The sequence below is a fragment of the Sus scrofa genome, chromosome 8, assembly GCF_000003025.6.
Source record: "Sus scrofa isolate TJ Tabasco breed Duroc chromosome 8, Sscrofa11.1, whole genome shotgun sequence".
Taxonomy (NCBI): domain Eukaryota; kingdom Metazoa; phylum Chordata; class Mammalia; order Artiodactyla; family Suidae; genus Sus; species Sus scrofa.
In genome coordinates this window covers 130507332-130650497 of record NC_010450.4, presented here as the reverse complement: position 1 = coordinate 130650497, position 143166 = coordinate 130507332, and the positions used below count along the sequence as shown (strand labels likewise).

At 44.4% G+C, this 143166-nt stretch overlaps 4 protein-coding genes across 10 annotated transcripts in view; 2 read left to right on the top strand and 2 right to left on the bottom strand.

Moving 5' to 3' along the window:
* The window catches only part of HERC6 (HECT and RLD domain containing E3 ubiquitin protein ligase family member 6), a 70651-nt gene extending 15094 nt beyond the window's left edge, over positions 1-55557 (top strand). For 2 of the 7 annotated variants that reach the window (XM_021100761.1, XM_021100762.1), the window contains exons 6-23: positions 1-91; positions 907-1043; positions 1921-1988; positions 15753-15874; positions 16454-16513; positions 20844-20937; positions 25660-25849; positions 29455-29609; positions 32559-32672; positions 33239-33346; positions 39320-39490; positions 42606-42749; positions 46595-46761; positions 48380-48446; positions 49787-49857; positions 51718-51901; positions 51984-52086; positions 54008-55555. The exon at positions 1-91 is cut by the window's left edge and continues 37 nt beyond it. In XM_021100761.1, coding sequence (XP_020956420.1) covers positions 1-91; positions 907-1043; positions 1921-1988; positions 15753-15874; positions 16454-16513; positions 20844-20937; positions 25660-25849; positions 29455-29609; positions 32559-32672; positions 33239-33346; positions 39320-39490; positions 42606-42749; positions 46595-46761; positions 48380-48446; positions 49787-49857; positions 51718-51901; positions 51984-52086; positions 54008-54231 — 2270 coding nt within the window. In that variant the 3' untranslated portion in view covers positions 54232-55555. Of the gene's footprint in view, positions 92-906; positions 1044-1920; positions 1989-15749; positions 15875-16453; positions 16514-20843; positions 20938-25659; positions 25850-29454; positions 29610-32558; positions 32673-33238; positions 33347-39319; positions 39491-42605; positions 42750-46594; positions 46762-48379; positions 48447-49786; positions 49858-51717; positions 51902-51983; positions 52087-54007 lie in introns of all 7 variants that reach the window. The other 5 variants (XM_021100763.1, XM_021100764.1, XM_021100759.1 and 2 more) reach the window with 4 other exon arrangements.
* Positions 59340-118242, top strand: HERC5 (HECT and RLD domain containing E3 ubiquitin protein ligase 5). Its single transcript, XM_021100766.1, has 24 exons — positions 59340-59628; positions 59684-59867; positions 62329-62449; positions 63386-63462; positions 66324-66545; positions 67670-67761; positions 68015-68145; positions 71627-71772; positions 72919-72995; positions 73829-73932; positions 75139-75198; positions 77255-77348; positions 80744-80933; positions 82235-82389; positions 87789-87902; positions 89577-89687; positions 91532-91702; positions 94879-95022; positions 95893-96059; positions 101403-101469; positions 103047-103117; positions 104717-104900; positions 104983-105085; positions 116099-118242. Exons 1-24 carry the CDS (start codon positions 59545-59547, stop codon positions 116302-116304), a joined length of 3075 nt encoding a protein of 1024 aa, XP_020956425.1. The 5' UTR covers positions 59340-59544; the 3' UTR covers positions 116305-118242.
* Positions 120515-122927, bottom strand: PIGY (phosphatidylinositol glycan anchor biosynthesis class Y). The gene is given in 2 exon segments (NM_001271967.1): positions 120515-121554; positions 122653-122927. A coding segment is annotated over 1 exon segment (216 nt). The 5' UTR covers positions 121324-121554; positions 122653-122927; the 3' UTR covers positions 120515-121107.
* PYURF (PIGY upstream reading frame) lies at positions 120515-122927 on the bottom strand. The gene is given in 2 exon segments (NM_001271968.1): positions 120515-121554; positions 122653-122927. Coding segments are annotated over 2 exon segments (345 nt in total). The 5' UTR covers positions 122856-122927; the 3' UTR covers positions 120515-121412.

The window sequence follows — 143166 nt, the reverse complement described above, 5'->3', positions numbered from 1 at the left end:
GACAGCTGGGACACAGCCCCACTGCTGAGAAGAGGGGTCCACGACTCGTGGAAAGAATTGAGGGCCTGGTTTCACAGATAGATTGTGGCAGGTAATAAAGTTGTTTTTTTTTTTTTAAAAGCATGAGTAGAAAGTGTTATACTTTATTACTCACAGGTGATTCTTGTGGAATATTATCAAACCCTAAACTCTAAAATACGTGATTACTCTTTTGAGAGACCATTTTCCTTTCTGCAAATTTACCTCTCTCGAATATAGTTTTTCCATTTTTTCTTCTTAGACATTTCATTTATTTAATAAGAATTTATTGGGTGTCCTCTGGTGGTCTAGCAGTTAAGGATCCGGCGTTGTCACTGCTGTGGCCCAAGTTCAGTCCCTGGCCTGGGAACTTCTTTATGCTGCAGATGCGGCCATAAAACAAAAAAATTATTGTAATTTTTACTGTGTATAAACCACCTTCCTGGGGTGGGGGTGGGGATGGGTGGAAACTGGTTTATAACAAAGATAGTGGTATTTGCCTACTTGAGTTCATTAGATAAAATTAATCTCATGCAAGTAGAAGAGGATGTATATTTGCATATATATTCAGAGTTTGGCATAACTTAATTATGAGGACACTGGGAATATTATCTATCCAATTCATTAAGAAAAAGAAAAACAAAAAAGCTTCTATTTAAAGCAAAGGATAGAAACCCTAATAAAGACCCATCAGTAACATTCTGCCTTTCAGGTGAGCACTGAGTTAACCGTCACCTACCGTTTGTCTAGCTAAATGCTTTGGCACCTCTGACCCTGACACTGTGATGTGGAGTCTGGGTACTTAGTATAAGATAAATCTGCTGTTTGTGTTGAGACATCACCTTTCTCCAAAAGCACGATTCGTATGATATATTCTCTCTTCTGCAGTTACCACACCCTTGCATATGTCTACACCACTGGTCAGGTGGTGTCTTTTGGTCGTGGACCAAGTTGCCCAGGCAGCTCACTTCATCCAGAGGCTCTGGCAGAGGACTTTGACATTAGCTGCCTCATTTCTGCTGATGGTATGAGTGATCCCACTAATTTGTGCTTTTGTGTTAATTGACACCCCTGGAGGAGGAATATTATTTAGCTTCCTTTCAAAGGAGTGCATAGAACTGTGGTTCTTTTAGTCCTGTTATTTTCAGTTTGTGCACTGTGCGTTTTTTCCTTGTGCAGTGCTTCCTAGAGGATTCGGTAATCTTTTCTAAAGATTAAGGTAATACAAAGGAAGAACCCAAATCGTTACCTAAGCTTCAGAACAGTACACTTTTATATATTTAATCAAACCCTTTCTAAAGCAAATCAGCCTGGCTTCATTATGCAAGTGTGTGAAAAATTAAATTTTAAGTGAATATATGACATATACTCAGATCAAAAATCATCTTTTATGCTATTTATAGTCAAAATCCATTTAGAAGACTATGATCCCCAATAAAGAAGTAAATTTAGCTTGGTAATATAGGAAAACATTTTAAAGACTTATTTAGAGCAGTTTTAGGTTTACAACAAAAGATTTGGTTTTTACTTCTAAAATCAATAATCGTGGAGTTCCCGTCGTGGCGCAGTGGTTAACGAATCCGACTAGGAACCATGAGGTTGCGGGTTCAGTCCCTGCCCTTGCTCAGTGGGTTAACAATCCGGCGTTGCCGTGAGCTGTGATGTAGGTTGCAGACGTGGCTCGGATCCCGCGTTGCTGTGGCTCTGGCGAAGGCCGGAGGCTACAGCTCCGATTAGACCCCTAGCCTGGGAACCTCCATATGCCGCGGGAGCGGCCCAAGAAATAGCAACAACAACAACAAAACAACAACAAAAAAAAAAAAAAAAAAAAAGACAAAAAAGACAAAAAAAAAAAAAATAAAAAATAAAATCAATAATCGTGGATTTATGACTTTCTTTTAGATCTTGCAGACAGTCAAGTCAAACACATTTTTGCTGGAACATATGCTGATTTTGTGACAACTTGCCAGGTATCTATGACATATTCTGTTTATTTTAAAAATCATTTTTTTCTGCTAGATTTCATAGCAGTACTTGAAACATTGTATCATTTATATATATTCAAAGTTTTTACTAAAACAGTAAGCTCCTTTGTTAGAATGCTTCCTTAAAAGCAGAAATTCCTGGAGTTCCCATTGTGGCGCAGTGGTTAACGAATCCGACTAGGAACCGTGAGGTTGTGGGTTCGATCGCTGGCCTCGCTCAGTGGGTTAAGGATCTGGTGTTGCCGTGAGCTGTGGTGCAGGTCTCAGAGGTGGCTCGGATCTTGTGTTGCTGTGGCTCTGGCGGAGGCCAGTGGCTACAGCTCCGATTCGACCCCTAGCCTGGGAACCTCCATATGCCGCGGGAGCGGCCCAAGAAATGGCAAAAAGACAAAATAATAATAATAATAATAAAACACAGAAGTTCCTGCTGTTGCACGTGAGGCAAGGATCCAGCACTGGCACTGCGGTGGCTTAGGCCGCCGCAGAGGTGCAGGTGAGCTTGTGATTCTCACTCACTTCCTCGTTTGGCTTCCTAACCGATACCGATGGTGATGATAATAATGATTAGTGGTGGTTGCCGGTGAGAAGCCACCAAAGTCCTCTAAATGAATCAACACATTTAATCCTCGTGTCAGCTCCAATTGCCATTAAATTCTGCATTTTACAGAAAAAACACTACGTCTCAGGGAGGTGGACTCACCCAGAGTTTCACTGCTAAGAAGCAGCAGAGCTGGTTTCAGACCTCAGCAATCCAGCTCCAAAGCTCACCCCATTACCCACCATGTTCTAGTGCCCTCTTAATTATTAACAGAGAGGATTTTATTTTTATATTTCTGGGTGACTTCCGAAATGTTTGTAGGGAGACAAAAGTATACATACTTATTTTTGTAATTTGAACTTTCTTCTATTATTGGGAATGTTTTAAACTTGACATCCATATGGACTCTTACCGTGTGCCCTGGGACAGAAGATGGTCAGAAGCCAAGGTCTCTGGGCTCTGGGGAGAGTCAGGAGACTGTGCTTGGTTGCTCTCTTACAGGCAGCACGTCAGCAAAGGCCTCCTGTCTCAGGCTCTGCTCAGGGTGCTTGTGGTAACGTGACTAATACCCTCAAGCTTATCTTCATTCATGACATTTGGATTCTATATGGAAAGACAGGCAAGAAACACAAAATGCAAAATAAATACGATTGTATTAGAGTGTGGCGAGTGCTCCAAAGACAAAAAAGGAACCATTTGAGACTGATGAGGTGGGCGCCTTTAGAAACGTCAGTCAAGGAAGACGTCCTGGAGGCGGTGACATTTGAGCTGAGATCTTGGCCGTGATCCAGAGAAAGAGTGTTCCAGGTGGAGGGAACCGCACAGAGAAAGGCCCTGGGGCAAGAAGAAGTGTAGCGTGCGGGAGGGGCAGAAGGGGAGCCAGTCTGGCAGAGCATAGTCCGGAAGGGTGAAGAGCTGTGTGAGGCGGAGCCACGTGGGAGAAGACTTTGGAGAAGAGATCCAGAGTTTTAGTTGCGTGTCCAAATCTGGATCCAGGGCTAGCACTGGAATGCACACCTGTGGTTATTCAGCATGGTGACGCAGCGGCTTAAGGATCTGGTGTTGTCACTGCTGTGGCTCGGGTTGCTGCTGTGGCTCAGGTTTGATCCCTGGCCTGGGAATTTCCGTGTGCCACGGGCGCAGCCAAAAAAACCCAAATGAAATAAATAAACTTCAGATGGTATTTGAAGTCAGGGTCCTGGATAGAGAGTCACCTTACCTAGAGTGCGAGTAGAAAGGAGAAGAGAAAAGGGACAGAATCCTTGAGGGACTTCTCCACTAGGAGGCCAGACAGTGAGGAGGGGTCAGGAGAAGAACCGAGAAGCACCAGTTTCTGCGGTGGGGGAAAACCAGGAGAGGGTGGCGCGTGGAGACAGGAGATGACTGTGTTCTAGAAAGAGGAAGTAGCCAAACCTTTGACCTCCTGCAGAGAGGTCAAGTGAGACAAGCCCAGAGCTTGCTATTGTTTTGTCAAGGCTGAGTCATCACGGGGGAGAGAGGGTGCCACCTGCCTGAGGGCGACGGCCGAGACTAGAGCGGGGTAAGAGGCCACAAGGACTGTGACAGCTCCGAGCAGTTCTGTTGTGCGGGGAGGAGAGGACCGTGGGAGGGTTTTGTGGGTGTTTAGAGAGGCGGTCTGAAGGCATGTCCGTATGCCAGGGAGAAGGATCCGACGCAGGAGAGCAAAGCAATGATGCATGAGAAAGAGTGAATCGTGGCAGAGTCAGAGAAAAGGGAGCGAGGTCCAGCGTAGAAGGGAGGGCTTCGGACAGAAATGCTCATTCAGTTCTGGGGAACAGGGGAGCGAGGGGAGGCAGACTGTGGGAACCTGGTCAGCTCTTGCTGGGTTGCTTCGGTTTTCTCAGTGATGCCCAAGGCACGGTCCTCATCTGAAAGTGAACGATGTGGAGGAGAACTGGTACAGATTGAGGAGTAAAAGGAAGAGGAGCCGTAGTGTCTCTGCGTGAGAGAGAAAACACTGGGGGAGATTCCCGGACGGGAGAGAGTGCCCATTTGAAACTGGGGGTTGGAGACTTATGGTGCAATCAGTCAAGCCTAGTTGTTTGGTTTTTTTCCCTTTGATGTCAAGCTGCTTGGATTCCCTTGGCGTAGTTCGGAGCTGAGGTTAATTACACATGGATTTTTGCTGGGTAAATACGATAGGAAAGGGGCAGAAGACTTAGAGGTATTTGCAAAGGGCCACAGAATCTAAGCTGGGTAAGAACGACATGAGGAGGGTGACGAATAATGAACAAACTATGGTCAATGGATTGGAGAGCCCAGGGGCCTCAAAGAACTTCGGAGTGGGTTCAGCTATAACGTGTTCTAGTCTGCTCAGGCTGCTATAACAAGACACTATGGATTTGATGGGTTATAAACAGAAATTTATTTCTCACAGTGTTTGGAGGCTAGGAAGTCCAGAATGAAGATGCCAGCGTGTTTGATGAATGATGAGGTCCTGCTTTCTGATTTGTAGATAGCTGTCTTCTCAGTGTTCCTCACATGGTGGAAAGGGCTTAAGAGTTCTCTGGGGGAGTTCCTGTCACCGTGGCGCAGCAGCAACGAATCTGACTAGGAACCATGAGGCGGCGGGTTCAGTCTCTGGCCTCGCTCCGTGGGTTAAGGATCCAGCATTGCCGTGAGCTGTGATGTAGGTCACAGCCGCAGCTTGGATCCTGGGTTGCTATGGTTCTGGCGTAGGCCGGTGGCTACTGCTCTCATTGGACCCCTAGCCTGGGAACCTCCATAGGCCGCGGGTGCAGGCCCAGAAAGACAAAAGACAAAAAAGAAATTTTTTTTTAAAGTTAGACTGGGAATTCTACTCTAAAGTAAATGAATTGGAAAGACGGTATATGACGATTACAGAGGAAAATGTTTCTAACAGAAATTTAGTAGGTGGAACGATTATTGATGATTTCAAAGTACAGGATATCATGTGTATTTGAGGCAGAAAGTTTTAAATTAGGATGGTCCCCCTCCCCCCGCCCCCGGAAACATTTGGCACTGTCTGTGTGTGGTCCTTTTAGTTTGTTCTGAGGAGGGGAATATGCATTAGGGTGGCTGCTACTGCCATCTGGTGGCTAGAGGCCAGGGATGCTGCTAAACATCCTACCATGCACAAGACTGACCTGCACAACGAAGAATTATCTGATGTAAAATATCAACTGCATCCATTTAGAAACCCTGATTCAGTGGAGTTCCCGTCATGGCTCAGTGGTTAACAAATCTGACTAGGAACCATGAGGCTGTGGGTTTGATCCCTGGCTTCGCTCAGTGGGTTAAGGATCCAGCGTTGCCCTGAGGTCACAGACGAGGCTCGGATCCGGCGTGGCTGTGGCTGTGGCGTAGGCTGGTGGCTACAGCTCCGATTAGACCCCCTAGCCTGGGAACCTCTATATGCCACAGGTGCAGCCCTAGAAAAGGCAAAAATACAAAAAAAAAAAAAAGAAAAGAAAAGAAAGAAAGAAACCCTGATTCAAGGCCTGGGCGGCTGAGGGAGAGCAGAGGAAAAGAGTGGAGATGAGATCAAGAATTGACAGACCACTTCTCATTCCTTGCTCTATGCATCCATCCCTCCTGAGTTCTTTGATCATCTTTGGGATCATTACTGCGAGCTCTTTGTTGGGTAGGTTGCTTTTCTCCATGTCACTTAGTTCCTCTTCTGAGGTTTTATCTTGTTTCCTCATTTGAAACATATTCCTCTGTTGCTTCATATTGTCTAAATTGCTATTTATGCTGTTTTATGTATATGGTAGGTTGGTTATGGTTCTCAACTTTGGCGAAGTGGCCCTCGCCAAAAGGAGATATCCTGTGCATTCCAGCAGTTCACTCCCCTTTTACCACCCAACTGCTTGGGACAAGCCAGTCCCAGGGTAGTATAATATAATATGAAAAACAGTAATTGTGAGTGTGTCTAAAATACATTTGAAATTAAGAGATCAGCAACTTAAAGCAAGCACATATAAATAGAGACTTCTATTAAAAAAAGATCTCGTGGTAATTTCAAGACAAAAATCTTTAATAGATAAACACACCAAAAAGAGAAAGGAATCCAAACATAATGCTAAAGATCAAATCACAAGAGAAGAGAACAAAAGAAGGCAGGGGAAAAAAGACCTGCAAAACCCAATCCAAAACGATTAACAAAATGGCAGTGGAAGCATACTTATCAATAATTACCTTAAACGTGAATGGACTAAATGTTCCAAGCAAAAGACCCAGACTGGATACAGTGGACGCAAAACAAGACTTGTATGTGTCCTGCCAGAAGAGATTCACTTCAGTTCTAGAGACACATACAGATGACAAGTGAGGAGATGGAAAAAGATATTTCATGCAAATAGAAATCAAAAGAAAGCTTGAGTAGCAGTACTTATATCAAAATAGACTTTGAAATAAATACTGTTACAAAAGACAAAGAAGGAGACTACATAATGATCAAAGAATGCACCCAAGACGAAGATATAACAATTGTAAATATATGTTCACCCAATATAGGGTTACCTCAATATATAAGGCAAGTGTTAACATACATAAAAGGAGAAATTGACATAACAGTGGGGGACTTTAAAATCCTACTCACTTCAATGGACAGATCATTCACACAGAAAATTAATAAGGAAACACAATCCTTAAATGTCACACTAGACCAGATGCACTTGATATTTATAGAGCATTCCATCAAAAAGCAGCAGAATACATATTCTTTTTGAGTTCACATGGAACATTCTTCCAGATAGGTCACTTGCTGGGCCACAAAGCAAGCCTCAGTAAATTAAAGAACACTAAAGTCATATCAAGCACCTTTTCTAATCATAATGCTATGAAGCTAGAAGCCAACAAGAAAAAAAAAAAAAAAAAAACTGCAAAAAACACAAACACGTGGAGGCTAAACAATATCCCACTAAATAAACAATGGATCTGAAGAAATCAAAGAGCAAACTTAAAAAAATACCTAGAGATAAATGAACACTAAATCATTATTGTCTGAAGCCTATGCAGCAAAAGCAGTTCTAAGAGGCAATTTTATAGCGAAAGAAGGTTACCTCAGGAAACAAGAAAAACCTCGGGAGTTCCCATCATGGCGCATTGGTTAACGAACCCGACTAGGAACCATGAGGTTGTGGGCTCAGTCCCTGCCCTTGCTCAGTAGGTTAAGGACCCGGTGTTGCCGTGAGCTGTGGTGTAGGTCACAGACTCGGCTCAGATCCCACGTTGCTGTGGCTCTGGCGTAGGCCGGCGTCTACAGCTCTGATTAGACCCCTAGCCTGGGAACCTCCCATATGCCGTGGAAGTGGCCCAAGAAATGGCAAAAAGACGAAAAAAAAAAAAAAAAAAAAAGAAAAGGAAAACCTCAAATAAACAACCTTACCTTATCCCTAAAGCAACCAGAGAAAGAAGAACAAACCCAAAGCTAGTAGAAGGGAAGAAATCATAAAGATCAGAGCAGAAATAAATGAAATATAGACAAAAAAATAAAAGCAATAGAAAGGACCAATGAAAATAAAGGCTGGGTCTTTGAAAAGATAAACAGCATTGATAAACCTTAGCCAGACTCATCAAGAAGAGAGGGCCCAAATCAATAAAATCAGAAATGAAAAAGTTGGAGTTCCCGTCATGGCGCAGTAGTTAACGAATCCAACTAGGAACCATGAGGTTGTAGGTTCGATCCCTGGCCTTGCTCAGTGGGTTAAGGATCCAGCGTTGCCGTGAGCTGTGGTGTAGGTCACAGACGGGGCTCGGATCCTGCGTTGCTGTGGCTCTGGCGTAGGCTGGCAGCTACAGCTCCGATTCGACCCCTAGCCTGGGAACCTCCATATGTCGGGAGAGTGGCCCAAGAAATGGCAAAAAGACAAAAAGACAAAAAAAAAAAAAAAAAATGAAAAAGTTGTGACTGATACCACAGAAGTACAGAGGATCATAGAGACTACTATGAGCAACTAAACACAAATAAAATGGACAACCTAGAAGAAATGGCCAAACTCTTAGAAAGGTACAATCTCCCAAGCCTAAACCAGTAAGAAATAGAAAATACAAAGAGACCAATTATCAGTCTTGAAATGGAATCCGTTAAAACAAAAACAAACCCTCCCAACAAATAAAAGTCCAGGACCAGATGGCTTCACATGTGAATTCTACCAAACATTTAGAAAGGAGCACAAACGTATACTTCTGAAACTTGCAAAAAATTGCATAGGAAGGAACAATTCAAAACTCATTCTGTGAGATCACTATCACCCTGATACCAAAACTATACAAAGATAACACACTAAAGGAAAATTATAGGCCAGTATCACCAGTGAACAAAGATGCAAAACGCCTCAACAAGATACTAGCTAACTGGAGTTCCCACTGGGCCCAGTGGAATTGGCAATGTGTCTGCAGCACCAGGATGCTAGCTCAATCCCCAGCTTGGCACAATGGGTTAAAGGATCTAACATTTCCACAGCTGTGACGTAGGTTGCAACTGTGGCGCAAACTGATCCCTGGCCCAGAAACTCTATATGCCATGGGGCAGCCAAAAAAAAAAAAAAAAAAAAAAAAAAACTAACGAAACAAATCTAACAATGTATTAAAGGATCGTATACCATGATCAAGTGGAATTTATCCCAGGGATGCCAGGATTTTTTAATATCTGGAAATCAATGTGATACACCACATTCACAATTAAAAAATAAAAAACACACCATAATCTCAAGAGATGTAGAAAAACTTTTGATAAAATTCAACATTCAGGGAGTTCCTGTTGTGGCATAGTGGAAATGAATCCAACTAGTATCCACGAGGATGCGGATTCAATCCTTGGCCTTGCTTAGTGGATTAAGTATCCAGCATTGCCATAAGCTATGGTTGTAGGTCCCAGATGCTGCTTGGATCCCGCATTGCCATGGGTGTGGTGAGGCCAGGAACTGCAGCTCCTATTGGACCCCTAGCTTGGGAACTTGCGTATGCTGAGGGTGTGGCCCTAAAAAGAAAAGAAAAAAAAATTTCAACATCCATTTATGATAAAAACTCTCGAGAAAGTGGGCATAGAGGAAAACTACCTCAATATAATAAAGACTATATATGACAAACCCACAGCTAACATCATACTCAATGGTGAAAAGCTGAAAGCATTTCCTCCAAGATCAAGAAAAAGACAAAGATGTCTACTTGCACCACTTTTAATCAACAGATTTTTGAAAGTCTCAGCCCCAGCAGTCAGAGAAGAAAAATATGAGGAATCCAAATTGGAAAGGAAGAAATAAACTGTCAGTGTCTGCAGATGACTTGATACTATACATAGAAAATCTTGGAGTTCCCGTCGTGGCTCGGTAGTTAACAAATCTGACTAGGAACCATGAGGTTGTGGGTTCGATCCCTGGCCTTGCTCAGTGGGTTAAGAATCCGGTGTTGCTGTGAGCTGTGTTGTAGGCCAGCGGCTACAGCTCTGATTAGACCCCTAGCCTGGGAACCTCCATATACTGCAGGAAGCATCCCTAGAAAAGGCAAAAAGACAAAAAAAAAAGAAGAAAATCTTAAAGATGCCACCAAAAAACTACTAGAGCTCATCAATGAATCTGGTAAAGCTGCAGGATACAAGATTAATATATGGCAGTCTATTGCCTTTCTATATACTAAAAATGAACTACCAGAAAGAGAAATTAAGGAAACAATCCCATGCACAATCACATCAAAAAGAATAAAATACCTAGGAATAAACCTACCTAAGGAAACAAAAGACCTGTACTTGGAAAACTATGACACACTGATGAAAGAAATTGAAGACAACATAGATGGAAAGATATACTGTGTTTTTGATTCAAAGAATCAATATTGTTAAAATGGCCATAATACCCAAGGCAATCTACAGATTCAATGCAATTCCTATCAAATTACTAATGGCATTTTTCACCAAACTAGAACAAGTAATTTTAAAATTTATGTGGAAACACAAAAGATCCTGTATAGTCAAAACAATATTTAGGAAGAAGTACAAAGCTGGAAGAATCACACTCCTTGACTTCCGGCTATACTACAAAGTTACAGTCATCAAAACAGTATGGTACTGGCACAGAAACAGACACATAGATCAATGGAACAGGATAGAGAGCCCAGAAATAAACCCATGCAGTTACTGTCAATTAATCTACGACAAAGGAGGCAAGAATACACAATGGAGAAAAGATGGTCTCTTCAATATGTGGTGCTTGGAAAAATGGATTGCTACATGTAAAGAATGGAACTAGAACATTCTCTAACACTATGTACAAAAATAAGTTCAAGAGGGATTAACAACCTAAATGTAAATGCAGATCCTATAAAACTTCTAGAGGAAAACATAGCAGAACACTTTTTGACATAAATCACAGCAATATTTTTTGCATATCCTTCCTACAATAGGAGTTCCCGTCGTGGCGCAGTGGTTAGCGAATACGACTAGGAACCATGAGGTTGAGGGTTCGGTCCCTGCCCTTGCTCAGTGGGTTAATGATCCGGCGTTGCCGTGAGCTGTGGTGTAGGTCACAGACGCGGCTTGGATCCCACGTTGCTGTGGCTCTGGCGTAGGCCGGCGGCTACAGCTCCGATTGGACCCCTAGCCTGGGAACCTCCATATGCCGCGGGAGTGGCCCAAGAAATAGCAAAAATATATATATATATATTTTGCATATCCTTCCTACAATAATAGAAATACAACAAAAATAAACAAATGGGATCTAATTAAACTAATTAGGTTTTCACACAGCAAAGGAAACCATCAACAAAACAAAAAGACAACCTGTGGACTGGGAGAAAATATTTGCAAATGATGAGACTGACAAGGGGTTAATTTCCCAAATATACAAATAGCTCATACAGCTTAATATCAAAGAAAGAAACAACCCAACGACGGGAGGAGTTCCCGTCGTGGCGTCGTGGCGCAGTGGTTAACGAATCCGACTAGGAACCATGAGGTTGCGGGTTTGGTCCCTGCCCTTGCTCAGTGGGTTAACGATCCGGCATTGCCGTGAGCTGTGGTGTAGGTTGCAGACGCGGCTCGGATCCCGCGTTGCTGTGACTATGGTGTAGGCTGGTGGCTACAGCTCCGATTGGACCCCTAGCCTGGGAACCTCCATATGTCATGGAAGCGGCCCAAAGAAATAGCAAAAAGACAAAAAAAAAAAAAAAAAAAAAAAAGCCAAGACATGAAAGCAAACTAAATGTCCATTGACAGATGTATGGATAAGGCAGATATGTGTATATATATATCGCTCTATCTATCTATCGATCTATCTATCTATAGTAGAGAGAGAGTATATATATGTATATGTGGTGTACACAGTATAATATTACCCATAAAAAAAGAAAAATAATGCCATTTGCCCCAATGTGGATGGACCTAGAGATTACCGTATTAGTGAAATAAGTCAGACAGACAAAGATAACTGTCATATGATAATCACTATTTGTGGGATCTAAAGGATAATGCCAGTGAACAAAATGGACTCACAAAAATAGGAAATAAACTTATGGTTATGCAAGGCGATAGTGGTGGTGGAGTGGGGCAGTAAATTAGGAGTTTGGGATTAACACATAGACACTATCGTATGTAAAATCGATGAACGACAAGGACCTAAAGCACAGGTAACTATACCCAATATCTTATAATAACCTATAAAAGAAAAGGATATGAAAATACTACGTATGTGTGTATATGTATGTATAGCTGAATCACTTCTCTGTACACTTGAAACTACCACGACATTGTAAATTAACTAGACTTGAATTAAAAACAAGCGATCAAGGCAGGAAATGAACTATCTTCATTAATTCTGAAGTTGCCAAGAATGATAACAGATATGGTTGTGCCGAGGAAGGCAGTCAGCAGAGTGTGAAGTTTTCAATGATTGAAGGGTAGTGACTAGGTGATCACAGAAGGGGAAGCACATGACGTGGTGTGTTGTCATGCACGTCAGAGGAGCCGGGATTTTGAAGTAGAAAGTAGAAGAAATGGCATCTAAGTGCCAGTAGGGAACACCTCATTGTCCTAAGGTTCCTGGGGTGTCAAAGAGAAAAAGCTTCCTCCTGTTTCAACCCAGGGGCCCCCCAGGATTCAGATCAAGGCGAAGAGAATCGGGGGAGTCATGGTTACATATCTTTTTCAAGATATCTTTATTTAAGCATTAAACACAAGTGATGCAGAATTTCCTTAATTATTATATAAGTTTAGTGGAAGCAAGGTATAATATGGAGCAGAGCACCAATGTCTTTGGAAAACTGTATTAAAAACAGGTCTTTCTGTCCTTCCTTCTTCCTTCCTTCCTCCCTCCCTTTCTTTCCTTCCTTCCTTCTTTCTCTCTTTCTTTTCTTGGGGCCACACCCGCAGCGTATGGAGGTTCCCAGGCTAGGGGTTCAATTGGAGCTGTAGCCCCAGCCTATGCCACAGCCACAGCAAGGCAGGATCCAAGCCGCACCTGTGACCTACACCAGAGCTCAAGGCAACACCGGAGCCTTAACCCACTGAGCAAGGCCTGGGACCAAACTGGCATCCGCGTAGATACTGGTTGGGTTTGTTTCTGCTGAGCCACAACAGGAAACCCAAGGACAGATTTTTCTTTTCAGTGGTTTCTGACACCTTGGCTGAGCCATTTAGTTCCAAGTATTGTACACAACCGTGGTTCTCAAAGTGTGGTTCCCACATTGGCAGCATTTGCTTCTAGCTCCACTCCCGATGTGTTGAATCAGAAACTGCGGGGACGGGCTCAGAAATTTGTGCTTTAAAAAGATCACAGGTGATTCTGTTGCATGCTCAAGTTTGAAAACCACTGATATAAAAGCAAAAATCTGTGGGTGATTGGAGTTCCTGTTGTGGTGCAGTGGAAACAAATCCAACCAGGAACCCTGAGGTTGTGGGTTCGATCCCTCACCTCGCTCGGTGGGTAAGGATCCAGCATTGCTGTGAACTGTGGTATAGGTTGTAGACATGACTTGGATCCTGTGTGGCTGTGACTTAGGCCAGTAGCTGCAGCTCCGATTTGACCCCTAGCCTGGGAACCTCCTTATGCTTTGGGTGCAGCCCTTAAAAGGAAAAAGAAAAATTCATGGGTGACTAAAGAGGAGAAAGGAAATACTTATTGAATATTTACTATAATCCAAAGGTTTTGTATACCTAATATCTTTAAATCTTAACAAGAGCCCAGAGAGGTAGGAATTTTTATTTCATTTTTTAATGTGATAAAACATATATAACATAAAATTTGCTATTTCAGGAAGATTCCTGGTGGCCGAGTGGTTAGAACTTGGCACTTTCATTGTTGCATGCCACAGCCAAAAAAAAAATTGCTATTTCTTTCTTTTCTTTTTCTTTCTTTTTACTTTTTTTTTTTTTTTTTTCCCTGATCGTGTCAGGGGCATGCAGAAATTCCCAGGCCAGGAATTGAACCTGAGCCACAGTAGTGACAACACTGGATCCTTACCTGCTGTGCTACCAGAGAACTCAAAATTTCTATCTCAACTGTTTTAAAATGTACTATTTATTCAGTGACATTAATTGCATTCACAGTGCTGTGCAACCATCACCACTGTCCATCTCTAAAACTTTTTCATCACCCCAAGCAGAAACTTTTTTCCCCCAAACAGAAAATCTTTTTTCTTTATTTTTTTATGGTTTTTTTTTTTTTTTTTTTTTGTCTTTTTGCTATTTCTTGGGCCGCTCCCACGGCATATGGAGGTTCCCAGGCTAGGGGTCCAATCGGAGCTGTAGCCTCCGGCCTACACCAGAGCCACAGCAACGCAGGATCCGAGCCGCGTCTGCGACCTACACCACAGCTCACGGCAAGGCCGGATGCATAACCCACTGAGCAAGGACAGGGACCGAACCCGCAACCTCATGGTTCCTAGTCGGATTCGTTAACCACTGCGCCACGACGGGAACTCCTATTTTTTTATGTTTTAATTATAGTTGATTTACAGTGTTCTGTCAGTTTCTGCTGTAAAGCAAAGTGACCCAGTTATACACATATATGTTCCTTTGCTCATGTTATCTTCCATCGTGTTCTGTCACAAGTGATTGGATATAGGTCCCTGTGCTATACAGCGGGACCTCATTGCTTACCCACTCTAAATGCAACAGTTTGCATCTACTTACCCCAACTCCCAGTCCCTGCCACTCCCTCCCCCTCCCCCTTGGCAAACACTAGTCTCCAAACAGAACCTCTTAACCATTAAATAATAACTCCCCATTCCTCCCTATTCCCTACTCCCCAGGTAATCTCTGATATCCCTTCTGTCTCTGAATTGGCCAGTTCCATATAAGTGGCATTATATAACATTTCTCCTTTTCTTGGAGCTTATTTCCCTTAGCATAGGGTTTTCAAAGCTCATCCATGTTGCAGCATGTGTCAGAACTTCCTTTTGATGGCTGAGTAATATTCTATTGCATGTATTTACCGTATTCATCTGTTGATGGGTATGGGTTGCTTCCATCTTTTTGGGTATTGGGAGTCATGCTGCAATGAATATTGGCATACAAGTATCTGAGTCCCTGCTTTCAATTCTTCTATGTTTTGTTTTTTCTTTTGTCTTTTTGCCATTTCTTGGGCCATTCCCATGCCATATGGAGGTTCCCAGGCTAGGGGTCGAATTGGAGCTGTAGCCACCAGCCTATGCCAGAGATAAGCCAGGCAAAGCTCCTCGTCTTTAGGAGCAATTGTCCAAAACTTTGCTTTCAAACTTCAGTGTGCATAATGTTTTTTTGTGCTTTTGCCTTTTCTCGAGCCACTCCTGCAGCATATGGAGGTTCCCAGGCTAAGGGTCTAATTGGAGCTGTAGCCACCGGCCTATGCCAGAGCCACAGCAACTCGGGATCCGAGCCACGTCTGTGACCTACACCACAGCTCACGGCAACACCGGATCCTTAACCCACTGAGCAAGGGCAGGGACCGAACCCGTAACCTCATGGTTCCTAGTCGGATTCGTTAACCACTGCGCCACGACGGGAACGCCAGTGTTATGTTACTTTTTAAATGAAAAAACTAAGGCTCAGGCCAAGCAAGTGCCCACAGCTTGGAAATGGAACAGCTGGACCAGTCTGATGCCATAGATCCTCCCGCCATACCCCAGTGTCTGAGATGGTGAGGCCTGCCTCCCACCTGTGCCACAAGCTTTACTCTCTTATTTATTAATTCATGCGTGTGTTTTCCTGATCATTCTTTTTTTTTTTTTTTTTTTTTTTTTTTTTACCTTCCTAGAAGGATCCTAGTTCCAACGGTGTTCCCCGGAAAACTCTGCCGGAAATCAGCCGAATTCATCAGTCCCTGACAGAAGAGTGGATGGCAGTGGCAAAAGGAAGTGCACAGTTTGAAGCGGCTGAGAGGTGACTCTGTCTGATACACTGGAAAGCACTTTTATTTGGTTCTGCAGCCTTGGTCCTTTTAGCCTAGCCGTAAGGAAGAGGGTTTGGTTTTGTTGTGAAGGAATCTGCGTTTTAACCCTGATGCTCTTCAAACCATCTCTTTGTTTGACAAAGTCACCGATGTGTTCATTCCTTCATCATTGATTTAACAGAGGTACATTGAGGGTGTACAGTAGTCCAGGCACTTTGATAGGTAGGGGGATACAGAGAGGGTCAAATGTGCTTTCTGCCCCACGAAGCCTTAACCAAGGCAGACTGTCTTTATAGCTTCAGAGTTTATTCTCTAGAGCTCTATACATTTCCATTTTCAGAAGGATGGATTTTATTTAAATCTAAATGACTTGATCAAGTCAACTACGAAGGGTTTTGGTGAAATTTTGAGTCACATGCACCAAGTATACCCAGAATTTGGAAGACTCTTAAGAGTAGTTATTTTCATTAATAATGATTCCGTGTCTTCAGTTATATATATTTCAGGAAGTTAAAAGGGACATGCTTTATTGTATGTTATGACTTATCCCTAACTTATTACTTTTGCAGTAAAATTAAAGCGGTATTTTCATCTCCTGCTTGTCTGACTGCAAGTTTTTTAAAGAAAAGGTAATATTTACATGAGATTTATCTTTATTTAAAACATTGGGGAATATTTAAAATGAAATGTTTTGATTCAGCCTTTTATTTATTTATTTATTTATTTGTCTTTTTAGGGCCACACCCGAGCCATATGGAGGTTCTCAGGCTAGGGGTTGAATCGGAGCTGTAGCCACTCGTCTACACCGTGGCCACAGCAATGCCAGATCCGAGCCACATCTATGACCTACACCACAGCTCAAGGCAGCTCCGGATCCTTAACCTGTGTCCTCATGGATGCTAGTCAGATTCGTTTCCGCTGAGCCACGATGGGAACTCCCGATTTGGTCATTTTAATTTGTGACTTTTGCTATCTTTGAACAAAAAAAGTCTAACATAAAACTCCATAGGTTGTTACAAAATTCTTCTACTTTGTAATTTCCTCTTGGAGCACTACAGGTTGTAGCTTCTAAATTTATATTGTTCACTTTCTTTGCCCTGCTTTCCTTTGGTATCTGAGGTTTGGTGTTTTTCAGCATCTTTGTGTCTAGGAGTGACCAGTTCATCCTCACATTGCTTTAATACTTGGAGGCCAAGGCTGCCCTTTGCAGTTCTTATTGTGAGACGATTACGGAAAACAGATCCCATTTATTTTATCTCTAACTAGTCTTACTACCACAGGGGGATCTAACTTCTCTCTTACTTGGTTTGCTACTTGGCCTAATCCAGTAGTTTAAACACTGCCTCTGTGAAATGCTCCGCATTTGGGCTTCTGTTTCTCCCCTTTTGTCTGCGCTCCCCAGTACTGTGCTGGGAACTGTTAAAAGATAGTGAGGCATATTACATGTTTTAAGTTTATTTGAACAAACCTCGACTTGAATCGTGCCGCACTAATTCGGAAGTGGTTGGCAGTACTCCACCGACGTGAGCTCAGGGAGCGACATAGAGAGAAGGTGCAGAAACAAAGAAAGGAAATTATTTGATTGACTATAACTTGAAAACCCTGGGGGCTGTTTGTGATTGGCCGTCTCCAGGTTTTGGTCACATAACTTTGAGGCATTTATAGACCTAGGTTTTGGTTTTGCCGCCACAGTGTAATGGCCTCCGGGTTTAATTAATCCAGCAGTTATATGGGGGGGGGGATAGTGTTACCCAGTGCAAGTTCTTATGCCCAGTGCGCAAGGAGGCCAAACCCGCCAAAATGTGGGAGTTTGGAGCAGAAAAAGATTTATTGCAGGGCCATGCAAGGAGAATGGGAACAGGGGTGGGGCTTATGCCCTCCCCAACCCCCCCAACTTCTGGAAGGGTTTCATCAAAGCATTTTTTTTTTTTTTTGTCTTTTGTCTTTTTGTTGTTGTTGTTGTTGCTATTTCTTGGGCCGCTCCCCCGGCATATGGGGGTTCCCAGGCTAGGGGTTGAATCGGAGCTGTAGCCACCGGCCTTCGCCACAGCCACAGCAACGCGGGATCGGAGCCGCGTCTGCAACCTACACCACAGCTCACGGCAAGCCGGATCGTTAACCCACTGAGCAAGGGCAGGGACCGAACCCGCAACCTCATGGTTCCTAGTCGGATTCGTTAACCACTGCGCCACGACGGGAACTCCTCATCAAAGCATTTTTAAAGGCAAGGTGATGGGGGGGAGGGATTGCGGAGTAAGTGACTTCTGATTGGTCGAAGGTGGGGTAATAAGACAGTGTCACAGGGGTTGACGTCATCCGTCCTTAGGCCCTGGGAAGCCTGGGGCCTAGGTGCTCCTGGTCAGCAAGTAGTTAACTTCTTCCCTTTAGGGGGGTGGGGGGTGGGGGGTTCACATTTGTGAAACAACTCGGGAAATATACATCAAATACTGTTATCAAAGTGCTTGGAGAGGAGTTAAAGCAGAGGGTGGGGGGACAGGCCTGCCCATGAAAGGCCCCATAGGGTCCTGCTTGGTTACAATAGCTGCAAAAAGGGACCCTTAGGCTGCCTTCTATTGTCTCTGGAGGCCGGTGTCCTGCAGGTGTGTCTGCAGCTGATATAACTCATCCCAGTCCTTCTTTGCCAGGTCAGGTCCTGTCTCTCTCCGTTGATTTGGCCTCAGGTTGACTCACTGGTTCAGAGATAGCTGTACAGGAGTTCCCGTTGTGGTGCATCAGAAATGAATCCAACTAGTATCCATGAAGATGTGGGTTCGAGCCCTGGTCTTGCTCATTGGGTTGGGGATCTGGTGTTGTCGTGAGCTGTGGTGTAGGTCACAGATGAGGCTAGGATCTGGGGTTGCTATGGCTGTGGCTTAGGCCAGCAGCTGTAGCTTCGATTTGACCCCTAACCTGGGAACCTCCACATGCTGCAGGGGTGGCCCTAAAAAAGCAAAAAAACAACAACAACAAACAAACCCTCACAGAAGATAGCTGTACACATCTAGTACCCAGTCCTGGCCACTAGGTGGTACTTGCTTAACCCCTGTCGCAGGTATTTCTTAGTTGTCCCTTTGATTCTCAATGCAGCCGTACTCCCAGCCCCTCCTCAGGGACACTGGAGAAACTCTTGGATCCAACAGCTTCGCTTGGGAGCCAGAGAAGCTCAGGGAAGCTGAATGTCGTGGCTTCCACCCCACCTGGCAGCTCCTGAGGCAGTTATCTTTCTAGAGTCCACAAAGGCCTCTGGTTCATTTGTACATATTCCCGACAAAGGCAAGAGAAGAGAAATCAAGACGCGGCTTCCCTCTGCTCGCTCTCCCTCCCATTTGCCTTCCTCTCCTTGCGATCCTTCCAGCCCAGATAAGTGGGACTCTGCCACACAGCGCGTCCTCTCTTCCCCACGGTAGCCTCAAGTGAAGTCTCACTACAAATAGGAGAATCTTTGCTACACTAAGAATTTTATCTTTCTAGGATAACAAACCCGTCTGGTATCCATGAGGATGCCGGTTCAATCCCTGGCCTCGCTCAGTGGGTTAAAGGATGCGGCAAGCGGTGGTGTAGGTCGCTTGGATCCGGCGTGGCTGTGGCTGAGGTGTAGGCCAGCTGCTGCAGCTCCCATGCCACCCCTACCCTGGGAACTTCCGTATGCTGAGGGTGTGGCCCTAAAAAGCAAAAATACATCTATGTTATCTTTCTAAAGTGTCAGGTATCCATGCCATCCTCCCAGGAGTGATAAAACCTTAAGGTTTGATCATAAGATGCCAAAGGTTGCAAAGGAGAATTGATGTTAAAGGGAAATTTACATACAATCTTTTTTTTTTCAGTACTTGCACAAATGTTTTAGCCCTAGTATTTCAATTGATTGGTTAATCCAGCAAGCATAAAGTCTTTCCTTCTTTCTTTCTTTCTTTCTTTCTTTCTTTCTTTCTTTTCTTTCTTTCTTTTCTTTCTTTCTTTTCTTCCTTTCTTTCTTTTTTTGTCTTTTCTAGGGCCGGGAGATGGAGGTTCCCAGGCTAGGGGTCTAATCGGAGCTGTAGCTGCCAGCCTACACCACAGCCACGTCTGTGACCTACATCACAGCTCTCGGCAACTCCGGATACTTAACCCACTGAGCGAGGCCAGGGATCGAATCCGCAACCTCATGGTTCCTAAATCAGATTTGTTAACCACTGAGCCACGACGGAAACTCCCGAGGTCTTTCTTAATAGTACATTGTAAAAACAAATCATTCGACAGAATGAGGGCTTTTCAAGTTATTACCAACAAAGTCCAAGGAAATGCCACACCTAGACAAATCCTTGGTAGTATTTCTGAGGGGAATGGCCAGGTCCGAATTTTTTAAAAATCCAGTTTAGATTAAGGCAGCATCTTCAGTGTGGGAGAGGGAGTTAGGATCAAGGAAAGAAACCACAATCCAGAAGGGACGGAAACTGCAGGGCAAGGCTTTTGAGACGAGAGATTCAAAGAATTATAGGGCGTAAACTGTTGATTGCTTTCCTTGCAAGAGTTAATGGGTCTTTTCAGGAAGTTCTTACAATGAACAATCAAGCCATTTGCCTGGGCAAGAGTGTTTTGGAACAGTAAAGTCATGCTAATGAAGCCCAAAGTCATGTAAACAGATGGTAATTTATGTGGAGGTTTGGGAATTTCAGTGCTCGGCGTGCTGGCAGAGTGTGAGAGTGCCTGGTTTCAGTCCTCAGGTGCAGCATGTAAATTTTTGCTATTTTTGCAGCCCAAACTTGAGAAAATAAATTTGTACCTACTCTCTTTTAGGAGACCATAAATTTTATAGAATTTTTTTTGTTCCGAGTAAATTGATTATTTTGAAAGGAGGCGAGCTTTAAGGAAAAAAGATAATATCTGATATATGTAGTAAAATAAAATGATACATAAAATATGTAAAGTTAGAAATATCCCTTTCCATCTGTTGATTCTTTTTTTCATTTCTTGCATCCAAAGGGAATGTGGAGAAACGAATTCCATTTACGTGGACTTACAAATGGCAAGAGATACCTTTGAGAAGTTAACAAAAAAGGATTGGATTTCTTTCCTGGTAATAACCAATACTCACTTAAAAAATAGAGCAATAAGATTTCTTTACAGGAACCACCATGATTGCAGTTTTATTTTGTCGGGTGCTGAGCGAGATGGAATTGTGAGTGGGGAGGAGGCTAGTGTTATGAGGTTACTGTAAGCCAGATACTGTATTTATTACACATTCAATGTGCAGTAGATACAGTATTTTAATTTTCAATCAGAGAATACCAATGCTTGAGAGGTATGAGTTACAAAAAGAGCACTAGTTGGGGAAGCAGGATAGCCTTATCCTGGACTGGGAGACAGAAAAGCCCTTTAAAACATATATATATATATATATATATATATATATTTTTTTTTTTTTTATGGCCGCACCTGCGACATATGGAGGTTCCCAGCCCAGGGGTCGAATCCGAGGAGCTGTGGCCTCTGGCTTATGCCACAGCCACAGCCATGCCAGATCTGAGCCTTGTCTGCGACCTACACCACAGCTCACGGGATGCACAACCCACTGAGCGAGGTCAGGAATCGAACCCACATCCTCATGTATACTAGTCGGATTCGTTTCCGCTGCACCACAATGGGAACTCCCACATATATTTTTTAGCCTGTAAATTGAGTTCATCTTTAAGGTCTATTCTAGCTTAATCTTCTGTGATTCTGGGTTATGTTGGGAGGAAAGCTTTCCCTCTACCAATTTCAGTTCATATGGTTGGAGGCTTTACCAAGTAGCAGGAGACAGACTAACAGGGGGAATGAAACGTCCTTTTGTGCCAAGCAGCTAGGGATGAGGGCTTATATACCAACTTAGGGAAGGGGGAGAGAGCCTTTTGTGGGAAAAAGGCAAATTTCCTTCTTAGGGAAATAAATGGGCTTTTAGGGGGACAAATGGAAGATAGGATAGCTTGTGATAATGTTTGTTTATGCAATTTCTTTTTTTTTCTTTTGTCTTTTTAGGGCTGCACCCGAGGCATATGAAGGTTCCCAGGCTAGGGGTCTAATCAGAGCCACAGCAATGCCAGATCTGAGCCTCATCTTCGACCTTCACCACAGCTCACAGCAATGCCAGATCCTTAGCCCGCTGAGTGAGGCCAGGGATGGAACTTGTAACCTCACGGTTCCTAGTCGTTTCGCTGCGCCACGAAGGGAACTCCCTGTTTATGCAATGTCTCATTCAAGGGCAAATGCGTGGTCTTCTCCCTGGCTGTGAAGCTGGCTTGCCCACCAGGAGGGGATTTATGGGGCTTTGCTTTCTGAGGGCTCTGCCTTTAGTCAGATGTGGGAAGCCCTGAAGGCATCTTTCTGTATCAACTGTATCTCACATGTCTTTAGTTTAAAATCCCAGCATTCGGAAGGGAAGGCTGAAGAGTGTTCCTTCATATGCAATAGAGGCCTCGTGCCATTTTCCAGTATTCTTGAACAAAAATGAAGCCGTCTGGGTAGCAGCAGTTGTGTTCCATAGGAGGTGCCCTGGAACTTCTAAACTGCAAGGGTCAGAGTGCCCCAACGGCCTAGTGGTTAAAGGATCTGGCATTGTGGTTGCTGTGGCTTGGGTCACGGCTGTGGGGTGGGTTTGATCCCTGCCTGGGAACTTTTGCGTGCCACAGGCTTGGCCCCCAAAAATATGGGGTAGAAACTATTTTTATTTTCAAGATGAAAAAGTGAGCATAGTAAATGTGTTTTTTTTTTTAATTTTTTAATTTTTATTTTTTTTGTCTTTTTGCCATTTTTTGGGCCACTCCTGTGGCATATGGAGGTTCCCAGGCTAGGGGTCCAATCAAAGCTGTAGCCGCTGGCCTATGCCAGAGCCACAGCAACACAGGATCCGAGCCACATCTGCAAGCTATATAACAGCTCACGGCAACGCTGGATCCTTAACCCACTGAGCAAGGCTAGGGATCGAACCCGCAACCTCATGGTTCCTAGTCGGATTCGTTAACCACTGAGCCACGACGGAAACTCCGAGCATAGTAAATTATTATCAAGTATATTTTTAAAATAAATGTTTAGGTGATGTGGGAAGTCACTGGGGGTATTCCCGGTGTGAGTTCTAAGAAATATCGGTTTTGTACAGTGCTCCATAAAAATGGATTCTTAATGAAGCAATTTTGGGAACACTGCATACTATTATGGAGTCATGGCACACTTAAGTAAATCAAAGATTCTATGATGTCATATGCACTGAAAGAAATCTAGCTTTTCTGATCCTCTCTTTCTCAAAGTTGTTTGACTCTGTAACACTATTTCCCTGTATACACCTACGAGCATTTCACAGAAGTCACATCCTTCTGGACCTATGAAAACACTGATTTTAAGAATAGTAATGTAATAATAATGATATACACTACTTCACAGTTTATTGTTGCATATATCATCTTACTTAACCCTTACAACACACAGAGGCAGGAACTCATAGTTAAGAATATCTAAGGAATGGAGTTCCTGCCATGGTTCAGCGGAAACGAATCTGACTAGTATCCATGAGGACACAGGTTCGATCCCTGGCCTCGCTCAGTGGGTTAAAGATCCAGCATTGCCGTGAGCTGTGATAGGTCACAGGCAGGGTTTGGATCTGGCATTGCTGTGGCTGTGGTGTAGGCCAATGGCTACAGCTCCAATTCGACCCCTAGCCTGGGAATTTCCACATGCTTTGGGTGTAGCCCTAAAAAAGGCAAAAAAAAAAAAAAAAAAAAAGACCATCTAAGGTCTTTTAGAGGGAATAAATAAGCTTTGTTTCAAGAACTGACCCCTCTGCTCTGAGGACAAGGAGAGACTGAAGAAAGAGTCAGCCTCCAGGTTGGAAGGTGCCAGGTTTCTGTTGTTGTTTTTCTTTTTAGGGCTGAACCCTAAAGGAAGTTCCTGGGCTTGGGGTTGAACCGGCACTTCAGCCCAGGCCTGCGCCACAGTCACAGCAACACAGGATCCAAGCCACATATTCCACCTATGTTGCAGCTCATGGCAGTTCTGCATCCTTATCCCACTGATGGAGGCCAGGGGTCAAACCTGTGTCCTCAGGGATACTAGTTAGGTTCTTAACCTGCTAAACCCCACTGTGAACTCCGGGAGGTGGCAGGTTTAATAAGCAAGGGAACTTAGGAGGTCTGTCTTGGGTGACCAGGAGATGAGTCCATCTCTTACACCCACCTCCAGAATCTGGAAGTCTACATAGTGGCATTAACAGCTGGGTTTAGTCACATGTAGCATCCAGATAGTCTCAGCAACACCTGATTTCCTCAAGCCTGCATGCTTGGAACAGCTCCCACGATGGGGACAGTGGGCAGACCTCCATTCCAAAGCCAGCGAGGGGCTGAGGAGCCTTTGATTGCCTACGTCTAGCTGCAGGGTCAGGGGGCAGTCCCTTGAGTACCTTCTCCAACAGAGGCTGTTGAAGCAGCCGCCTTCCAAATCTCGAAGGCTCATTGACGCAGTGGGGATTTTTTCCCCACACCGTAATCCAAAGAGGGTTGAGAGGAGGGACTTGTAGGGAAGCAGAAAAATGATTTTTCCTCTCCATATCTTAGTTTCATCGGCTGAGGCCCTAAAAATCACACTGAGAAAAGACAGATGAACGAGAGGGGAAACAAGTTTATTACCATGTGCGTCCTGTATATACACAAAAGCACTCAGTGATGAGGAACTTAAAGTCGCGGATAGAATGTGGGCTTCCATTGTACAACGATAAATGTAATAAAATTCATTGAGCTAAATAAAAAAAATAAAAAATGTGGACTTCTATAGCATCTTCGCGAAGAACGGTTCTTTTATAGAGAAGTGAGACATCAGAGGAAAAGGACTTTGAGCTTCTGGGGGCAAATTGTGGGAAGGCAAATATGTGAAGAAAGGATTGGTGGGTAAGGGCTAGTTAGAAGGTTTGTTGTGTGGTCTTCCTCTGTGCCAGCTCATCTCTGCTGATAAAGCTGTTGTCCCCTTCCTGATACAGGAGGTTGGGGACAGGAGGACACCTTCACAAGGGGGGGTTTAGGTTCTGTTTTCAGATGGGGGAGGTCAGAAAGCTGGTCCTTAGAAAGCCTTTTCTTACTTGCCTTCAGCGCAGAACCATCCCATGTCAGAGCGGCATACTTGGGGATGGCACTTCTATGTCGCCCCTCTGCCTCGGTTCCCTCAAGGGTCCCTCAGACTCTGTCTCTCTGGTGTTCTCAGCCCCAGGCCCATGAAATTCTCCAGTAGATCTTTTGTGTTTGTCTGGCAGATTAGCAAAGAGAGTATGAAAGGCCACAGGAGAGGCTTTAGGGGCCGAGCCTGGAGTGTCACCTTCACTCCCCTTCCCTGAGGGAGAACTCAAGTCACGCGGCCCCACCCAACTGCAGGGGAGGCTGGGAAGTGCCATCCTCCTGTGAGCCCAGGAGGGAGATGAAACAGGATTATCGAGGTGAACATGCGGTGTTCTCTCTGCCATGTGGATTTTAGGTCAGGTATTTCTGGGTATGGACCCCTTCTCTTTGAGCAGCGTTGATGGTTTATTCAGTATGTCCATGCATATGAGTTCACTTTTTACTTTTTCCTTCATTCTCCCCCATATAAAATAGAGAGGACAGTTCTCACTACCTCGGGGGCATCTGGGATACAAGGAGAGATGGAGTTTGAAGAGGAGGTTTCAGGCAAAGTAAATGATTATTCCACGTGGAAGGTGGTGGAAGTGAAACCGCTGGTCTCCCAGCCTTACAGTTCCCTGTATCTAATCTATCTTGGACTTTTCCCGATCCTGTTTCCACCACAGATAACCACAAGTCTCAAGGATAATCTGCTCCCTGCTCTTCCCCACCGTTCTCCGCACCAAGAAGCGCTATCTGTTTTCCTTCTGCTCCCAGAGTGTCCTGTGATGCATGATGCTAAGAACTGGATGGCTCTGGTGGTGCCATTTGCAGAGGCTGTTCATAAAATGACGAGCCAGTCTTTACAAGTCTTGAGTAAGTTTGATTACTTTTATGTCACTTGATCTGTGTTCTCGTTAGAGAGTCACGGTCTGATGTAGAAGTCACAGCAAATTTTAGATAAAACGATTTCAAAATGCGACACAGGTTCATAACTGCTGAGCCACGACGGGAATCTGCCCTCTGGAACTCAGGGAAGGCCTAGGAGGCTGAAATCCTTTCTGCAAACAAGAAATGGGGGACACAGGAATGCTTTAGTACCCAGGATGGCCCCACAGGGTCCTGCTCAGTTTCAAAACTATTATAATCATTACTCTTATCATTACAAAATATGAAATTCTTAGAGCTTTGGTCATGGCTTTGACATCAGAGTTGAATAATCACAGAGTATCCAGTCAAGATAAATCCATACCCGAAAACATTTTGTTTATAATGTTTTAAAATTTTAGCTATTTTGACCACAGGTAAGGGGGAAAATACTTAACTTTGCATTCTTGTTTTTTATTTTACCCAGTGCTCTGAGATTTCCTTTTATTTTATTTATTTATTTATTTATTTGTCTTTTTGTCTTTTCTGGGGCCACACCCGCGGCATATGGAGGTTCCCAAGCTAGGGGTCTAATTGGAGCTGCAACTGCTGGCCTACACCACAGCCACAGCAACGCAGGATCCTAGCCGAGTCTGCGACCTACACCACAGCTCACGGCAATGCTGGGTCCTTAACCCACTGAGCAAGGCCAGGGATCGAACCCGCAACCCCGGTTCCTAGTCGGGTTCCTTAACCACTGTGCCTCGTCGGGAGCTCCGGATTTCCTTTTACAACCTCGAGCTAATATTCAAGGTCCAAAGCTTAAGAGGTACCAAGGTGAAATGAAATATCTGGTGAAATATAAACCACCCACATTCTCTCCCAGAAAGCAGTTAGAGAATAAGGTTTATCGTGGAACTTTTGAAAGATATTCCATCTGTATAAAAACATGTAGAATGTGTGGTCTGTTTTTTTTTTAAATAAATGTTAACATACAGTCCATTTAACAGCGTATCATGGAGGTCGTTATGTTATAGGACTTACAACTGCCTTGTTCTGTTCAATGACTAAATAGTCTTCTTTGGGGAGGATATACATGAATAGTTGTTTCTAAATTTTTGCTATTATCATAGTTCTAACTAAGTACTACTACAGTGTATTTCTTTGTACATATATAAATGCACAGAGGCAGGGAAATTTCCAGAAAGCAGCATGACTGAGTGGAATTGTATGTGCATTTTAAATGTTGAGAGATTTTGCCAAACGAGCCTCCGCAGAAGTCAGGGCCGCCATGCTGCCCAACTGGAAGTGGGCACCGTTCACACAGTCACCCTTGGAATTTGGCAGCAGGGCCACCCCGACAGAAATGTACCAGTACCAACCACTGAGGTGTACCACCTCATCCACAAGTATGAGCGCAGCGGCCCGCATGCTTTTCCACGGGGTTAACCAAACTTTGGTCTTTACCATTCTGAAAAGAAGACTCTCTCAATCCGAATCTGAATTTTCTCATCGTGAATGAAGTTGTGTCAGTTTTCCCGTATCACAGTTCCACGTGCATATCGTATTCTAGGAACTATCAGTTTCTCCCCTCTTACCTGTTTTTTCATTTGTTGTTAATATCTTTCCTTTTTATTTAGGAGTTATTATTATTATTATTATTATTATTTTTTGCTTTTTAGGGTCGAACCCATGTCATATGGAAGTTCCAGGCCTACACCACAGCTCATGGCAATGCCGGATCCTTGACCCATTGAACAAGGCCAGGGATCAAACCCGAGTCCTCATGCATACTACTTGGGTTCATTAACTGCTGAGCCACGAAAGGAACTCCCTATTTAGGAGTTTTTAGACCACTGAGAAAATTCATTCTTTCTTTCTTTTTTGGCCACACCCATGGCATGTAGAAATTCCTGGGCCAGGGATCAAACCTGAGCCATAGTAGCAACCTGAGCCATTGCAGTGACAATAGTGGATCCTTAATCTATGGCACCACAAGGGAACTCCAAGACAATTAATTTCTTTATCAATAATATGAGTTGCAATTTTTTCCTTTAGGTTGTTGTTTTACCTTGTGGTATTTTTACATACACAAATATTTTTAAACATTTTTTTTGCAGCCTATGGTATTAATATTTTCTTTCATGATTTCTGAATTTTGTTCCTACCTCACAAAATTTACTTATGATGAAATCTTAAAATTTCCCATGCTCTTTACTAGAATTTTTATTGTCTCATTCTTTTTTTTTTTTTCCCAGTCTTTTTAGGATCGCAGGTTCCCAAGCTAGAGATTGAATTGGAGCCACAGCCACCGGCCTACACCAGAGCCATAGCAACGCCAGATCTGAGTTGCATCCGTGACCTACATCCCATTTTGCAGCAATGCCGGATCCTTTAATCCAATGAGCAAGGTCAGGGATTGAACCTGCATCCTCATAGATACTCATTGGATTCTTAACCTGCTAACCCACAACGGGAACTCCAATATTGTTTCATTATTATGTTTAAATCTTTGAACTATGTGGAGTTTATCTTGATTAAACTTCTTTTCCTGGGGGGGGGGAGTCAGTTTCCAGTTGCCGCACATTTATTAAATGATGTTTCATTTTCCGCTAATATGCAATGACACCTTCATCATACAGTAAAGTCTCATGTATATTTGGGTCCATTTATGAAATCTCTGCTATGTTAGCTCCCTTTCATGTGTCTGGGTCATACTATTTAATATATATTAGCTTGAAAATATATTCTAACATTTGATATATTTATTTTTTGAGAATTGTCTTTTAAAGGTACAAAAATCCAGTTTGTAACTTCGGTGAAATTAAAGTATTTTTATTGAGCTAATTAAAAAATACATCCATCTTGGAGTTCCCGTTGTGACTTAGCAGTTAACGAACCCAACTAGCATCCATGAGAATGTGGGTTCGATCCCTGGCCTCGCACAGTGGGCTAAGGATCCAGTCTTGCTGTGAACTGTGGTGTAGGTCACAGATGTGGCTCGGATCTCATGTTGCTGTGGCTGTGGTGTAGGCTGGCGGTCACAGCTCTGATTCGACCCCTGGCCTGGAAACCTCCATATGCCACAGGTGCAGGCTTAAAATAGCAAAAAGACCAAAAAAAAAAAAAAAATCCATCTATAACAGGTGTTCAAAAGTCTGAAAACATAGATGATATTATTTTATTTTTTACAGATTTAAAATGTCCTCGATGACATTGTATTTCTTCTGTGTGTGTGTGTGTGTGTGTGTGTGTGTTTGAGTGTGTGTATTTGTGTATTTGCTTATGTATGTTTTTAGACTTTATAGATACCCTATGGAATTTTCACTTTGAAAATCATGTACTCAAGCATGAATATGAACTATCAACAAATGTTTTCAGAAACTTGCATTTGAGCTTTTAACTCCAATGATAGTTAATTAGGGAAAAATTTTTTTCCACATCTGTGAGTAATAAATATTCTCTAGGATATTATCCTTAGAAAAGATATTTCTTGGATTATGCCACAAGAAATGGAAAATATGAATTATTTCTTACATTAAAGAACTTAGAAGCTGAGGGAGTTCTTTTGTGGGGGGGATGCGTATTTATCATGGCTGTTTTATACCCTTCAGAGCAATGTTGGGAATCCTTGCAAGAATCTTCTTTCAACGCACTGGTCCAGATGCTAAAAACGGCCATAGTCTCTCAGCTGTATTATTGGACTGAAACCATTCAGAGTCACAACAATCTTAAAGCTCTTCTGAAAATGATGAAAGAAGTGTATAAGGTAAGGGCTCAGCCAAAGGAATGTATATACCACTTTATTAAGTCAGGATCCCTTTGAACCCTCCTACACTGTTGGTGGGAGTGTAGATTGGTATAACCCTTGTAGAAAACACTATGGAGCTCCCTCAGAAAACTAAAAATAGAATTACCATATGATCCAGCAGTCCCACTCCTGGGCATATATCCAGAGGACACTCTAATTCAAAAAGATACATGCACCCCAGTGTTCACGGCAGCACTGTTTACAATAGCCAAGACATGGAAGCAATTTAAATGTCCACTGATTAAGATGTGGTACATATATGCAATGGAATATTACTTAGCCGTAAAAAAGAATGAAATAATGCCATTCGCAGCAACATGGATGCAGCTAGAGAGTATCATACCAAGTGAAGTAAGTCAGAAAGAGAAGGAGAAATACCATGTGATACCAGTAGTATGTGGAATCTAAAATATGGCATAAATGAACCTATCTACAAAACAGAAACAGACCTACAGACATGGAGAACAGACTTGTAGTTGCCAAGGGGGAGGAGGGAGGAAGTGGGGTGGACTGGGAGTTTGGGGTTAGTGGATGCAAACTACCTTACACAATTACCTTTTCTTTATTTTTTTTTTGTGGTGAGAACACTTGAGATCTACTCTTTTAACAACTTTCAACTGTATAGCCCAGTATTTTTAACTATAGTCACCATGCTATACATTGGATCCTCAGAAATGATTCATCTTGTAACTGGAAGTTTTTACCCTCTGACCAGCACCTCTCCATTCCTCCACCCCTACCCACCCAGCCCCTGGCAATCACCATTCCACTCTGTTTCTATGAGGTTGGCTGTTTTAGATTCCAATATAAGTGATATCCTACTGTATCTGTCTTTCTCTGTTTGGCTTATTTCACTTAGCATGAGGTTCTCATGGTCCATCCTTGTTATTGCAAATGGCAGAATTTTCCTGTTTTTCATGGCTGAATAATATTCTACTGTGTTACATACCATGTCTTCTTGATCCTTTCATCTGTCGGTGGACACTTGGGTTGTTTCCCTGTCTTGGCTGATCTAAATAATGCTGCAATGAACATGGGGCTGCAGATATCTCTTTTAGATGGTGATTTTATTTCCTTTGGATATAGACCCAGAAGCAGGATTGCTATTTTTCATTTTTTGAGGAGACTCCATACTGTTTTCCACAGTGGCTGCACCAATTTACATTCCCACCAACAGTGCACAAACATTCCTTTTTCTCCACATCCTTGTCAACACTTATCTCTTGTCTTTTTTTTTTTTTTTTTTTTTTTTTGCTTTTTAGGGCCACACTTGTGGCACATGGAAGTTCCCAGGCTGGGGGTCAAATTTGAGCTACAGCTGGCAGCTTGCACCATTGTCATAGCAACGCCAGATATGAGCCACGTCTGCAACCTACACCACAGCCTATGGCCATGCCGGATCCTTAACCCACTGAGCGAGGCCTTGGATACTAGTCAGGTTCATTACCGCTGAGCCACAGCGGTACTCCCAACATCCACCACTGAGCCACCATGGGAACTCCTAGTATCCAACCTTTTAATTTGTTGATCTTCTGTACATCTCCTTTTTTATTTCCTTAATTTATATTCTTAAATTTATTTCCTCTCTTCTAGTCCTTGGATTAATTTGATGTAGCGAAGCTTATTTAGTTCATTGATTTTCCAGCATTGCTTTTTCTGGGAAGCCTTCTTGAACCCCTTAGGTCCTTCTCCAATCAAAACTGTATCCTGGAATTCCCACTGTGGCTCAGAGGGTTAAGAATGGTATTCATGAGGATGTGGGTACGATCCCTGGCCTCGCTCAGTGGGTTGTTGCCGTGAGCTGTGGTGTAGGTCACAGATTTGGCTTGGATCTGGCATTGCTGTGGCTGTGGTGTAGGCCAGCAGCTGCACCTCCCAATTCGACTGCTAGCCTGGGGACTTTCATATGCTGCAGATTCGGCTCTTTAAAAAAAACCCAAACCTTCCCCAACCCCTGTATCCTAGGTGCCTGATTACTTGTTATTTTTACTACTAGACCATAGGTTGAGTATCTATGCCCATAGGCAGCCTCCTATTTTCAAAAATATTAGTTTTATTGGGACACAGCCCCATGCACTTATTTGCATATTGTCTATGGGTGATTTGTGCTACAAAGCTGCAGGGTTGAAGAGCTGCATCAGAAACTGTATGATCCCAAGCTAAAAATATTTACTCTCTGGATTTAAGAAAGAGCTTGCTGATTACCCTGCTAAACAGTAAGCGATATATATAAGCCAGGACAGTTTTTAGCTTATATTTTGTCTCATGCCTGACAAATAGTGTATGCTAAATTAATATTCATTGATTCATAGAGAAAAGGAAGAATTTGTTAAAAGTATCTTGGTTTGTTTTTTTTTTTCTTTTTAGGGCTGCACCCACGGCATATGGAAGTTCCCAGGTTAGGGGTCATATCGGAGCTACAGCTGCCAGCCTATGCCACAGCCATGCCAGATCTGAGCCTCATCTGCAACCTACACCTCAGCTCACGCCAGTACCGGATCCTTAACCCACTGAGCGAGGCCATGAGGATCAAACCCGCATCCTCATGGATCCTAGTTGGGTTCATTAACTGCTGAGCCGTGAAGGGAACTCCCAGTTTGGGGTTTTTTGGTTTTTTTTGTGTGCTTTTATTCTCAAGACCTGGAAACTGTTTTCTAGTGAACCTGTGCCCTAGGTATTGGCTCACTAATCTCAGCTGCTGATATTTTATGCCTTTTATAATATTTATGAATATTGGAGAAATTATAGATCAAAAAAATGGAAGTTTTATAGAACTCCCCCTCATCATTGACCAATGCATTGGGTTTAGGGAGCCTATTCTAATTATCTATATACTAGTCACATATAAACATAGGTTAAATCATTTATTCATAGAAAATGAAATTAACAGGTCATATTCTCTTTTAGGTAAACAAAGCTAACTGTCGACTACCGGAAAATACTTTCTACATAGATGAACTCCACTTTTTATTGAACTTTTATGCAGAGAGAAGTAGAATGATCTTTAGGAATAAAAGCCAGGTAAGAATAACATTTTACTTTCTGAAATTATTCATACTTTAAAGGGGGTCATATCAGTAGCTATGTAGACACCTCTTTGATAAATTGAGTTGAAAATGTCTTTATTGTAATGCTGAATTTGCTAAATTAGATGATCTTGGAAAACTTAAACCTCTTTCAGTCACAAAACGAATGCATTTTCTTAGAAATTTGTTTCTAGGTGATTTGGGTTCCTAAAGACAATTTCTAAAAAGTATGGGGGCGTTCCCATCATGGCATAGTGGTAACAAACCCGACTAGTATCCACGAGGATCCCTGGCCTCACTCAGTGGGTTAAGGATCCAGCGTGGCTGTGGCTGTGGCTGTGGCTGTGGCTGTGGCTGTGGTGTAGGCTGGCTGCTACAGCTCCGATCCAGTCCCTAGCCTGGGAACCTCCATATGCCATGGGTGCAGCCTTAAAAAGACAAAATATATATGTATATATATTCTAAAATGTGTGGAGGGAAATAATTTAAGGAGTGAGGTAAAGGAATGAAGTTTTTCTTTTCTTTTGATTATCAAAACTGTTATTTCTTTTTAATTTTTAGATATCTGCAGAAAACTTTGATTTCATTATTTTCAGTGATTTTCCATTTGTCTTTAATTTGCCATCCAAAATTAAATTATTACAAGCGGATTCCCATCTAAAAATGATGGTATGTATGTCTTTTTTTATTATGTAAAATTTTCAGACATATACAAAATAGGTATAATGGCATATGGAACCACAGCACAGAGTTTTAGCAGTCATCAACATTTTGCCACACTTTCTTCTTTTGTCATTTTTTACTGTTTTTGTGGTTGTTACTATTTTTGCTAGTCTTTTTTTGTGTATGTATCTTTTCAGGGCCGCACTAGTGGCACATGGAGGTTCCCAGGCTAGGGGTCTAATTGGAGCTGTAGCTGTCAGCCTACACCACAGCCACAGCCACACCAGATCCCCGTGTCTGCGATCCACACCACAGGTCAGGGCAACGCCGGATCCTTCACCCACTGAACGAGGCCAGGGATCGAACCCACAACCTCATGGTTCCTAGTTGGATTCGTTTCTGCTGCGCCATGATATGGGAACTCCTTTGCTAATCTTTTAAAGCAAATTCCAGGCCCGATTTCTTTGCACCTGTCCATACTTCCGTGCATTATTTCCAGTTGCTTCACTTTTGTTTATGCTGTGATTCATCAATGGGTTCCAATGATGACTGCATAATTCTTCCGTTATAAAGTTTTCCATCCACCTTTTTTAAAAAATTGAAATATAGTCACTGTACAGTATAAGTTAAAAGTGTACAATATAGTGATTCATAATTTTTAAAGGCTATACCTCATTTATAGTTATATAAAACATTAACTGTATTCCCCGTGTTGTAAAGTATATGCTTGTAGCTTTTTTTTTTTTTTTTTCTGTCTTTTTCTAGGGCTGCTCCCATGGCATATGGACATTCCCAGGCTAAGGGTCTAATCAGAGCCGTAGCCACTGGCCTACGCCAGAGCCAGAGCAACGCGGGATCCCAGCCATGTCTGCAACCTACACCACAGCTCACGGCAACACCGGATCCTTAACCCACTGAGCAAGGCCAGGGATCAAACCTGCAACCTCATGGTTCCTAGTCGGATTTGTTAACCACTGCGTCACGACGGGAACTCTGATTGTAGCTTATTTTATATGTAATAGTTTGTACCTTTTACTCCTCTACCCCTATAATGCCCTTTTTCTTTCCCCCTCCCCACTGGTAACTGCTAGTTTGTTCTCTATATCTCTGAGTGTACTTCTTTTGAATTTTAATCTCTAGTTTGGTGTATTTTTTAGATTCCACATATAAGTGATATCATACAGTATTTGTCTTTCTCTATCTGACTTCACTTAGCATAATGCCCTCCAAGTCCATCCATGTTGCTGCAAATGGTAAAATTTCATTCTTTTCTATAACGGGGTAGTATTCCATTGTATATATTATATATATGCTACATCTTCTTTGTCCATTTATCCATTGATGGACACTGAGACTGCTTCCATATCTTGGCAATTTTAAATAATACTGCTATGAGAAGAGTGAAACAGCTATCCTTCTCCAACTATTTCCAAAAACTGCAGAGTAAGGAACACTTCCAGATTCATTCTATGAGGCCAGTGATATCTTGATACAAAAACAAGACAAAGAGAATCACACAAAAAGAAAATTACAGGCCAGTATCACTGAAGAACATAGGTGCAAAAATCTTCAATAAAATACTAGCAAGCCAAATACAACAATACATTAAAAGGATCATACACCATGACCAAGTGGGGTTTATCCCAGGTATACAAGGATTTTTCATTATCCACAAATCAATCCATGTGATGCATCACATTCACAACTGAAAAATAGATAGCATAGAATCATCTCAATAGTTGCAGAAAAAGCTTTTGATAAAATTCAACATCCATTTATGGTAAAAATTCTCCAGAAAGTGGGCATAGAGGAAACGTAAATCAGCATGATAAAAGCTGTATGTGACAAACCCACAGCTGACTTCCTACTGAGTAGTGAAAAGCTGAAAGCATTTCCTCTAGATCAGAAACAAGACAAGGATGTCCACTCCCACAAGGTTTATTCGACATAGTTTTGGAAGTTCTAGCCACAGCAGTCGGAGAAGAAAAAGAAATAAGAGGAATCCAAATTGGAAAGAAAGCACTAAAACTGTCATTGTTTGCAGATTACCTGATACTATACGTAGAAAATCTTAAAGACACCACGAAAAAATACCAGAGCTCATCAATGAGTTTGGCAAAGTTGCAAGATACAAAATTAATATACAGAAGTCTGTTGAATTTCTATATACCAAAAATGAACGATCAGAAAGTGAAATTAAGGAAATAATTCCATATACCATCACATCAAAAAGAATAAAATATCTAGGAATAAAGTACCTAAGGAGGCAAAAGACCTGTACTTGGAAAACTATGACGCTGATGAAAGAAATTGAAAACAACACAAACAGATAGAAAGATATACTATGTTCTTGGGTTGGAAGGATCGATATTGCTTTTTTGTTTGTTTCTTTGTTTTTTGGTCTTTTTGCCTTTTCTTGAGCCACTCCCGTGGCATATGGAGGTTCCCAGGCTAGGGGTCAAATCGGAGCTGTAGCCACTGGCCTACACCAGAGCCACAGCAACACAGGATCTGCAACCCACACCACAGCTCACAGCAATGCTGGATCCTTAACCTACTGAGCAAGGCCAGGGATTGAACCCACAACCTCATGGTTCCTAGTCGGATTCATTAACCACTGCGCCACGACAGGAACTCCAGGATCAATATTGTTAACATGGCCTTATTACCCAAAGCAATCTACAGATTTAATGCAATCCCTGTCAAAATAACAATGAAATTTCTCACGGAACTAGAACAAGTAATTTTAAAATTTGTGTGGAAACACAGAAGATCCCAAGAACCAAAACAGTCTTGAGAAAGAACAAACCTGGAGGAATCAGGCTCCCTGACTTCAGTCTATACTGTAAAGCTATAGTTACCAAAATGGTATGGTAGTGATACAAAACGAGAAATATAGATCAATGGAACAGGACAGAAAGCCAGAAATAAACCCATGCACTTATAGTCAATTAATTTATGACAAAGGAGCCAAAAATATAAAATGGAAAAAAGACAGTCTCTTCAAAAAGTAGCACTGGGACAACTGGACAGCTCCATGTAAAAGAATGAACTTACTACACACACACACACACACACACACACACACACACACACACACACACTTTTTTTTCATTTTTTATTTATTTTATTTTTAGGGCTGCAACCACAACATGTGGAAGTTCCCAGGCCAGGGGTCACATTGGAGCTGCTGCTGCCAGTCTATGCTATAGCCACAACACCAGATGCGAGCCACCTCTACAACCTCTACCACAGTTCTCATCCGTGCTGGATTCTTAATGCACAGAGCAAGGCCAGGGATCAAACCTGCTTCCTCATGGATACTAGTCAGATTCTTGACCTACTGCATCACAATGGGCACGTCCATGAACTTAGAACATTCTCTAACAGCATACACAAAAATAAACTCAAAATGGATTAAAGACCTAAGTGTCAGGCCGGATACTATAATTTCTGAGGCTTGTTTCCTAGGCCATTCCTCAAGAAAGACTTGTATCTATTTATGTATAGTATTTATAGATTCAAGATTCATTGGAATCAGAAGTCATACCCATTATTTTTATGAATAATTCAAAGGAGATAGGCCATCTGGGTGAAGCACGGACAAGTCTGGGACAGCACACGCGCAAAAGAAGCCTTGTCAGTCATTAAACATTTCCTTTATACACCTTATTAATTATTTAGCTTACGGGACATTTTCCAGTGAGCCATGCTCCATAAATCTATAAATTCTAGGTTTGTTTATTTTTGGTTTTGTTTCATTTTGTTATCTTTTTAGGGCCCTGCACCTGCAGCATACCAAGGTTTCCAGGCTAGGGGTTGAATCAGAGCTGCAGCTGCCAGCCTGCGCCACAGCCACAGCCATGCAGGATCCGAGCTGAGTCTGTGACCTACCCCACAGTTCACGGCAATGCTGGATTGTTAACCCACTGAGCGAGGCCAGGGATCAAACTCGCATCCTCATGGATACTAGTTGGGTTCATTACTGCTGAGCCACGATGGGAACTCCTGTTTTTGCTTTTTAACAATTTAAATTTTTTTTTTTTTTTAATCTTTTGGGCTGTTCCCACAGCATGGGAAAGTTCCCAGGCCAGGGATCCAACCTATTCCACAGCAGTGACCCAAGCCATTGCACCACAAGGGAACTCCTCTAGGTTTATTTATAATAAGCAACCCAGATGGACAAGGTAGATCCATCTGCTAAAGCCATCTTGTAGATAAGGACTCTCCCTCTTGTTGCTGTTAAGAGGGTCTGCATCAGCTTATTTACAGGGAATTTGACTGAATCATCTCTTCTTTTGTTTCCTAGCTACTCCTTTTAAACATTTTCCTTATACCCCTGGTAATGGGAGAAGATAGATTATCTTTCCTTATCAAACCTAACTGCTCCTTAAAGTGTTCTTTAGGCGAGTCCTTCTGTGCGTGGTATCTCTTTCTACAGCAGCGCTCTATCTAACCTGTTTACTGTGTTAGTGAGTGTTGAGTGGACAGTAGGCCCAGGCAGGTTGCATATCATGAAGCATAAGGGCAGATGTGCGGACAGGAAAACTCTAATTATAGTCGTCAAGGGTGAAGTTAGAAAGCAGACTCTAGAATCCTGTCCCTCAAAGGACAGATGATGGACGGAGTTAAAACTGTGAGCTCCGAACAGCAGTACCAGTTCAGATGCATAGATACAGAGAGGGGAGACCAACACGTGGAAAATGGGAGTAGAGAAACTGGAAGGTGAAATACGCTGTAGGTTTCCAGTCCAATCTTGGGTTAGTTGAGAGAAGGGTGGGCCCACAACAGGCCACATACACTTCTCCCTACGAGAGTCAGTGGAGGACATTGCTGGTCACTCCCTGTCACTCAAATCCAGGGGACCTGGTGCTTGCCAGTCAGTATCGCGAAAGCGTCCCAGAGCTGCAGATTCCTAGGCCACAGGAAGAGAAGACTCACCACCAGGAGGAACCAGCGACGGTACTTGTTCTGCTTCCCCATGAATCTGGAATAACACCTTAAGGAAAAACCAGAAGAATCTAGTGGCATCACACGCACATTTCCCAGTACTTGGTGGCAGAGATCTTCTGCGGAGCTTTCCCAAGCCCAGAGCCTCAGGCACACGTCTCTGAGATGCTTGCAGAGGGCTTCTATGGGCAGCCACACTCAGCCTGGACACCTGAAGCAGGATAGCTCTTGTCCACCTGTCTTCCTATCACTGTTGCACGACAGGCCCCAAGAAGACTGCATTGGTTTATAAGTCCTTACCACCCCTTTATTGTTCTTGGAATAAAGCAGAAGTCCTAGAGGAGTGTTGAAGGTCAAAGCGAGGATAGCAAGGCCAACACTCAATTCCTCATCCAGGGGAGTTCAGCAGAAACAAGATCAGGGGACTCAGTTGGTAAGGAAACACTGAGAATTCAGAAAAGCTAAACGGAAGGCCAAGAACAATGCTAGGTATGAAATGAGGCCACCAGGAGCATCTTTTTAGGGAGTTCCTGGGCTGAGACAGTAGAGGGATCATAGGTATTTGAAGGAGAGGCGTGGATCTTCTCTGAGCAAGTCTTTCCTCAAGTTTTTTCCTGTGCCTGACATTCTATCTGAATCCTCCACTGCCTTATATTCTTGAGGCCTGTGGTGCCAACACTGCTAAGTGGATAACACTGGACCAATGTCTCAGCGTGGCCAGTATCACTCCAGTAGTGCCTTGAAGAATTATGGTGCTATAACACATGATCTGAGAGGCTCTTAATTACTTACGGGCACACCCGTGGTGACTAATCCTCTGTACACAATTCCTGGGGGTCACAGTCGCACAGATCCTACGATCTCTTTATCTTCCGTAATGTAGAAATGGTGCTCTTTTCCTTCAATAATGATGAGCATATATCGCAATGGTGGGCGTAACTATATGCTTCGTAAAATGTATTTATTTGAACTATTAAATAATGCCTAGTAGTTCTACGAGGCGTCCTAAAATATTTCTTTTTTTTCTAGGAATTAGAGGGGAAAGCACACATGGATTTTAACCAAGTAATTCTGCAAAGAAAGGACGAATTCCCTCCATCACCTATCTTTACCCTTAAAGTCAGACGAAGTCACCTGGTTGAAGATACTCTGCGTCAGTTAAGCCAGGCCGACGCCACCGACCTCCGGAAAGTATTAGTGGTACGGTAAAAAGTCTCGCTGGACGTTTTTACCAAAATGGGAGGGAAATAGTTATAACACGTGGCACAGAAAGAGCCTGTTTTTGCAGCTGTAGTTAGCAGCCTAACGGTTTCCAAGATTCCCTGCTTACCTTTCAGAGAATTGGATGTTTAATTGAACACTGGGGTTATATATTACCTATAGCTACAGAAATGCTGCATGGTGGACCATCCCAAAGCATAATGACTTAAAATGACAATACTTTTACATATCTGCAGTTCAGCTGATGGTCTGCTGATCTAGGTCGAATTCATCTGGGTGGCTTTGCAGATTTCTTTCTTTTCTTTTTTCTTTTCTTTTTTTTTTTTTTTTTTTTTTTGTCTTTTTGCCATTTCTTGGGCCACTCTCGAGGCATATGGAGGTTCCCAGACCAGGGGTCTAATCGGAGCTACAGCTGCTGGCCTACCCCACAGCCACAACAACGTCAGATCAGACCCACGTCTGCAACCTACACCACAGCTCACGGCAACGCGGGATCCTTTAACCCACTGAGCAAGGCCAGGGATCGAACCCACAACCTCATGGTTCCTAGTCGGATTTGTTAACCACTGAGCCACGATGGGAACTCTGGCTTTGCAGATTTTGTCTGTACTTGGTTACATATTTGGGAATTGTCTAAAGATTGGCTAACCTAGGCTAGGCCTGGCTGGAACGGTTTTGCCCCGCTTCCCATGTTTTCCACCTTCTTCCTGGGACCTGCAAGCATGTGTTTCTCACAGCAGTGTCAGAGGTAGAGGATAGCAAGCCCAGTCACACAGAAAACGTGTTTTAGTCAAAGCAAGTCCTGTGGCTGAACCCAAGTCAAGGCCTGGCAAAGTATACTCAGCCTCTTCCATGGGAAGAACTGAAGAGTCACGTGCCAAAGACACAGATCAAAAAGGGTAAAGAATGGGGGCTGTGAATGCCATCTGCAAGCAGCAGGTGGAACAGATCCTTTTTTACATGTTAGCCCTAGATTTAGTCATAGACTTCCCACTATATTGGTTTCAATTCTAGCCACATCCTTCACTTTATCCTTTGTGGGCACTATAGGGGCTTTCACTGTGTGGTATCTCAGATTGCTTGCTCACACAATAATGACGAATTTTATAGGTGAGAGCTGGAGTCTATCCAGAAGAGAGTGGATTTTCCAGATACCTGCCATGAAGGGAAGAGTTAGGTTCTCAGAGAAGAAATCAGAACCTGAAGGGCAGGACTCAGAGCAGGAGTCTGTCTCCCAGTGTGGGGCTCTAATGCAAAACAAAGATTTTTTTTTTTTTTTTTTCCTTTTTAGTGCCGAACCCATGGCATATGGAAGTTTCTGGGCTAAGGGTCAAATCAGAGCTGCAGCTGCTGGCCTATGCCACAGCCACAGCAATGCTGGATCCAAGCCATGTCTGTGACCTACACCACAGTTCACGGCAACCCCGGATCCTTAACCCACTGAGCAGAGCCGGGGATCGAACCTGCTTCCTCATGGATACTGGTTGGGTTCGTTACTGCTGAGCTCCAATGGGAGCTCCCAAAGAAACTGTTTTGTAAGCCAGACTTTCTAGTTGTTGTCCCCCTGGGACCCTATTTTCCTTTCAATCCCAATTCTGAGGCAATCAATAGAAAATGAATCTGTCTGCAGAGATGCCGGAGGTAAGAGGGTAAACTCCAAGACAGATCCAATCAAAACATAGACCAAGGTGGTGGTGTCAAGGCCCTTCACCAGCAGGACCTGACGTGGCAAAGGCAGACCAGCTAGTGTAAATGAGCAGAAATAAGAAAGTTGGAAACAAGCCGAATTTTTTCTTTTCTTTCTTTTTTTTTTTTTTTTTTTTTTGTCTTTTTGCTATTTCTTGGGCCGCTCCCTCGGCATATGGAGGTTCCCAGGCTAGGGGTCGAATCGGAGCTGTAGCCACCGGCCTACGCCAGAGCCACAGCAACGCGGGATTCGAGCCGTGTCTGTGACCTACACCACAGCTCACGGCAACGCCGGATCCTTAACCCACTGAGCAAGGCCAGGGATCGAACCGAAACCTCATGGTTCCTAGTCGGATTCATTCACCACTGAGCCACGATGGGAACTCCAAAATAAGCTTAATTTGTTAATGTGAGGCAGGCTCTTGGAAATGATGGATGGTAGCCAAGGAGCTGGTTGATCAAAGTACCAGGAAATAAGATCTTCTAGGTGAAGAGAAGAGAAAGAGGACTCTTCGTGAAGCTTGGTGATTTTATATTAAAAGATAAAAAAAAGAAAAATAGCCAGGAAAGGAAGTATAGGTGTAGCTAGTGAGGTCAGAGGAAAACCAGGATAGCATTCAGTTCAAAGGAAGACTTTAGAAAGGGGGACCAGTTCTGTCTTATTATTATTTTTTAATCTTTTTTTAGCCACACCCATGACATATGGAAATTCCCAGGCCAGGGATGCAATCCAAGCCGAAGTTGCTGCCCACATCACAGCTGCAGCAACGCCCGATCCTGAACCCACTGCGTTGGGCCGGGGATCACACCTGCGCTCCCTCAGAGACAAGGTCAGGTCGTTAAGCCACTGCACCACAGCGGGAACTCCAAGGGACTAGTTCTGATTGAGTCCCACCCAAGGGCTCTGGGCAGTCAGGTCTAAAGGTCCCTACAAAGGTGCCATGCCCAGGCTGACTGGGAGAGCTGTTTGTCAGAAGTCCTAACCGGGGGAGAGGCAGGGGAAACCAAGTCATTGCTGACAGGAGCCCAAGCTGTAAAGCCTGAATGATGAGGTGAAGGTAGACAAGATAGAACAATCGAGGAGTTCCGTGGCCCAGGGGTTGGAAGCACAGCAACATTTGGTTCAAGACACTAGTCAGCATTAATGGCGAACGCCAAGTCTTGCTAGAATCCTGCTTCCTTTGGTTCATGCGGCCGTGGAAGGGACCCATGCACTCGCCTTGCCGTGATCCGATGGTGAATAGGTACATGGCATCTGCTACTCAGAAGCAAAGTGAGGGAGAACAGAGACAGTGGGGTAAGGACGGAAGATTCTGGAAATTCTGGGAACTGCAGGTTTGAAACTTTTCCCTAAGGGTCCGGGCCTTATGTTTTAATCTGGACCTGCGAGTGTGTTCTCTTTCCTCAGGTTGAATTTATTAAGGAAATTTGTTCTGTGGGGGAAGGGGTGAAGTCTGAGTTCTTCCACTGTATATTTGAAGAGATGATCAAGAAAGAATATGGCCTGTTCATATATCCTGAAGATGGTTCCTGCATGTGGTTTCCTGTCAACGTAAGCCTTTCATTTCATCTCTTTTCTTTTCTTTTCTTTTTCTGTCTTTTCTAGGGCCACACCCACAGCATATGGAGGTTCCCAGGCTAGGGGTCTAATTGGAGCTGTAGCCGCCGGCCTACACCACAGCCACAGCAATGCCAAATCCGAGCCTCGTCTGCCACCTACACCACAGCTCACGGCAATGCCGGATCGTTAACCGACTGAACAAGGCCAGGGATCAAACCCGCAACCTCATGGTTTCTAGTCAGCTTCATTAACCACTGAGCCACGACAGGAATGCCTCATTTATGTTCCGATGGGTTTTCAGAACAGAAGAAGCATACTATATACTGTCACATGAGAACAATACATAATAATGTCAAATTCAGTCACAGAGAGCTTTGCTACTCAAAACGTGGTCCACAGAGCAGTTGTTCCAGCATTCCCTGGAGCTGTTAGAAGGGTACAATCTCAGGCCCAGTTCAGAATATGTATTTTCTAAGGTCCCCTGGTGGTTCATATGAGCATCAAATGTTTAAACAGCTTGACTGAAGTGTACTTGGCACATAAAGTGTCCGATTTGATACGTTTGGTTGTACAGCTATACCCAGGAAACTCACCACAATTAAGATGGTGGACATAGCCGTCACCCCCCCCCCCACTTCTACTTCTTGCCCTCTCCTGCCTGAGGTGACCTGTGTCACTATAGAGTCGGTCGAATTTCCTAGAGTTTTATTTAAGTGGAATCATAAGCAGTCTTTCTGTCTGCCCTGGTTCCCTCAGCATGATGCTCTTAGGACTCACGCCTGCTGTTATATGTCTCGTAGTTCATTCCCTCTTGCTGCTGAGTAGTAGCCCATTGCTTAGATGTACTACATTTTCTTTATGTAGTCTCCAGCTAATGCATGTCTGGGTGGCTTCCTAACTTTTAAGAGGCAGGAATCAAGAATGTTTCAAATTAAGAGAGAAATTGTTAATAGAATCCTGGAGATAATTGCTCATTCTAATAAGGTGATTCATTTTTGCAGTGATTATATTTTTACAAAGATCCTCAATATGTAAACATTTTCTTAAAATAACAGGAGTTCCTGCTGTGGCTCAGTGGGATTGGCCTCTCTGGAGCACTGGGATGCAGGTTTGATTTCTGGTCCCGTACAGTGCATTAAGGATCTGGTGCTGCTGCAGCTTGTGGCGTAGGTTGCAACTACAGCTCAGATCTGATCCCTGGCTCAGGAACTCCATATGCCTTGGGGCAGCCAAAGGGAAAGAAAACAAAGAGCAGAAAAACACCTCGGGCTTCATTTCTCTGTTAGTAAAGAGCAAATAATTCTTAAAAAAAAAATAATAAATCACGTATTGAGCTTCCATTTATTTACTTATTTATTTATTTTTTGTCTTTTTGTCTTTTTAGGGCCACAACCATGGCACATGGAGGTTCCCAGGCTAGGGATCTAATCGGAGCTGTTGCTGCTGGCCTACGCCAGAGCCATAGCAACGCCATATCCTTAACCCACTGAACAAGGCCAGGGATCGAACCCACATCCTCATGGATACTACACTGGTTCGTTACCACGGAACCCCAACAGGAACTCCTATTGGCTGCTTCTTGAAGTCTGCTCATTGTATTAAATATTATAGAAGATTCAAATGAGTATATGACATAATCTCTTTCCTCTTGAAACTTTGTATATCTGTGGATGGAGCAATAAGACTAAAACCACCTGGAACTTTAGCCATTTGTTGACATTCTGTACGGCTGACTCTGAGCTTTGCAGCAGTTGTTGGGAAACTCGGTAGGGTGGGGGAAGGAGCTCTCCTGCGGGATCAGAAGCCTGGTGTTCTTCTAGCCTTGAGCAGTGGGGAGTGGGGGTCATTTCGTTTTCAGTTCCCTCTCCTATAACGTGGCTGTCATAATTCCTGCTCTGCCTGCTCTGGAGAGCTGTGATGAGATTAAAACAAGGTATGTTGTTGCCATGAAAACGTTAGGGCACGATACACGTTTAAGGAATTCTTTGTTAGCAAGGAAAGAAGTCAAGGGAGACTAAAATGATTGGAAAAAGGGTCATGGGAAAGTGGAGCTCTGAGGACGAAGCTGAAGAGTAGGGACGAAATAGATCCGAGAGCTGCAAGGAGGGAATGGAGAGGAGAGAAATAAACCTTCCATCAACTCTGTGAGGTTGTTCCCATTTTATAGATAAAGAACCTGATGCTCGGATTAAATAAACTGTCCAGGGGCATTCAACTTGCAAGTGCCCAAGCCAGAATATGAATTTGGGACTCTCTGACCCCAAAGCTCTTACTCTTAAGCATTATACTATCCTGCTGGATAGAAAACACAGAGGCAGACGTCTGATTTGTGTGTGGCTCAGTGAAGAGACAAAATCAACTAGAATCAGGGGACGCCTTATAAATATGGGAAACAAGACGGATTAGGGTAGAAGAGTCACCTTTGCTGGGTACTTGTATTGAACTTTTCACTCATTTTCGAAATTCAAAGGCATTTTGAACATCTGTCCTCTCCCATTACCCTACGAAATAAATAAGGCAAGGAGACCGAGGCACAGACCCTTATGTGGCTGACCTAAAGTCATGCACCTGCCAACAGCAAAGCTGGCACTGGAATTGAGATGTTAGAATTTTTAGGCTTAGTGACCTCTCGGTCGGGCTGCAGTGATGGCCTGGCCAGAAGTGGCCAGGGTCTTCTCACATCCCGGACCACCAAGTGCAGAGAAGGCTGAAGCCACTTTCAACAGGACTCTTTCCGTCTTCCTTTCACTGCCCCTCGTGGTCAGTGGCATTAGTCACCTTCCCTGAGCTTGTCTGTAAGCACACCGAAGTGGAGGGCTGCAGCGCCCAAGGGGGTGGCGCTCCCGACACACACCTGACAGGCCTGGTGCCCACTGCGAGTGTAGGTAAAGTGCACCCTGCCTTCCCAAGTGTCGCTTTTCTACGTGAATTTGAAGGCAAAGTCTGCAAAATTAAATAGTGGAAAGCTTGGTTTATAAGGCTGTCTGTGCATATTTCTTTTTCATAGTTCGGTTGTGCTATTAGTAACAAAAAGCAAATTCAATTATTTAATAATCGGAACTATTAAAAATAAATATATATATATATATATATTTTAGTTCTTTTAGGGCTGCACCTGTGGCCTATGGAGGTTCCCAGGCTAGGGGTCTAATCAGAGCTACAGCTGCCAGCCTATCCCACAGCCACAGCAACACCAGATCTGAGCTACATCTGTGACCTACACCACAGCTCATGGCAACACCGGATCCTTAGCTCACTGAGCAAGGCCAGGGATCGAACCCACAACCTCATGGTTCCTAGTCAGATTGATTTCTGCTGCGCCACAATGGGAACTACTAAAATTTATATTTTAACTTATGGAAAATTTTACGTTGTATTATAGCCTATATGAGAACCTCAAATTTTGATTTTCTTAAAGCTCATTTTATTTCTAATTTCTGACTTTTAGGAGAGGGAACCAAACCATTTTTTTACTAATCTAGTTATCCCTTTTTTTTTTTTTTTTTTTTTGTCTTTTTGCTATTTCTTGGGCCGCTTCCTCGGCATATGGAGGTTCCCAGGCTAGGGGTTGAAGCGGAGCTGTAGCCACCGGCCTACACCAGAGCCACAGCAACGCGGGATCCGAGCCGCGTCTGCAACCTACACCACAGCTCATGGCAACGCCAGATCGTTAACCCACTGAACAAGGGCAGGAACCGAACCCGCAACCTCATGGTTCCCAGTCGGATTCGTTAACCACTGCGCCATGACGGGAACTCCTAGTTATCCCTTTTGATTATTGGTTATTTATAATACATTAATCTTTTTTTTTTTTTTTTTTTTTTTTCCTTTTCTAGCCTACACGTGGGAAGAAGATGTATTTCCTCTTTGGGATTTTGTGTGGACTCTCCCTATACAATTTAAATGTTGTCAACCTTCCTTTCCCATTGGCTCTGTTTAAGAAGCTTCTGGATCAAAAACCATCACTCGAAGATTTAAAAGAACTCAGTCCTCTTTTGGGGAAGTAAGTAAATATAATTGCTTTTCTAGGGCTATATATCTAGTCAGTCTCAACTGTTCAGGCATAGATAATGTTACACGCACAGACACATAGATACACAGACACACAAAGAATTCAGTTTCAATAAATTCGTATGCTCTTTAGAGGAATTTGATTTTTGCAAAATTAAGTAAACCCTCAAAGATGGAGAAAAGCCAAATGCTCCTCTGATTATCAAGCTGTACAATAAACTGAGCTCTGGCCTGATCTCTTGAATCTATCCAGATGGAACAGTTGCTTTGGATGGTGCATGATATGCTTAATGAGAATCATGCATGTGCTATCAATTTTAAATAAATCATATTTAATTGTATTGAATTTATTTTCACAAATCAGCTTGTCATCAACTTTCTTCTTTAAGAATGGAAAAATACTTGTTCTAAATTCAAAGGCAGACTGTATCCTGTGAGGAAAATACTGGCAACACATATGATAGACAAAGAATTAATATCTCTGATGCATAAATATATAGATATAGGTATAGATATGGTTATATATGTGTGTGTGTGTAGATAGCTATGTGTATAATCAAAATATGAAAATATGCTCAACCTTACGCATAATCAAGAAAATGAAAATGAAAATGAGATATCATTTCTTTGTTTACAGATTGACAACTGTTAAAAAGTATTTCATTTATGGAGTTGCTCTTATGGCTCAGGGGGTTAAAAACCCAACATACTGTCTGTGGGGGTTTGATCCTTGGCCCTGCTCAGTGGGTTAAGGATCCGGTGTTGCCACGAGCTGCAGTGTAGGTTGCCATGAGTTGCAGACGTGGCTCAGATCTGGCGTTGCTGTGGCTGTGGCGTAGGCCAGCAACTACAGCTCCGATCAGACCCCTAGCCTGGGAATCTCCATATGCCGCAGGTGCAGCCCTAAAAAAGCAATGTGTGTGTGTGTGTGTGTGTAGCTGAATCACTTTGCTGTATGTACCAGAGAAAATAACACAGCATTGTAAATCAGCTATACTTCAATAAAACAAATTGAAAAAAAAGTGTCATAAGATAGAGTTGGCAGCAGGTGGAGGAAAAGGATTCTTTTCTCAGGTGCTGTAGAAGAATACACTGACTTGGTTTACACCATTCGCTCTGACAGTCTGGAGCAGTTTCCCAGCCTTGGCAACACGGACGTTTGGGGCTGGATAACTCTTTGTTATGGAAGACTGATCTGGACCTTGCGGGATGTTTGGCAGCATAGGGGGTGACTACCCACTAGATGCCAGTAGCAACTCTCCTTTTAATCATGACAACCAAAGTTGGCTCCAGATTTTTCCAAATGTCCCCTGGAGGCCAAAATCACCCCCCCCCCCCGCCCCGTTGAGAAACACTGGCCTAGAGGAAGGAGCTTCTTTTTCTAATTTCCACCAAGACACAGCAGCAGCTATTTATGCGTTAGCCATGGGGTTGACCAAACTGTAAGCAGACGTTAACTCTGGGAAGAGGGAACGGGAAGGTGGAGACGAAGGTCACGTGGCATTTTATGTATTTCTGCATTGTCCACAGTTTTTTCCATTGAACATTGACTTCTTTTAAATTTTTCTAAAATCAATAAATGTAATTTTTTACACCAAAATTTTCATTAGGAGTTTGCAAGAAGTTCTAAATGATGAAGCTGATGACATCAAGGAAGAACTTGGCCTGTGTTTTTCTGTGAGTACTAATGAAAGCCAGGTCAGAGTTGAAATGAATGGGGTTGTTGTTGTTGTTGCTGTTGTTGTTTGTCTTTCTAGGGCCGCATCCACGGCGTGTGGAGGTTCCCAGGCTAGGGGTCCAATCAGCGCCATAGTCACCCGCCTATACCACAGCCACAGCAATGCTGGATCCCTAACCCACTGAGCGAGGCCAGGGATCGAACCTACATCCTTATGGATGCTGGTCAGATTTGTTTCTGCTGAGCCATGAGCGGAACTCCTAGATTTAATGTTTTTTTTTTTTTTTTTTTTTTGTCTTTTGTCTTTGTTGTTGTTGTTGTTGTTATTGTTGCTATTTCTTGGGCCGCTCCCGCGGCATATGGAGGTTCCCAGGCTAGGGGTTGAATCGGAGCCGTAGCCACCGGCCTACGCCAGAGCCACAGCAACGCGGGATCCGAGCCGCGTCTGCAACCTACACCACAGCTCACGGCAACGCCGGATCCTTAACCCACTGAGCAAGGGCAGGGATCGAACCCGCAACCTCATGGTTCCTAGTCGGATTCGTTAACCACTGCGCCACGACGGGAACTCCGATTTAATGGTTTTTTAAAAAATATTTTCTATTGGGAATTCTTTGTGGTGCAGCAGGTAAGGATCCAGTGTTGTTATTGCAGTGGCTCAGGTCACTGTGGTGGCATCTGTTTGATACCTGGCCTGGGAACTTCCACATGCCACAGGAGTGGCCCCAAAAAAAGAGTTATTTTTTATTGTAGTGTCTTAAACATGGGGTTGCTTTTTTGAAGGGTATTTGACTTCTGTCCTATGAGACTTCCCCCACTTGCTCTGCATTTGATACTATATGTCTGTATCCTCTCAATGAAAGTGAAAAGACAGCAATTACAGTGAACAGTGTAAACAATCAAATGGAATGATATATGTTTAAAAGCAATATACAGGAAGTTCCCTTCTTGGCTCAGTGGTAATGAACCTGACCAATAACCATGAGGACATGGGTTTGATCCCTCGCCTCCCTCAGTGGGTTAAGGATCTGGCGTTGCCATGGCTCTGATGTAGGCCAGCAGCTGCAGCTCCGATTCAGCCTCTAGCTTAGGAACATCTATATGCTGTGGGTGTGGCCCTAAAAAGCAAAAAAAATAAATAAAATAAAAGCAATATCCAACACATACTAGGGTATGTTTTTATTTTTATATATATTTAGAAGACTGAACTACATAAATAATTATTTAACTCCTAGTTATTTAACATTTTATAGGGAAAAATATACTAGCAATAATGGTATTATGATTGATTATTCATATTTTCTTTCTTATTTGATGCCTGAATATATTTTGGTTACAGATATACTGGGACAAAGAGGCTGTTGATTTAATTCCAAATGGGAGCTCTGTATCTGTAGACCAAATCAACAAGTAAGTTTTGAGACCTAGTATATCTGTTTTGAATACACATATACTTTATGAATGTGTTTTATCTTCTCAAATGATCATTTCGGTTCCTGATCTCTTTCAAAAGATAAAATGCTACAAGGAAAAGAAGGGGAGAGAGGAGGCAGGATTAAATACTGCCTCGGCAGCACTTTTCACTATTTATTTAACAACTATTTTTTTTTTTTTTTTTTTTTTTTTTTTTTTTTTTTTTTTTTGTTGCTATTTCTTGGGCCGCTCCCGCGGCATATGGAGGTTCCCAGGCTAGGGGTCGAATCGGAGCTGTAGCCACCGGCCTACGCCAGAGGCACAGCAACGCGGGATCCGAGCCGCGTCTGCAACCTACACCACAGCTCACGGCAACGCCGGATCGTTAACCCACTGAGCAAGGGCAGGGACCGAACCCGCAACCTCATGGTTCCTAGTCGGATTCGAGCAACTATTTTAGAGCTCTTGCTCTATACCAGACCCTATTCTAGAAGCCAGAGATAAAGCAGTGAAAAAGACAAAATCTGGAGCTTAAATTCCAGTGGGGCAGAAAGTCAGTACACAGAGAAATTATTATGTAATAGGATGTCAGATAAGAAGAGCACGCTGAAGAGAAAACCAATTAAGAGTCTAGAGAGGAGTTCCCGTCGCAGCACAATGGAAACGAATCCGACTAGGAACCATGAGGTGGTGGGTTCGATCCCTGGCCTCGCTTAGTGGGTGAAGGATCCGGCATTGCTGTGAGCTGTGGTGTAGGTCACAGACACGGCTCAGATCTGGTGTTGCTGTGGCTGTGGTGTAGGCCAGCGGCTACAACTCCGATTGGACCCCTAGCCTGGGAACCTCCATATGCTGTGGGTGCAGCCCTAAAAGGGCACAAGCCAAAAAAAAAAAAAAGTCTAGAGAGTGACAGATAGCGGTATGCTGGAGCTTCTGAGAGCTGATTGGTAAATTTTCAGAGATGTTGAGGGTTATTAAAAGTGTAAGTAGCTTGAAATCAGCTATGGTGGGAGTAGGAATTGGCAAGTGGGTGCGAATGAGAGTGTCTTCTTTTTCTCTCTCCTTTTAAGAGAGCTGCTTGTAGAACAATTAGCAGCATACCACTGGTTACCGGGGAGGGCAGAGGGGGCTGACTTGGTACGGTCCACGAAGGGTACTCAGAGGGTGGGGGACTAGCATGTTGCCGGGGGAAAGACCTCCAGGAGCAAACCTGTGATTAAGACATCATCACGGGGTGGCGAAGACAACCTTTGTCGAAACAGATCCTCATGTAATGATGCGTCATGAGAGGGGAGAGAGGGAGCAACGTGATGCGTCGTGTTCATTTTGAATTCTGATGAGTGACAAGTTGGCAGGTGAAGGTGAAGAGCAAGCTGCCTTCTGTGGCTCAACTGTAAGAGAGACAGTGAGGCCAGGGAACTGAGGGTCGGCGTGGCCGGAGGGTCCCGCAGAAGTGGGAAGGGGCTGCTGAGTCGGGCAAGCCTCACAGCACAGAGGCCTCGTCCATCGGGCTGAAGAGGTCTGAAATGCCCCCTAAAGGCGGTGGAAAGCCTCTGAAAGAGTTTAAGCAGGGGAATGACACATTCAGATGCGTGTTTTGAAACCATCAAATACCATCCTGTCTACAGCCGGGGGAAATGGGAGCAAAAGCAAAACAAAGCCTTCTGCTGGATCCCCAAGTTCCCTTCTTGTAGGCGACCGAGTGCTTTCCTAGCCCTGTGTCCTCTGGGGTTGTGTCTTATGCTAACGTCATTTACTCTTCCTTCTCAATAGCAACGGCAAACAGGGAGAATATTTTAGTCATTGGTATATTATCCGCCTTTTTTTTTTTTTTTTTTTTTTTTGGCTCCCCTCAAGGAAAGACTATATTTCTAAGTATGTCAATTACATTTTCAACGCCTCTGTAATGGGAGTTTATGAGGAATTTCAAAGAGGATTTCATAAAGTCTGTGACAAGGAGATTCTGAAGCTTTTCCACCCTGAAGAACTAATGACCGCAATAGTTGGACATACGGACTATGACTGGCAACAGTTTGAAAAGGTAGGTGATAATTCAAGTGCCCCCGGTTCTTCCTTCTCTTTATTCCCCTAAAAACCAGTTCACTCCTTCTTTTCTTTTCAAGAATTCAGCATATGATCAAGGATACCATGTATCACACCCTACCATAGTGATGTTTTGGAAAGCTTTCCATAAATTAACTTTGGATGAAAAGAAAAAATTCCTCTGTAAGTATTACGGTAATGGTTTGATCTATAATTATATCTTGTAACGTATCTGATTTGAGTGGAAGTCGTTATTAATGGTGCATCACGTATGTTAACGGCAAAGCAAGGGTTAGAACCCAGGTCCCCACCTTCTAGACCAGTATCTTTCTCTCACATAGCCTGTTTTCCCATTTTTTTAAAAAATTTAAGTTTTAAAAAAATTTTTTTGGCTGTGCCTGCAACATGCTAAATTCCCTGGCCAGGGATCAGACCTGAGCCACAACGGTGACAACACCCAATCCTTAACCTCCCTCATTTAAAAAAACAATAGTAATAAAGATACTGCTATTTTATTACCTTGTCTACACTGATTTATTCCCACCTCCAATTTCCACTTGTGTCCTCTTTCTTCACTCTAGCTGGCTCCTTATTGAGCTTTTAGCTCACATTTCTACCTTATTTAACTGTCTAAGGTCCTGTGGAAATAGGACAATGTAAACTGTCTCAAATACTATTGTCTTTTTTTTTCTTTTTTCAAATATTATTTTAGAAATGATAAGAGCAATAACTTAGAGGATAATAATATAATAATAATAATGGCATTTATTCTGTTTGCTTATTCTATGCCAGGCATTATACTGATCACTTTGTATCTATTACCTCCCTTTATCCTAACAGCAACCTTACGAATTAGGTAAAAAGAGAGGCTTGAGGCATTTAGTAGCTTGCCCATCCATGTTCAGACAGCTCGTGAGTGTTAGAAGGAGAATTTGAACCCAGCAAGCTAATTCAAAGCCCCAGGCTCAGGACCACTAAGCCCTGTGACCTTGGCACAAGAACTTCTCTGGGTGCAGTTTCTCTTCTCTGTGGTTTCCATAGGACAGGCCTAATGACTTATTTTCTTACCTTTTCATCCCATTTCTCAGTTCCTCCTGAGATACACGTTTCTTCTTGCTACTTTTGTTGTGATGGCGGATGTCTGAGGACAATTCCGATTTCTCATTAGCCTAACCTATTTCTCTACAAGCCCAGACTATCTTTCCAACAATCTTCTCTCTTAATGGGAAACTTCTGCTTCAGCCCAGTCGTTCCATTGGCTGCAATTTCAGTGAGTTCACAGACAGTTTCCTACATTGGGCTTTTTCTTGGGCTTTTCCCCCCTCTGCCTAGAAAGGTCACCCGGCTCCTTTTCTTGAGAGCTGACTAGCCAGATGTGACCTCCGATGCTTCCCTGGCACCCCAGCTTGGTGCCTCTCTCCCTGCCTTGGGTCTCGGGGTCTTCGTGAGCTCTTCACGTCCTTGTATCTTGCTGTTATCTTTTCCTGTGTGTAATCTCCCCCAGCCAGATCATGAACTCACCAAAGACAAAGACCAAACATCATGATTTTTCTTGGGAGTTCCCACTGTGGCTCAGTGGGTTACAAACCCCACTAGTATCCGTGAGGATGTGGGTTTAATCCCTGGCCTGAAGATCTGACATTGCCATGAGCTATGGTGTAGGTCGCAGACTCAGCTTGGATCCTGTGTTGCTGTAGCCGTGGCGTAGGCCAGCAGCTGCAGCTCCAATTTGACCCCTAGCCTGGGAACCTCCATACGCTGTGGGTGCAGCCCTTAAGGGGGGAAAAAAAAAAGTCATGATTTTTCTTGACTCTACATGGTCTGTGTAGTTTTCTCTGCATAGTGAGGTATTTCTTCCTTTTTATTTATTTATTTATTTATATTTTTGCTCTTTACAGCCTCACTCAAGGCATATGGAAGTTCCGAGGCTAGCGGCTGAATCAGAGCTACAGCCGCTAAGTGAGGTCAGGGATCGAACCTGCATCCTCATGGATGCTAGTCGGATTCATTTCCACTGAGCCACAGTGGGAACTCCCTCTTCCTTTTTATTTTAAGTTTTGCTCTTTCTCTGAAGTATCTTAACCAACGTTTATTCCTTTTTTAGTTTTTCTTACAGGAAATGACAGGTTGCATGTACGAGGCGTACAGAAAATGGGAATCTTATTTCGTTGTCCTGAAACTTTGAGTGAAAGAGATAACCCAAGGCCACTGACCTGTCATAATATTCTGGACCTCCCTAAATACTCGACAATGGAAAGAATGGAGGAAGCACTTCAAGTGGCCATCAACAACCACAAAGGGTTTACCTCACCCAGAGTCACAGGGTGACAGTGACCTCAGAGAGGCTCAGGTTGCAGGTCCTCACCCTTTGATCCTTCTGTTCTTCTTTAGGTCTAATTAGCACAAAGAGTCGATGGACTTTTTGGCATTAGTTGGCAAGTGCTGGAACACAGGTGATGAGTCAAAGATAATATTTTTAACGAATCAACATTTCCTGACCCCTTAACTTGCTATTAGAATGCTTGCTTTTTACGGAATTATTTCCTGAATAATAATTATCATGTGAAAATAAACTGGATATGGAGGTCTCTTGTGGTACAGTGGGTTCTCTGGAGGTTAAGGATCCAGCGTTGTCACTGCAGCGGCTTGGGTTGCTGTTGGCATGAGTTGGATTCCTGCCCTGGAAACATCCACATGCCACAGGCATGGTCAAAACAATTTAAATAAAAATAAGATGAATATTAAAAAATAACAGATATTTTAAAAAATACTGTATATCGAATATACACTGCTTGCAAATATGAAAGACATGCTGAAGTTTGAAAAAAATACAACTACAAATTAATTCAACGTGTTTTTGAAACACGTAGAGATTTTTATATTCTGGAATGGCTCTAGGGTTTTTATTTTAGCTAGACAATTTTTGTGAAAAATCTAAACGTTAAGGGATTCATTCATTTATGGAATAATGACCTAGGCTCAGTGCTACAGTCCAAGAATCATTCTAATTGCAGATATCATTATTTTGGTTAAACGCTGAGCTCAACCAGGAACTTCTAATTACAGTTGAGGAAAATGAGGAATATGAAGCATGTTTCAGCCTCAGGGCTATAGAATGACTTGAAGGAGAGATAAAGTGTGTTGGAAATGAATTTTGTGGCCCATTTCTATCTCATAGGAAATTTTAAACTGTAAGCTGTTCTATAAATGCCTATTGTCATCCCCAAACCTTACACAGAAGCCTTGTGTCACCGGTACTTTGGGAAAGGAGACTCTCAAGTGAAATCCACACTGGGGTGCAGATGTGGAAAGGGGGCAGGCATGAGGAGCCACCGAGGACACTAGCAAGTGAGGGCTTAGCAGAAACATAAGCCCCACAAGAATCCTTATAGTGTAGGAGAAAATGCCCCGATAAAAAGGTAGAGACACCCCGGCCATGATGCCAAAGCAAAGTCCAGCCAGCTGCCCCTAACCACCCTCCTCCACGCATCCGCTTCTGTACACCTGCTTCCGCATCTACTACCTTGCCTGTCCGTCCCGCCAAGCATGACCTGTAAGAACTAGCCCGTAAAAGCCTTGTGAAACCCTTCCTTGGGGCTCAGACTCTGGAGAGCGATCTCCTCTGAGCCCACATAATAAACCTGAGTTCTCCAACTCTCCGAGGGCTCGCTTGGTTTCTCGCCGGTAAAAGAGCCGCTGGAGCTGATACACTGCGGCCACGGGGCTGCTGCGCAGCAGCCATAACAATCGTTGTCGTGGACATTTCTGGTTTCTAGAAACATAGAAGGAAGGTAAACCATTTGAATTTTATGGAAACAGGTAACCTCTAAATCTTGGGGATCCTTAGACACCTGACTTTTGGGTTGTGTTTTTTAGGCCTTTCAGCGCCAACATTACTTTTTCTATGCAAATGGGTGAAATGTGCAAACCCTCTTAAGAAGAGATGATATCAATTCTTTACACACCCTTTCAGAGCATAGAGGAAGAGAGAACACTTCCAGATTAATTCTCGCATGCTAACCTTAATACCAAAACCAGATGAAGGCATTACAGGAAAAGAAAACTAAATATCTCTCTCATGTGAACACAGATACAAACATCTTTTACAAAGCTTTAACACATCAAATATCCAGCGAAATAGAAAAAGGATGCTACCTTGTGACCAGCTGGGATTTGGTCCAGAAATGCACGTGAAAATCCATTTTATTTTGCCATAATAGACCAAAAAAAAAAAATATATCATATAATTACCTCCATACAGGTAGAAAAAAATTGATAGGCGTCAACAGCTCCTTGTGCATATGACCAGTACTCTTAGCTGACTAGGAACCTCCTCAACCTGAAGGAGCCAACACACTGCTAACTTCGTATTCAATGGGGAAAGAGCAAGTGCTTTCCTCCTAAAATTGAGAGCAAGGCAAAGATGTCTCTCACTGCTTCTATTCACCATAGGGGTATGAGTCCACAAAATAGGGCAAGCGAAGAAAAAGAAAAGGCATAATGATTGGAAAGTAAAAAGTCAAACTATCCTATTTATAGACTACATGGTTATCTGTAGGCGATTCAAAGGAATCCACTAAAAAATACCAGAACTATTAAGTAAATATAGAAAGGTGTCAGGATTGGAGGTCAATACATAAAAGTCAGTTGCACTTATAATATACTCACACCAATCATAGTCTAAAATTTTTTAACGTTCCATTTGGAATACCAAAAACTAAGAAAATACTTAAGGATAAATTTAGCAAAATGTTTGTTTCCTGAACACTAGAAAATACTGCTGAAAGAAATGAAAGAAGCTTTAAATTAATGGAGAGAGAGATGCTCATGGTCAGAAGAACCAATATTTTCAGCCTGTCAGTTCTTTCCAAATTGATCTAATTTAGCACGATTCAAAACGCTTGCAGTCTGTTTTGTAGAAATCAATAAACTGATCCTAGAATATATATGGAGATGCAAAGGACCTAACACAGCCAAAACAACATTGAAGAAGGGCAGTGGTGGAACCCTTGAATGAGTTGATTTTGCGACTTAATTAGAACCTACAGTAATCAAGGCAGTGTGGTACTGGCGTAAAAATGGACATACAGATCAATGGGATACAATAAAAGTCCAGCAATAAGTCCAATCACATGTGCCCAACAGGCTTTTGGCAAAGATGCCAAAAGGCAAGTCAGCAAGTAAAGGCAAACTGGAACAGCTGGTAATCCCTTAAAAAAAAAAGAACTTCTTCCCTTACCTCACACCATAAAGAACAATTCATCTGAAATGTAAGAAAGACCTAAAGGTTTTTACAGAAGATAACAAAGAAGAAGATCCTTATTATTTGGGGTTAAGCAAAGAGTTCTTAAGACAAAAAAAGTCATGAATTTTGTAAAAGAAAAAATGGATAAATTGCATCACAATGAAAACTAGCTCTTCAAATGACATTCTTTTCATGTAAACATTTTTTTTGTTTTAGTTTTATCATAGCTTTCTTTTTATTGAAGTATATATTTGATTTACAATGTTGAGTTCAGATGCTATTTTTCTTTTTTTCTTTTTAGGGCCGCACTCGGGGATATGGACGTTCTCAGGCTAGGGGTCCAATCGGAGCTGCAGCCACTAGCCTAAACCACAGACACAGCAACGCTAAATCCGAGTCACATCTGCAACCTACACCACAGCTCACGGCAATGCGGGATCCTTAACCCACTGAGCAAGGCCAGGGATGGAACCTGCATCCTCATGGACGCTAGTCAGATTCGTTTCCACTGAGCCACGATGGGAACTCCCAGATGTTATTTTTAATAAAGTTAAAAGCTTACCCACAGACTGAAGAAACATTTCAAAACATATATCTAATAAAGGACTTGCTCTATAACACAAAGAACTCTATATTAAAAAAAAATCTTTTAGATAATAAGCTACCATTGTGGCTCAGTGGTAAGGAAACCAACTAGGAACCATGAGAATGCGGGTTCAATCCCTGGCTTCTCTCAGTGGGTTAAGGGACCCAGTCTTGCCCTGAGCTGCGATGTAGGTCTCAGATGCCACTGGGATCTGGATCTGGCCTTGCTGTGGCTGTGGCTAGGCTGGCCGCTACAGCTCCTATTGGACCCCTGGCCTGGGAACTTCCATATGCCCCTGGGTGTGGCCCTAAACAGATAAAAATAAATAAATAAATAAATGGACAAAAGATGTGGACACCTCACTAAAGAGAAAAGAGAACATCATTAATCCTTAGGGAAATGGAAAGCAGAACTGCATTAAGATAGTATTACAGACCACAGCAATTTCTGCAATTAAAACACTAACAATACTGAAGGTTGGCAAGGGCACAGAGACTGGAACTCCTGTAAATTGCTAGAGGAAAATGCAAAATAGTATAGCCTGGCAGTTTCTTATAGTGATATAAAATATTTATGTACTTACCAGCTATTCAGCAATTCTGTTTTTTAGTTATTTACTCCAAAGAAATATAAACATTTATCCACTCAAAGACTTGTTCACAAACATTCATAGCACCTCTACCTATTCATTGGAGCCCCAGACTAGAAAGGGCTGAAATGCCTGCCTATTGGTAAATGCATAAATTGTGGTACATCCATATAATTGACTACCATTCAGCAGTAACAAAGAGGGGGGAGTTCCCTTCGTGGCTCAACGCCTTAGGAACCGACTAGGATCCACGAAGATGCTGGTGGGGTCCCTGGCCTTGCTCAGTGGGATGAGAGGATCCCGCATTGCGGTGAGCTGTGGTGTAGGCCGGCAGCTGTAGCTCGCATTTGACCCCTAGCCTGGGAACGTCCATAGGCCCGGAGTGCGGCCCTAAAAAGCAACCAAACCAAACCAAACCAAAGAGGGAACTGATTAAACACAATAGGATGAATCTCAAAAGCCTTATGCTAAGTGTAAAAAAGGCAGACACAAAAGACTGCACAAGTTCGATTCCACTGGTACGCAAATCTAGAGTAGGCAAAAATATATCAACGGAAAGCAGATCACTGTTTGCAGACACCGCAGTGTGGGCCCTGGGGATGACCGTGGTTTTCTTTGGTTTCACCGAGAGGTTGTGGATCAGACCGTGGAACAGGATGCTCAGCAAACGTTAGCTTTCCTTGCCACAATACTGTGGAAATTCTGCCAGTCCGCCGGTTTCAGGGCTCTGCCTGTGTTAGGGCTCCTCCTACTAGAATCGAGTGTTTCTTCGAAGGCCGTCCGGTCCAGGGCTTCAGGTGGCCACTGCCACCCGGGGCCACCTTCTCAGCCCTGCCCAGCCCACCTCTTCACCAGCCAGCGCCCTGTTTACTTTGGCCGCCTGCCAAAGCCAGTCCTGAATCGGTCGGGTTTCCCTTTTCTTTTCCTTTTCGGTTCCGCCCCCTTAAAAAAAAAAAAATTCAGTTTCGTTTCTCCCCGGACCTGCCGGCTCCGCCCCCAAACAGCACGTTGGGAGCCCGGCGTCGGGGCAGGGGCGGGGCAGGGAGGCTGCGGGTCTTCGACGGCGCGGAGCGCTCCCCTCGCTCAGTCTCCGCACGCACCGCGACGCGGGGGGCCGGTGCGCGCTCCCGGGCCTGGGCCTTCTCGCTCCGGCGCCTGGCCCCTGGGCGGGCTGGAGCCCCGGAGAGCGGAGGCGTGGACCTGGAACCCAGGAAAGCGGCGATGGAGCGGAGACCACGGAGGAGGTCGCGGGGCGGCGCGCGCTCGGCGCCCGGGCGGGGCCCCGCGGCCGGGCCCCCGCGGTCCGCCCCCGGCGGTCCGCCCCACCGCGTCCGGACGCCCAGGGTCCCGGCCCGCGGAGCCGCGGGGCGCGAAGCTCTGGCTCTTCCCCAGCGCCCCGGGTCTCCGCAGCGCGCTGGCCGGGAGGACCGAGGCGACCCGCCAGATGTGCTGCACGGGCGGGCGCCTGGCGGTGCTGGAGCGCGGCGGGGCCGGCGTGGAGGTCCACCAGCTGCCGGCCGGGAGCGACGGCGCGAGGAAGCCGAGTGAGTGGGGCGGCGCCGCGCCCGCGCGGCCCTCCCGCCTCGGGCCAGGGCTGTGAGTGAGGTGGGCGGCCGGGGTCCGAGCCTGCGGGGTCGGCGTCGCGGTCGGGCCGGGCCCGGACCCTTCTCTCCGGAGCGGCCCGGCTTGTGGGTACTCGGTCCTTCTCTAAACGGCCCGGGAGACTCAGCAGAGGCCCCGACGCCGGCAGCGGTCCGCGGGGCCGCAGAAACGCCCCCCGCCCCCGGCCCGGGCCTTTTCGGCGTTTGGCGCGTGCAGCGCCCCTGGGCTCTGCCACCCCGCCACTCGCGGGCTCGGAGCTTGGCGGGATGGGGACCAGATATCGCTGGTCCGCGCCGCCCTCGGACCCCGCGGGGGGATCGACCGGCCGCGTCTTGTCTTAGCCCGTCCGCCTCGATCCTGTTCAGAGTCCGGTTTCCACGTAACTCCTCTTTAGAACGTACCTGCTCCAGTTTTGCGTCTTTGGAGAACCTTGTTTTCGTGACCTTGTTCGCAAGGATTCTGTCCTACGTTAGCGAGTAGTTTAAACAGGGTGCTTAGGGTGGCGCTTCTCCGCGGTCATCCCGTGTAGAGATCAGGTGGGGTAACGTGTGGCTCCGAGTTTACAGGTAGGGGGCAGACAAAGGACCACATTCTTTATCTTGAAAAATGTGTTCCTCTTTTGAGTGTCGAGAATGATATTTTACCTTTGTTCGTTTTCTGTTAATTTCAGCGACGAAGATCTTTTTTTTTCCTCTTGGTCGTTTGCATTTCCTTATGGTGACCTACCTGCCTGTTCGTTCATACCTTCGCCTGGCTTTTAAATAAATTGCGCTGCGAATCTTTTTCGTAGTAACTTGGAAGGGTTTTTAGAATATGGAGTAAGAGTAGCCCTTTGTTGGCCAAGTACGTTGTAAAACTTTTCCGTTCATGTTATTCGTCAGTCTTTTCTTTTAAGGAGGCTTAGAGCTTTGTGTTACGTTAGAAAGCGATTCACACTCCAAGGCGTTCTGTTTCATATTCTCATCCTTATAGTGAGCTTTTTTTAAGGGCCACACCTGCGGCATAGGGAGGTTCCCAGGCTAGGGGTCGAATGGGATCGACAGCTGCCGGCTTACACCACGGCCGCAGCAACACCCGACTCGGAGCCGCATCTGCCGCCTGCAACTCCGGATCCTTAACCCACGGAGCCGGGCCAGGGATCTAACCCTCGTCCTCCTGGATCCCAGTCGGGTTCGTTAACTGCTGAACCACAACGGGGAACTCCATCTTTACCGTATTTTTTAGTTTTTATTTTTAAACCTAAACATTTTGGTACAGTTGGATGTTATTTTGACGTAAGGAGTGAGATGGGGGATCTGGATTGATTTGTTTCTCCAGAATGGCTAGCCTCATGTCTCAGTACGTTTTTGGAATAGCCCCCTCCCCCCCTTATTTTTCAATTGATTTGAAATGCTGAGTCTCTGAAAAACTTCAGCCCGTTGGGCCATTTTTTCTTTGTTATCCAGCTGCTTTGGTTTCTCTTAGCATGTGTATGTTGAAGTGATTTGTGCTTTGATATTTTTATATGAATAGATTTTATTTCGTTAGAACTGAAAAGTGAAACAAGGTCCCAAATCCTGCTTTTTGTGAACGAATGAAACGCGATCAGTGTAAATGGTACAGAGGACAATTTTAAATCTTTAACTTTTAGAAAGGGCTGAATATGTATTAATGCCAATAAAAATTCTCTTAACAGCATCCTTTTTAAGAATCATTAATCAAATACAATTACCCCTTTTAAGGATGTGGACCTTGGCTTCTAGATGGAGCAGTCAGGAGGGGGCTATTTTATTTTATTGTCTTTTTAGGGCCACAGCGGAGGCCTGTGGAAGTGCCCAGGCTAGGGGTCGAATCGAAGCTGTAGCTGCCGCTCTACAGGCAATGCCAGATCCTTAACCCTGAGCAAGGCCAGGGATTGAACCGTGGTGTCCTCCTGGATACTAGTCGGGTTCATTTCCACTGGGCCAGGATGGGAACTCCTATTACTGTTTTTTGGTTTGTTTTAGGAAAGAGTATATCTCAGAATACACAATATATTTACTCCTAAAATGAGTTAGGTTGTCCAAAAATTAAGTGATATTTTCTTACAGATGTTTTTCATTCCTTTCAATTCAAATTTAGTTTCTCTGTCTGAACTTATTAAACAGAAATTTAACGGTAAATGTTATTTGGCCAATTTAAAGGTGCAGTCAACAAAGTATGAATCAGTGTTTTCCCAAATCAAAAAAAATGCATTGTCAAGACACTAGTCCTTGCTAAGTTGCTTTCCACACCTGAATTTTCTTTAAGGAGAAGTTCGTGTTAAGTCAAAAGTGGTCCAGTAGAAATTTTTTCCAAAGGTTTTAAGTGTATTATAATGAAGTGAATAATAAGCGTGGGTAACGCTCGGAGTGATGGTGGTTTCTGGTTGGCTTTGCTCTGCAGAGTGCATTAAGTTAGGAAAAAAAATGAAGATACATTCCATGGACCAAGGAGCAGAGCACATGCTGATTCTCTCCTCCGATGGAAAACCGTTTGAGTACAACTACAGCATAGAACATGCAAGGTAGGGAAGTTGTCTTTTCTTTTATTAAAGATTATTTAAATCTTACTAAAAGGCAATGATAATTTTTGTAGGACCACGTTACTGTGTATGACCCTTGCCCCCTGCTGTACTTTGGCATCTTAAGTAAATGAGGAATTCTGAGCAGATTAGTGATTTCTGTCAGTAAACTGTAAATCCGTGTCTCCCAGGGCGCGGGCCACGTGTTCTTCTGGCATCTAAGGGAGAAGAGTGGGTAGTCCACGTGGCCCCACATTGGGCTTTCACATTCATTAACTCATTTACCCCTCATGATAATGCTGTATGTTAGATTTACCAAAACAGGTTTCAACCTAAGGAAAGAATGCATTATCATGGAATGATTTGTTATACTTTTTCCTAGTAGATCATGTGAATTAGAACTTTTTTTGTTGTTGTTGTCTTTTTAGGGCTGCACTGGCGGCATATGGTGGTTCCCAGGCTAGGGGTCCAATCGGAGCTGTAGCTGCTGGCCACAGCCACAGCCACAGCCACACCAGAGCCAAGGTGCGTCTGCGAACTAGACCACAGCTCACAGCAAGGCTGGATCCATAAGCCACTGATGGAGGCCAGGGATCGAACCTGCCTCCGCATGGATTCTAGTCAGATTCGTTTCCACTGAGCCACGATAGGAACTCCCATGGAACTTATTTTCATCCTGTATTATTCCTGCATCATATTCCTGTCTGTCTGCAAAAGACACTTTGACTCATCATACTGCAGTTTTATAATGCACCTTCTTTTCCTTTTAAGCCACTCATCGAAACATGTATTATTTTGATAATAGTTTTAGATGTGCTAAATGCAAAGCAGTAAACTTAGTGTTTTTCTTGAGCTTCGATCCTAATTAGTTAATATTTCTTATATCAGTGTTGTGACTTTTATTATGTGATTGACATAAAATGTATTTTCTCTCATCAGGTTTCAGTGCATTTTACAAGAAAAAATTATAATTCAGATCACATGTGGAGATTATCATTCTCTGGCACTCTCCAAAGGTACTTTTCTGGGGTCATTGTCTTTCAGAGGGAGCAAATGTGTGTAGAACTAGTAGAATGTGTGTGTGTCTCTTTGTAACAGGTCAGAGATATGGTTCTAGATCTGATCGGGTCCAGCCCACTATTCGAGGAGACGCAAAATTCGAATCCTCGGACCTGTAAAGCCTGCAGGTGTCTGCAGTTACTATTCCTCCGTTTGGTTCTATCAAATAACAAAACTGAGACAATTTAGTGATGCGTTTGACATCCTTTATTTAAGGGATTGAGCGTGTATAGGGCCTCACAAGCAGTAGAAGCCTTGGGATTTTGGACAAGGGTGAGTTTTAGAGTGCTGGAGGCCTTAGCCCGGGAACTGGCTGAGGCTGCACATCTGACCTCATTGAGAAAGATCAGGGAACAAGGAGATAAGCATAGAGCCCACAGCAGACGAGGTGTTTGGGGATTGGCCCGCTGGCTATACTGCATTTTCGGTCAAGCTAAGCATTCGCGGGAGCATGACAGTTGGGTTTGCTGAGGTGGCGCCCTGGCGGGGGCAGCTCCCTGTGGGACCTCGAGATGTATTTCGACAGTGCCATGTTTTTTTATTTTTCAAATACAAAACAGTGACCATATGCTGAATAATCAGAATCATCCTTTCTGAAATCAGGACCAGGCAGGGTCCGCCCTTTCCAGAACTTTCTCCCCTTTCGTAGGGCTCTTCCAGCTCCCATGGTGGGAGCTCCGAATGGCTCGGGTGCGTGTTTCTGGCCAGTTTGCAGACCACTGACACGCTTTCAGCATTACCTCTTGAATTCGGGGTTCTCTCCAGCCCGTTTTTACTTCCCGTTTCTTATCAGACACCGCGCTGGTGGGGAGGGAAGTGGTGAATGGGGATTCTTTCCGATTCTTTCCTGAGGAAACTTGACCCTGGAGGGCTAATGAGGACGGGAAGGCGCAGAGGGGAATCCAGGGTCAAGGGAATTTCTTAGATACATAGGACAGATGCAAACATAAACTGAAGGAAAGCTGGGACTCCAGGGACGTTAATGAGATCAAGGATTTGGCCTGTCCTGAAGGCCCCGTGAAGGTTTGAGTGTAGAACTTGGAGAAAACGGGTTGTTTGGCTTCATCCATTTACAAATAGATGTCTTATTTGGCGAATCTGCCACGTGCAAGTTAGGAAAATGAAGCAGACACATTGTGCCTTTAAGAAGCCCAGGACCTAGTGATGTGGGGGAAGGGGTGGTTCCGGGGTTGTTATTGGCGAGTCAAAATCTAGGGGAAGACAACAAGAAAGGCTCCTTCTGCTCATCATGGTGTCCTGGTGGCCTGTAGGCACGTGGTAATTTCGTTTGAAGGAACCTCTCTTGCCTCCACCAGGTCCTGCACAGAATCTTACAGAGCTGTGCTCAGTGAGCACTAATTCTCTGATGTGTATATTTTCAGACTCCACTCGATGCTATACAGACACAGCAGCTCGGGATCCGAGCCGCGTCTGTGGCCTACACCACAGCTCATGGCAATGCGGGATCCCCAACCCACTGAGCAAGGCCAGGGACCGAACCCGCAACCTCATGGTTCCTAGTCGGATTTGTCAACCACTGAGCCACGATGGGAACTCCTAAGAACTTTTCTTTAAAAATATGTCTCATCTTTCCAATTAATGGAAGACGATGCTGACTCAGCATGCCATGCTACAAGTTCAGATGCATCCTTAAGTTGTTTATTTGGCATCTTCAGGCACTTGGGAGGGGGAGAGAAAGAAAACAGTAGTTTTCTGTTTTATTTTCCCAAATGTAGAATGTTTCTGTCTTTCATGGGCCCATCCGTGGGTTTTTAAAAATAAGTATTTTAAAAATGTGCATATAGTATGTTCAGACAGCTTTGTTCTCCCTGTCTTTGTCCATTCAGGCTGCTATAATAAAAATAGACTGGGTGGGGCGTTCCTGTTGTGGCTCAGCGGCTTACACGAATCCGACTAGTATTCACGAGGATGCGGGTTTGATCCCTGGCCTTTCTCAGTGGGTTAAGGATCTTGGTGTTGCCGTGAGCTGTGGTGTAGGATCGAAGCTGTAGCTCCTATTCAACCCCTGGCCCAGGAACTTCAATATGCTTTGGGTGTGGCCTAAAAAGTAAGAAAAAAAAAGAAAAAAGATGTGGGAGTTCCCGTCGTGGCGCAGTGGTTAAGGAATCCGACTAGGAACCATGAGGTTGCGGGTTCGGTCCCTGCCCTTGCTCAGTGGGTTAACGATCCGGCGTTGCCGTGAGCTGTGGTGTAGGTTGCAGATGCGGCTCGGATCCCGCATTGCTGTGGCTCTGGCGTAGGCCGGTGGCTACAGCTCCAATTCAACCCCTAGCCTGGGAACCCCCATATGCCACGGGAGCGGCCCAAGAAATAGCAAACAACAACAACAAAAAGACAAAAAAAAAAAAAAAAAGATGTGGCTTAAACAGCAGATGTTCTGGAGGCAGAAGCCCAGTTCACAGTTCTAGCAGATTCGGTGTCTAGTGGGGGCTGGTCTTGTTAGAGGTGGAGACGCCAAGCGAGCTCTCTGCGGTCCCTTGCGGTCCCTTTCCAAAGGGCGTTGCCCCCAGTCACGGAGCTCCGAGGTCCCGAGCTCATCTCGTCCCCCTGCAGGGGGGGTTAGTTAGGTCTTCGACCTGGCATTTTCCGGGGAGGAGACACAGACGTGGGAGGTGAGGGAGTGTAAGCGTTGCTGCCCAAGAGGGACGTGCTTGTCGTTGCTGGGACTGCGGCGTGAGATCTCGGTGTGGCAGGAGGGACTTTCGAGACGGTGTCGTCTGGGAGGCGGACAGGGTGCGGGGGGCTGGCTGCTGCCTTTTAAACCCACTAAGACGGCCTTTGCTCTCCTCACGTCCAGGTGGTGAGCTTTTTGCGTGGGGAGAGAACCTGCACGGCCAGCTGGGCGTCGGAAGGGGGATCGCCTCGACCCCCACACCCCAGATGGTGGAGCATCTCTATGGGGTCCCCTTGGCTCAGGTCTCTGCCGGCGGAGCCCACAGCGTGGCCTTGTCCATGTCCGGAAACGTTTACTCCTGGGGAGGAAATGATTTTGGACAGCTGGGCCTGGGCCACACTGACGGTACGGACGCGCGCTTTCCTCCTCGTGTCGTTGCCACGTGTGTCTGTGACTTGAACCCAGGCCTCCCTGTCAAAAATGGCTCACAGCCCCGCTTTGACTCGCACTGTTCTCGGGCTTCAGGGCACACTTGGGCTAAAGGACCTGCCCCGTGTGGCGGTCAGGCTGTCACTGAGACAGGTGTCAGAGCCGAGTGGGAAAAAAAGGGGACACAGCCCTCACCTGGGGACCTCGGCACCCCTGGGCTGTGATTCCCACTTTGGGGGTAACTCGCTGCCCGGCCTCCCCGGGTCGCTTCCCTTTTCTCCAGGTCTTACTTGCTTTCTGGGAAGTGACGCGTTTGGGTGAAATGACTTTCCAGGTCCCCGTGCACTGACCTGTCTATTCATACTTAGGACTGTCGTGTGACAGAAGGCTACTCACATTCTGTGTAGGGAGTCCCCTAGTCTCATCTCACTCGATAAGGTATACTGACATCTGTACACTCGCTCAGGTAACACACCCTATTGAGCTCCTGCTGCAAAGCAGGCGGCAGTATTTCTGATGACCCCAAGCCCCTTGTTAGAGATGGCAGGTGGGGCAAACTCCACGGCTTCATCAGCTGTGATAATATTACACGCCCCCCCACCCCGGGCTGGGGCTCAGACCACAGGCCCAGGGCTCCCTCGTCAGGAGAGCACATCAGTCAGTGCTGGAAAAATACTCGGAGGAGAAAAAGGAATCGGGCCATTTAAACTCACTTTAGCTGAACTCTAAGCACTTGGGCAAGAAAATAATCATGAACTCGGGAAGCGGGGGCGTGAGGCCAGGACACCGTGGTGGAGAATTGGAAAGAAAGAACGTGTCCATTAGGAGGGCCCTTCTGGGCGGGCACTGGAGTTAGCAGATGGGCTGCAATTGAAGCTAATCCAGCCGGGCTAAAAAGAGACCACCGGGCTCGGGGGAGAGGCTTGACATCTCCACCTCCATGTTGAGTCTGGCGTGGGCTGATGGACAGCTCCTGTTGTCCACGTCCTGGGAGCGCCTGTGCTGGGCTTCGCCGAAGTGGTTTGGGTATTTCCTCTGGAGCTCCAGGTGGGATTCTGCCTCGCCTTCTGGGCCCTTGAACTCTTCTCTCCCTGGCGTAGATGCAGATTTTCCTTCCCGTATCGAAGCACTGGACGGTCAGCACGTTGAATTTCTCGCTTGCGGAGCCTCTCACACGGCCCTGCTCACAAAGGTGCGTGCGCCTTTGTCTCTCCCACGGCAGCACCTGAAGACCTGCCCCCGTCACGGTGGGAAAGCACTCGAATGTGGAGGTGGGGACACTTCCGGGGGGGAAGGTCAGCGCTTCCCACGTGCGGGATGGTCCTGCTAACGGCGGGGCTTTGCTTTGACGGTGGTTTTTATTAATTACCCACTGATGCGTGGGTATCCGGGGATATTCTGTATTGTATTTCTCTGGCATCTGATACGAAGTTCTCTTGCTCTAGGGTGGGCTGGTGTTGACTTTTGGTGATGGAAGATGTGGGCAGCTCGGACACAATTCAACACAGAATGAGTTAAGACCCCGTTTGGTGACTGAGCTTGTTGGGAAGAGAGTGACCCAGATGGCGTGTGGAAGGTAGGTTGTAAAGTGACAGCGCACGTTGATAAAATAGATACCGTGAATTTAGAGAGCTAGCTGAATAAAATTTCCGTCTGTTTCTTAGATTGAGATGAAATTTCAAATACTTTCAGATGGGTGCAGATGCTTAATTTACATTATTAAATAATCATAATAAATCTGTATTTTGGTATCCATATTTGCTTTCATTAATTTTTTTTATTTTTTTTTAATTTAAAAAAATTTTTTTTTATTTTTTTTGTCTTTTGTCTTTTTGTTGTTGTTGTTGTTTCTATTTCTTGGGCCGCTCCCTCGGCATATGGAGGTTCCCAGGCTAGGGGTCCAATCGGAGCTGTAGCCACTGGCCTTCGCCAGAGCCACAGCAACGCGGGATCCGAGCCGCGTCTGCAACCTACACCACAGCTCACGGCAACGCCGGATAGTTAACCCACCGAGCAAGGGCAGGGACCGAACCCGCAACCTCATGGTTCCTAGTCGGATTCGTTAACCACTGCGCCACGACGGGAACTCCCATTAATTTTTTTTAAATGAGCAGGTACATTCACTTTTTTTTTCTTTTCTTTTTTGCTTTTTAGGGCTCTATCCGCAGCATATGGAGGGTCCCAGGCTTGGGGTCCAATTGGAGCTGTAGCCGCCAGCCTACACCGCAGCCACAGCAACGCAGGATCCGAACCGCATCTGCGACCTACACCACAGCTCACGGCAATCCCGGATCCCTTAACCCGCTGAGCGAGGCCAGGGATCGAACCTGCATCTTCATGGTTCCTAGTCAGATGCGTTTCCTCTGCGCCACCATGGGTACACCTGTATTCACTTTCTGTTGCTCCCGTAGTGGAAAACCTTTGTAACTGTTCGAATGTGCTCTCATCTTTAAGAAAAATACCTTATCATATATTGGGGGAAAAGTAAACAAACATGAGTTAGAAGGGGTTATTCACTGATATAATCATCCTTTCTCACAAACTTCTCAGGGGTCAGCATACTTCGTTGCCAGTAAGTCTTTCAGAGTGACCACCCTGTAAGACAGTCTTTGCTGATTGGTATAGAATATTCTGAGAAATTTGATTTCTACAGATTTTTCCATCAAAAGTAAAGTAACTCAAACTCCTTGATTTACTATACTGTTTTCTTTCTTTTTTTTTTTTTTTTTTTTTGTCTGTTGTTGTTGTTGTTGTTGTTGCCATTTCTTGGGCCGCTCCCGCGGCATATGGAGGTTCCCAGGCTAGGGGTTGAATCGGAGCTGGAGCCACCGGCCTTCGCCAGAGCCACAGCAACGCGGGATCCGAGCCGCGTCTGCGACCTACACCACAGCTCACGGCAACGCCGGATCGTTAACCCACTGAGCAAGGCCAGGGATTGAACCCGCAACCTCATGGTTCCTAGTCGGATTCGTTAACCACTGCGCCACGACGGGAACTCCCTGTTTTCTTTCTTGATCATCAGTCAGTCCACTTCTCGTTAGTGGGATGATGGGTCTTGGTGTGGTTAAGAAATATTTTCACCCAGATACATTTATCCTTCCTGTGGGCAGTTTTTCTCCTCCCTAAACAGAAATCAGACTGTATCTGATGATTGGGTTCATTTTGTTTGTTTACTAAAACCTTTACTATAAAAAGCTCGTGTATTGGAGTTCCCTGGTGGCCTAGTACTTAAGGACCTGACATTGTCACTGCAATGGGGCACGTCACTTCTGTGGCACAGGTTTGATCCCTGGCCTGGGAACTTCCAGATGCCACGGATGCGGCCAAAGAAGACAAAATGAAACGAAACAAACCAAACTGGTGTATGTGCTTTCGGTCTATAGGCATATTCTCTTACGATCTTGCAGCAAAATGACATAAGTGGGTGTCGTTAAGGTACCCAGGCTCCTGGAACGGGAGAACCCTCTGCCTTCAGAATCTGCGTGACCCGGAAGAACGTGGTCACCCCTTTGGATTTTTCATAACACACTTCCTCTGAGTAGCGGGTCACAGGAAGACTCGTCACTTTGGAAAGGCCTTCATGCAAACCGGGGCCGTACCCTTACTAATGCAGGAGAAGTCCCTGGAAAGGCCACAAGACTCAGCGAAAGCTGTCACACCGATGGTCATTTTTATTACAAGAAGAGGAGACAAATCAGAACCAGTCAGCGGAAGAGAAGCATGGGACCGAGGCTAGAACGGGGGCAGATGAGGAGCTTCTGGTGTCCACTCCCCTCGGAGCCAAGGACCTCCCCCCGTCCTGATACTTGACTGTGTAGAGTTTTGCCAAGCAGGGACACCCACTCAAGGCGAGGGTTGTTATCGGGGCTTCGTTGCTTAGTCGCGATTGGTTGGATCCGGGCCCATGTGGTGGAACTGAACCTCCAGCCTCAGTGTACCCAGAGACTGGGCTTGCACACAGCTGGGGGAGCCTCCCTGAGCCCCCTGGCTGTAGTCTCAGGGGCCTGCCACGAGTAACAGACACTGCCGTCACGGGAAAGTCTAAGCCTTTAGACGTTCCCTCCCAGGAACTGCGGACAAAGGCCAGACCTCTGAACAGGGCCAGTCTTCCCTTGCACCTCTGCTTAGTGGGCGAGGCCTTCCGGCAAATCAGTGAGCACATCAGCACGGCGGAGGTCTTTGGGAGACAGAGTGGGTCACCTCATCCCATCTAGGACGGAGAGAGGAGGGACTCAGAGCCTCCCGGAGGGGGTGTGACTCAAGCCAAGGCTTAAAAAAGGAGTAGATGCAACCTGTTGCATTTGGGGCGGACAGGCAAGGAGGGCCTGCTGTGTAGCACAGGGAACTGCGGCCAGTCACTAGTGAGGAAACAGGATGGAAGATAATGTGGAAAAAGAATGTGTATGTCTACATATAACTGGGTCAGTTTGCTGTACGGCGGAAATTGCCAGAACACTGTAAATCAGTTATAACTGAAAAATTAAAAGAAAGGAGTTCCCATCGTGGTGCAGCAGAAACAAACCCGACTAGGAACTCTGAGGTTGCCGGTTGGATCCCCGGCCTCGCTCAGTGGGTTCAGGATCCGGCGTTGCCGTGAGCTGTGGTGAGGGTCGCAGACACGGCTCGGATCTGGCGATGCTGTGGCTGTGGTGTAGGCCGGTGGCTATAGTTCCGATTGGACCCCTAGCCTGGGAACCTCCATATGCCGTGGGTGAGGCCCTAAAAAAAGACAAAAAGACACACACACACACACACACACACACAAAGAAAAAAAAAGGAGCTGAAGACGAGAGAAGGTGCTTGCTCTGACAAAGGGCCCATCATTTGCCAGGGGGCAGCATGGTGGCCTTCAGCAGACTTCGGGGTTTCAAAGTCAATTCAGTCATGCCCTAGGGACTGCTTAGTTTCCGGATGGCAGGTTCACCCACCGGGAGCTGGTTAACTAGTTTCCCTCTCTGGTAGCACAACTCCTGCAGTTGTTGACCATGTTGCTGATACTCTCGTCACTGTGGATAATGGATAATTGAGAACTGACTCTGTGTGCTTTTATTTAACAGGGAGCACACACTCGCCTATGTTTCTGATTTGGGGAAGGTGTTTGCTTTTGGTTCTGGAACAGAAGGACAACTGGGAAACGGTGGAACACATAATCAGCTGATACCACGTCCCATGAAATTGCCATCAAATGAAGAGCTCAAATTTGGTAAATTCTTTAGGAGCACAGGGTTTGGCATAAATAAATACCTTTGTGGAGGAGCTCATTTTTCTAAGTGTATAACGTGGGCAAGAAAAGAAATATTTGGCTATGAAGGGAGTATTTCTAAACGCTGGTTTCGTGGGTTTTTTTCTTTTTTTTTTTATACTTGTAAGCTGCTTAACATATGCAGTCTGATTTATCAAGTCAAAATAACTATAAGTTTTCTCTTAGCCCTTCAGATTAAGATTAACGTGGATTTAAAATAATATAAAATAGAGCATGTGGGTTCAGAGGCCGAGGCAGCCTCTGATTCCAGTTTGCAAGGGCCCCAGTAGTGGCATGGTGATTCAGTTGTCTCACCTGGGGAAACTGACTCACCATCACATAAACCCGTCAGAATGATGAGCAGCTGACATAGGCCGGGCATGGTAACTGTGCTTAGCAGTCCCGTCTGTTATCTCACCTGTCCCAACACACTTCCCGGGGTCCATATGCTCAGTCCTCTTTTTCTGGAGAGGTGCAGAGCCTTGTCGAGTGAAGGGTTAGCCAGTAGTAGGTGGTGTGGCTGGATTCGAACCGTCCCCTGCACGCCTTCAGAGCGCGAGCTCTGAAACCTCCCCCTACCGAAGTGCCTCGGAGCTCTTGGGTCGTCCCGGGTTTCTGAAAGCCAAGTGGTGACCTCAGGTATCAGGATGCTCCGCGTTCTGCTGGGGGATGCACGGTAGGGCCCTTTGCGTAAGCGGTTCATTTATCACATGGAGTTTCCTCACACCCCTTACGTAGACGTTTGAAGGACTCATTTATGTTCACAGCCAGTGGTCCTTGATGAAGTTGTCACTTGTAGAATACGGTTTTCAGTGCGGGGAGTGGAATTAAACCAGGGAGCAGTGACCCTTTGACTGCTTTCTATATAAGCCTTTATATTTTGTATATTAAACTGAGACCACGTGTCAAGCTTGCAAATGAGCTCTGCAAATGAGCTTGCAAATGAGCTCTGATGCCAACGAGCCTTCCCCCGAAGTAGATGGGCCTTTCTGCTTTGTGAGAAAGATAAAGGCCTCTGTTTAAAGAGTCTGAAATTATTTAAGTTGGGTGTGTATATGTGGACCAAATGAGTTTTTAAACGCTTATCTTTTTGTGAATCCCTTTCAGAAAGCCGCACCTCAGAAAAGGAGTTAATAATGATTGCTGGAGGGAATCAGAGCATTTTGCTTTGGATGGAAAAAGAGGTAAGAGTAGATCTCTAGATGTTTTAGGACTTGATATTTTAGGCAAAACGAAAGGTTCCAGAATCTAGATTTAGTCCAGATCAGCAGGTTACTAGGCTGACTCTGGAGAAGGGCTGGACGTTACTGATCCTTTATTGTCTGAGGTACACACATAACTTACTCACAGAAATCAGTAGCTTTACCCTTCGTGGATGTCAAGCAAGGATGATTTCCTTAGGCTCCCCTTACCTTTGCTGAGGCTCCTTGCCAATGACATTTTGGGAGCTGACGCATTGGGAAGTGACTTTGCCAGACAGGACCAAGAGAGACCCGGCGTCTGTAGGCCTCTGAGTAATCGACCCATAACTTCCCTCTCCTGCTTTGCCAAGGCTGAGTTCCTCCTGCTTCTCTCCCCATTGCGTGTAGGATCTCCCCACTCGAAGCTGTCTGACGTTCAGTTGGACCTGATCGTACCCGTGGAAAGTGTTCAGTGGGTGGGGCACTCAGAGAAATTTACTTTGGGTCTAAACCCCCCCCTTGGGTAAGAAGTTGGCAGCAGGCAAATGACTGATCGCTCCTTGGTAGAATCTTTGTGATTTTCAGAGTTATCCCATCCCTATTTAGTCGTGTTCTCCATCCTTAGAATGTGCCTACAAGTTGGTTACCTATTTCAGTTGTGTCTGAATCACTGTATTTTACTATGTGCTTGGCTGCCCTCGAGGCGCGTGGCCGTTCCCGGGCCACGGATTGAACTTGCCCCATCGGGGCGACCCACGCTGCTGCAGTGCCAACGCCGGATCCTGCAACTGCTGTGCCGCAGGAGAACCCCCTGTATTTTACTGTTTTGTTTTCAGAACTCCTATGTTAATCTGAGGAGGAAAATTCCTACCTTAAATGAAGGCACTGTAAAGAGATGGCTTGCTGATGTGGGGACCAAACAGTGGCAAAACACAAAAAGGTACCTTCCGTGTGTCTGTCTGCTCCTACAGCTCCAAAGCAGCGTTTCCCCAGCTGCTGCTGCCCCACACAGAGAGAAAAGATTTTGCGTTCCACTAGTGGTTGGTTTGTCGGAAACTTGAGAGAAACCGAACTTACAGGGTATGTGTATAAAGAAAGAGATTTTAAGGATTGGCTCGTGCAGTGGTCAGGACTGGCACGTGCAAAATCTGTAAGGCAGGACAGTAGACTGGAGACCCGGGGAAGAGTTGCAGCTTGCGTTCCAGAGCAGTCTGGGGTCTCCTCAGGAGACCTGGGACTTTGTCTCTTGTGGTCTTCAACGGATTGCATGAGGCCCACCCACATTATGGAGGGTCGCCTGCTTTTCTCAAAGTCTGCTTGCTGATTTGAAGGTTCATCTTAGCTGAAAAATATCTTCACAGCACTGGCTAGGTCGGTGTTTGGGTACCACGGCCTAGACAAGTTGACACATAGACTTAACCATCACACCTAGCATGTAAGCTCCAAGAGGGTGGCTTTCTTTGCTGCAGGACTTCTCTGGGCCTTTTGATATATTTGTGTTTGGGACTCTGAGCGGGAAATATAGCCTACAGTTTGTTTCCCAGGACTCCTATTCACAGCTGAATGGCTTGGGCAGCCTTGCTCTAAATGAGCGGACGCCTGCCATCTGTACAAATTATACTCATTTTTACAGCCATTTCCTCGTAGAGAAATTTTTAGGTGTGGCTCTCTAATTCTGGAAAGTAGTTATATCAAGTAGCCGCATCATAATGTGCAGAGAACAAGTGAGCAAGAACCATGTGTGCAATTCCTTCCATAAGTAGAGCTGAGTGTCCCTTCCCCATTTAATTTCTGATATTTTGTTTGTTTGTTTCCACTTCAGTGGAATAGAAATAAATAGCACCTGGAAAGCTTGGGTGGGTTGGGATGTTTTATTTATACAAGAAGATACTGACCATAGGTCAAGTCTTCCCTTTCCCTGTGGCTTTTTTGAGTACGGATCTTTTTTTCCCGTCATGTGTGCCTTTGAAATTTTGAGATTTCACAAATGAAATAGACTTGCAGATGCCCACAGTAATATGCACATAAATCAGAGACAGAGGAAGGCGTTCGAAGGACAGTCATAAGGTGTTTTACTTATCCTGTCTCCTGCTCTAAGGAGGGCATACCCTGATTTGTTTTAACCACCCTCTTATTCCTAATGCAGGGAAATCAGAGAGATATTTTCATCTCCTGCATGTCTGACTGGAAGCTTTTTAAGGGAAAGGTAATATATATAATACATTTAAAATTCTGTTTAAAATACTATGTCCAGAGAGCATTGTGGCTATGGGTAGTAGTACAGTGTTGTATACTTGAAGGTTGCTAAGAAAGTAGATCTTACAGTTCTCACCACAAGAAAAAGAATTTGTGGGTGAAGGATCCAGCGTTGCTGTGAGCTGTGGTGTAGACCGGCAGCTACAGCTCCGATTAGACCTCCAGCTTGGGAACCTCCATATGCCCCGGGTGCGGCCCCAAAAAGACAAAGACAAAAAAAAAAGAAGAATCTGTAACTGTGCTGATGAATGATAACTGGACTCAGGGCGGTGATCGTTTCACAGTATACACCATATGTATGCATACCCAAAAGTAATGCGAGACGTCGGTGAGATCTCAATTTTAAAAACTGAATGGTTGTGAAGAAAATGGTTTGAGGGTAAAATAATTATCTATGTCTTTATTTCTTTGTAAACATTACCTTTTTTTTTTAAAGCAAAACCACATATATGCTTACTGTAGAAAATGTGAAAAATGCAGACATGAAATAAAAATGTGAAAACCAGCCAAAATTTACCACTTTAGAGTAATAGCTAGCATTTGCATAAATCTTCTATGTAAATTTTTTTTACAAAAAAGTGATTCTGTTGCTTTATACGTTTCCTTAATGTATTTATTCATTCTCCATTTTATGCAATTTCTGTATTATTCAGTATTTTCCTGTAGCATTTTAATGGCAGTATAGTATTCCGTAGGAAGGATATACCTTAATATATTTGATTATTTCCTTATTGCAAGATACTAAGATGTCTATGAATTTTTTTTTTTTTTCAAGGGATGCACCGGCGGTGGCGGCATATGGAGGTTCCCAGCCTAGGGGTCAAATCAGAGCTGCGGCTGCCGGCCTATACCACTGCAGATCCCAGCCACAGCTCACGGCAATGCCAGATCCTTAACCCACTGAGCAAGGCCAGGGATCAAACTTGCGTCTTCATGGATGCTAGTCAGATTTGTTTCCACTGAGCCATGATGGGAACTCCTCTTTGAATTTTTAAGTATTATGAAAGAAGGACTCTGCACTTCTTTCCTTTAATATTGGTATTGTATTTATTTAAAAGAATTTTTTCTATTTTCAGACACTAAATATATGTATTCTTTTACAAAGTATCTATTTTTAGACCATACACTCAATTCAGTCCAGTATAAATGTAATTCTTGGGTTAAGATACTTAGACATTTAGACATTTCACTAGTAATTTTCTTTTCTTTTTCTTATTTTTTCTTTTTTTGGCCTCCCCTTATGACATTTAGAGTTCCCAGCCTAGGGACCAATCTGAGCTACAGTTGAGACCTATACCACATCTGCAGCAATGCCAGGTCCTTAACCCACTGTATTGGGTTGGGAATTGAACCTGTGTCCCAGTGCTGCTCCAGAGATGCAGCTGATCCCATTGCACCCCGGTGGGAACTCCTCACTGGTAATTTTCTGTTGGATTACCGAAAAGTTACTACTCTGAAATCCCATTTTTGGTCCCTGCTTATATAGTTCATGTACCTGGGAAACAAGGAAAACCTTTTTCTTTTTTCTCTCCCCGCCCCCCTTTTTTTGGCCACACTTGCAGCATGCAGAAGTTCCCAGGCAAGGGATCCACTCCATACCACAGCAGTTATCCGTGCCACAGCAGTGACAATGCTGGATCCTTTAAATGCTATGCCACCAGGAAACTCCTGTGGCCAATATTTTTTAAATTGGGAAATAAATATTTATTGATTACTCATTTAGCATAAGACAATATCTGGCTTCATGTCTAATAGCATATAGATTGCTAACACAGCCTTGATTTTTTTTTGGCATTTTAAAAATAATCATGTGCTGTCAGCTTCCTTTTCAGTTGTCTTTGTGTTCAGCCAAATTTTTATAGTTATTGTAAAGGTGAGAAAAAAGTAAATTTTATAAAATGAAGCAAGCCTTCGAATAAACCGGAGAAGATAATCTAGTAAAATAGTTACTCTTGAAGTGTCATGCTTCACTTACTTTCCATTTTTCATTCATCTTCCATTCGCAGAATAACCGGAGGAAGGACGTCTGTTCATCTGGACTTAAACACAGCAAGGACCGCCCTGAGCGAGCTGGCCCGGAAGGACTGCATCACCAACACGGTGGTACTCTGGGCTTGTTACACACTCAAGTATTTTCGCGAGAACGCGAGAACGCGAGAACGCGAGAACTCTGGGCTTGTTACACACTCAAGTATTTTCGCGAGAACGCGAAATTCAGAAGTATCCTGTTTGGGAAGATTCCCTGAGGCCCTGTGGCATATACGGCTTGAGTCACACCCCGTTGCCCACTAGGCTGAAGTAGTTGGTAGAGTAGGCGCATAGGTTCCAAATAGTCTACTTGGTTCATCTGTGTGTGTACACACACACAGACACACACACACACACACACACACACACACACACACACACACGCACATCTATTCACAGACACTCTCCGAGGGAGTGTTTTCAACTCAGGGTTTTAGGGAAATGATTAAAGTACCTGTCGAGAGAGTTCCCACTGTGGCACAGTGGGTTAATTGTTGCGGCTTGTCTGTGGTGGCGCCGGTTCAATCCCTGGCCTGGTGCACTGGGTTAAGGATCCAGCGATGCTGCAGCTGTGGCATAGGTCACAGCTCCAGCTTGGAGGTGATCCCTGGCTCAGGAACTTCCAGGGAAAAGGAAAAAAGGAAAAAAAATTTTTTTGGTGAGACTGGTATCCTAAAATAAGAACAATGTTTTACTTGCGGTCATTGTAAACATAGTAGAAATGAAAAGACTTTCATGTCTCCAGGACCAAGGCCTGCCTGGATTCTTCCCCTGTGTTTGCTGCATTGCACTTCCTTCCTGTTCTAGAATGTTCTTGTTTGTTTCAGCACTGTAATTACTACCTCTAAGACTTCCCAGGTGGAGGCGCTTCACACATGCTTCCTTTATTATTTTCCTTCCTTTATTATTTGTTATTTTAATATTCCTTTATTATTGCCTTTCTGGATGCAGCTTTTCTTAATTTATTTCCCTGTTCTTCTGGGCGGACTGGTCTTGGGGTGGTGCTGTGCCCTTCTCTCCGCCTCTTTCTTCCTGGCCTTGCTGGGGTTCTTTGTCTTCTCTCGCCTCCTCTTCGCCCCCCCATCTGTCTTTACCTTCTTTCTGCCTCGGTGGCTCTGGCTCCCTTTCCCTCTGGGTCTCGTGCTCGTTCCATCCTTGCTGTCTGGCTCCGCCCTGTCTGTCACGGTCAGCAGTCTGTATCTTAGCTGCAGCTGCTCTGACACACAACGTTCGTTTTTCTCAAGGAGAGATGGGAAATTTCATTACGTTAACTTTGGCAGAACCAGATCCCAATGAGGCGTCAGAAGACAAACGGATTCCTAATTATGCCCCGTTACCAGGCCTCCGCAGCACTTAGTGGGACCATCACCGAAAACAGAAGGGGCCGCTTCTGCATCTGTGGAGGGAGGAGGGTGGGCCGGGTCGCCACGAAGGCTGACTGTACCTGGAGGTGCCAGACAGTGTCATACACGGTGCAGGTGACATGATGGTAGCGCGGTCTTGCATTGTTTCCGGCGGGATAGTTGGATCGGAAGAGCTGTAAGGCTTCTTTCTATTTTGAGGTTTTTGTGGTACGGGTTTGTCGGGTTTGGGCCCGCTGCTCTGCGCGGGGGGGCCCCGTGGGGAGACTCCGGCTGGAGATGAGAGAGACACGCTTCCTGACTCCAGAGGCCCCTGGTGTAGCAAGGGAGGCAGATCCCTACCTGCAGGTGTCCGTGCGAAGGCTGGGTGTGCTGGTCACTCTGCTCTCTTCCCTCGTGTCCGCCGTAGAACACAGTGGTTCTCGTCTAAATAATTTGCAAGCGTGACCTCAGTCATTACAAGGACAGTGAATGGTTCGCTCTCCGTAGAGTCAGAAAGACGGTGCGCCCAGGCAGAGTGGGAGCTCAGCTCGCCAGGCGCCCGAGGGGAGGCTCATTCCAGGCAGGAAGGTCAGGCCCAAGGTGTGAGCAGTGTGGCTGGCTGAGAGTGTGGCCGTGGTTCCGAAGGGCAAGGACGTTTGGGAGAATGAAGAGCAGAGGAAAAGCACTGAGATGGGTTGCAGGGCGGTCATCAGGTGTAAATAACTCCGTGGCCTGAAGCTTACAAGGGGAACCAGATACAGTGTTTTGATGTAAAAATGGCTAATTATAAAAAGGTGTACATTTAGAGATACCATTTAGCAAGTATCTCATAATTTAGTGGTTGAGTTTGAGCCTTGGCATCAGACAGGACAGATTCCCCCTTCGCTCTGTGACCCGGAGCAGGTTAGTTTCTCTCGTGTGCAGAGTTCTCATTTATAAATTAGGGCTAATAATACCTTCTGTGTTCCAGAGAAACTGCAAGGATGAGTGACCTCATGTGTAGCACACTATCTGGCAAATGATACGTACTCCGTAAGCACTAGCTTACCTTTTTTAGTGGGCTCTTAGGTAAATTGTCACTGTTACCTAAGCCCACGTAACACATAAAAATTTAGAATTCCATTTGAATTTTTTCCCAGCACTTGTGTTCTGAATTGGGAAAACTGTAAGGAGATTGGAGGGGCTAGAACCTCGAGTTTGGTGGAGAGAGTTTGTGTTGAGACAGGTGATTCTTGGAGAAGATAACAGGAAACCATGTCGATTTTTATTGTTGCAGTTGTTCTTGTTTGTTTTTAGTTTAGTTTTGTTTTTTATTTTATGGCCGTCCCTGTGGCGTATGGACGTTCCCAGGCCAGGGCCTGAATCTGAGCCACAGCTATAGCAAAGCCAAATCCTTCAAACCTCTGCACCCTACGGGCATGGAGCCCAGGTGCCCTCAGCAACCTGAGCCGCTGCAGTCGGGTTCTTAATCCACTGCACCACGGCGGGAACTCCTGTTTTTAGTTTTTAATCTGTCTTGCCTTTGAGGATTCTGACACATTCTTCTTTAAAAAGTGAGGTGTTGGAGTTCCTGTCGTGGCTCGGCGGTTAAGGAACCTGACTGGCATCCATGAGGAAGCGGGTTCGATCCCTGGCCTCTCACAGTGGGTTAGGGATTCCGAGTTGGTTGTGGCTGTGGCGTAGGCTGGTGGCTGCAGCTCTGATGGGACACCTAGCCTGGGAACCTCCATATGCAGCGGGTGCGGACCTAAAAAGACAAAAGACAAAAAAAATTTATAAAAAAGCAAGGTGTGATAGTGGAACCAGGGGGAAGAATGTGGAACTTTTTGGGAGGGCTGCCTTTTAGTTCGGAATCCATTGTTCCTCCAATATAATCGTGCACGTGTGATTTCTTCTTGATTTCCTTCCTGGGCCCCAGCAATTTGGACAGAAAAATACTCGTTACGTAGCTACGCCCAGAGACTGGGGAGATGGGGTGGAAACCTGGGTTTTAGAAAGACTCAGTGATTGTTCCCATTTCATGGTGCAATGAAACTCCAGATCCCACTCTCTTTTCTTACAATAAGTTGCACCTGGTTCCTGCTGTGTTTTGAGTGTCTCTTCCTGGATCCTTTTGGCCCACAGATAACCGCATGTCTCAGGGAGAATCTGCTCAAAGCACTTCCGTGCCATTCTCCACACCGAGAAGCTGTCGAGGTTTTCTTCCTTCTCCCGGAGTGTCCCGTGATGCATGATGACAACAACTGGGAGAGCCTGGTGGTTCCATTCGCAGAGGCTGTTGGGAAGATGAGTGACCCGTCATCCGGGGTCCTGGGTAAGACCGACCATTTACACTTGACGGCGTACGGCGGTCCTCCACGGAGCCACATGCCCAGTAAAGTTACGGCAAAGCTTGGGGAGTGATGACAAGCATGCTCGTGGTTTTCGCTCATCGCTTAGCCTGTTCTACACGTGCTGTAACAGTTCCGAGGCCGCCCACACCGATCGCTCCTGTTCCTCTGCAGCGTTCTGGTGGTGCCGCATGTGCGGCCTGGTGGTCACGAGGTCCTTCGTCCCCTCCTTTCCGTTAGGAAGGACTTTATGCGTCGATGTTGAAAGCGTATCCCTGACAGTCTCTCCCTGAGAGGCGGAGCAGCTAGCCTGTGGCCCTGGGTGCGTCCTCCCTCTGGGTGCAGAGGTTACGTTTTATTTTTTCTGAGCTATTGGAAAGCGAGTTGGAGACATGATAACATTTCACCCACAACTGAGCGGGTGTCTCCTAAGAATGTGGAGTCCGGCGTTAATTCCCACGGCATTGTTACCGCACCTGTCAGATGAGCTGTGGTTCCATAATATTACCTAATATCTAGGCCATATTCAAATTTCTGCACGTGGCCCCCCCAAAGTATACTACAACCTTTTATTTTATTTTTTTGCCTTTTAGGGCTGCACGTATGGCGTAAAGAAGTTCCTGGGCTAAGGGTCAGATTGGAACTTCAGGCCTACGTCACAGCCACAGCAACACCAGATCAGAGCCATGTCTGCAACCTGAGCCACAGCTCACGGCAACACTGGATTCTTAACCCACTGAGTGAGGCCAGGGATTGCACCTGCGTCCTCATGGATGCTAGTTGGGTTTTGTAACCCGCTGAGCCACAGTGGGAACCCCCTCCACTATGGTTTAGCACAGGATACTGAATCCAGTTCCCTGGGCTGTGCAGTTGTTGTTTATCCATTTTATATATAATACTTTGCATCTGACGACTGTGTTTTAACTCTGATATATATAAAAATATTCTATAAGTTTTAGAAAATATTGACAACTTTTTACCTTTAAGAATCCAAGATGAGATCCTTAACGAACCCGACTAGTATCCATGGGGACATGGGTTCAGTCCCTGGCCTTGCTCAGTGGGTGAAGGATCTGGCATTGCCGTGTGCTGTGCGGTAGGTCGCAGATGTGGCTCGGATCTGGCGGCTGTGGCTGTGGTGTAGGCCAGCCGCTACAGCTCTCATTTAACCCATATCCTGGGAACCTCCATGTGCTTCGCTTATGGCCCTAAAAAGACAACAACAACAAAAAAGGAATCCAAGAAACATCGCGTGCTAACAGTTATTCACCTTCGTTTCCCTCAGAGGAATATTGGGCATCTCTAGGAGAATCTGCTTTCATCAGACTGGTCCAGATGTTTAAAAGAGCCATCGTCGCTCAGCTGCGTTGTTGGACTAAAAGCGCCGAGAGTAACTGTCACATTAAAGCTCTCCTGGAACTTTTGAAAAAGCTGCACAGGGTAAGGGTTCTTTTAGAAACGCACATAGCGGAGTTCCCGTCGTGGCGCAGTGGTTAATGAATCCGACTAGGAACCATGAGGTTTCGGGTTCGGTCCCTGCCCTTGCTCAGCGGGTTAACGATCCGGCGTTGCCATGAGCTGTGGTGTAGGTTGCAGATGCGGCTCGTATCCCGCGTTCCTGTGGCTCTGGCGTAGGCTGGCAGCTACAGATCTGATTCAACCCCTAGCCTGGGAATCTCCATATGCCGCGGGAGCGGCCCAAGAAATGGCAACAACAACAAAAGACAAAAGACAAAAAAAAAAAAAAAAAAACGCACATAGCTTTATTGTGCAATAAAAATCCCCTTGGTTTCACCTGGCTTGAATCTTAGGCAGACTCTTAGGAAACATGAAGTGTATGTTGCTGTGTGAAATTTTCTGCTTTTTGTGACTTGTCATGCAAATGAAGGAGTATGTGTAGTATCTATGTATAGTTTAAAAAAAGTAATAAAACAGGCATCAGTGTCACTACCGCGCAGGTTACAAAAGAAAATATTTTTAGTACTTTAGAAATGCCTGTGTGTCTCTCACAGAGGGGACCCCGCACCTCCTGGAGGCAGCCAGAACCTTGCATTGTGGGTTCATCATTCCCTTACTTTTCTCTGTTGTAGAAGAAGAGTATATAAGTGGATAGATCTCTAGAGAATATGCTGTTTGAAGTTGCTGGTTTCAAAGTTTAGTATGAATGGATTACATGCTGCTTATGCAACTTCGTTTTATAGATTTGTCCGAATTAATACTTCTCTCTGTCTTTCATTCCTTTTCACTTCTGTGCCATGGTCCGTAGTACGAATCCACCATCATTGTCTGTTCCCGCATTGGTGGGTATACAGCATGTGTGCTTTGCAGTTCTTTTTGGTGGGGAGACAGTTCTTCTACGGGAAAACATTTTTTTTGTACACATCTCTTGGTGTTCATGTGTCAGGAGTGAGTTTTCAGGTTCCGTACCTAATTCTGGAATTGACAGGTGGAGGAGATGCCTGTGTCCTCCCTGGTGGTGACAGACTCTCTTCCAAAGTGATGGGACTGACGTAAATCCTTTCCAGGAGCTGATGAGAATTCTCTTGCTCCATGTCATACTCTAAAATTTGGAAAACATTTTTAGTACTGTATTGAAATGGTGCCGGATTATGATTTTAATTGTAAATGCATGAGAACTTTTTTGTTTGTTTGTTTTTTAGAGTCGCACCTGTGGAATATAGAAGTTTCCACACACAAAAAAGTAAAATAAAATAAAAAGGAGTTCCCGTTGTGGTGCAGTGGTTAAGAATCCGACTAGGAACCATGAGGTTGTGGGTTCGGTCCCTGCCCTTGCTCAGTGGGTTAAGGATCTGGCGTTGCCGTGAGCTGTGGTGTAGGTTGCAGACAAGGCTCGGATCCCGCGTTGCTGTGGCTGTGGTGTAGGCTGGTGGCTATAGCTCCGATTCGACCCCTATACTGGGAACCTCCATATGCCCTGGGAAGCAGCCCCAGAAAAGGCAAAAAGACAAAAAAAAAAAAAAAAAAAAAAAGAAGTTTCCAGGCTAGGGGTCAAGTCGGAACTACAGCTAGTCCAGGGATCGAACCAGTGTCCTCATGGATATCAGTCGGGTTCGTTTCCACTGAGCCACAACGGGAACTCCCATGAGAGCAGAGTTTCATGTTTATAATTACAGTATTTGTTTTCCTCTTCTGTAAAATTCCTGTTCTTTTGCTTAATTTAAATGTGTTTAATTTTTTGTTACTGATCATAGGAGTTCTTTTTATTTTGGATACTAGTCCTCTGTCAATTATATGTGTTGCAAACAACAAGTCCCAGTTTGTAGCTTGTCTCAGTGGTTTTTGATGAACCCACATTCTAATTTTAATATAGATAAATTTGTCACTCCATGCCTTTATAATTTTTATTCCATGTGTTTTGTTTTAAACCTTTTTTTTTTTCTCCTCAAGGCTTTAAATTATTATCCTAAATCAGGGATTGGCAGGGCCTCTTTTTAGAAAGAACCAGATGGTGAATATTTTAGGCATTCCTGAGACTTTCCAGATAAGCAGGGGGCCAGATTTGGCCCCTAGAACTGCCCTGAATCGTCTTCTAACGGAGATGCTAGCCAGGATCCAAGGACGGTACACACCGAGGCCCATGTACCTACCGTATGTCTGATATTGGAAAGGTTAGAAATCTAGGAGTTCCCGTCGTGGCGCAGTGGTTAACGAATCCGACTAGGAACCATGAGGTTGCAGGTTCGGTCCCTGCCCTTGCTCAGTGGGTTAACGATCCGGCGTTGCCGTGAGCTGTGGTGTAGGTTGCAGACGCGGCTCGGATCCCGCGTTGCTGTGGCTCTGGCGTAGGCTGGTGGCTACAGCTCCGATTCAACCCCTAGCCTGGGAGCCTCCATATGCCGCGGGAGCGGCCCAAGAAATAGCAACAACAACAACAAAAAAGACAAAAGACAAAAAAAAAAAAAATAAAAGGTTAGAAATCTAGCTGACAAACAGCCTGTTAAATGAGATAAAATACACTCTGTCCTCCTGCCTTGACAAATAAACCTTCCCAATGATAGGGTTTGAATTTAGAGGCTAGGTTTGAATAGAACTGTTGACCCCATACTGAGTTCTGCCCTGAAAGCAGAGGCTCAGACAGAGCCCCCTCCTAGGCCCTGTGCCTTGCTTCTCTCCCACCCTAGGGCCATCGCATGCCCATGAGTGGACACCCCAGCCCGTTTCTAAGTTTTGTCACCGCCTCCTGCATTGTTTGTTTGTTTGTTTGTTTGTTTTTAGGGCCACAGGTGTGGCCTATGGACCTTCCCAGGCTAGGGGTGGAATCAGAGCTACAGCTGCCGGCCTACACCACAGCCGCAGCAACAGAAACACCAGATCAGAGCCGAGTCTGTGACCTACCCCATAGCTCGAGGCAACACCCAATCCTTAACCCTCAGAGCCAGGCCTGGGATTGAACTGGCGTCCTCATGGATGCTGGTCATTTGTTCCCACTGAGGCATGACTGAAACTCCCCTGCCTCCTGCAACAGTCGCTTCTTGGCCAACCCTGGAGCCCTGGGTCTGTGCTCCCCAGAGGGCAAGTGGGGAGAGCTGGCCTGGAGCCATGTGTGCAGGGACTTCAGACTCCAGAGCTCAGACTCCAGGGGGATATGGTGGCTGCATGTAAACAGGCCCCCTTGACCCAGCAGAGCCCTGTGGGGAGGGAGCTGGCAGGAGGAAGGCTGGAGCAAGGACCTTTAAATCCCAGACCCGGGACAGAGGCCACTCTTGCCCACATTCAAAGGGAGTATTGAGGTTAGCGTTGCCTTTCATGATTGGTGTTTAATCCAATTGAAAATTTACTCTAAATTTATTGGTATTAGTTCCCATAGGAAAACAGTTACCTACCACCACTTAACCGAAATTCTGTCTTTTCTGCACTAATGTTTGTCCTTGGCTGTTTTTCCCAATTTTGTACAAAAGAGAAAGACGAAACAAACAAACAAAAAAACAGTTTGAAAAATGAGGGGCTTTGCCGAAGAGCTCAGGGAAGGGATATTGTCATGAACTTTCGTCACTTACGAGGAGAATTCCTAAAGATACCGAAGCGACAAGAGAAGAAAACCCTGGTGGGATCCTGACTCTTTTGTCAAGCTCCCCCCACACAGTGTCAGAAGGGGCGTCACAGTCACAAGAAACCATGAGAATGAAGCATCTCCTTTCTCCAGTGGGGATGCTGAGGCTGCGCCCGCGCAGGACTGCGGGCAGCAGGGTCCGGAGGACCGTAGTTACAGGACAAACGTCACTTTTCAGCAGTAGGGCAGACTATTTTTTTTTTAAAGCATATATACAGGATAAACTGTCAACCAATTTTTGTGTGTGTGTGTCTTTTTGCCTTTTCTAGGGCCGCTCCCTTGGCATATGGAGATGCCCAGGCTAGGGGTCGAATCGGAGCTGTAGCCGCCAGCCTATGCCACAGCCATAGCAACGCAAGATCCGAACCACATCTGCGAGCTACACCACAGCTCACAGCAACGCCGGATCCGTAACCTACTGAGCGAGGCCAGGGATCGAACCCACAACCTCATGGTTCCTAGTCGGATTCGTTAACCACTGCGCAGTGACGGGAGCTCCTCAACCAACATTTTTTGAGGGAATATTGATTGCACGTGGGGCCTGGGGGCCTGGACCATTTCGGGTCTGGGCCAGAGCCACTAAGGATCTTCCAGGTGCATGGTCTTAGCTGTCATGGCCGCGAGGGGCCTTCGGAAGACGTGCTGAGAACTCGACATGTCGGCCAGGGCTGTGCCCACCAGGTCCGACACTGATGGTGACGCATGTCCGAAGCATCTGGTGTTACCAGTGTCTCCAGTGACCAGTGATTGGCGTGGTGCCGTGTTTCATTCATGCGCATGTCGTAATGACCCTGCGCATCTCAGGGGATGGAAGGCTGGCAGATTCCCCCACGGTTTAGGGGGAGGTGTCCACATGTGCCTTGCCAGGAGGAACCTCTGCCAGTGAGGTCAGCGTTAACCTTTAAAGATTAACGACGGAGTTCCTGTCGTGGCGCAGTGGTGAACGAATCCGACTAGGAACCATGAGGTTTCAGGTTCGATCCCTGGCCTTGCTCAGTGGGTTAAGGATCTGGCGTTGCTGTGAGCTGTGGTGGAGGTCGCAGACGCGGCTCAGATCCCATGTTGCTGTGGCTCTGGCGTAGGCTGGTGGCTGCAGTAGCTCCGATTCGACCCCTAGTCTGGGAACCTCCATATGCCACGGGAGTGGCCCTAGAAAAGGCAAAAAGACAAAAAATAAAATAAAGAATAATGACAGAGTTCCCGCTGCTTAGCAGGTTAAGAACCCAACATAGTACCTATGAGGATGCGGGTTTGATCCCTGGCCTCACCCAGTGAGTTGCAGATACAGCATTGCCGTGAGCTGCGTTATAGGTCACAGATATGGTTCGGATCTGGTGCGGCTGTGGCACAGGCCAGCAGCTACAGCTCTGATTCGACCCCTAGCCTGGGAACTGCCTTATGCCACAGGTGCAGCCCTAAAAAAAAAAGAAGACCAAAAAAAGTAGTGACATGAAGTATTGGGCCCCAGAATCATTTGGATTCATGTCACACTGTATTTTTCTTTGGACTTAAGTTTCTTTAAAACTTATGTATGAATTAAAAGTACCTAGAAGTTTATCATCCTACCATCAGTTTCTACTATTAAATCTTAGGTATTTTTATGTTCCTGGAAGTTTGGGGCTTTGGCAGTGGAGGATTTGGGTAGAACTTAACTCTGGTCCTTAAGAGTGTGTTTAACTTGCTATTTATTCTGATAATCTAGTTAATGGTCATTAAGCAAAATTGTGTTTACATATAAAATGTTCTCACAGGTTGTGTTTCATTTAAGGTCAACCAGACTAAGTGTCACCTGCCTGAAAGCATCTTCACAGTAAACGAACTCACAGACTACCTTGACTTTCATGAAGATGCATATAGGAGGTCCTTTTGGAAAGTGAGCTCAGTAAGTATGGCGTGTTTAAAGAAGGTACGGAGCGCTGGGATGTGGGTAGAGGCATTTGTGCTGTAACTTTGCACAGGAGTTTCCAAAACTTCTTGCACTCTCCAAAATTGCCCAATGGAAACAGCAAGGCTTAAAAGCCACAGAGATGCCTCAAAATCTCTGCAGCTTTGTAACCAGAGCAGCGACAGAAAAGAGTTTGTTGCTACCTGGGGAAGCAGCTCAGATCAGCCAGGCAAGCCGCTTGTGGAGAGTGCCACGAAAAGATGAAAAAAGCACAAAAACTGCAGGGTAGAAATCTGTCCACACCCTAATTTGAGGACCAGTGGTACTGGGAATAAGCCAGATGGGAGAGGAGTTCTGCTCTTAAGGTGGGCATAGGAGGCAGTGCTGGCTTATACCTTCTACTTCTGGTATAAGCCAGAAGCCCGCAGTGTAAGGCTGTGACTTTGGGGAAGGCTGCCTAGGTGTAAGTACTGTTTTTTTTTTTTTAAATTTTCTCATAACAGAGTTAAAAGTGAGTTCCCATTGTGGCTCAGCAGAAATGAACCTGACTAGTATCCATGAGGACATGGGTTCAATTCCTGGCCTGGATGAGTGGGTTAAGGACCCAGCATTGCTGTGTGCTATGCTGTAGGTCACAGATGTAGCTCAGATCCTGACTTGCTGTGGCTGTGGTGTAGGCCAACAGCTGCAGCTGGGACTTGACCTCTAGCTGGGGAGCTTCCATATGCTGCAGGTGTGGCCCTAAAAAGCAAAATAATTAATTAATTAATTAATTAAAAAAATAAAGTTAAAGGGCTCATGTTGCCAACCCAGCGGCTAATCTGATATATTTTTTTTTCCTCTTTTTTTTTTTACCTTATGGTCACCCACAAGGCATATGGAAGTTCCTGGGCCAGGGATCGAATCCGAACTGCAGCTGTAACCTACACACAGCTGTGGCAATACCAGATCCTTTACCCACTGTACCAGGCCAGGGATTGAACCCATTCCTCTGCAGCAACCCAAGGTACTGCAGTCGGCTTCTTAATCCAGTGTACAACAGTGGGAACTCCTTTTCCTCCTTTTAGCTGAAGTTTATAATTCTCTTTCTAGCATGTCAGTCTTTGCGTGGCAAAAATCATATCTGAGCTAACCAGCTGTCTACATTATATCATTCCCCTGTTTTCCAAACATGTATGAACTAATTTACATGTCAGAAGTGCAGGTGGTGGAGTTCCCACTGTGGTGCAGCGGGCTAAGGATCTAACTGCAGCGGCTCAGGTCACTGTGGAGGCACAGGTTCATTCCCTGTCCTGTCATAGTGGGTTAAAGACTCGGCATTGCCACAGCTGTGGCACAGGCTGCCGCTGTGGCTCAGATTTGAACCCGGGCCTGAGAAGGTCTGTATGTCGTGGGCGTGGTCAAAAAAAAAAAAGTACAAGTGGCAGCAGAATAGACTCTGAGAAAATGTCCATAGTTTATAATGACTGGCTAAATTAAATGAGCACTGAAAATACTAAATTTCTATGCCTTTCATTGATGTATATGAAACACTTAGAATTACATAGTTCTGAGTACTCCTGACGAGCAGTTTGGATTGCTTTGGCCTTAAGTACTGGTAAGGCTAAGAGGTAAGACGTGAGATTTCTCTGTCCTTTCATTTATCAGAATTGTTGTCATTTCCGTTTTTAGGACACTTCAGTAGACATCCAGTATCCTGTCATATTCAGTCACTTTCCATTTATCTTTAATATTCTGTCGAAAATTAAACTCCTGTATGCAGATTCACTTTTAAAAATACAGGTATGCCTGCCTATTTCTTTGTCTTCCTTAGCAAATGAACTACGCTCTTCCATGTACGATATTTGGGGGGTGATAAGGGTGCCACCCATTAGTGAAGCCAGTGGTTCTAGCATTCAGGGAGCTTATATTCGAATGAAGAAGGTGAGACAGTGTGTAATTTGGGCTGGGTTGGCCTTGGGGGTATCTTAGGGCCTCAGTAGCAAAGGACAGAGCTTAGGACTCATGGTAGGGCTTTTACCTGGAGGCTGGTGCGTGTAGTCTTCTGAATGGTACGCGGAGCCCTTGGGCTTGAATGATATTAGCCCCCATATTTAAGAAGGTCCAATCTAATGAGAAAACAGAGAAGAAGGAATGAACGGATGTGACAGAGGATTCTTGAAATTTACACCCAGATAAATGGCTGGTAGTCTGTGACGGTGCCGTCCTAAAGATTTGTAAAAAGTACTTCCTTTTCAGATGCACCTGCTGGGACCAGCTGAGTTGGTTCTGTTGGCCAGCATATCCAGCACAGTCCTTAAAATTGGACAGTTGAAAATGCCTCAGGAAGTGTACCTCATTGCATTTTTTGCCCATGTTTTAAAAGTCTATTGAAGTATAGTTAACTCACAGTGTTGTGTTAGTTTTGGGTGTAAAGCAAACTTAATTCAGTTACACATATACACGTGTGCATTCTTTTTCAGGTTCTTTTCCCACATAGGTTATCGCACACTCTCGGGTGGAGTTCCCAGGGCTCTGCACCAGGTCCCTTTTGACCATCCGTTGCACATACAAAAGTGTGTGCTCCTCAGTGAATTTTTAAAAGGGTGAAATTTGTTCATATGGGTAAAGCATTTAGAATAGTGTCTCGCACCGAGTGCCCCAAAATGGTAGGTCTTGTTATCACTTTTATGCTTGTATACGCATCTCTGTATGTATATACATGAATAATATTCAAATATATATCATAAAAGTAGATACTTATACATAATGCAGTTAATTAAATATTAATGAAATATTTAACAAAGGAAAGTAGAAGAAAAAATATAAGACCTTCATTTTACTTCAACTCCTCTCTCTTGAATTTTTTTTTTTTAGGGTCGCACCTGTGGCCAATGGAAGTTCCCAGGCTAGGGATCAAATTGGAGCTGCAGCTGCCAGCCTACACCACAGCCACAGTAACGTGGGATCCAAGCCATGTCTTGGATCTACACTGCAACTCACCACAGTGCTGAATCCTTGACCCACTGAGGGAGGCCAGGGATTGAACCCACATCTTCATTGATACTAGTCGGGTTCATTACCACTGAGCCATGATGGGGAACTCCTGTGTCTCTCCTGTTAACTTCCTAGATTATCTGTCCCCTAAAATCTTGCCTGGATTTTCCTCCTGGAAGAGGGCATCTTTAGGGAGGTCTCTCATCCTGCACTTTTCCTGCCCCCAGCTTCTTTTCTAACTTCTCATCTTCTCTTGCTGATGAGAACAGATCGTTTCAGCGCACTGCTCTAGGCTCACGAATCAGTCTCTTGGTCTATTGATGATGATTGGCTTGGTCACGGAAATGTTTGTAATTGTGTTTTCTCAGGATAAAGTGGTCCAGCGGAGCCTGCAGTTGGGCCCATTCCTGCTCACCCAAGTTGGCCCCACAAAGCTTTGCATTCAAGCTTTGCATTCCCCAGGTCCTGTGTTTTTGCTGCTCGCTGGGGCTGAACACTGAATATGCAGCCTGTCTCCTGCGGGGTATTAGGGCTTTTTCCATCAGTGCCTGTGACATGCGCTTGTAATAAACGGACCCAGTTTATTCCACTTTGTACATTTCTTCTTCGAGCAAATGGCAACCTAACGGGAAACATCCCTCTCTTCGCAGCAGAAGAAAATACGAGCCTATATGCCGTTGGCCGGCATCCTGGGACAAGAAGGGTCTGAATTAGCGCTCCCGCCCACCTTGAATCTGCTAGTGAGAAGGGGTCACTTGATCGAGGATGTGTTCAGTCATCTAAGTCGATACGAGAATGAAGATCTGAGGAGAGAGTTACTGGTGAAGTATAAGTCTCACTTAATGCTCTTGCTGCAGAGAGAAGGGAAGCAGAACAGAACGTAACAGTGGGCTTCCGGAGGGGGACGTAGCTCCTTGCTGGCTGGCGCTGTCTGCAGGGGTGTTCCCCTGACTCCCCCCTCGCCTCGGCTGAGGACTGTCAGTCCGCTCCGGCTGAGGAGCAGCAGGTGGCAGGGCTGTCCTCCCCGACCCTGATCGGGTGGAGAGCCTGCTGCTCGCCCCAAGGGGTCCGGTCCGTCCTGAGGCTGGATCCAGCCGGGCTGGTCATCACTTTTAAGGGTTCCGGTGAGATGGGGTTGGCACAGAGGAGAAATGAAGGTGCATTTCCTTTCTCACGCAGCAGCCCAGATGGCTTTGTGGAAGAGAGGAGAGTCTCTTTATTAACTACATAGCTTTTTTTTTTTTGGTCTTTTCCCCTTTTCTAGGGCCATTCCCACGGCACATGGAGGTTCCCAGGCTAGAGGTCCAATCGGAGCTGTAGCCGCCGGCCTACGCCAGAGCTACAGCACCGTGGGATCCAAGCCGTGTCTACAACCTACACCCCAGCTCACGGCCACGCCAGATCCTTAACCCACTGAGCAAGCGCAGGGACCGAACCCGCAACCTCATGGTCCTGGTCAGATTTGTTCACCACTGAGCCACAACGGGAGCTCCTGCATGGCTTTTTGAGGCTGTCGTTGCAGACGTCACCATGCTCTGAACGTTCGGTAATGATCTTTGGCTTCAATGCTGTGCAGCTTGTCTTACGAAGAGGTGTTCGACACAGAAGACTAATGATGGCTCGAGGACCTAATGAATGTTTTCCTCGTGCCAGGAACTGTTGCAAAAGCTTTACACTTGCTTGTGTAACCCCTTCAACCAGACTGTAGGCGGTTCTGGTTTTTCCTCCTTTAACAGACGGGGAAACTGAGGTACAGAACCATTCAGTCATTTATCCCGGGGCAAGACAGCTGATGAGTATCAGAGCCAGAATTTGGGCCCTCAGGCTCTGGACCTTCCACTTAATCAAGATGTTCCTGATAATATTTATTAGAGTGTGTTTGTTTCGGTGGGAGACATCAGTTTGTCACCTGTCCTTGGATGAGACTTGTCCTGCCATATAGCACAGGGAACTACCTCCAGTCACTTGTGGTGGAACTTGATGGAAGATAATATATGAGGAAAAGAAGGTACATATCGGTATAACTGGGTCACTTTGCTGTACAGCAGAAATTCACAGAGCATTGTAGATCAATTATAAAAAAATTTTAAAAACCGTCAGTAATAAAGCAGAGCTTTGACTTGAAAAAGCAAAATAACAATTGACTTCACTAAAGCTCAAGATACTATTTTAAAAGTATGTTGCACTGCAGTCTGCAGTTAGAGTTGGCATTTCTGCAGAATTTTTGCACGTAGATAATTTTTTTTGGCCGTACCTGCGGCACGCAGAAATTCTGGGGCCAGAGATTGAATGAACCCAAGTCACAGCAGTGCCCCAAGCTACAGCAGGGACAATGCCAGATCTTAACCTGGGAACTCCAAAGGTTTTTAAAAACCTGGTGACCTCAGTATATGATTTTAATGATTTTGTGTCAGCCGGGCAGTCCACTCAGGTATTTTAGCTCCACTTTTATATTTCATTCATCCTTTTTTGCCGTTTGGGTAACATTTGATAAGCATTTGCCAGACCGTGAGGCATTTTACCGGTGTCATCCCACTCAATCTTTCTGGTAATCCTGTGGGGAAACTAAGGCTTTGTAAGACTGAGGAGCTTGCCCATATGAAGGGGCGAGGTAAGGGTTTGACACTTGGTCTTTTTATGAAGATTTCTAATAATTCACTTAGGTTTGAAACTTGCTTCTCTGCAAAGCGGAGGAGGCATTCATCCACATAAACCAGGAAGAGGAGCTTTTGGAAGTGCTGTGGGAACATCCAGATAAATGCCGAGCGGGCATCTGGAACGAGTGTGTGTCCATCAGGAGAGAAGGCAGAATGGCTATGAGGGTTCAGTGCCTGCAAGTGATGAATGAGGTTTAAATAGTAAAGCGAGCATTTGGGGAGAGAACAGAAAGGACAGAGGGGCCGGCGTAGAATCGCAGGGAATTTCTAGTGGAGCAGCAGGAAAAAGACAGAAGTAAAAGCCGAAATAGTGCGTCATCAGAGAGAGCAAAGCAAGGGCGAAAGACGGCGAGCAGAGAGAAGGCAGTCAGGTGTCAAGTGAACTGGGAGCATCACGGAGATGAAACGTGAGAACTTAGGTCCTCGGAATTGAGGCGTTTGCACGTTCCCAGTTCTCTTAGAGAGAAGCACAGAAATAGAGAAATGGGTTTAGAAGTTGGTGTCCATTGGCGTTCCCATTGTGGCTCGGCGGTAACAAACCCAGCTAGCATCCGTGAGGAAGCCAGTTTGATCCCTGGCTCCCCTCAGTGGGTTAAGGATCCGGCGTTGCTGTGGCTGTGCCTTAGCCTGGCAGCTATAGCTTTGATTGGATCCCTAGCCTGGGAACTTGCAAAACTTCCATGTGCTGCAGGTGCAGCCCAAAAAAAAAAAAAAAAAAAAAAAAAAAAAAAAGAGGTTGGTGTACATAAAGCTCTGAAAGTTGGCAACCTAGAGGAAGCCAGTACTGTTGGAAACAGTGGCGTTGAGATTTTTTTTATTCTTTTAAGGGTACAAACTTAACACGTTTATACACTTAAGTGAAGCTTCCCAAGAAGGAAGAGCAGCGAGGGGGCGAGTGATGGCAGAGCAGATTGGTCGTGATCGAGTCTCTCCAGGAGGGGACACCACTTTCTCCTGGAGTCAGCAGCCAAGCTAATAAATGCTCCGTGCGGGCTTTGGCTTTTCAGTTTTTTGAAAAACCTCATGTTTATGATTTCTTTATGTTTATTTTCATCTTCCTTAACGTACTTACGATTATAAAAATGAGGTCCATTTCATGCACGTTCTCAGGTTTGAAAGATACAGGATGAAATCGAGGCTGCGCCTCTGGGCGACTGTGTAACCTCAGGAAAGTTAAATGCTCGAAGCCTCGTCAGCCTCGTAGAATGAATGGGAGAATGAAAGACGCTGACAGGAGTAATTTGCTTATGACCCTAATACCTCCTGAGTGCTCGGGCCCATAGTTGATTATTAGGTGGGATCGAACACGCAGCATCCAGAGCGCGGCCCTGTCTCCTCAGGTGTCCTTCAGTGGAGAAATCGGCTATGACTTTGGAGGGGTCCGGGCAGAGTTCTTCCACTGTCTGTTTGAAGAACTGACCCAGCCGGAGTACGGCTTGTTCACGTACCCCGAAGACGCTTCCTGCATGTGGTTTCCTGCCAGGGTGAGTCCTCGTTGCTTGGCTTCGGTGTTGCCTGAGAGAAAGGGTGCGGGGCTGGGCCGTCGGAAGTTGGGTTATCTCCGCTGTTGGATTGCAGGAGAGGAGTTGCAGGTGTAATTGTGGAGATGCGTCTTCATTCTCTGACGTGGGGATCCTCTTTCCCTGAGTTCCCGTGTCCACCCGGGAGAACCTATGCCAGGGATGCGTCTGACCATGCGTGGAATTAGAGGTGTGAAAAAGGAACGCCTGCTTTCTCAGGCACTCGTTCTTTGTTTATGTTCTGTTTTCCCCAGTGAATTTGAAGATGAAAGGCTCTGAAAAGAAATTGTGAAAACTGACTTTATGAGAATTACTGAGCCTCTTCCTCTTAATACTTTTACTGTTTCTTACTGGACTATTTGACATACAACGTTGTATAAATTTAAGGTGGACGGCATGTCGATTTGATGCATTTGTCCCGTCATTGCCGTGGTGGTGATGGTTATTTCTTTTTAGTGGTCAGGATAACAAGGTCTAGTACCTGCGCAAATCTGAGGGCTCTAACACACTCTTAGTGTCCATGTCCTTTACACGGTGCGTTCCCTCTCTGGGGCGAGTCTGCTGCTCATTGCAGTTGTTCCCCCTAAGCAACAACCCCCCTGTCCCCTCACCCCCACCCTGGTAATGCTTTTCGTACTGAAACCGTGGCAGGGATTTAAATGGACCTAATGATTGACTTTAAACCCTTTACGTATTTTCATCTGAAGATTTTTGCTCTTAATTTGTGATTCTGTTTTGCGGAAGGGGAAAAAATGTTTACCTAATATAAATGTTCCATTGCACTGGTAAAAATACATAATACATTAAGGTTTTTTTTTTTTCTTCTCTTTTCAGCCTAAATTTGAGAATAAGAGTTATTTCTTCTTTGGGATTCTTTGTGGACTTTCTTTGTTCAATTGCAATGTTGCCAACATCCCTTTCCCACTGGCTCTGTTTAAGAAACTGTTGGACCAAGAGCCATCGTTGGAAGACTTGAAAGAACTCAGCCCTGTTTTGGGACAGTAAGTTGACAAAGTTGCTTTTTCAGAAGCCTGAATGACGTTTGTGTGACACAACCCCATTCACAGACACGACACATAACATATGTTGAACACACACCCCAGTAATATTTTCATGTTCAACAGTAGCATTCTAGGTAGTTTCACCAATTTTAACTTTGGCAAGAATTGTTAGATGGTAATGTAACTTTCTAAAATTAAAAAAGTTGACTTTTTGTATAATTAGTTCGCACTGCTTCTATTAATCTTTGGAATTAATTTCTGTAGAGACAGACACGACAGAGCACAAGTTACACCTTGGTGCAAATCCTGCAAGCGATGTTTATTTATTTATTTATTTTATTATTATTATTTTTTTTTTTTTGGTCTTTTTTTTGCTATTTCTTGGGCCGCTCCTGTGGCATATGGAGGTTCCCAGGCTAGGGGTCCAATCGGAGCTGTAGCCACTGGCCTACGCCAGAGCCACAGCAACGTAGGATCCGAGCCACGTCTGCAACCTACACCAGAGCTCACGGCAACGCCAGATCGTTAACCCACTGAGCAAGGGCAGGGACCGAACCCGCAACCTCATGGTTCCTAGTTGGATTGGTTAACGAATCACTTAACCACTGCGCCATGACAGGAACTCTGCGATGTTTATTTTAAAAGTTGTTTTATATCATCACTTTTAAAATGAAAACTAATTCATAAGTTAAAAGACAAGCTAGCCCCTCCAAAAACATACTGATGACATAGAATAGAAAGGCTTCATGACCCTTCCTGCTGTATAAAGTGTTCCTGCACATCCGTGAGAAAAATCAGCAGTCTACAAAAAAACAACCCACAGAAGAAGCAATGGAAATGGCTCATAAATTAAAAGATGGCCCGTCCTCCAGTGACCATGGAATGCATGGTGACCTGAGAGGCCAGTATGGACCAGGTGTGGTTGGAAATACTGATGCTGTGTAGTGTCAGCAAGGGTTTGGGCAAAGTTTCACTCAAATTTCAGGACTTGCTAATGAAAGTGGAGGTTGAGCAGTTCCTGTCGTGGCGCAGCAGAAGCGAATCCGACTAGGGACCACAAGGTTTCGGGTTTGATCCCCGGCCTCGCTCAGTGGGTTAAGGATCCAGCGCTGCCTTGAGCTGTGGTGTAGGTTGCAGATGCGGCTCGGATCTGATGTGGCTGTGGCTGTGGCGGAGGCGGGCACACACACCATACGTATATATACCAGGTTTTGTCTTATGTATATGTACTTAAGATAAAACCTAACTTATAAATTCTGCCCAATATGAAATTAATAATAATAATAGTAAAATACAGTAATTATAAGATACTCTAGCAAAAGTTAGGCGAGTGGGGTCTCTCTCTCAAAATATCTTATTGTACAAGTCTAAAGTCTATTCCATCCTTTTAAGTTTATATGATCTTTATTTTTTCCATTATAAGTTGATTTACAGTTTTCTGTCAATTTCTGCTGCACAGTAAATTGACCCAGTCACACGTACATATATATACTCTTTTTCTCACATTATCCTCTATCATGTTCCCTCGCAAGTGACTAGAAACAGTTCCCTGTGCTATACAGCAGGACCCCATTGCTTATCCACTCCAGCAACGCGGGATCCAAGCCGTGTTTGCGACCCACATCACATCTCACAGCAGCGCTGGATCTTTAACCCACTGAGCAAGGCCAGGGATCGAACCCGAAACCTCATGTTCCTAGTCGGATTCCTTAACTACTGTGCCACGACGGGAATTCCAGATTTCTTTTCTTTCTTTCTTTCTTTTCTTTTCTTTTTTTTTTTTTTTTGTAACATTTTCACTTAGAGGAAATACTTTATGTTTTTTCTTTGGTATACCTGAATTGCCAGCATCACTACTCTTGCGCTTGGGGGCCATTATTCAGTAAAATAAGGGTGACTTGAATGCAAGCACTGTGATACTGCGGTGGTCATGGGACAGCTGCTAAGTGACTAACAGGTGAGATAGGTCAGAGAAAGGGATGAGTCTCGTACAGGCAGATAGAGGGATTGTGTGAGATTTCAGCACGCTACTCAGAACGGCATGCAGTTCAAAACTGATGAGGTATTAACTCTGGAATTTTCTGTTTAATATGTTTTTCCAGTTGTAGTGGGTAGACCACAGATAACTGAGATGGTGGACAGTAAAACCATGGTCCAGGGGACTCCTGTGCTTAGAATCCCAACAAATGTGCTCCTTTGACCCAGCAGTTCTACCCCTAGACCTTCCACGTTCAGAAATACACAAGCAGGAGTTCCCTTCGGGGCTCAGCGGAAACGAATCTGACTAGCATCCATGAGGATGCAGGTTCGATCACTGGCCTCACGTGGTGGGTTAAGGATCCCACGTTGCCGTGAGCCGTGGAGTAGGTTGCAGACGCGGCTCGGATCTCATGTTACTGTGGCTGTGGGGTAGGCCATTGGCTACAGCTCTGATTTGACCCCTAGCCTGGGAACCTCCATATGCTGCAGGTATGGCCCTAAAAAGACAAAAGACAGAAGACAAAGAAATACACAATCATGCAAAGATGTATGTATGCTAATGCAAATTGTATTAGATAGTTTATGATATGTAGACCTCTGAAATGTTCTACAGTTAAGAGAATGGATATTTTTGGTGTATTTAAGCAGTGGAATGCTATGGAGATTTTTAAAAGAAGGAGAACAATAGTATGACCCTCTTCTTCTTATTATCCCTGTTTTACAGATGAGGAAACTGAAATGCAGACAAGTTAGGTAACTTGCCCCATAGTGACTGACAGATCTGTCTGTGATTGGAACACAGAGTCTGGCTCCAGAATCCAACCGTTACTTGTTATGCTACTTACACTAATAGGACGAGGAAAAAAAAATTAGTGAAACACAAGATTTGGAAAGGAGGAGACAAATGTGTTATTTTTTTCACTGAAAACCCAGAAATGACTTAAATAATGCTTATGCCAGGGAAGACCTAATAAGCTAAATACTTTAATAGACCTAGTAAAGACCATTAAATCTATATTATTAGCGTTTCTCAGACTTTTAGGTCTCAAGACTCTTAAAAATTAAGAGAGGAACCCCCCAAAGAGTTTTTACTTACATTGGGTACATCTGTCAGTATGTACAGTATGAGAAATTAAAAGTGATAAATATTTTCAGTGCAGCAGTGCACTCTCGTTCTGTTAGCTATCAGTAGCCTCTAGAAGACTGTTCCGGATTCATGACAGAATGTGAAGGAGGGAAATGACATCTTATGAAAACAGTTTTGACCTTGTGGACCGCTCTGTAAAGGCCTCAGGGATTCCCTGAGTCGTTGGTCTGGATCACACTTTGAGAATCACTAATCCCCATATTCAGTAAAATTTCTATTTTAATCCCAGCAGGCTTTAAAAAAAACTTGATAAGCTGACTTAAACTTTATACAGATGATCAAAGGCCAAGAATAACCAGAAATAATTTGTGAGGTGAATAAGGATGGGGAACTTGGCCTAGCAGATATCAAGAATCACTAGAAAGCTGGGAGTTCCCATCATGGCTCAGTGGTTAACGAATCCGACTAGGAATCATAAGCTTGCGAGTTCGATCCCTGGCCTCGCTTAGTAGGTTAAGGATCCGGTGTTGCCGTGAGCTGTGGTGTAGGTTGCAGACATGGCTTGGATCCCGAGTTGCTGTGGCTGTGGCGTAGGCCGGTGGCTACAGCTCTGATTCGACCCCTAGCCTGGGAACCTCCACATGCCGCAGGAGCGGCCCTAGAAATGGCAAAAAGACAAAAAAAAAAAAAAAAATCATTAGCTATATTAATTAGGACTGTATGGTATTGATACAGGCTTTCCAGTGGGCAGGGGCTATAGAAACTGACCCCTATACTCATGGCCCTTTGTTAAGAGGTAGCATATCAGATCAATGGGAGTAGCAGTACTGCTCAATAAATGCATGTACAAAAATCAACTGCATGTGGGTAAAGGACTTAAACATTGGATGGAAAAGTGATGCAATTATGGACAAATGCTTTTCTCACCAAAGGGATTTCTTAAGCAAGACAAAAAAGTACAAGATGGAAGGACTGATAAATTTAAAGTAAGATGAATGAAGTTCTGTGTTCATCAAGAAATCATCTGAGTGAAGAGAAATGATGATCTTCCAACCGTAGATGCTCGTATAGCGTTTGGGGGGTGGTAGACAAATAGGCTAAGGGAGGGGCCCCCTGTGGGTGGGTGTAAGATGCGGACAACGATTCAGTCGTTCTCTGGGGAGGCAGGTTCACAGGTGTTCTAAATAGACACCGTAAATACGCAAATAAGCCACACACGGACATGTACTGACAGAGTATCACGTGTTATGTGATGAATCCAGTTCTGTCACTTGAGTCCCCGTTCCTCTCCCTCAGCCCCCCCAAAACACAATAAATAAAACATGATCTGTTTTATTAAGAGACCATAGTACAAGATGCAGTGTTTTGTCACAGCACAGTAATAAGAAGTCCAGCAGGCCAAAAAAAAAAACAAAAACAAAAAAAAACCACATCAACTTGAATTCCTCCTTCTCCCAGAGACCTTCCCCAGTGATGTGCCTCCTTGAGGAAGAGTCGACCAAGCTCTCCCAAGCCGGACCTGTACCTTTTGCACCGTTTCTGGCTGCATGTATCTGGCCTCGCTGTAGCAGGCTTGCATCAGCATGTGTTACCTACTCCTCTCAGGGTTTATTGATAGTACTGTCTCAGTCTCAACTTGGCATCCCTTGTCAGGTACTTAATAAATGTTTGCTGAGTGTAGGGGCACATGATATAATACGCAATGTATCACTGTTAAAGTATTTGTAACGACGGGATTATAAAGGCTGGCTGCTCTTGGTCCTGACATAACCTCTGTTCTCACAGATGCCCTGCGGTAACTAAGGTAGTCAAATTTTAGGTCCGTCTTACGCTTGAGGATATTGGGACAGGAGGTACAGAGAAGGTCCTTGGACCCGCGAATCCTCAAAGATGTTAAATGGTACCTGATTATTAAATCTGTTATTCTGTAAGGTATAAAAGCTTGATGAGAGGTAACACCAATTTGAACGCATTCTAGTATCTGTAGGCATGTCGGCGATCCTTTTCTGCATAGAAGGCTGCAGTCTCTGAGTAAAGGCAGGGTGGAGAGAAGAGAATTGGTTGGGGAGCCTGCAGAATAGCAAAGAAACCTCTTAAGCTCACACTTGTAGTTGAGATCTGGCCGTAGTCAGACTGTCAACACACAGAAGCAGGTGCGGTGAACTGAACCTGACCTCCCACCTTGAGAAGAGGCGTGACCTTGACATTTATTTGAGGAGAGCTATCTAGCCGTCGTGATTATTGACTTCTTAAGAGTACAATTATTTGTTCTTTAGGAGTTTGCAAACACTCCTGGATTATGAAGACGACGACTTTGGAAAAATATTTCATGTCCATTTTAACGTGAGTAACAGAACTCAATCGTAGATCATATTTAATCTGATTCACCCTCATATACTTCAACTTTCATGGAAAACTGCAAAAGTTTGAATTACTAGTAGAAAAGGTGTTTTTCCCTCTTTTTCATAAGCTGGACATATCAGTTAGATTTTACTATGTGTAACAGACAACACGTAACTTGGTGGCTTAACACAGCAAACAGGAGTCTGTGGGTCTCTGGGCTGGGCTGACTTGGCCATGCTGCGTGGTCCTCAGTGGCCCTGCTCACATACCTGGTCATTAGCAGGCTGCTGGTTGAGGGCTGTCGGCGGGGGCGGCTGTCTCCGTTCTTGTGGTCCCTTATCCTCCAGTAGGCTAGCTGAGGCTTGGTCACAGAGGGGTCTCAGGGTTACAGAGAGCAGAAGGAGATGGCAAGCCCCAGCACACAAGCTTCTTTTCCAGCTTTTGCTCCTATCAGATCTTCTTGGCCAAAGTGCTTCAGGTGGCCGCACCCAAGTTCAAGAGCGGAAGAGACCGACCCCGTGATGGAGGGGTTGCCAAGTCACATTGCCAAGGGGCCTGAATAGCAGGATGGGAGAATTCGTGGCCGTTTTTTTGCAGCTATGCCACACTAGGTCTGTACTGTGTAAAGAGAATACTGGGCATGGCGATTTTCCAATTAATTTTTCCATATGATCAGTTAAAATAGACAAGTCAGGCTTTTACAAAAATTCATTTTCTGGAGTTCCTATCATGGTGCCGTGGAAATGAATCCGACTAGGAACCATGAGGATGCAGATTCCACCCCTGGCCTCGCTCAGTGGGTTGAGATCCGGCGTTGCCGTGAGCTGTGGTGTAGGTGGCAGATGTGGCTCAGATCTGGCATTGCTGTGGCTGTGGTGTAGGCTGGCAGCTGTAGCTCCCATTAGACCCCTAGCCTGGAAACCTCCATGTGCCACAGGTGCGGCCCTAAAAAGACAAAAAGACAAAAAAAATTTCATTTCTTTCTACATGATAAAGGTGTTAATTTCTACACCACAGCTCACGGCAACGCCAGATCCTTAACCCACTGAGAGAGGCCAGGGGTCGAACCTGCGTCCTCATGGATATTAGTCAGATTCGTTTCCACTGTGCCACATGGGGAACTGCAGAGGTGTTGATTTTTATTTGTACATTCCTTATGATTTTTTTTTTTTTTTTTTGGCTTTTTGGCTTTTTGCTATTTCTTTGGGCCGCTCCGGCAGCATATGGAGGTTCCCAGGCTAGGGGTCGAATCAGAGCTGTAGCCACCAGCCTACACCACAGCCACAGCAACGTGGGATCCGAGCCGCGTCTGCAACCTACACCACAGCTCACGGCAACGTCGGATCGTTAACCCACTGAGCAAGGGCAGGGACCGAACCCGCAACCTCATGACTCCTAGTCGGATTTGTTAACCACTGCGCCACAACAGGAACTCCCCATTCCTTATGATTTTTATGTCAAAATGTACACTTCGACAGATTCTTGAGGAAAAGAGGTGTGTTCCAAAGTATTTTTGCTGATAGTAGATTGATTGGGGTTATACTGGAGATACTGTCTAAATTCGTTTGTGGTTCCAGATGCACTGGGACAAAGACAGCGTGGACCTAATTCCTCATGGAAGTGACGTCATCGTTGACCAGAGTAACAAGTAGGTACAAACAAGTGAAATACTCGTTTTGTTTATATACTGTAGTTATGCACTGAGCTCTTAAAATTCCTCGTGATTATAATTTTTCTTTCTTGATTAACCCTTTCTCGGTAAAGCCGTTGTCACGCGTGTGTGTGGTAGTACGCGTGTGCCCCCTGGCATTTGTGTGCTGGCGGGGAGGGAAGGGGCTTTCTGGGAGGGGCTGTTCCCTAGCTTCCTGTTAGATCACTGACCTCTCTCGCTGTCCCCATCCCTGTTACTTCTTTGCTGTCTGTCACACGTTACCTTCCTTTAGGAGGTCTTGCTGAGTGTTTCCCCGGGTTCTTAGGAGCTGCATGATGGCAGGGACTTTGTCGCGTTCACGGTTGCGTATCCAGTGCCCGCATAGCCCGTGGTGGTGCCTGGTCCACAGGAGACACTGGTTTAGTTACCAGTAGTAGATGTCACTGTGGTATCTTGACCTCCCAGCACCTCATGGGATGCCATTTAGAGCCACAGAGTTTGGGATCATACACCGTCCCCCTGACAGTTGGTCAGAGTGGCAAAGAGATAATCTAGGGAGTATTCTGGCCTAAGCCAAAGATTTTTCTTTAATTTTTAAAATCGTTCTTTTAAAAACCTTTGTATTGTGGTGTAACATACAGAAAATACACCAATTCTAAGTGTGCAGATCAAGAAATAGAACCTTTCTGGCTCAGGGGGTTACCAACTAGTATCCATGAGGATGCGGGTTTGATCCCCGGCCTTGCTCAGTGGGTTAAGGATCCCACGTAGCTGTGGCTGTGGTGTAGGCCTGTGGGTGCAATTCTGATTCAGTCCCTAGCCTGGGAGCTTCCATATGTGATGGGTATAGCCCTACCAAACAACAGCAACAACAAAAAGAACATTTCTAGTTCTATGGCATGTTCGATGAATGTACCCCAGTTTATCCATGGTGTTAGTGATTGCCCCACCCCTTTCCCTGAAAGAACTGGCAGATGTACCCAAAGGAAGAAACTACACATAAAGAGCTGGGCTCACCCCAGGGAGCTCCCCTCTCTTAGATCCAGAGTCTGGACTCAGATGGGGAAGCCTGGAGCTACACGTGCTTGTGTATATTACCTGGCCTTTTCTAATTCTTCTCCCTGGGAACCTTGTGACCAGCTGCTCCATCGTAGCGAGATGTGTACATCCCCTCTCTGTGTTTAACCATAAATAAGAATTATTCACTGTGAAAAATTCAGACGGTACAGAAGTGTGTAAAATAAAATGGGAGGCTTCCCCGTATCTCCCGAGCCCACTCCCTGGAGATGGCAGCGCAAGTTTTATTCTTCCAGCCCTTTGCTCTTCATGTCTGTTCTCGTAACCGTGTGACCTTGAGCTCTCATGTACCTTCACCGTGTCTGTTTCCTCGTATCCAAAATGCTGTAAGAAGCTGCCTGATTTATCAAGATATTAGATAATATATGAAAAACAGCGCAAACAGTTCATGCCACATGGCAAGCACCCAATTAATAGCTATTCCAGCTCTTACTTTTTTCATCCTTCTTTTTACTCCTTCCTCCGATATTGTCCAGGGTATTGCAGTAAAAGCTGAAATCCTTTTTTGCTTCCTTAAAGGAGAGAGTATATTTCTAAGTATGTTGACTACATCTTCAACATCTCTGTGAAGGAAGTTTATGAAGAGTTTCAAAGAGGATTTTACAGAGTGTGTGACAAGGAGATTATTGAATTTTTCCATCCTGAAGAACTCAAGGATGTCATTATTGGAAATACAGACTATGACTGGGAAACATTTGAAAAGGTACATCGTAAAGGCCTTGTAATTTGCATTAAAATTTTTGTTTGTTTCCTGAATACTTTTTCTTTTTTTGATTTTTCTCTAGAATGCACGTTATGAGCACGGGTATGACAATTCACATCCCACCATAGTGATGTTTTGGAAGGCTTTGCATAAACTTACATTGGAGGAAAAGAAGAAATTCCTTGGTAAGTTTTTGTTTGTTTGTTTCTGCTTTCCTTTTTTTAAAAACCGAGGGATTTCTTTTCACTTGTGAATTGGATACAGTCTTAAGCCCTCATTCAGTTCTTTTGTGTTTTTATTTTTAAAATTTTTTAAATTATTTTTTTAATAGTTATTTCCCCAATACAATTTTTTTTTTCTACTGTACAGCATGGTGACCCAGTTACACATATATGTATACATTCTTTTTTCTCACATTATCAGGCTCCATCATAAAGTGACTAGACATAGTTCCCAGTGCTACACAGCAGGATCTCATTGCTAATCCAGTCCAAAGGCAATAGTTTGTATCTGTTAACTCCAAGCCCCCCCTCCATCCCACTCCCTCCCTCTCCCCCTTGGCAACCACAAGTCTGTTCTCCAAGTCCATGATTTTCTTTTCTGTGGAAAGGCTCATTTGTGCCATAAATTAGATTCCAGATATGTGATATCATGGTATTTGTCTTTTCTCTTTCTGACTTACTTCACTCAGTATGAGTCTCTAGTTCCATCCATGTTGTTGCAGCTGGCATAATTTTGTTCTTTTTTATGGCTGAGTAGTTTTCCATTGTGTATATATACCACAGTTTCCTAATCCAATCGTCTGTCCATGGACATTTGGGTTGTTTTCAGGTCTTGGCTATTGTGAATAGTGCTGCAATGAACATGCGGGTACATGTGTTTTTTTTCAAGGAAAGTTTTGTCCGGATGTATGCCCAAGAGTGGGATTGCTGAGTCATATGGTAGTTCTATGAATAGTTTTCTAAGGTATCTCCATACTGTTCTCCATAGTGGTTGTACCAGCTTACATTCCCACCAACAGTGCAGGAGGGTTCCCTTTTCTCCACAGCCCCTCCAGCATTTGTTATTTGTGGACTTATTAGCGATGGCCATTCTGACAGGTGTGAGATGGTATCTCATGGTAGTTTTGATTTGCATTTCTCTAATAATCAGGGATGTGGAGCATTTTTTCATGTGTTTATTGGCCATCTGTACATCTTCCTTGGAAAAATGTTTATTCAGGTCTTTTGCCCATTTTTCCATTGGGTTGTTGGCTTTTTTTGCTGTTGAGTTGCATAAGTTGCTGGTATATTTTAGAGATTAAGCCCTTGTCTGTTGCTGCCAAGACCAGCTCAGCAGGATGGGGCTGAAGAACGGGTGCTGTGAAATTTAAGGAAAAAAGTTAACATAAAACAAGACACAGAGACATTTATCTTAAGTAAAGGTGGGAACCGGGGGATTCAAGGTCTCAGGGACCTAGAGCGCCACCTCAAGAAACCACACTGCTTTTATTGTGCTCTTGAGGATTCTGTCAAGTGAGGAGGGGGTTGTAGGTACAGGATATAGCTTTTTTTAAGTTATTTTAAAAGTCACATGGCCAGTTTCTGATGAAGCTTTTATTCTGACCTTAAGGCATTTAACAGTCGTTAGCATTTGAGAAAGCTTGGCATCATCTGTCTATGCTTAGCATCCAGAGAGTCACCATTGTGCTTCTGCAGACTGCTTGCCTATCTGCAGTAACCCTAGGTTTGCACCTCAGTTCTCCTTGCTAATGCATATCCTGCTAAAGACACCTCATAAACCCCTTGGGGCCAGGAGGCTCCTCTTTCTTTTATTCTTAAGAGGATGTATCATGCTGTGCCAATCTGCACAGGTCCCACGTGCCTAGACCAACGCATTAAGTCCCCATTCAGCTGACCCTATGAATAACTTATGCCTTTAGGTCTTTGTTCTTAAGCTTAAGTCATTTACCAGCACTGCGACTGTTTTCCAAGCAGGAAGATGGGGTAAAGTTAAGCGGGACAAGATGGAGTTTTCAGCAAAGAGGCTAAGAAAATATTGTAGAAACGTGTCTCTTGACACATGGCATCATTTGAAACTTATTTCTCCCATTCTGTAAGTTGTCTTTTTGTTTTCTTTTTGGTTTCCTTTGCTGCGCAAAAGCTTGTCAGTTTGATTAGGTCCCATTGGTTTATTTTTGCTCTTATTTCTGTTGCTTTGGGAGGCTGACCTGAGAAAATATTCCTAAGGTTGATGCCAGAGAATGTTTTGCCTATGTTCTCTTCCAGGAGTTTGGTGGTGTCTTGTCTTATGTTTCAGTCTTTCAGCCGTTTTGAGTTTATTTTTGTGCATGGTGTGAGGGTGTGTTCTAGTTTCATTGATTTGCATGCAGCTATCCAGGTTTCCCAGCAATACTTGCTGAAAAGACTGTCTTTTTCCCATTTTATGTTCTTGCCTCTTTTGTCAAAGATTAATTGACCATAGGTGTCTGGGTTTATTTCCCAGTTCTCTATTCTGTTCCGTTGGTCTGTGTGTCTGTTTTTGTACCAGTACCACACTGTCTGGATGACTGTGGCTTTGTAATATTGCCTGAAGTCTGGGAGATTTACGCCTCCTGCTTGGTTTTTGTTCCTCAGGATTGCTTTGGCAATTCTGGGTCTTTTGTGCTTCCATATAAATGTTTGGGTTGTTTGCTCTAGTTCTGTGGAAAATGTCATGGGTAATTTGATAGGGGTTGCATTGAATCTGCAGATTGCTTTGGGTAGTATGGCCATTTTTACAATAATAATTTTTCCCACCCAGGAGCATGGAATATCTTTCCATTTCTTTGAATCCTCTTTCATTTCCTTGATGAATGTTTTATAGTTCTCAGCATATAAGTCTTTCACCTCCTTGGTCAGGTTTATTCCCAGGTATTTGATTTTTTTGGGTGCGATTTTAAAAGGTATTGTATTTTTGTATTCCTTTTCTAATGTTTCATTGTTAGTATCCAGAAATGCGAATGATTTCTGAATGTTAATCTTATATCCTGTTACTTTGCTGAACTTGTTGATCAGTTCGAGTAGTTTTTGTGTGGAGTCCTTAGGATTTTCTTTATATAGTATCATGTCATCTGCATACAGTGACAATTTTACCTCTTCTCTTCCTATTTGGATGCCTTTTATTTCTTTTGTTTGTCTGATTGCTGTGGCTAGGACTTCCAGTACTATGTTGAATAAAAATGGTGAGAGTGGGCATCCTTGTCTTGTTCCAGAATTTGGTGGGAAGGCTTTCAGCTTTTCTCCATTGAGTATTATATTTGCTGTGGGTTTGTTATAAATGGCTTTGATTATGTTAAGGTATGTTCCCTCTATACCCATGTTGGTGAGAGTTTTTATCATGAATGGATGTTGGACTTTGTCAAATGCTTTTCTGCATCTATTGAGATGATCATGTGGTTTTTGACTTTTCTTTTGTTAATATGGTGTATGGTGTTGATTGATGCATATGTTGAACCATCCTTGTGCACCTGTGATGAATCCCACTTGGTCGTGGTGTATGATCTTTTTGATGTTGGATTCGGTTGGCTAAAATTTTGTTGAGAATTTTTGCGTCTATATACATCAAAGATATTGACCTATAGTTTTCTTTTTTGGCAGTATCTTTGTCTGGTTTTGGAATTAGGGTGATGGTGGCATCATAGAATGTCTTTGGGAGTGTTCCTTCTTCTTCAACCTTTCGAAAAAGTTTAAGGAGGATGGGTATAAGTTCCTCTTTGTATGTTTGGTAGAATTCACCTGTGAAGCCATCTGGTCCTGGACTTTTATTTGTAGGGAGAGTTTTTATGACATATTCCTTTTCATTTCTAATGATCAGTCTGTTCAGTTGATCTATTTCTTCTTGATTCAGTTTTGGCAGGCTGTAGATTTCTAAAAGGATGTCCATTTCTTCTAGGTTGTTAAATTTGTTGGCATACAGATGTTCATAGTATGCTCTCATGGTTTTTTTGTGTTTCTGTAGCATCTGTTGTGACTTCTCCATTTTCATTTCTTATTTTGTTTATTTGGGTTTTTTTCTCTCCTCTTCTTGGTGAGTATAGCCGGAGGTTTGTCAATTTTGTTTACCTTTTCAAAGAACCAGCTCTTGGTTTTATCGATTTCTTCCATTATTTTTTTAATCTCTATTTTATTAATTTCCTCTTTGATCTTTATGATTTCCTTCCTTCTGCTGACTTCAGGTTTTGTTTGTTCTTCTTTTCCTAATTCATTTAGGTGGTGGGTTAAGTTGTCGATTTGAGATTTGTCTTCTTTTTTTGAGGAAGGCCTGTATTGCTATGAATTTCCCTCTGAGCACTGCTTTTGAGGCATCCCATAGATTTTGAGTGGATGTGTCTTCATTATGATTTGTCTCAAGGTATTTTTTAATTTCCTTCTTGATTTCCTCATTGACCTATTGGTTTTTTGGTAGCATGTTGTTTAGTCTCCATGTAGTAAGTTTTTTTCATTTCTTTTCCTGTGGTTGATTTCTAGTTTCATGCCATTGTGGTCAGAGAAGATACTTGAAATCATTTCTGTATTCTTTTTTTTTTTTTTTTGTCCTTTTAGGGCCGCACCCGGGGCATGTGGAGGTTCCCAAGGGCTAGGGGTTGAACTGAAGCTGTAGCCGCCGGCCTACACCACAGCCACAGTAACACCAGATCCAAGCCGCATCCGGAACCTACACCACAGGTCTTGGTAATGCCAGATCCTTAACTCACTGAGCAAGGCCAGAAATGGAACCTGTGTCCTCATGGATGTTAGTCAGATTCCTTTCTGCTGAGCCACGACAGGAACTCCAATAATTTTTGCATTCTTAAATTTGTTGATGTTAGCTTTGTGCCCCAGTATGTGATCAATCCTTGAGAATGTTCCATGTGCACTTGAGAAGAATGTATACTCTGATTTTCTTGGATGTAATGTCCTGAAAATGTTGATTAAGTCTGACTTTTCTATTGTGTCCTTTAGGGTCTCTGTGGCCTTATTGATTTTCTGTCTAGAGGATCTGTCCATTGATGTGAATGGGGTGTTAAAGTCTCCTATTGCGATTGTACTCCCATCATTTTCTCCTTCTATGTCTGTTAGTATTTGCTGGTAGTCCTGTATTAGGGGCATATATATTGATGATTTTAATATCCTCTTGAATGGATCCTTTAACCATTAAATAGAGTCCTTCTTTGTCTTTCTTTATGGCCTTCACTTTAAAGTCTATGTTATCTGATATGAGTATTGCAATTCCTGCTTTCCTGTCTTGTCCATTGGCATGAAATATCTTTTCCCATCCCCTCACTTTCAGTCTATATGTGTCCTTTGCCCTAAGATGAGTTTCTTGTAGGCAGCAGATTGAAGGTTTTTGCTTTTTTATCCAATCTGCCACTCTGTGTCTTTTTATTGGAGTATTTAGTCCATTGACATTTAAGGTCATTATTGATAGATATGTATTTATTGTCATTTTAAACCTTGTTGATTCTATGTTTCTCTTTTCTTTTTTGGGTTGGATGGCTTCCATTTGTTTTATGCTTGAGTACTTTTCTTTTCAGTTTTTGTGAATGTGATGTTTGGTTTTGATTTGTGGTTGCCCTGTTTTTTAAGCACATCAAACCCTTCCTATATCTGCTTGCTTTTGCCTGGTATTCATATAGGCTCAAACATATTAATAAAATTAAAAAAAAGAATATGTTTTCTTACTTTTCTTCTCCACATTGTATGATTTTGATGTCTTTTTTTTTTTAACATCTTTATGTTTTGATCTGTATGCTGGCTGATTTAAGTGATTGAAGTGATTGCTTTCCAGTTGTGATTTCCTCTATCCCAATTCTTCTTTTTCTCTTTTTTTTTTCCTCTCTCTTTTTTTTAATTTAAAGAAGGCCTTTCAGTATTTTAGAATGGGTTTAGTATTGCTGTACTCTTTTAGCTTTTGTTTGTTGGAGAAATTCTTTATTTCTCCTTCTAATTTAAATGATATTCTTGCTGGATAGAGTATTCTAGGTTGCAATTTTTTTCCTTTCAGCACTTTAAATCTATCTTGCGGCTCCCTTCTGGCCTGTAGAGAAATCAGCTGATAGCCTTATGGGGTTCCCTTACAATTAACGCTTTGCTTTTCTCTTGCTGCCTTTAGAATCCTCTCTTTAACTTTTGCCATCTTTATTATAATATGTCTTGGTGTGGGCCTGTGTGGGTTCAGCTTGTTTGGGGCCTTCTGTGCTCCCTGTATCTTGGTATCAGTATGCTGTAGATTTGGAAAGTTTTCAGCCATAATTTCTTCAAATATATTTTTAATCCCCTTTTCTTTTTCTTCTCCTTTTGGAATCCCCATTATGCAAAGATTGGCCCGCTTTATATTATCCCTTAGGTCTCTTATATATTGCTTTCATGTTTTTTCATTTGGTTTTCTGTCTGCTGTCCTGATTGGGTGATTTCCATTATTCTATCTTCCAAGTCACTAATTTGTTCCTCTGCATTATTCATTTTGCTCTTTACTGCCCTTAGCTCAGTTTGTATCTCTGCAAATGGATATTCTAGTTTTTTTTTTTTTTTTTTTTTGGCTCCTTCTTATATTTTCTAGTTCCTTTCTGAAGGAATCTGCATTACTGTTCATATCCTCTCTTAATTCCTTCAGTATTTTCAGTATCTCCCTTTTGAACTCAATGTCTGTCAGACTGCAGAGTTCTGTTTCACTGTTGACTGCTTTAGGTGAATTCTTCTGTTCCTTTAACTGGGAATGGTTTCTGTGCTTCTTCTTCTTGCTTGTGTTTTTCTTTTTCTGTGAGTTTGGGGACGCCAAACTGTAGTCTTGTAAGGCTACTTGTATGCAAGAATAACCCTTTGTATTTTTTGGGGGGGGGTTACTATTTATTTTTGGTGTGGGAGTTTGAAAATTTGCTGTCTCTTTCTTTGGTGTGAGCAGGCTGTTATTCCCAGGATGCTCAGTGTGTTTTCAAGGAGAAGGAGGCAATGGACAGGGCCAGCAGTCCATGCCTGGTCGCTGGGCTCTCAACAGCAGCAAGGACCTGCAGGAAGGCAGCAGAGGCTACTCCTAGTTGCAGGGCCCTGGGAGGTGGTAATGAGCTCCAGGCAGATCTGCAAGGGGACAGAGCATTTGGCAGTTGCAACAGCAGAGTGTGTGAGTTCCCAGGGGAGTAAGAGCAACAACAGCTTGTGTTTGATTGCAGTGCCCTCCTCTGAGGGGATTGGAACCGCAGGTGGTGCCTGTTCAGGGGCCCCTACTGGGAGCAGGCCATGGCCATCTCTAGAGTCTGACAACTACTGTGGTTTGCCCCCGCCACCTGTAGACCATGCATGAAGCAACCGATCTCACTTAGCCCACATATGAGGTGTTGCAGAGGGTGCTCCTGGTTGCAGGATCCTGGGAAGTGGCAGAGATCAGGCGTGTGGGTACTGTCTGGAACGTTTGGCAGTGGCAGCAGCAGGGCGGGTGTGTTCCGGGAGATGGTGGAGCACCAGCACGTGGTGTTCAGTCACAATGCCCTCTTCTGTGGTGCCTTTGAGGTGAATGGGGTTGCAAGTGATTTTTGTTCAGGTATCTCCAATGGCAGTGGGCCATGCCCACCTCTGGAATCAGGGATAACTGCAGCGGGTTTGCCCCTGCCGCCTGCAGGCCACGCAAGAAGCACCCCGTCCCACTTAGCCCACACAGGAGGTGCTGCACCAGTTGCTCCTAGTTGTAGGGTCTTGGGAAGGGACAGTGACCAAGTGTCTGGGGGTCACCCAGAGCGTTTGGCAGTGGCAGCTGCAGGGTGGGTGTGTTCCCAGGGGAGAGAGAGCAACAGCGGATGGTGCTTGGTTGCAGTGCTCTCTTTTTTCTTTTTTGCCAACCCCTGAGCCCCTCATGCCAGCCCCAGCCCCCGCCCGGGCGTCTCGGGCTGTGGTGTCGGGGCCGGTGGTGCAGCCGGTCTGCGCGGCTCTCGCTCTGCTTCGCTGCTCTCGGTCCCGCCGACTCAGCCCACCTGGTGTCCGAGAGGTGGCTTCCTTTGCTCCTTCACGGCTCCCTGTCGGGAATGCGAGTCCCGGCCTGATGCCTTGTCTCTCTTTTTCTGGCGTCCTACTCAGTTATGCCAGGAGTCTCTTGCCCTTTTTTGGAGTTGATGTCCTGTGCCAGTCGGTTCACATGGAGATGTGGGTTTTTGATGCGTTTGCGGGAGAAGGTGAGCGTGACCTCTTCCTCCTCCACCGTCTTGCTCCGCCAGTGTCAGTGGTTTTAAATGATTTTTACCTTGCTGAGTTCTTACATCAGGAGTAGATCTGAAATCTTACATCATTTGTGGGATAAGAAAACCTTGTTTGTCGTGGGCACCGCATGCAGCAAATCATAGTGTCGGAGCCACTTATCCACTTGAAGGTCCTGCCTCCCAGGTTATCCCAACAGCAAAAGTAGATGTTACTATAGGTCTTTCCCCTGTGAGTCCCAGCTCTGCCTGCTGCTTCCAATTTTTTCTTCTTGAGCTGAATATAGACCCTTCTTTCTGTTGTTTTGTCATCATTCATTTACCCAGGCCCTGTGGGACTAGCCAAGCTGTGCACTGTCACTTGTCTGCACTATTTCACTGCACCTTCAGATTTTGGTCTCAGTTCTGTGTCTACTTGGTGGTTTTTCTTTGTTTAATGACTTACTCATTTTCTTACTCAATTTCCTTATTTATTTTTGAGAAACATTTATGTTATTTTTGTGGAAAACACGGTGGTTGGCAGATACTCAGACTTCTCCAGAAGCTCCACTTAACTTTCAGTCTTAACTCTTCTTTGCTTTAATTTTGTTGTATGGTTGACTTAGAGTGTTGTGTTCATTGTAAGCGTACAGCAAAGTAAATCAGTTATATGTGTACATATATCCATTGCTTTTCAGGTTATTTGCCCATGTAGGTTATTACAGAGTATTGAATAGATATCCCTGTGCTATACAGTAGGTCCTTTGCTACTTAATCTATTTTATGTATCATAGTGTGTATATGCCAATCCCAACCTCCTGGTTTACCCCTCCCTGCAGCGTTTCTCCTTTGGTAACCATAAGTTTGGTTTTCAAATCTTTTGAGTCTATTTCCGTTTTGTGAATAAGTTCTTTTATATCATTTTAGTTAGATTCTATGTATTAGTGATCTCATATGATAGCTGTCTTTCTCTGACTCACTTCAGGTGGTATGATGATTTCTAGGTCCATCCCTGTTGCCGCAAATGGCATTATTTTGTTCTTTTTTATGACTGAGTAATATTCCATTGTATGTATATACCATATCTTCTTCATCCACTCCTCTGTTGATGGACACTCGATTGCTTCCATGTCTTGGCTCTTGTTGTTAGTGCTGCATTGAACACTGAGGTGCACATATCTTTTCAAATTATGGTTTTCTGGAGTTCCTGTCGTGGCGCAGTGGTTAACGAATCCGACTAGGAACCATGAGGTTGCGGGTTCGGTCCCTGCCCTTGCTCAGTGGGTTAACGATCCGGCGTTGCTGTGGCTATGGTGTAGGCTGGTGGCTACAGCTCCAGTTGGACCCCTAGGCTGGGAACCTCCATATGCTGTGGGAGCGGCCCAAAGAAATAGCAAAAAGACAAAAAAAAAAAAAAATTACGGTTTTTCTCCAGATATATATATATGCCTTTGGAGTGGGATTGCTGAATCCTGTGGTATTCTGTATTTAGTTTTTTAGAGAACCTCCATGCTGTTTTTCATAGTGGTTTCAACCCGTTTGTATTGCCACCAGCAGAGTAGGAGGGTTCCCTTTTCTCCACACCCTCTTCAGCATTTATTGTCTGTAGGCTTTTTGATGGTGGCCATTCTGACTGAAGTGAGGGATACCCTCGTTGTAGTACTGATTTGCACTTCTCGAATAATGAATGATGTTGAACATCTCTTCATGGGCTTTTTGGCACATCTGTATGTCTTTGAGGGAATGTCTATTTAGATCTTCCGAACGTTTTTCAAATGTAAAAGCTTTTGCACAGCAAAGGAAACCATTAAAAAAATGAAAAGAGGAGTTCCCGTCGTGGCGCAGTGGTTAATGAATCCGACTAGGAACCATGAGGTTGCGGGTTCGGTCCCTGCACTTGCTCAGTGGGTTGACGATCTGGCGTTGCAGACGCGGCTCGGATCCCGCGTTGCTGTGGCTCTGGCGTAGGCCGGCGGCTACAGCTCCGATTCAACCCCTAGCCTGGGAACCTCCATATGCTGCGGGAGCGGCCCAAGAAATAGCAACAACAACAACAACAACAAAAAAAAAAGACCAAAAAAAAAAAAAAAAGAGAAGATAAGCCAAAGAACAGGAGAAGATTTCTGCAAACAAATCAGCTGACAAGGGATTAATCTCCCAAATAGACAGAGGTCACATGAAGCTTTATATCAACAACACAACCCAATTTTAACTCTTTTTTTTTTTTAATTTTTCTTTTATTTATTTATTTTTGTCTTTTTGCTATTTCTTGGGCCGCTCCCGTGGCATATGGAGGTTCCCAGGCTAGGGGTTGAATCGGAGCTGTAGCCCCCGGCCTACGCCAGAGCCACAGCAACGCGGGATCCGAGCCGCGTCTGCAACCTACACCACAGCTCACGGCAACGCCGGATTGTTAACCCACTGAGCAAGGGCAGGGATCGAACCCGCAACCTCATGGTTCCTAGTTGGATTCGTTAACCACTGCGCCACCACTGCCCCATGACGGGAACTCCCCAATCTTAACTCTTACAAGAGTTCTTCGTTTTGGCCAGATGGTTCTCTTGTCTGTACGATCCGGAGCTCACCGGGCGCCTCCCCCTGCAGCTTTTTCTCGGAAGCTCCTTCCCTGCCCTGAACCTTCGCCTGCGTCCTTGTTGCCTCTCTCAATTTTTCCCTCCTTAAAGGTGCAACTTATTCTGAACTGTGGGGCCCCTGCCCCTGCCCCCAGCATCCCCAGCCTGGCTTTCTCCCTGCTCCAAGCAAGGCACTCACACTCACTTGGTGCATGATTCCATGGCACCTTGTTTGGCTGTCTCACACCCTCTTCGTTTTCTTTTGCTGCTTTTCTTTCCTGCACAAGAATCTGATACTCCACCCAGGCTGTAAGCTGCTTGAAGGCAGTGACTGTGTGTCAGACTTGGTCCTAACACTGGTCCCCAGGGCACGAACGTGGGCCCTCGGTGTTTCTGAGTAAACATTTTTCTTGCCATAAATGTTGGTCTCTTTGAAGCAGATCACTCACTTAAATTCTTCTTTTTAGTGTTTCTCACAGGAACTGACAGAATTCAAGTAAGAGGTTTAAAGAACATGAAGATAACATTTTGCTGTCCTGAAAACATGAATGAAAAAGACCCCATCAGAGCACAGACCTGTTTCAGTGTCCTCTACCTCCCGAAGTACTCCACGATGGAGAGGGTCGAAGAAGCCCTCCAGGTGGCCATCAGCAACCACAGGGGATTTGGCTGAGCCTCCCTCACACTCCACCCCTTTGGAGGAATAGCTTCAGAAATTAACATTAACTCAGAACTTAACCAAAGAGTCTTGCTGACTGTTCGGTGTGTTTTCCTGTTTTTGTTTTTTTTTTTAGAATTGCTGTTTTTGCATGTAAGTTGTATTAACATGGATACAGATAAGGCTGTTAAAACAAAGTGACCCTGAAACATAGGGCATTAAATGAGACTGAAGTTGTTGGGGTTTTTTTTCTCCTAAATGCCTGGGTAGTTTGTCCAGGGTTGGTTTTTTTCTCCCTCTCAAACTGCTCTGATAAAAGTCAACAGGTGACTTTATTGTTGCAAATTGCTTTTTTCTTTTTTTTTGGCTGCGCCTGAAGCATGCAAAAGACATCAAAACCTGCGCCACAGCAGTGACAATGCTAGGTCACTACCCACTAAGCCACCAGGGAACTCCCATGTTGCAAATTTCCCTGGAAACGTTTCACTTCCATCTACAGTGTATGTTTTGCATTTGAAACCGCTGACTCCTTTCTCCTCAGTTCCCGGGAGCTGTAGCCTTTCTCTTTCTTGGCTGCTCTCCCATTTCCTTTGCATGCTTCTCCTACACTCGCTTGACCTAAAGTGCTAGTGTAGCCATCCTTTCTCTGCACCCACAGCTACTCCTTCCCGACGCCATGGCGTCAGTTACCACGTCCATGCTCGGGTAACCTCTCTCTTCCCTGCAGGAAGTGATGTGTTCCAGCACCACAGCTGTCTTTCTGTGTAGTCTGTGTGTCTACCTGCACTCCCCTGGGCTCTTTTACCCCAACATGTTGACAAAGAAAATGGTTATCTTCCTTGTATTCTGAAGGTTGGAATGGTGCCACCAGTATCTCCGGCAACCACCTTGCCTTTCTCCCTCTTCTTCACCCTCCACATGGAAAAAAATCAGTCGAGTCCGGACAGTTGCCATTCTCCATCTCCTTCTGAGCCCACTGCCGGTGCTGTTTAAGTGCTCCTCACCTCCCACCCCATCGCTGCAGTCATCTCTCATTTGTGCTCCTTGTGTCGAGACAGCACTGTCTACCAGAACCTTCTGTGAGCCTAGAAATCTAGATAGACCTGCACCATTGAAGAAGACAGACCCCTGCTGTGGGTACAGCTTAGGTTTTGAAGAATTCTGAAGAGAGGAAACTTCACTTGGGAGGAGGGGGAGAAAAAGAGTGTGGAGCTTTGCTGTCCAACATGTGGCTATTTAATATTAAGTGAGATTTAAAATTCAGCATCTGGAGTTCCCATTGTGGCTCAGAGGGTTAAGAGCCCAACATAGTATCTGTGATGACACAGGTTCAATTCCTGCTTGCTCAGTGGGTTAAGGATCTGGCATGGCTGTGGAGTAGGCCGGCAGCTGCAGTTCTAATTCAACCCCTACCCTGGGAACTTCAGTATGCTGCAGGTGCAGCCCTAAAAAGAAAGGAAAAATTGTTTTTCTTTTTTTTTTTTTGTCTTTTTGAGGGCTGCTTCCTGCGGCATATGGAGGTTCCCAGGCTAGGGGTGGAATCGGAGCTGTAGCCATAGGCCTACGCCAGAGCCACAGTAACGCGGGATCCAAGCCGCATCTGCAACCTGCACCACAGTTCACAGCAATGCTGGATCGTTAACCCACTGAGCAAGGGCAGGGATGGAACCTGCAACCACATGGTTCCTAGTCGGATTCGTTAACCACTGCGCCACGATGGGAACTCCAAAAATTGTTTCTCTATACCATCTGAAAAGTGGCACTGCCTGTGGTCCAGTGAGTTAGCCACAGGTGCCACCTAGTGGCAAGCGCAGAAGATAGCAGTCATTCACCACAGCTCTGCTCCCAACCCTTCACTTCCTTTGTGCTGTTAGTGGAAGATGCGGTAAAGATCCCAAGACAATTTTTTATACGTATCGTCCTGCAAATAAATAATAAGCCTTTTGTCATGTACACTTTTATAATTCTATAATTATTCTTCATTCGGCTGGTAGCCTGTACCTCGTGGGAAAACACCCTGCCCCTCAGGTGGGGGACGTGGGGGCCCTGTGCTCTTGGCTGCAACCTCCTCAAAAATCAGCCAGATGAGAGGAGGGACCTGCCTGCTGGTGCAGATGTTACAAAACGGGTCCTTAACGAGTTTGTCTGTTTCCTCGCAGGGCTGTTTGCCCTTAGGACAGTTTCCAGGCTTGAAAGGGTCTTGCCTACCGTTTTCACCAGTTGGGGTTGTTGACTGGGGAGCTGGTCTCCAGAGCCCCCCATGCAGCCGTGCCATCTGTCGGTGCCAGAGTGCTTTCACACGGAGTTAGCTTGTTCCTCGGTTTTACAAAGGAAGCGGGGAAGGATTCGGGGGCCTGAGGATGACGCGCCGAGATGTGAACTTGCCTAGTTAGAAGGCTTGTCGGAGCCATGCGTTCACGCCTCTCGGAAGTGCTTACTGCCTCTGCCTCTCGGAAGTGCTTACTGCCTCTGGGCTAAGCATTCGGTTAAAAACCAACAATTTACTATCAAAAACAGGCACTTACGTGCAAGGTTAAGTGCTAGAATAGAGCGAAAAACATACGGGACTTAGGAAAACAGTAAGGGCGTCAGGCTTGGGCCAGAATTTGAATCTAAGCATTTTGATTCCTCATTCCATTTTTCACATAAATAGAAAAGATGAATTTGCTCAAAATAAAGCTTCGCTCTGCAGGGACTGAGAAGGCAAGTCACACCGCCAAGTGGTTTCAACTTCAGTTCAAGTATTAATTGTTACTCTGGGTAAACCACTTAATCTCTGTGCTCTAGTTTCCCTACCTGTAAAATGGTGCCGATACTTCCTACCCAACCCCTCATATTTGTGTGTGATATGCTCATTAGAACTATCCCTTATGTAGCTTGTACTATACGAGTGATTGCTAGAGGAATTCTACTAGTGAAAGGATAGAGTTAACACTGAGGTCCCCCAGGGAGACACTAGTCAGTTTCCTCCAAAATGATTAAAATGCTTAACTTTTGCAAGCTGAAACTGACTTTTCAGAACAGGGTGCTTGTTCTTTCAGCAAAATGGTTTCATTTACACTGACTATAGAGATATTTAGGGCAAATTAAAAAGAACAGTAATACCATTTCAGGAAATGACAGGTACTTCTATTGTCTCCTGATTATTTGTATTTTTCCCCAGGGCAATTTTTTTTTTCTTTGTAGGGCTGCACCCAAGGCACATGGAGGTTCCCAGGCTAAGGGCTGAATCAGAGCTACAGCTGCCAGCCTACACCAGAGCCGCGCCAGATCAGAGCCCTGTCTGCGACCTACACTACAGCTCACGCCAACGCCTGATCCTTAACCCACTGAGCGAGGCCAGGGATCGAACTTGCAACCTCATGGTTCCAAGTTGGATTTGTTTCCGCTGCACCACGACGGGAACCCCCCAGGGTAATTTTTAAAACGTGACTTGCACTATAGTGTATACACTGAATTAATGCAACAGAAAACACATCTAACCTTATACTTTATTTTTTTCTAGGGCCGCACATGCGGCTTATGTAACTTCCCAGGCTAGGGGTCTAATTGGAGCTGTAGCCACCAGCCAGAGCCAGAGTCAGAGCAATGCCAGATCTGCTCTGCATCTGCGACCTACGCCACAGCTCATCGCAACACCAGATCCTTAACCCACCGAGAGAGGCCAGAGATCAAACCCACAACCCCCCAGTTTCTAGTTGGATTCATTAACCACTGAGCCACAACAACGACGACGGGAATGCCTAACCTCATGTTTTAAATTTTCTTTTTAAGGGGAAGAATCACTGTCTAAAGCTTCTTTTACACTACTTTAAAATTCTATTAAGAATCAGTTAAGGTTACATTGAGTTCTTAGGCTTCATGAGGGTAAATACTGAAACATTTGTTATACTTCTGAAACAGTTATTGTACTAATCAGTCTTATTGAAAATTCTGGAAAATCAATAACTATTAATGTGTCAAATGCTCATGCCCTTAGTATTGCTAAATAAATAGGTCTCTTATGGCAGAAAAATAAACTGAAATGTGGCTCAATAATCGCCCTAACTAAACTCAACAGGACACAATCAGCTATTTGCCAGTCTTTCAATTCCACCTCTCCTCACAGCACATACTTTCCTGGGAAATTCTGTTCTATTTTGGGTGCCTCTCTAAACATATAATTTCCTTGTCTTTGAATTATATTCTTGTGACCAAAAGGAAAAAAAAAAAAAAACCAAACACAAAACTGCAAATTGTTTTATGGAAAATGTCAATATCTTATTAATAATGTAAGCCATCTGATGCCAAAGAAATGAAGGCAATTTTACCAACTCAGAATTTTGGCAAGTACATGAAATTTACATTTTATTATAGTTTTATATCACACTAGTCCAAATGCATTTCTCTACAATTACTCCCCATAGCTCCTTGGAATTATCTCAGTCATCCTTCACATGTGGCTTTACCAAAGGCTTTGAACCTAAAAACAAACCTACAATTTCGAATTAGTAATTTTTAATTATGAATGGGATAAGAACAAGCCATCAGATGATGGCTGTGGGGGTGCTAATTTCCAACAAGCCACTTTGTTGAAATGTTTCTTCCGAGAGACCAGGTATAAATCAGAACCTTCAAAAAGCAGGGGAAGAACCAAAATACAAGAAAGAAGCCTCTTGCAGCTTAAACGTCACATAGTCCTAAACCTCTGACAAAGGCTAATAAGCAAAGCCTCTTTCCTGCAAAGTCTGGGTTTCCAGTATTTCCATGTGGCGGAGCTTTCGGACACACTCACTCAAGCATATCATGAGTTTAAATACCATCGTGGCTCCGGCTGCGTTAATTATGCCGGAAGAGTTTAATACCCATCCAAGTCCAGAGGTGGAAGAACACGTAAACGGGGATGGTGATGGGCAGGAGCAGACTGTAGAAGCACAGGCTGGCTGTGCTGGTGCAGCCCTGGGGGAAGCTCTCTTCCACGGAGGCGGAGTACAGCAGTCCTCCCAGAGAGACCAGGGGGACAAGGACAGTCAGCGTGGGAAGAGACAGAAACATTCTTCTCTCCCACCCACCACCCGCCACGCTGGCTTCTTCGAAGGTGGATGGTGTTTAGAAAATTTCCTTGTGTTGTGTTTACGTATGACCTAGTGCTGCTTCATTTCTTCTTGCTTCTTATTTTGATGTGTCATCCTAGCTGCCTGTGGTATCATATTAGGAATCCCGTCAATAATCGGATAGGCTATTCCCAGCTCTTCATTAATCAATTCATTTGTCGATGGTTCATATCTGAGGGGCAGAAGAAAACCAAAATGAATCCCGGAAGAGTCTGAGGTTCAATAAACAGTAACATTTATCCAATTCTTCACACAGTTAGAGCCAGAAAAGCAGAATTAGACTGTTTTTCATTCTAAAAGCAGCAGTAGCCAATTCAACCATTTCTCTTAGAAAAGGAATCTCTAATTGTTCCCATTTTAGTCTGTTTCTCTCATTTTCTTTTTCACGTTATTCTTAAGCTATGCCTTAGTGGAAAAAAAAAAAGAAAAGATCTCTCCTTTTCATCCAAATATTCCTTCATGACTCTTTTAAACCCTCAAACGATCCCAGCTAATTTACTACTGGAACAGACACGAGAGGAAAATTCAGCTTCTTCGCTTATCAGAACACCTGCCTCACTGATCCATGAGAAGGAAACCACGGAAGCAGCAATCTACCACCCAAAGGCAGCCACTGATGACACTGCGGTGTTTGCTAGTATTGTCCACGTTCAGGTTTAGCAGCCTGCAACTGCAGAGATGTTTATCCTAAAGAGTCTAGGTGAAAGGTTAAGAAGGCCTTTACAGAACCGGCTGGTCGAGAACTAAAAACCAAAGGGCCGCACACGTAGCTGATGCGCTTAAGATCCTACCCGGCGTTTTCGCAACAATCTGGAAGCTATCACATTTTTCATCGCCTTGCCTTAAAAATCTGAATGCCATGGATTAGTCTTCCGAATCCCGAGTTCATAACCCTGGCTGTACAGGAAGATCACTTGGGATCCTTTCAAGAAAATACGCAGTTGCTCTGGCTCGGCCCCAAGGCCTTCGGATTGAGCCCGGGTGGGGCGTTGCCTAGAGATCTGCGTTTTAAGAAGGATTCCCCCGAGATTCTAAAACGCTGCCGGCGGAGAAGCTGCCCGCCAGGATCCAGGCCTGCGAGTGGCCGGTTTGGTCCGGGAGGCCTGGGGCTCGGCTGGGGCCTCCTCCCGCCCTTCCCGCGGCGGAGCGAGTACCCGGGAAGCTGGCGGGCCCGGGTCCAAAACATGGCAGCGAAGAACACCCGGGTGACCTGAACGTCTCCCCGGCGACAGGGGGCCACCAGGGAAAAGCCGCAGCGGACGAATCTTACCTGAGCGGCTTCTTGGACAGCGGGCACACCAAGAACTCCAGCAGCGCCGGGTCGAAGGCGCGTGGCGGTTTCCCCTCCTTCTTGTTCTCGTCCGCGGACGGCCGCGAGCCCGAAGCGTGCAGGCACCTCCTGGCGACCGCGGACGGCGGCGCGCGTGTCCCTCGCAGCGCTAAGGCGAGCCGACCGCGCGCTCCGCTCAGCATGGTCTGGCCGCCGGCGCGCGGACCTCCGCACCCCCTGGGCCGCTCCGGCCGCTCCAGCCGATCCCGGGGAGTCCCGCCCAGGCGGCCAGGCCCCGCCCCCCGGTGCTCGGGAAACGCTGCCCCCGACGGCTGGAGGCCCGCTCTTTGGTTCCGAGGGCGCTCGGGACCCGACTGCTTTTCCCGCGGCACCGCTCGGTATGGAGAGCCCCGCCTGCAGCCTGGGCTTTCTGCGGCTCTTCCTGCCCGTTTGCAGGTTGCAGACAAAACCCACGCTCAAGTGGAGGCGTCCTGAGTTTTCACCAGGGCCTGTCGCAGGGCCTCCAGGAAGCCAGTGGCCGGACCTCAGAGTCACACAGTGATAGACTTGGACCTCCGTGGTTATCACCAAAAGGAGGTTTCCAACACACTGTCACACTGGGTATGTTAAAAAGCATTACTTGTTTTATGTGTATCTGTCAGTCTTTGCAGTACCACACTTCCTATAACCTTGTTTGGCTTTTTTTTTTTCTCCTTTCATTAAAAAAAATATAAGAACGGGAAAAGAATGGCTTAGTCCTCTTAAACTTAAGATGCCCAGTTTCTTACCCTGGGCTCAATGGCATAATAATAGCACCACTCATTTGCTTCTGTAAATGAGCTTGGAAACCGCAAGGAGTCTAAGTAACTGTGTCCTTTAATTAAGTGGGTGATCCACACAGTGGTTTTTTTCTCGCCCCGCATTTGCTTCTGACTCTCCCAGAAAATGATGCGGATTTGATCTCTTTCTTATAGTGTAGGAGGTAAGTGCCGGGGGTCCGGGCCTGACACCTTGGTCCCAGGTGCATCGTTTACTAGTTGTAGGGCTCCCGCAAATCTCCTAACTCCCCAGCTTTCTTTTCTTTTTCTTTTTTTTTTTTTTTTTTTTTTTTTTGTCTTTTTGCCATTTCTTGGGCCGCTCCCGCGGCATATGGAGGTTCCCGGGCTAGAGGTCGAATCGGAGCTGTAGCCGCCGGCCTACGCCAGAGCCACAGCCACGCGGGATCCGAGCCGCGTCTGCAACCTACACCACAGCTCACGGCAACGCCGGAACCTTGACCCACTGAGCAAGGGCAGGGACCAAACCCGCAACCTCATGGTTCCTAGTCGGATTCGTTAACCACTGCACCACGACGGGAACTCCCTCCCCAGCTTTCTTATCTGTGTAATTAGATTAATTATTGTTCCTACCTCATATAATTCCATCCTGGGGCTTAAAATGTGCTAATGAATGCAAAGAGTATTTAGAAAAATGCCTGTGGCAAATGAATGCTCAGTTAATGGCATATGTTGTCATTTTTATTTTCTCTATTCTTTGCAGCCCAGTATACTAGAAGATTCTTGGTTAGTCATCAAAATCCACCCCCTTTTTTTGTCCTTTTAGGGCCGCACCTGCAGCACATGAAAGTTCCCAAGCTAGATAGAGCTCAAATACGAGCTGCAGCTGCCAGCGTACACCAGAGCCACAGGAAAGCCAGATCTTAACCCATTGAGCGAGGTCAGGGATCAAACCCGCATCCTTATAGATACTAGTTGAGTTCGTAACCTGCTGAGCCACGAGGGGAACGTCCAAATTTTCTCGTTGTCTCGCTAAATATTGAATCTTTTCTTGCATCGTTGGGGCTTTACCACTTCACACTTTGAGCTCCTGGGAGGTGGGGATAGGAGTTGAGGGATATATAGATACACATACAAGATTGTATGTCCAAATTTCTCTTCCACTCAGCAGTGCAAAAGCAGAGGCAATTTGTGTTGTCTGTTCACTCTACTTTAAAAAATCTACTACATCATTGGATGCTCTTTGTTCACTAATGTGCAAAAGATTTCAGCCTGAGGCAGCTGTCAGGGATGTAGCCTCAAGAGGTCCCGTTGTTAAGTTCCTATGTTATTTCCCACTAGACCATAGTAGGAATTAATTTTTCAGGTGTAGTTAGTTGATACCTTGGGCTCTAGGGAAGGAGTGAGGTATAGGAAAGAGGGTTCAGCAAGGTATTGCAATGCAGAGCTTGACTTTGGCTAGCTCTGGTGGGCCAGGCCGGAACCCAGCCCCCAAGGTAGGAGCAAGCACCCATGCTTAAGACAAGCTTTTTAGTCTCAACTCACCTCACCTGGCTGATAGAGCCTCATCAACTGAGTTTTCTAACCAGTTATAAATAGCTTCAGTGTGCATCCACGAAGAAGGTTGGAAGCAGATCAGTTTAATTTATATTAGTATTGGGGAGAAATGGAGAGTACTAGCAAAATATCGACAATATCTCAAGTTTATAACACCCCAAATCAACATCCAGTATTTAAGGAACATCTGAGAGTGTGAAGTATTAGCCGAAACCATGTAAATATGAAGTTGCAAGATGTCAAAGCAAAAATGTTTCTCAACAGCCCTCAGAAATTAAGGAATCCAACTTATTTCTGCATGGTAGTATCCTGAGCTGAATGTATAAAATTGTATAAATTGTATAAAATTGTGAAATGGGTCCTTTTTACTATTGGCATGGCTCGGATCTTTCCCATCACAGAGCTCTGGGCTTAGGTACCATATTAGCTGTGTGACCTCTGAAAACTCTTTGCCTCAATCTTCTCATCTGTAAAATAGTATCATCATACTACCTACCTTATTAGGGTCGTTGAGGGGATTAAATCAATTCATACAAGTCAAGCAGCTAGCATGGGGGCTGGTACAGAGTACACATTATAAGAATGTCAGCAGATCGGTGGAATTCCTTATGCTGAAGATGGAGAAAATTCTGATAAGAAAGGAAATCACAGTATACCACTGGGAACCTTTAGTTTAACTGAACGTGGAATTTTGATAATTTCCAGTGTGGATAATACTGAAACATAACTCTTAGGTTATCACACCCATTACGTGAGTTAGAAATCTCCAGGCAGTGGAGAGGCTAGAATATACATTTTAAGCGAGTTCCATAGGCATTCCTGCTGTGGTGCAGTGGGCTAAAAATCTAACTGCAGGGGCTTGGGTTGCTTCAGAGGTGCAGGTTCAATCCCCAGCCTGACTCAGAGGGTTAAAGGATCCAGGGTTGCCACAGCTGCAACTGGGATTCAGTCCCTGGCTGGGGAACTTCCACATGCTGCAGATGCAGCCACAAACTAATAATAATCAAATCCCTTGGAGTTCCTGTCATGGCTCAGCTGTAGCAAACCCAACTAGTATCCATGAGGACGCCTGTTTGATCCATGGCCTCGCTCAGTGGATTAAGGATCCAGTGTTGCCGTGAGCTGTGGTGTAGGTCACAGACATGGCTGGGATCCTGTGTGGCTGTGGCTGTGGTGTAGGCTGGCAGCTGTAGCTCCGATTCCACCCCTAACCTGGGAACCTCCATATGCTGTGGGTGTAGCCCTAAAAAGAAAAAAAAAAAAATCAAGTCCCATAAATACCAAATTTGGGACACTGAAATTTGGGAATCTCTGATTCAGAGAAGTTAAAATCACTTTTCCACTAGATGGCATCATCCAGTATCTGAACTAACAGTTACTGCTGTCTGTACGTTTCTTTCTGTGATTACAAGATTTGCTTTGATTTTGACAGTTGTTTCCTTAATTTGATGACCATTATTTTAGGAACAAGTCACAAAAATTTTATTAATAAATTACAATTGGAATGGGTTCATTACAATCAAGAGTCCAACAGATAAATGGACAAAAAGTATGAAAAAAATCACAGAAAGTACAGTTGATCAATAAACATAAAAATTTCATCCCCAATAGTAACATAATGCCAGCATCAAACAGCAAATAATTCAAACATCAAAGAAATTTCCATCTCTCACCAATAAAAATTGTAACTATTTTCAAAGTGTAATTTTTTTTTTTGCTTTTTTTTTAGGGTCACACGTGTGGCATATAGAAGTTCCCAGGCTAGGGGTCAAATTGGCAAAGTGTAATTCTTTTTTTTTTTTCTTTTTTTGTCTTTTTAGGGCTGAACCTGCAGCATATGGAGGTTCCCAGGCTAGGGGTCCAATTGGAGCTGCAGCCACTGGCCTATGCCACAGCCACAGCAACGCCAGATCCGAGTCGTATCTGAGACGTACATCACAGCTCAGGGCAATGCTGGATCCTCAACCCACTGAACGAGGCCAGGAATCAAGCCCACATCCTCATGGATGCTCGTTGTGTTCGTTAACCACTGAGCCACGACGGAAACTCTGGCAAAGTGGAATTCTTAATATTTGCCATTCATTTATTAATTATTCAGTGCCCACTCTGTGACAGGTACTGTCTGAATTAGTTTTCCAGAGAAACAATTAATTGTGTGTGTGTCTGTATATAGGGTTCCTTATGGGGAACTCACTCATTGGATTATGCAAGCCGAGAAGTCTTGAGAGGTACTGACCGAAAGCTGGAGACCCTGGAAAACCAAGGGTGTAAATCCAGTTTGATCCCGAGGGCCAGAGGAGTGGACAGTGTAGATCCAAGGCCAAGGGCGGGAGAAGACAGATATCCCAGCTCAGCCAGCCAGGTAGGAAGAAGGCATGAACTCCGCCTTTTTGTTCTGTGTGGACTTTCTTCAGACTGGATGATCTTCCTCCGCTTTACTGGGGGCTCTGTTTTACTGAGTCCTCTGATTCGCATACTCGTTTCATGGGTCCCTCCCAGACACACCCAGAAATAATTTGAATCTGGACACCCCTTGACCCAGCCAGGATGACACAGAAAGTTGACATCATACTGTCCTAAAGGCCCCAGCTGTCCTTTGGATATACTGTTAAACAGTGTTAAAAATACAAACTTGGAGTTCCCGTTGTGGCTCAGGGGATTTGGAATCTGACTAGCATCCATGAGGACGTGGGTTCAATCCCTGGCCATGCTCAGTGCGTTAAGGATGTGGCGTTGCCATGAGCTGTGGTGTAGGACGCAGACAACAGCTTGGATTCTGCGTGGCTGTGGCTGTGGCTGTGGTGTAAGCCAGCAGCTGTGGTTCCCATTCGACCCCTAGCCTAGGAACCTCCATATGCTGTGAGTGTGGCCCTAAAAAGACAAAAAAAAAAAAAAAAAAAGTTTGCTGGCAGAGATAAGTATGATGAACCATCAAGACTACATAGCAGGAGTCCTGTTGTGCTCAGTGGGTTAATAAATGAACTAGTATCCATGAGGTTTTGGGTTCAAAGCCCAGCCTCACTCCATGGGTTAAGGATCCAGTGTTGCCACAAGCTGCAACATAGATTGCAGATGTGGCTCAGATCTGGCGATGCTGTGGCTGCAGTGTAGGCTGGCAGCTACAGCTCTAATTTGACCCCTAGCCTGGGAACTTCCATATGCGGAAGGTGAGGCTCTAAAAAGAAAAAAAAGAAAAAAAGACTACATAGCAACTTAGGGAAGAATGAATAATAAGGATTTGAGTGGGTATTGAATGGTTGCATGTATGTATGTTTTAAAAGATTTTTTTTTTTTTCTTTTTATGGAAGTTCCTGGGTTAGGGGTTGGGTTGGAGCTGCAGCTGCAGGCCTGCACCGCAACAACACTGGATCCGAGAAGTGACCCACGCTGCAGCTTGTGGATCCTTAACCCAGTGAGCAAGGCTAGGAAATCCAACCGAAATCCTCTGGGACACAACGTTGTGTTCTTAACCCACTGAGCCACGAGGGGAATTGCAAAAGATTTTTTGAAGTGTAGTTGATTTACAATGTTGCATTCGTTTTTTTTTTTTTTTTTTCTGTACGGCAACGTGATTCAGTTATACATCTATATTCTTACTCATATTCTCTTCATTATGATTTGTCACAGGATGTTAAGATAGTTCCCTGTGCTACACGCAAGACCTTGTTGTTTATCCATCTTGCAAACACTAGTTTGCCAATGCTAATCCCAAACCCCAGTCCCTCCCTCCTCAAACCCCCTACCTCTTGGCAACCACAAGTCTGTATGTTCTGTGAGTCTCTTTTTGTTTCGTAGATATGTTGATTTGTGAATGTACATTTTAAATGGCTTCTGTATATAGCTATCACGTTTCAAAACTTCCAGTGATTACAAACGTGGCCAGGTTTGGTCTTTAGCTTAAAAGTTCAACATAATTAGTGAGTTCCCGTCGTGGCGCAGTGGTTAACGAATCCAACTAGGAACCATGAGGTTTCGGGTTTGGTCCCTGGCCTTGCTCAGTGGGTTAAGGATCGGCGTTGCCGTGAGCTGTGGTGTAGGTTGCAGACGCGGCTCGGATCCCGCGTTGCTGTGGCTCTGGCGTAGGCCAGTGGCTGCAGCTCTGATTCAACCCCTAGCCTGGGAACCTCCATATGCCATGGGAGCGGCCCAAAGAAATAGCAAAAAGACAAAAAAAAAAAAAAAAAAGAAAGAAAAGAAAAAGTTCAACATAATTAGGATGCAAACATGGAAGGAAGAGTAGTATTTCTTTTTTTTTTTTTGTCTTTTTTTTCTCAGCATGTGGAGGTTCCCAAGCTAGGGGTCTAATTGGAGCTGTAGCCACTGGCCTATGCCAGAGCCTCAGCAACTTGGGATCTGAGCCGTGTCTGCAACCTACACCACAGCTCATGGCAACGCCGGATCCTTAACCCACTGAGCGAGGCCAGGGACTGAACTCGAAACCTCATGGTTCCTAGTCAGATTCGTTAACCACTGAGCCACAACGGGAACTCCCAAGAGTAGTATTTCTTAAAGAGACTCACCACCACTATTTTGTTCTTTCATCTATTTATAGATATTATGAAATACTCCAAAAATAAGAAGAGAGGTCACTAAAACTGTGTGTCAAAGAGGAAGTATCCAGGTAAGCAACTCCCCGTAATATTAATTCGACAGTTTAGAATAAAGGAAGTTAAAGGAAAATGGCAGGCAGTTCTTTCCAACTGGGCTTTAAGTTGGGGTAGTAATAGTGCCTGTCTGTGCCGTGTACTTTGGCCTTCTTGACCTCCGTTTCCTCCTCCTTCTATCTGGAGGAGTTGGCAAGCTAAAAGTGCATCTTCCAGACTCTTTTGCAGCTAGGGTTGTGGAAGTGCAGGAAGTTCTGTGCACACATGAGATTTGAAAGAGAGATAGAGGCAGGCTTCCTGCAGCAGGGAGAGCTGACAGGTAGGCTCTGACAGACACAACATTTGCGTGGGTAGGGTCTCTGTAGCCCTCTGGGCATAGCCTCTACAATGTGAGGCAGCTGTGGCAGCAACCGCAGTGGTAGCAGCAGCAGCCTCCTGCCCCCCGGGTCACAGCTATGAGGGTGTGACCTTAATGCCAAACCTCCAGAGCAACACCTGTCTTTCTGACCTTCAGCTCCTCCAGTGAATTTATATGCATGTACTTCCCTGTATTAAATTCCTTTAGGAGTTCCTGTTGTGGCTTAGTGGGTTGAAAACCTGAACCTGACATAGTGTCCCTGAGGATGTGAGTTCCATCCCTGGCCTCACTTAGTGTCTTAAGGATCTGGGGTTGCCACAAGCTTCGGCATAAGTCACACATGCAGCTCAGGTACCACATTGCTGTGGCTGTGCTGTAGGCCTGCAGCTGTAGCTCTGATTTGACCCCTGGCTGGGAGCTTCCATAGGCCTCAGGTGTGGCCATAAAAAAAGAAAAAAAAATTCCTTTTTACTGGAAACACTTGGAATCGTTAATTTTTTCCTCTCTGAACCCCGAGTGATAAACTGCCCCGGAGTGTTGATGTGAGAATGAAGTATAATGACACATGCAAGTTACTTAGAGAAGTACCTGACCCTTTCATGCAATATATGCTAGTTATTTAAATTTTTATTAGGGAGATAAGTGCAACTAAAAAGAACAGTCCAGGCCAGAGGTTGAAAACTACAGCTCGAAGGCCAGGTGCCGCCCCCCACCTGCTTTCACGAATGACGTTTTATTGGAGCACAGCCTCTGCTGTTCGTTTACACGTTGTCTGTGGCTGCTCTCACTCTTCAAGGTCACAGTTGCAACAGAAACAGAAGAAACCACAAAGCCTAAAATATTTACCATCTGGCCCTTTATAGATGTAATTCACTTGCCTCTAATCTGAACTATCAAAAAGAACGAGGCCTTGGAGTTCTCCTTGTGGCTCAACAGTAACAAACCTGACTAGTATCCATGAGGATGCAGGTTCGATCCCTGGCACCGCTCAGTGGGTTAAGGATCTGGCGTTGCTGTGAGCTGTGGTGGCACAGTTGAGGCTCTGATGTTGGCTGTGGCTTAGGCCGGCAGATGCAGCTCCGATTAGACTCCTAGCCTGGAAACTTCCTTGTTCCTCGGGTGCGGCCCTAACAAGACCACACACAAAACACCAAAAAAGCAAAACAAGGCCTCTGAGGACTGGGAAGCATTCATGAAAACAATTCTCCTCCTGATACAGAGCTGTCGTATTGAGGAAAAGTAGTTTGGGAAGTTTTCTTCCTGCAAGGGTTCAAAGTAGAACATTGAGGAGGGGGAAAGATCCTTACATTATGTGCAAAATTCTGATTTTATAAGTAAAATTGGAGGGCAAAAAGGAGGCAAAACTGACGTCATCTGAGTCCTCAGCAAGTAATCTGGTAGCACTCAAAGCACCACCCCTGCCTTCTCGGGGTTGTCCTCTGATCACACAGCCCAGCTGCGAAAGTGACCAGCATCGTACCCAGAGTCTGTGTTACCGTGTTCACGCCAGGTCACCAGTTCTTAGAGTACCTTTCTTCCTAAGTCGTCTGGCATTCACCCACTCTGATCTTCAGAGTCACTATTCTAATCTAGGTCTCAGGAATTTCAAACTGTGGTCAGTTGAATATAGTCCTAAGTTCCTTGTCTTTGTAAGTTTTTTTCTCCTTTAAAATTCCAATTTAGGATTTCCTCTTGTGGTTCAGTGGCAACAAAGCCTTCTAGCATCCATAAGGATGCCGGTTTGATCCCTGGCTTCGCTTGGTGGTTTGGGGATCCGGTGCTGCCATGAGCTGTGGTGTAGGTGGCAGATGTGGCTCGGATCTGGCATGGCTGTGGCTGTGGTGTAGGCCAGCAGCTGCAGCTCCGATTCCACCCCAAGCCTGAGAACGTCCATGTGCCACAGGAGTGGGCCCCCCCTCCACCGCCAAAAAAAATTCTGATTTGTCAAAATTTCACCAAAAGAAAAATTATTTATGTCTGATTTATGATTTTTTCAAAAGATGTATTAACAAGTCATAATCACCCCAAATGCATAGTTTACCTTAGGGGTTCCCTCTTGGAGTTGTGCATTCTATGGGCTTGGACACATGCATAATGGCACAGACCTGGCCTTATGGTATCGTACAGGGCATTTCCACCGCCCTAGATATCCCCTGTGCTCCACTTACTTTTGTGTTTGACTTTAAAGCTCTATGTGTTTTCAACTTTTACTAAGTTTCTTGGCTTTTCTGTCTCTCTCTCTCTTTTTCACTCCTCGTCTCCCTTTTTCTATCCCCCACCTCCACCTCTTTCTTCCCCACTTCCTTCCTGCTGCTGGATAAATATGACCCATATAATCTGACAGTGCTTTTCAAACTTGAATGTGCCAGTGAGTCACCTGGGAATCATGTTCAAATGCAAATTCTGATTCAGAATGAGTGAGATTATCCTGGCCAGGCGGCTGGAAATCGTCATTTCTTAAAAGCTTCCAGGTGATGCTGCTGAGTTTCCTCGACTCTCTAGAACAGTGATTCTCAAACTGAGATGCTTTGGGCCTCCAGCGGACACTTGGCAACATTGTGGAGACATCTCTGATTGTTACAACTGGGGTGGTGCAACGAAGCGGAGGCCAGCAACGCCGCTAAGCATCCTACCATGCTCGGGACAGCCCCGCATGACAAAGCAGTGTCTCGCCTAAAGGTCAATAGTGCCGAGGCTAAGAACCCCGCTCTAGAATGATCTTAATCATAAGTACCCAGTGTGTATCTTCTGTGACTCTAACAGGGATTGTTTGTTGTTGTGGTTTCAGCAGGAAAAAGCTTTCCAGGTTGCTGCCATTGACACCTGGGAGGTTCCCTCTTTTAGCCCGTTCCTGTGACTCAAAGAGTTTCTTACCAGGAAGAATTGTTTCTTTCTTCTTTCAAAAGTTTACTAGCCCTCGGGTCATATCCTCTCCCAATTTATTATGTAAAAATTATGAATGGGATTTTTCGTGGTATTAATGTGATTTTTGAAAGCCCGTAATCCTAGAAAATGATAAAAAAAATTCAGGGAGCAAGTTTATAGGCTTGAAATAGGTGATCTTATAGGACTTTTGTATTATCCATATTTAGGCTAGTGCTTTAAGGTGTCTTAGAAAACCACTGAAGCGATTCTCAAAATGGAATCAATACAGATTTTACTCTGTGTATGTTTCCAATGAATCTTCAGATTGTATCAATCAAATAGTGCCTAGTGTAGACAGGCGTGCACCTTAAAAGAAGCTTTTCCTGGAGTTCCCTTGTGGCCCAGTGGGTTGAGGATTTGGCATTGTCCCTGCAGTGGCTCACGTCCCTGCTGTGGCTCAGGTTGGATCTCTGGCCCGGGAACTTCCACATGCCCCATGAGCGGCCAAAAAAAAAAAAAAAAAAAAAAAGGCATTTCCCTGTATTTATTTAAGGAAGATGGGCACTAGTTCTGCAGTTCTTCGGTCTGCCTGTAGGAAGGTGTGTTTTCCGTGGTTGAAGAGATTCGGGAATTTGATAACTCTCCTTGGATTGAACTCTTCAGCGACATGGCCACACAAAAGAACTATGGCCTATAAGAATATGATGACTTTACCAGAATCATGATTAAACGGAAGTAACCACAGAAGTATTTTTACTTAAACTAGGGTCACAATTCCAAGTTTTTGAAAGTCTGCTTTTCCTGATATTCTTGGCCACTCAGGCATCTCTGGCTGACTCAGCCCACTGTTGAGCTTCCTACCTGGCCTGCCGGCACCTGGGGCTCAGCCCTGGGATGCATTCTGCCCCGATTTCTTCTTGATTTCCTTTCGCGGGAAACTAATTCCAGGTTCTTAACCAGGATTTGGTCTTGTCGCTGAGGATGTTTTAATGGAAGGATCTCATTGAAGCATAATGTGTTCACCCGTGTATAGGATCCATCAACTGCAAAAGGTTATATAAGGTGATCACATCAGATAGCATTAGCCTCTTATTATCCCACTGCCCCCACAACGCTCCCTCCTCTTCCCTAAACTCCATAGAAGATACCACCATCCACTGAATCACCTGGGCCCCAGTGCTGAGGTCATCGCATGCTTGTTCCTCCCCCGCCACCACTGCAGTCCGTCCTCAGGGCCCTCGCCTAGGTCCTCACGACCTTCTGCCCTATTTTTCACCAATAGTCTTTTGATAGGTCCTGCCCCCAGTCCTGCCTTTTTTCAATTCATCTCCCGCGCTGTTGCCAAAATATTCTTTTAATGTAAAAATTAATCACAGAACTTAACAAGTAAAAGCCTTTGCTTAAAATGTAGTTTCCAGGAGTTCCCGTCGTGGTGCAGTGGTTAACGAATCCGACTAGGAACCATGAGGTTGCGGGTTCGATCCCTGGCCTTCCTCAGTGGGTTAACGATCCGGCGTTGCCGTGAGCTGTGGTGTAGGTGGCAGATGTGGCTCGGATCCCATGTTGCTGTGGCTCTGGCGTAGGCTGGCAACTACAGCTCCAATTCGACCCCTAGACTGGGAACCTCCATATGCCATGGGAGCGGCCCAAGAAATGGCAAAAAAAGGAAAAAAAAAATGTAGTTTCCAAAGCCTGAATGTGACTGCCATAGGGAATTTTGGCTTTAATTCTTCTGGTGGTATCTGAATTTATATATTAAATATAAATTTATATATATGTGTATAATATATAAATTTAATAGACCATAGACTAAATATATAGACTATAATTAACAGACTTAATTTCTAGAGCAATTTTAGGTTTGCAACATGGTGGAGTAATAAGTATAGAGAGTTGCTGTCTATCCCCTCCCCGCCAAACGCACACAGCCTCCCCCACTAGCAACAGCCCCCACCAGAGGGGAACATTTGTTAGACTCCGTGAACAATCGTTGTTACCCCAAATCCGTAGTTTACATTACGATTCACTCTTGGTGTTGAACACTCTGTAGGTTTGGACTAATGTCCAATGACAGGCATCTACCATCATAGTCTCCTACAGAGTATTTTCACTGCTCCCCAAATCCCCGGCGCTTCACTTGCTCATCCCTTCCCCAAACCCTGGCAACCTCCATCTCTTTTCTTTTCTTTCCTTTCCTTTCCTTTTCTTTTCTTTTCTTTTTTTGCTTTTTAGGGCCGCACCTGCTGTATATGGAGTTTCCCAGGCTTGGGGTCGATCGGCAGCCATAGCTGCCAGCCTACACCACAGCTCACAGCAATACCAGATCCTTAACCCACTGAGTAAGGCCAGGGATTAAACCTGCAACCTCATGGTTCCTAGTTGAATTCGTTTCTGCTGCGCCACAATGGGAACTTCTATATGTATTTTTTTTTTTTTTTTTTTTTTTGTCTTTTGTCTGTTGTTGTTGTTGTTGTTGCTATTTCTTGGCCGCTCCGCGCATATGGAGGTTCCAGCTAGGGTTGAATCGGAGCTGTAGCCACCGCCTACACCAGAGCCACAGCAACGCGGGATCCGAGCCGCGTCTGCAACCTACACCACAGCTCATGGCAACGCCGGATCGTTAACCCACTGAGCAAGGGCAGGGACCGAACCCGCAACCTCATGGTTCCTAGTCGGATTCGTTAACCACTGCGCCACGACGGGAACTCCCTATATGTATTTTTTTATATGGGGGTAAATTAAAATGTAGAATCCTGGGACAGATAGGAATTAGAAATATTTTCTAATTCCAAATTAAAAATGTTTTTCGTTAAAGATGTTTTAGTTTTAGTCCAAATAATCTTCAATAGCCAACTTCCATTTCCTGTACTCATTGCTCAGTTTTATTAAAAAAATTATTTATTATTATTAGTAGTAGTACAATTTTTAAAAGTTACACTGTAGAGAAAGACAAATACTGCATGATCTCTGCTCCTCTCCCTACTGGTAAGTTAGTTTGTTTTCTATATTTGAAAGTTGCTTTCTTCTTGGTGATATTCACTAGTTTGTTGTAATTTTTAGATTCCACATGTAAGTGATAGCATACAGTATTTGTCTTTCTCTATCTGACTTATTTCACTTAGCATAATACCCTTCATCTCGGTTTTCTTTCTTTGTTTTTTCTTTTTACAGCCACATCTGTGGCATATGGAAGTTCCGGGGCTAGGGGTCAAATCAGCTGCAGCTTCAGGCCTACGCCACAGCCATGGCAATGCTGGATCTAAGCTGCACTGCAGCCTACACAGCAACTTACAACAACGTTGGATCCTTAACCCACTCAGTGAGGCCAGGGATCTAACCTGCATCCTCAAGGAGACGACGTCAGGTCCTTAACCTGCTGAGCCACATGGGAACTCCCTCCACCTCAGTTTTCTGATTGCAGAGTCCTTCGCTGCTAAACTCTTTCAAAGATGTAAGCAGAGACTTTTAACTCCTTGTCACCCTGATTTATGAAAAGCAAGCAAAAAGGAGGTGCATACAAGGTCAAACACTGCCATCTTGACCGAGTCACTGTTTTTCTGTCAAGATAATTGACAGTGATGACGCCGAGTTACAGTCAGTTACAGTCTGAACTTCCTCATTCAGGCGCATTGAGACTGAACCCCCCCGGTCTCTTACTGGATATTGTGATATCGTATGAGATGGAAAGAGAGCAGAACATTTCATTCTCAGTTCCAGTCCCTTGTCAGAATGAACACAGATCACCTCATGGGAACGTAATGACCTACTTCAGTGTCCCTGGCTTTGTATGTGACAGCCAAACAGGTTAGATATTCACAGATGCAGGCAAAAGCCAGGAACTCCCAACCCCACTTCCTTAGGCGTGTGCAAACTTTCCTGGCTGACCAGGCCCTCACGGAAGTGGCCTCTGTCTCTCTCTAGCATCTTTCCTCACGGTGGCCACTCCCCTTCTTGGATTCAGCCAAGATTCTGAATCATGTGTTGTCTTACTCATACTCTAGGCTCTTTTAGAGCTTCGCATCCTTTGCTCATGCCATTCCACCTACCCCAAATATCCTTCCCTCCATTCGTCCCTCTAAACCACTGTTTGTCTTTTAAGACCCAGTTTGAACACACCTTCTTTTAGGAATATTACTCTAACCCTGTCCTTTTCCAGGCTCCCTGGGAATTGGCGAATCCATCCTTTATGTGCAGTGGTGGGTCACACAGATGCACGCACACCACCTGTACGACCTCATTGCCTGCATTCCTTACATGGCTGTCTCCCCCACTAATCTGTAAGATCTTTGAGGTTACATGTCATGTATTTTTTTTCTTTATCTCTGCATCTAGCGCAGTAACTGGTATACAGCAGGTTTTAAATAAATATTGTAAAATGAATGTAACACATCCAGTACAAAAAGTTCGGTTGTTTCTCTAAACTTGCCAGCAGAAAAAAAAAATTATTATATAGTCATAGCGCATGCTGGGAATATAACTACCAGCGAAAAGAAAAGCACAATTCACTTTTTCAGTTTAGAGAAATTCTAGACTTATAACCTCTTCTCCGATCTGGTTATAATTTTGAGCAACATGAGTTAGGGTGGCTGTGCCAGAAGGAGTACTGTGCCCTATCCATCTTCTAAATTCTTTTTTATTTGAGGTTATATATATATTTGAAACTTTACATAAAAGTTACAAAAATAGAACAAAATTCTGTGTCCTCATATCTAGCTTTCCTGAGCTAATTGCTGTCTATGGCTAGATTTAAAAAAAGTGTTTGAGAGTAACTTGCAGACCTAAGGCTTAAACGCTTCTAAACAAAAACAAAAAAATATTACCTTACATCACCACAGTGTAATTACCCAAATCAGGAAATTAATATTGATGCATTATTGGATAATGTACAGATTTCACTTTTGCCACTTGTCCCATTAATGTACTTTTATAGCAAAAGAAAAAACATTTCCGGTCCAGGATCCAGTCCAGGATCAAACATTACATTTAGTTGTCATGTCTCATTTGTCTCTTTTCATATGAAATATGTTTGATTTTTTTTTTATCTTTCATGCTCTTGACATTTTGAAGCAGTCAGCCTGCTCTTCACAGCAAGTCCATTCTTCGATTTGACTTGTCTGATATTTCCTCATCATTAGATTCAGGTTATACCTTTTTGCCAGAACTATCACAGAGGGATGTTATGTCGTTCTCAGTGAATCAACCAAGTAACTAACTCTAAACGTTTTATTAAGATGGTGCCCGTAAGTTTTCTCTGCTGTGAACGAGTTTTTCTCTGCATAGTTAATAAGTATCATATGGGGATGAGGTTGTATTTTAGGCTGAACAGAAGAGAGAGAGTGCAAGTTGTCCCAAGTAACCTCATGGAACATTGTTTAGCTCTGTCATTTGACCTTCCTAGAGATTACATTCAAAAACTAGAAGACTGTTTAAAATGGCAATCTTCTGACTCTTTTAGTGCTTTAGCTGCAAAATTATTTACGGGAACAAGATGTAGCTTGCAATTCCGTAGGGCTGAATATCACAGCCCTAAGTAAATGGGAGCTGTGCATTCAGCAACTCCTCCAGGGGATGAAGCCTGAATAGCAGCACAACTGTTGTTTCTGTAATGTTCTGCGCATTTGGCTCACTATCGGATCACTCTTCAAAAACCTCTGACAGGAAGATGATTTCCTAGGCTGCTGTTAGTCACACTTTACAAGCAGCAGAACAGATTTATGCTGGTGTTAAAGTGATGAGTCCTTTCAGTCTCTTTGTTCAACCCACGTATTCGTCAAGAGAGAACTATGCTGAAATTATGCAGGTGATTTCATCCATGTTTATATATTTTTCAGAAGTGTAAGTCTAGCACAATATTTAGAATGCTTTTAACTACTCTTTCAAATGGCTCCATGTCATAGTTAAGGAATCATGTGGGTTTTTAAATGCTAAATTGTTAACTTTTGGCTTTATTGAAATATGATTGATAAATAAAAATTGCATATCTTTAAGATGTATAATGTTGTGTTCTGATATACACCCCAAAATGATTACCACAATTAAGCTAATTAAGATCTGTTACCTCATCTAGTGTGTGTATGCTAAGTAACATATATGTTATCTGACATAGTTGTGTGTATAGTGAGACTATATAAAATTTACCCTCTTACTATCGAAACCCAAGTTTTTACAGAACTAGAATAAATAATTTTAAAATTTGTGTGGAAACACAACAGACTCCAAATAGCCAAAGCAATCTTGAGAAAGAAGAGCAGAGCTGGAGGAATCATGCTCTCTGACTTCAGACTATACTACAAAGCTATAGTCATCAAAACAATATGGTACTGGCACCAAAATAGACCTGTAGGTGAATGGAACAGAATAGAGATCCAAGAAATAAACCCACATGGTTATGGCCAATTAATCTGTGGCAAAGGGTCAAGAATATACAATGGAGAAAAGACAGTCTCTTCAATAAGCGGTACTAGGAAAACTGCACAGCTCCATGTAACAGAATGAAATTAGAACAGTCTCTCACGCTATGTACAAAAGTAAACTCAAAATGGATTAAAGACTTAAGTGTAAGACCGAAAACCATAAAACTCCTAGAGGAAAACATAGGCAAAATATGTTTTGACATAAATTATAGTAGGTTTTTTGACCTATCTCCTAAAGCAAAAGAAATAAAAGCAAAAATGAACAAATGGAACCTAATTAAACTTAAGTTTTCCTTTAAGAAAAGGAAACTGACAACTTAACAAAAAGACAACCTACAGAATGGAAGAAAATATTTGCAAATGATACGACCAATAAGGGTAAGGGGTTGATATTCAAAATATATAAGTAGTTCATACAACTCAACCTCCAAAAAGTAGCAACCCAATTAAAAAATTGGCAGAAGACCTGAATAGACGTTTTTTTTCAAAGAGCACAGTCAGAAGGCCAACTGGCACATGAATACTATTCAGCCATTAAAAAAGAATGAAATTTTGCCATTAGTAGCAACATAAATGAACTTTGGCAGTATTATGCTTAATGAAATAAGTCAGAGAAAGACATTTGTATATTACTTATATGTGGATATTACTGTGTGATATTACATATATGTGGAAGCTAAGAAAATAAAATCAATTAGAAAATATAACAAAAAAGAAACAGATTCACAAATATAGAGAACAAACTTGTAGTTACCAGTAGGGAGAGGGAAGTGGGGAAGGGGGATTAAGAGGTGTAAACTATTATTTATAAAATAAATAAGAGGGAGTTCCTGTTGTGGCACAGCGGAAATGAATCCGACTAGGAACCATGAGGTTTTGGGTTTGATCCCCAGCCTCACTCAGTGGATTAAGGATCTGGCATTGCCGTGAGATGTGGTGTAGGTCACTGACGTGGCTCAGATCTGGTGTTGCTGAGGCTGTGGTCTATAGCTCCGATTGGACCTCTAGCCTGGGAACCTCCACATGCTGTGCCTGTGGCCCTAAAAAGACGAAAGAAGAAAAAAGGAAAAAGTGGGTGGGGGGGAGAAAGAGGAAGGAAGAAAAAGCAATTGTGAATCAGCGTGTTGTATGCTTGAGGCTTAGATAACATTGTACAGCAACTATTATCGAAGAGATACTCCTTTCCTCATTGTGTGTTCTTGGCTCCCTTGTAGAAGATCAATTGACCATAAATATGTTGGTTTTTTTCTGGGCTTTCTATTCACTTCTTTTTTCTGTATGTCTGTTTCAGAAAGTACCATACTGTGTTGATTACTACAGCTTTTAACACAGTTTGAAATCAGAATGTGTGATGCCTTCAACTTTGTTCATGTTGCTCAAGTTTGCTTAGGATATTTGGGGTCCTTTGTGGTTCCACGTGAATTTTAGGATTTTTTTTTCTATTTCTGTGGAAAATGCCATTGGAATTTTGATAGGGATTGCATTAGATCTAAAGATCTCTTTGGGTAGTTACATTATTTTTCTCATATTATTTTCTATCATGTTCTATCACAAGTGATTGGATATAATTCCCTGTGCTATACAGTAGCATCTCATTGCTTATTCCTTTTAAATGTAATTGTTTGCATCTACTAACTCCAAATTCCCAGTGCATCCCACTCCCTCCTGCTTGGCAGCTGCAAGTCTGTTCTCCATGTCCATGAATTTGTTTTTGTCTTGCAGATGGTTCATTTGTGCCATATTTTACATTCCACATGTAAGTGATATCATATGTGGATATGCTATCCCTTTCTCTTTCTGACTGACTTCACTTAGTATGAGAATCTCTGGTTACATCCATGTTGCTGCAAATGGCATTTTTTTTATGGCTGAGTAGTATTCCATTGTGTATATATACCACATCTTCTTAATCCATTCATCTGTCAATGGACATTTAGGTTGCTTCCATGTCTTGGTTATTGTGAATAGTGTTGCAGTGAAAATAGGCTTGCATGTATCTTTCTGAATGAAAGTTTTGTTCGGAATATATGCCCAGGGGTGGGATTGCTGGATCATGTGGTAGTTCTATATTTAGTTTTCTGAGTTATCGCCATTCTGTTTTCTATGGTAGTTGTGCCAATTTACATTCCCACCAACAGTTCCCTTTTCTCCACACCCTCTCCAGCATTTGTTATTTGTAGACTTAATAATGATAGCATTCTGACTGGTGTGAAGTGGTAGGTACCTCATTGTAGTTTTGATTTGCATTTCTCTAAGAATTAGTGATGCTGAGTATTTTTTCTTGTGCCTGTTGGCCATTCATATGTCTTCTTTGGAGAAATGTCTATTTGGGTCTTCTGCCCATTTTTCAATTGGGTTGTTTGTTTTTTGCTGTTGAGTTGTATGAGTTGTTATATATTTTGGAGATTAAGCCCATGTTGGTTGCATTGTTTGCAACTATTTTCTCTTATTCCATAGATTGTCTTGTTGGTTTTTTCTTTTTGGTCTTTTTGCCTTTTCTAGGGCTGCTCCCATGGTATATAGAGGTTCCCAGGCTAGGGGCCTAATTGGAGCTGTAGCCTCTGGCCTTCACGACAGCCATAGCAATGCCAGATCTGAGCCGCATCTTCGACCTACACCACAGCTCACAGCAATGCCAGATCCTTAAACCTCTGAGCAAGGACAGGGATTGAACCTGCAACCTCATGGTTCATAGTCGGATTTGTTAACTACTGAGCCATGACGGGAACTCCCTTCTTGGTTTTTTAAATGATTTCTTTTGCTGTGCAGAAGCTTGTCAGTTTGATTAGGTCCCATTGCTTTATTTTTGTTTTTATTTCTATTGCCTTGGGAGGCTGACCTAAGAAAACATTTGTAAGGTTGAGGTCAGAGATTGTATTGCCTATGTTCTCTTCTAGGAATTTGATGGTGTCTTGTCTTATGTTTAAGTCTTTCAGCCATTTTGAGTTTATTTTTGTGCATGGTGTGAGGGTGTGTTCTAGTTTCATTGATTTGCATGCAGCTGTCCAGGTTTCCCAGCATCACTTGCTGAAGAGACTGTCTTCCCCCATTTTATATTCTTGTCTCCTTTGTCAAAGATTAATTGACCATAGGTGTCTGGGTTTATTTCCGGGTTCTCTCTTCTGTTCCATTGGTCTGTATGTCTGTTTTGGTACCAGTACCACACTGTCTGGATGACTGTGGCTTTGTAATATTGCCTGAAGTCTGGGAGAGTTACGCCTCCTGCTTGGTTTTTGTTCCTCAGGATTGCTTTGGCAATTCTGGGTCTTTTGTGCTTCCATATAAATGTTTGGATTGTTTGCTCTAGTTCTGTGGAAAATGTCATGGGTAATTTGATAAGGATTGCATTGAATCTATAGATTGCTTTGGGTAGTATGGCCATTTTTAGAATAATAATTTTTCCCACCCAGGAGCATGGAATATCTTTCCATTTCTTTGACTCCTCTTTCATTTCCTTGATGAATGTTTTATAGTTCTCAGCATATAAGTCTTTCACCTCCTTGGTCAGGTTTATTCCCAGGTATTTGATTTTTGGGTGCGATTTTAAAGGGTATTGTATTTTTGTATTCCTTTTCTAATGTTTCATTGTTAGTATCCAGAAATGTGACTGATTTCTGAATGTTCATCTTATATCCTGCTACATTGCTGAATTTGTTGATCAGTTCGAGTAGTTTTTGTGTGGAGTCCTTAGGGTTTTCTATGTATAGTATCATGTTATCTGCATACAGTGACAATTTTACCTCTTCTCTTCCAATGTGGATGCCTTTTATTTCTTTTGTTTGTCTGATTGTTGTGGCCAGGACTTCCAATACTATGTTGAATAAAAGTGAGAGTGGGCATCCTTGTCTTGTTCCAGATTTTAGAGGGAAGACTTTCAGCTTTTCTCCATTGAGTATTATATTGGCTGTGGATTTGGTATAAATGGCTTTTATTATGTTAAA

What these genes read in the sequence shown, in the direction of transcription:
- HERC5 (XM_021100766.1), top strand. Translation starts at nt 59,545, where the DNA reads ATGGAGCGGAGACCACGGAGGAGGTCGCGGGGCGGCGCGCGCTCGGCG. An exon ending in ACACGGCCCTGCTCACAAAG is followed by an intron (nt 67,762 to 68,014) that starts GTGCGTGCGCCT and finishes CTCTTGCTCTAG; the next exon opens with GGTGGGCTGGTGTTGACTTT. An exon ending in TGCTTTGGATGGAAAAAGAG is followed by an intron (nt 72,996 to 73,828) that starts GTAAGAGTAGAT and finishes TTTTGTTTTCAG; the next exon opens with AACTCCTATGTTAATCTGAG.